The sequence below is a fragment of the Onthophagus taurus genome, chromosome 11 (genome assembly GCF_036711975.1).
Source record: "Onthophagus taurus isolate NC chromosome 11, IU_Otau_3.0, whole genome shotgun sequence".
NCBI classification, from domain to species: domain Eukaryota; kingdom Metazoa; phylum Arthropoda; class Insecta; order Coleoptera; family Scarabaeidae; genus Onthophagus; species Onthophagus taurus.
This window is the reverse complement of record NC_091976.1, coordinates 8902571-9046749: the sequence shown is the minus strand read 5'-3', so window position 1 is coordinate 9046749 and position 144179 is coordinate 8902571. Positions and strand designations below refer to the sequence as shown.

Genomic DNA, 144179 nt, shown 5'->3' with positions numbered 1-144179 from the left:
AAGAAATCAGATATTGTGTAGTAGTATGTAGATTTTTTTAAATAAAACAATTTTTGTAATATGTTATCTGACCCTTATTTTAGTAGTATACTTATCTCCTTCAAATCATATATTTTGTTTAAACATTTCTTTTGTGCATCAACGTTTCCCAAGTATTTTGCGATAAGCATTCTCAGTAAATAAGTAAGTATGTTCCATGGGGTTATGAGACTGGTTGTTGTGGTAGTAGTGGTGGTGGTGGTGGGGATAGAATTTAATTCAACCATACATAACATTTAACTTATATGCACGTTTTATACAACTATATATTAAAACTAAAATAATTAATACAATGTATTTTATTATGTTTAATTTATTCATTCATTTTTAACAATTTTTCACGCAATATTTTGTCAAGAATTCGTTCAATTTCTTTAATACGTCTTTGAAATCGTTCTGTATCAATTACCGCCTCTAACCATTCCCGCCCGCTTCTTGCTCTTTTATGTACATCATCACACTTTACTTCATAAATCTCAATCTCCTCCTTAAATCGAACCGATTTCATATTTATTCCAGTTTAAACACGTCATATATATTATTTGCATTGAGCCTGTCGATCTAGATAGCCTCATTCAAATTTCCCGCCAAAAGGTGGTTCTTGGAGAATGCTGCGCTTTGATTGATCGAATTTAAAATGTTGGCGTAGCCAGAACCTCGAAAGGAGATAGTGGTGGGGATAAAAAGGATACTTTTGAACCCCAATGTTAAATCTTATGGGATTTTGGTCCAGAACGCCTATAGCTATAAGTGCGCTATTTATCGCTCAACAGATGTGCGTTCCACTGTCCACCGCCTACTAAGTGACGTTACACGAGTTAAGCAACCAACAACTCTATCCATCGTTACACCGCCAGGTGGCGCCTCATGAGCTAGGCAACCAACAATACTACTACATTTGAATAAAATTTATTCCTATTTCCTGCACACGCGCATTCAAGCGACGGGAGACACCCTTTAAGCGCTCAGCAAATTTAAATTTTAAAAATGTAACAGTCCGTCAGGTAAATTTATTTTATTCATTAAATATATTATTTTTTTTTTTATTAAATGTATTATTCTTATTCATCGTCTGCGAGCGAGTTTCCTCTTATCTAATCTTCGCACATATCCTACCGCATATTTCCTGCGATTCGTTAACGCGTCAACAACCGCCGCACTCGAAAGACCCGATTCAGTTCGTTTTTAACCGCTGCTGATTCCTCTAGTTCGTAAATCACGATATAAAAGAAAATGTTTAGTACAATTTCAAGTACAACGGTCTTCCTCTTCTTTCTTTTTATTACGACAACATTGTGCGATAGCGGAGAAGAAGAAGAAGGAGAAACAACCGTAGCAGTTACTGCATCACCTTCAGCTGAAACCTTAGAGATTACTACTACTACATACTACATTAGCATCATCTCCAGCTGATATTCGAAAAATAAATAATTTTCATTATCAACTACTCCGGTTGAAGACAGATCCTAAAGTAAGTTTTAAAGTTAAAAATCCTAAGAAAGGAGGAGGAACCTCCGCAAAACAAGATCAACCTACAACAACCACAGCGATGAAAGATGCATCTTCGATCATCAGAGGTTCAGTGTCTTTAATATGTTTAAATATATTAGGGTTGATGGTAAAAAAAAATTTGAAGAAAAGAAATTGTGTTTTAAAATAAATATAATATTAATTTTTATTTATTAATTTTGTGTTTTATTTATCCACCACACACCAGAGTGCGCATAACTCAGTCCTACTTACACCACTCAAATCTAGGTGGCGCCATTGTATTTAAATTTTTCTATTTAATTTTCTAAAAATCCCTAGATCTCTAGTTACTTTTAATACCAACCTAATTTTTTTTCCCCCAAACTTTGGTTGGTATCCCCCCCTATACCTAATACATTGAGGCGTGACGTCACCGCAGGAGCAGCAGGAGCAACTTCCGCTCTAGAACCGGCATTCTTACACTACTGATAAGCATATATTAATAATATGTGTGACGTAAGGAATGATGAAGGGACAACAGTAATGTATCATCACAACTGAGAGTTCATCATATCCCACACAGCCAGATTTGATATTCAATAAATGGCCCGCTACAATATGCTCCGAGACAGGCACAAAACCAAACATTTCATTAAAGGTAGACTTTTTCGTAGTAGTATAAGCCTGAATTAAGTCTGGATCAGCGATCATTGAGTTTACTGCAGCTTGTAAAAAGTTATCATTAATAACTGCAACGTCATTCAAATGTTATGGAAGTACCCGCTCTTTTGATTTGATAACATTCAGATGCCTTAGTGATTTCCAGAGATCCCTAGAACTTTTATTTTTAAAAGATGATTCATAGTACGCCTTCTGCTCGGTCTTTATTGCGCAAGCAACATGTTTTCTAAAAGATTTGTATTCATTAAGTGCTAGATCAGTTTTAGACTTTTTGTATTTGCTGTAAAGACGATCTCTAAACTTAATCATGTCTCTAAGCTGGGGAGTAAGTCAGGGGACAGATTTTTTGCTAAGCCTCACCGTCTTTACAGGTACATGAGCATCGAATAATGCTAAAATTAAATGGTTAAAGTACCGTAATTTCACTTCAACATCATCAATTCCATACACAAGGTCAAACGGCTGCGATTGAAGATCTAACGTGAAAAAATTCAAGTTAAATGCAGAAAAATCTCTGTAAGTTCTCATCACCGGGCTCCTTCCCTCATCAGGAACACTAATGCAAAAATATATCAGTTCATGATCAGTAAGGTCATGAAGAGACTCAAGTGATAAAACAGAAACATTAACACAAGATGTAACCACAACATCGATAAGCGTCTCAGTAGCAGGTGTAATGCGAGTTGGTTCATTAACAAGCTGCAGCAAACCATAACCTTCAAGTATCTCTGAAAAACCAACTGCGTGACCATGACTGGGATTCATCAAATCAATATTAATATCTCCAGCACATATCAACTCATCACACTGTGGAATGAGCAAAGATCCAAAGTTTCATCAAACGTATCAAAAAATTCACTACAAGCCGAGCAAGGAGGCCTATACAATGCACCAATACAGTACCTGATATTTTTAAAAATGACTGAAATCCACAACTGTTCCAAATGCTCAAAACTGGGAACACCAAGTCCATGAAACTTATAATTAGTTCTAATGTATATACCAACACCACCGCCATGTTTGCTTGTAATTCTATGTTGGTGAATAAAATAATAATTTGGAATGTGACACGCTGTCAGCATAAAATCATCTGATATCCAAGTTTCAGATACTAATACAACATCAAAATTTTGTTCCAACACAAAGTCCGAAAATATAGAAAACCCCGACAGTAATGATCTGATATTCATATTGGCAAACTTAATCATAAGACAAGGCAGAACACTTTAGGAAAGCAATAAATATAACAAAGAGTAAACAGCAATAAAATGCACAATCTAAATGTACTAATTAAACTATTCAATTATGTAAGTACCAAGCAAGAACAAAAAAAAATACGCTATGTTTGAGATCTAATATGAATTAACAATACGTTAAATAAAGAGTAGCATACAATCTACATGAAACAATATGAATCATAATATATAGATAATATATCATAATATATAGGATAAAAGGTTGGTCAAACACTGACTCTTATAGTGGTCAATTATTATCAAAAAATTGAAAATCTATATCGAAAATTTAGATTTCCACTATAAGAGTCAGTGTTTGACCAACCTTTTATCCTCCAATTTTACAGATTGATTACTGCTTAAGTGTGTTCAATTACTTTTATTGTTAAAAATAAAAAAACATTTACACTTTTTATATTTTTTATTAGGCTTAACTATTTATAAAATTTAAAATCGGTTAAAAAACTCAGTGTTTGCCCTGTTTGTGTACTATAAATGACCAAAAGAAGAATCAGTAATTGACCGCATATTTAAACTCATTGTATCTTACTTTTAAAGTATAAAACCTTTGGTCAAATACTAAACAATTTAAACGGAAAGATATAAATTTTAAAAATAGGTATTACACATTTTTCCATTTTATTAATCAAATATAAATACTTGTGAGATTATACAACAACCAATTCGTCTAGTATTTGATCGTTTGGTCAAATACTAATTTTTAATTAAATTTAGAACTACTAGTTTGACCGCCTTTATTTTCACAAATAATTAATTAAAGCGGTAATTTTTTAATATAACCAATAGAAATAGTTATTTATGTACCAAGTCGGCAAAGTGATGCTTTATCGAACGAGTCTGAGTTTGCGAGTCGAGCGAGCGAAGCGAGCGAGGCGAGTAAACAAGCGAGTTCGATAAAGACACTTTGCTGACGTGTTGCATACAACATTTTATCGCCAACCGCAAAATTTAACGATATGAAGATGATATTCTAACTTACCAATATTATGACATGTGTCAAACGATTTGTTTTGTTAATATACCTCGGGAAAGTTACACTATGTATCAAAGGTCGGTAGTATAGTGTTTGTTCACCAATAAAAAATGATTTGTAGATAAAGTTTGTTTATTAAAAATACGAGAAACGTATTAATTAATGAATAATTAAATATGAACAACAACTTCGGGAACTGAACAGTCACAGACTGTGTCATCTTCTTCTACTAAACTTACTGGTTGTAAGTATCTTCCCAGTTTTCCCCAACCATGAGATTTAGAAGTTTTTTCATATTAGCAACCATTTCTTTTGAAATTGGGTGAGATAGAGGAAGATTAAATAATTAAATTATTTTTAAATATGAATTGTTTTTCCAACATATCCTGGAAGCTTTCTATGTGGCGTTTCCCTTACGCCGTCAAGTGTCAAGGTCCACTGATGGCAGTGTAAAATGGTTTAACCAGCCATTATCACACTTGAGGTCTAGGTACAACCTGCTTTGTGAATTGCATAGTCGTTATAAAACAAATAACTTACTTCATTTACGAAACACTACAAGAGCTATCTATCGGAAAGCTATATCCGAAGCGAAAATTAACGCGACTAGCTCTTTTATCGAAAATTCAAGTAACAAATCTTGTGCCGCATGGAAACTGATTAATGCTCAGCGGAGGGACAGAGAGAGTCAGTGCTTGGATCTGAATCCAGATGAAGTAAATAATTATTTTGTGAACATGCCTGTAACTATTGTTCGAAACTTAACTGGAGTACGAAATGACCATACCAGTGTTTGCACTATTCCGAGTAATTTTAATATGTTTAGCTTGCAGGCAGTAACACACAATGAGGTTCGCGAAATTTTTCGCGGCCTAAAAAATAGTCCATCTAGAGATATCTTCGGCCTGTCAGTTAACTTCATAAAAAATAACATAAGCTTATATGTTCTTCCTTTATGTAAATTAATTAATATTGCATTTAAGGAGGAAATATTCCCTGACAGCCTGAAGAAAGCCTCTGTGCTGGTGTTTAAAAGTGGTAGCAAGAGCGAGGTCACTAATTATAGACCGATTAGCATCCTTCCCGTGTTCTCCAAGGTGTATGAGCGAGCGATCTATAATCGAATAATGTCTCACGTAAAAAAATATAATATATTGTATGATAATCAATTTGGATTTCAGGGGGGTAAATGTGCGGAGGATGCAATAATAAAGTTAACGAATGTTTGCATGGATACTTTCGAGAATGGCGAGTATTGTATTTCTTTGTTCTTGGACCTGTCTCGTGCCTTTGACTGTGTATCGCATACTATTCTAATACATAAATTAATAAATATATATCACTTTGATGATCTTTCTATCAGTCTCATTCACTCATATCTAAACGGGAGGACGCAGGTGACAAGAGTTAATAACTCTACATCTGACTCCTTGCCGATAGTGAGAGGGGTACCACGAGGATCAATCTTGGGCCCTCTCTTATTTCTGTTGTTCTTCAATGATTTTGCTTATTACATAAAAGCAGGTCTTGATAACTGTGATTGCATCCTATATGCTGATGATGCTACAGTCTTAATAAGAGGTAGAAATCGGGATGATACTGCTAGTGGGGCTGAGTTGGCTCTGTCGACGGCGCGGGACTGGTGCCTTGCGAACGAGCTTTGTCTTAATGAAAATAAAACTGTCACACTTCCGTTCACATTGAGGCAGATTGACGCTCCTTGTCCCGATGTAACCAAGTTTTTGGGCCTCTCATCGCCGCTCCTGCGTTGCGTTTTCACGAACATAGTGTGGAGATGGGCAAACAAGTTAACCGTAATATATTTCTCCTAAGGCGGCTTGCAGTAACTGTTACGCCAAAAGTAATATAAAGCTTGCTTATTTTGCATTTATTCATTCCATACTGTCTTACTCTATACTAGCATGGGGAGCAGCCCCTGAAGCTGCTCACATGTTCGGTCTGCAGCGCAGGGCGGTAAGAATAGTAGGGTTTAGGTTATCGTGATGATTGCAGAAATGCTTTTATTGCGCAGTCTATACTCACCATTCCATCTCTGTACATCCTTCGCTGCGTGGGATACATCTTGGAGAGCATGAACTCCTTAAGGATGCACGGTGATATTCATCCGTATGAAACGCGTGGGAGAGAAGACCTCTACCCAGACTTTGCGCGGTTATGCAAGACACAATCAGGTCCTATATACATGGGACAAAAATTGTATAATCACGTGCCACATAGTGTGATAGCTCTTCCAGCGGACGAGTTGCTTGGGAAGTTAAAAACATTCTTGCTAAAGAAGGGATTCTATTCTATACGGGAATTTCTTGAGACCTCCGTAGACCTATTTAGTGCTTGAGATTCATTTTCTCTTTTTTTGTATACTGTAATTTTGTGGTTTGTAGGGTCGTTTTATTATATTCTAATTAATTAATTGATATTTTGTTGTACTACTGATTGACGAGTGTAAAGAGTGTAAGTTTCTTATTAGCACAATAAAGAGAACAACAATCTGAAGATTAGGGATCATAAGCTGGGCAGCGGACTTTCCATTGAAATAATGTTTATATGGGATATGGAGCCTTATCTATCATTTTCAAAGAATCGTTTTTTAAATTTTATCGCTTTATGTATTTAAAGATAATGAGGAATTTTTAAGCGGGAAAGTCGTTTCGAAAAATTCATGAATGAAATGGTCAGTAAACTCATGTCACTACAGTAACTAACAAGGGAAGTATCAGAACTGTCCGTCACCGATTTTGTTGATATTTTTACAGCGATAGTATGGCCAAAAATAAGGTTCACGTATTTTTTTATACGTGCTAATAAAGCCCCTGGGGCGAGTTATAAGGGTTGGAAATCGGGGCGAAATATATATATTCGCTTATAGGCTGAAAACGAAAACAGCTATCGAAATGTGGTAAATGTAAACTGATATTTATTTTCAAAGAGCTTTCCATTGATATATCACACATATATCTGAGGGCTTCAGGGGGTAAACTATAAGTAAACCCCTAGTTTTTTGGAATATTTTAAAAACTACCCTGTCGATTTTGGCGATATTATGTATGCTTATAGTACGTTTAAAAATATTAATGACGTGTTTTTTCTTATTTGCCTCTGACCATCCCCTGCAAAGTTACGGGATACGATAGATAACCCCTTTCCTTAAGAATAATGTGATAAACTGTTACACTTTTAAACAATATTTTGAAAAAAACCATTAATTAGATGTAAATTAAGATTTAGGCAGTAAAATAAACCCTATACGACATTAAGGATTAACTACCCTAACCACCCCAAAAATAATTTTTTTTTCCGGAAAATTGTTTGTCGATTTTAGTGCAATTTACCACGATGATTTTTTTATACGTTAGGTAGTACTATTGTAAGAACTTACAAGGGTTAGAAGTTTGGGGTAGAAAATATATTCTCGCTAATAACTTTCATACTCCTACAGAAAAAGCTTTTTTATTCTTATTCTATTTAAATAACACAAAAGTTAGAATAATTATAGAAATATTTATTAATAATGAGTTATAAAGCAACTGAAAAAAAATGGTTAAGTATCACAAATTGTATTCTACATTGTTAGTTTTGTTCTTTTTTAATTTATTTTTATTTAAAAGGGGTTTTAGGGGTTAAAATTTTAGGGGTTAAAACCGTGGAAAGCGTGGTCCAGTCGGTGTCATCGACAACACATAGCTACACAATTCAACCCATCATATCTGGAAATGGAAAGCTACTTTCTCCTCTTTTCATTGTTTTAAAAGAATCCTCTGGTACGTTTGGACCGAGGGTAATAAATACAATGTTCAAAGCAGATAACATATTCGTTTTAGCATCAAAGTCTGGTGCTAAGTCTGGTGCACTGACTTCTGCTCATATGAAAAATTGGCTACAAAATGTCTATTTCCCAAACACCGGACCCAAATCATTACTATTACTAGATTCTTGTAGACAACAGGTCAAATTCAACCCCTGGATGTATTTGATTTTAGAATATGGGAAAATTTCATTATAAGATTTTCTGATCAAGTTATTCTCTACCAGTACGATGTCAATTTGCATCAGTGAGATAATATTTTAAAATTGCAATCCTTAACGCACAACCAGTTGTCTTTCCCACGATTTATTAATGTTTTTAAATACGCCCGATTTGTATCTGGATATACAGCCTGATTCAAAGTAAGCGCCTTATTTTTTTTTAGCCACACTATGGGTACTACTTTCAAAATATTTGGCAGTAATATGTTTTAGGACATTCTCTACACGATGGTGATATCACATTTTCAATTGGACGAATTCTTTCAAAATGGCGACTGTCAACTTTCTTTTTTAAATGGAATGCCAAAATTTTTTTTTTATTATTGAGATCCTAAAAACATTCTTTATACGAATAGTATTTTGTTTTTCTTAAAAATTCATTTCTTTCCCCATCAAAAATTACACATTTTAATCTAGTAGCGCATGAATGTTTTACACTCGATGTTATTTTTGTCCAAATATCAAGTAGCGCTAGACACGAAAGAAACAATCAAACTTTATTTTGTAATAAACATCTACTCATTTATTTATTTGGACAAAAATAACATCGAGTGTAAAACATTCATGCGCTACTAGATTAAAATGTTAGGGTGCTTTTTGATGGGGAAAGAAATGAATTTTTAAGAAAAACAAAATACTGTCGTAAAAAGAATGTTTTTAGGATCTCAATAATAAAAAAAAATTTTGACATTCCATTTAAAAAAAAATTTGACAGTCGCCATTTTGAAATAATTCGTCCAATTGAAAATGTGATATCACCATCGTGTAGAGAATGTCCTAAAACATATTACTGCCAAATATTTTGCAAGTACTACCCATAGTGTAGCTAAAAAAAAATAAGGCACTTACTCTGAATCAGGCTCTATAGAGGAAAGACCAGTACAGTTTGAAAATCCCGGGGAGGTTTGCTTTTCCAATGAAAAATCTACGTGCGATATCTGTGGAGATATAGCTGTTATAACTTGTGCATGGTGTAAACAATCGTTGTGTTTAAAACATTTTTTCCATGATTTTCATTATTGCCAACAATATATTGAATAAAAAAAGTAAAAAAAAGGAAATTAAATTAATAATGTAGAATACAATTTGTGATGGTCAACCATTCTTTTGTCAGTTACTTTTTAACTCATTATTAATAAATATTTATAAAATTATCCTAACTTTTGTGTTATTTAAATAGAATAATGATAAAAAACATTTTTCTGTAGGAGTATGAAAGTTATTACTGAAAATATATTTTCTACCCCAAACTTCTAACCCTTGTAAGTTCTTACAATAGTACTACCTAAAGGCGCGTACACATAGAGCGAACGAAGGCGAACGAATTCAATCGAACAAACTTGGACGAATTCGTTCGGTATTTGCGGGAATTATCGGCTTGCGTCCACATAAAAACGAATGTGTAGCAAACGAATTGTTTCGCGCTCATTCGCTTGTTTTCGGTCATTAGTGGAAGTTGGAAGTCGGCCCATGTGATAATGGCAACAAATGATGACTTAATTATTGTTGCAAGTGCAGCATGTATAATTATAAGTGACGAAGAGGAAAGGCAAAAACGAAAACGACGCTGGTGGATGACATCTTTATTTAAAAGCAGAAGTAGATATAGGGGAATGGATTTATTGAAAGATTTAACGTCCGAAGTCGAATATGGGCTTTTTGAAAATTTCTGTAGAATGAAATCTGCAGATTTTGAATGGTTACTGAATCGTATTGGCCCGAAAATAGCAAAACAAAATACATTATTCAGAGAAGCGATACCACCAACGGAAAGATTAATGCTTACATTACGTTACCTAGCCACCGGGGACTCATTCACTAGTTTAATGTACACCTTCAAAATTTCCAAGCAACTAATTTCTTACATCATACCGGAAGTTTGTTCAGCTATAATTGAAAGCCTCGATGATTACTTGAAGGTAAGTAAAATAAGTAAGTAAAAATAATATATTTTCTTAATACAAGTTTATTAACGAAAATACAAAAGAACAATCATTATTATTTGAATTAAATTAAATTAATTATCGACATCGCTAAAAGTATTAATGTAATCTATTAAAGGTGCCAAAGGAGTTGTAGTATTGGTTTGAGGTTGTTGATAGGGAGTGTTAATATATGTGGGTTGGTTGTATGTCATTGATGCGTTTGAGGGTGAAGGTGATGGAGCGGAAGAACAAATACTTTGTGGGTATGATAAATTTTGATCATATTGCAAGCATGATGAATCTGTGGGTGAAGGTGAAGGAATGGGTACTGTAGCAGGGGCATTGTATTTACCCATATCAGCATCAAATACGGCTATAAGTTCTATGTTTTGAGGCTATGTGCTCCCCGTAAATTGTGCTGGCATCTCTGAAACTGCGACTTTTGACTGTGTCTTTTAATATTTCGTAGGTTTCTTCTGCACGAGAATTTTTCGTTTTGATAGCCGGCCGTTTTATCTTCCTTGGTGAACAGAAATCAGATTTTCGTTTCGGTGTTTCAACTGATGTTCTTATATTTTCTGCGTGCTCAGTATAATCACTGGGTTCTTCAACAATTTTTTCGAGATCGTCCACCTCTTGTTCTTGGGTGTTCCTTTGAAGCACGGATAATTCCTACAAAAAAATATTTTAATTGACCGTATATTATATGTACATATGAATATTGTATAAACTCAGTAAGTTTGGCCCTATTGGTGACTGATTAGATATTGGTATTCATTTTTTCAGATGCCTAGTAATGCAGAAGAGTGGCGGAGTGTAGCTGAAAACTTTAATACTCAATGGAATTTTCCTCACTGCCTTGGAGCTGTAGATGGTAGACATTGCATACTACAAGCTCCAATAGACAGCGGAAGTGACTATTTTAATTATAAACAGAATTTTAGTATTGTTTTAATGGATATTGCCGACTCAAATTATACGTTTTTGTTTGCCGACGTCGGTTGCCAGGGTAGAATTTCAGATGGGGGTGTGTTAAAAAATTCTGTTTTCTGGAAAAAACTACAAAACAGTGACTTAAATTTACCGCCTGAAGAAGTTCCGTATGTGTTCGTCGACGATGATGCTTTCAGCCTTCATGAACACATTCTGAAAGCATATCCAGTAGAACAAAAAAAGGCATCAAAAAAACGAATTTTCAATTACAGATTATGTCGTGCCCAACGAGTAATCGAAAACGTGTTTGGGATAATGTCAGCTGTGTTTAGAGTGTTAAGAAAAGTAATGTTATTATCCCCAGAAAAGGCTACAACAGTAGTTTTGACTTGTGTCTATTTACATAATTTCTTAAGAGAAAGCAGACATTCCCGAAACCTTTATACACCGCCCGGAACGTTTGATGATGATAAAGACGGTACCGTCATGCCTGGAAGTTGGCGCAAAGTCAGAGATAGGACGTCACAATCGTTTGTTCCAATGACAAAAGTTGGAAGAAAAACTTCAGCTAATTGTGAAGCAATAAGAAACGAGTTTTCAGATTATTTTATGAACGAAGGGAGAGTTGATTGGCAAAACGATTATGCTTAAATATTCTGAAATTACTCTATAACATTCAATAAGATATTACCTAAACTTCAACAATATGTACGTTACTGGCTATACTTATCTACTGTATTCTTTTGTATACTAAAATATAACAATGTCTTCACTTACCTCGGTATTTTTTGTTTTTTTCGGAATAAATTTATCCATTAAAAATAACATATTCTTGAAAGCAAACCAAGTTGATGTATACACATCACTGGTGCCAGAGCCAGTTTTCATAGTTTGTTCGTGTTTCTGTCGTTCTCGCCTGAATGAACTTAAAAGGGAATCCATTTTTTTTTTGCTTCGCCTGCTTCACAATTAAGATTTTTATCAATTTTATTCCAAGCGTCCATTTTTTTAATTTTATTTTTATATTCGTTTTCAACCGGATTCCACAGGCATTCATTACTGCGGTACTCATTAATGAGTTCCAGAGCCTTAGAATTACTCCATTCCATTTTAAACTATCAGCAACTCTACTATGAACTGAAATAAAGAATTCGGCCAATCGCCACAAAACCACGTACACATTAAAACAAATTCGAACGACTTTTATGGCAAATATCCTTTGATGTTTACCAGTTTACCGCCTCGCAAGCGAACTGCAACGAATGCGAACAAACACGTTCAAACGCGTTCGTTGATACGTACACATCAACCGAAAGAATTCGTTCTCGACCGTTCATTCGCCTTCGTTCGCTGTATGTGTACGCGCCTTAACGTATAAAAAAATCATCGTGGGAAATTGCACCAAAATCGACAAAATTTTCGCAAAAAAAAAATATTTTTGGGGTGGTTAGGGTAGTTAACCCCAGCCACCCCTTAATGTCATATAGGGTTTACTTTACTGCATAAATCTTAATTTACAACTAATTTATGGTTTTCTTCAAAATATTGTTCAAAAGTGTTACAGTTTATCACATTATTCTTAAAGAAAGGGGTTATCTATCATACCCCGTAATTTTGCGGGGGATGGTCAGAGGCAAATAAGAAAAAACACGTCATTAATATTTTTAAACGTACTATAAGGACACATAATATCGCCAAAATCGACAGGGTAGTTTTTAAAATATTCCAAAAAACTAGGGGTTTACTTATAGTTTACCCCCTGAAGCCCTCAGATATATGTGTGATATATCAATGGAAAGCTCTTTGAAAATAAATATCAGTTTACATTTACCACATTTCGATAGCTGTTTTCGTTTCCAGCCTATAAGCGAATATATATATTTCGCCCCGATTTCCAACCCTTATAACTCGTCCCAGGGGCTTTATTAGCACGTATAAAAAAATACGTGAACCTTATTTTTGGCCATACTATCGCTGTACCAAATTTCAACAAAATCGGTGAGGGACAGTTCTGATACTTCCCTTGTAAGTGGCATTTAATATTTTATCTACAACTATTGAATTATCTATTCGTTATACATTTGATTTTTGACGGGTAATGACACCCATTACTCATGACTGACAAAGTGTTGAATAATGAAGCCATTATTCCACAGTTCTGACACGGCCTACTAATCAAAAAAATAAAATATTAACAGAAATGACAGCTTTCTTATATTGAGGTTATGTCTGAAATGTCTATCAAGTTTTTTTTTTCCTTTTTTTGATTTTTTTTTTCAAAATTAAATAGTTGTAGATAAAGTATAGTATTCAACTTGCGTATAATGGATGTTACCCACTCAGATTACTTCGTCTTCATGGGTGACAGCCGCCATTATACGCTTGTTGAATAATATACTATTCCTCGCCTACTATAATTAAAATTTTGAATATTAATCTTTAATATTTTAGAATTAAAAAATAACGCTTATTTTCCCCAAATACACCATGCGTGCATTACATCATTGGAAAGCTAAAAATATGCTCTTTTCAGTAACACCATAATTTACTATAGTTTGTATTTAAAAAACTACAAGTTTGTCTTGTATCTCAAAAATCATCAAATATTTTTAAAATTTTTCAACGGCAGTATATTCTACTTAAAAAATGTCTTAAGAACGTATCAACTCCATTTCTCTAATTTCAAAAATAAACGAAATATGAGCATTTTTATAAATCATCAAAATTTGACTTTTTGGCTATAACTTAAAAACAAAAGAAGATAGAGGTTTGGTGTTTGCGGGATTGGGTCAGTCTCGAAAAAAGAGACCGGGACATGGCACCTACTTTTTTCGTATCTCTTATAGTTTCTGAGATAGCCTATAATAACACCCAAATTTGCCCACCTTGTACACAAGTTCATGGGTTGCAGTTTATTGCATAGATTCTCTGGCATTTACTTTTTTTAAAGACCGCGAAGACATTTATTACATCGACACAATATCCGTCTAAATTTTGTTTTCAGATCAGATAAAGAATTCGTCTAAATTTTTACCTTTTATAAAACCACTTAAAGAAATCCGTTTTATTCTGTTGCCCCACAATTGTAACAACAATCATTGGATATTAATTATATTAGATTTAAGACATAATAGAAAAATAACTTTTTCCTTGCTTTTTTATTAAACTTCCTCGGTACCGGTTTCGACTAAACAGTCATCCTCAGCCGAATCTACATATATGTTAAAAAATATTTTACATAAAAAACTTATTTCTATAATTAATACACTTATGGTCAAATAAATCTAATTATGAAACATTGAGAACACCATCATCATTATGAAATAAATCATGCATAAAAATTTTAGTGAATGGAAGGTATATTAGCTTTCTCAAAAAATATATCAAAGAATCAAATCCAAAGAAGAGGGATTCAAAATCCAAAATGGGGTTATGTTATGTTGTGTGAGAGAAGTAAAATTAAAACCAATTACGTGATGAAGTAAAAAGATAAAAACACTTTAATAAACAGATGTTAACAGATTAAAAATGAAAACTTAAACCAAACGGACATGACATGATAACAAAACGATAAGACGATGACATATGAAATTGGTGAAGAAAATACGGAAGACGGAGGATGGAGTATGCGCGATAAAAATAAAACTGACATGCATATCAGATAGCGGGAATATATAAAATTGTGTATATTTATAAATTTTGGAGTAACGTTCTCCAAAATTGATAGCTGCTGATTACAGAGCTTATCTGAGTTCCATTCAGGCAGATGTGTTGGGGAAACCAAAGAAGATATGGTCGTTTGTTAATGGTAAAAGAGGTTCCTCATCTGGCATGCCAGCCTCAATGACTTCCTTTGATGGAACCATAGTTGACTCATGTTCTGCGATCTCTTGTGCTTTCTCGGATTACTTCTCGTCTGTTTTTGTAGATGGCACAATCGACAGCTCAGTGATTGCCCATGGCTCTGGGGTTTTGCCGTGGTTTTCCGCTAATGCAATTCATAACGTTCTGTTGCATCTTGACCAGTCGTTTAGTCCTGGCCCGGATGGTATTCCATCTTTATTCTTAAAAGAGTTTGCTACTGAGCTGTCAATGCCACTGTTTCGTATTTTTTCGAAGTCCTTACTTGAAGGTGTTTTCCCAAGTATGTGGAAAACGGCTTTCGTTATTCCAATATTTAAATCCGGTGTTAAACAGTTGGTATCCAATTACCGTCCTATTTCTATCCTTTCAGCTATCCCCAAGGTATTTGAAAAAATTGTCCACGAATATCTTAGTCTGTCTATTTCTCACTCTATAATCAATGAACAACATGGTTTTCTGTCTGGGCGATCGGTGGAGTCTAATCTGTTGTCTTATGTAAACTTTATTCATTCTGCTTTAAACGAGGATATTCAGATTGACACAATCTACACCGATTACTCCAAAGCCTTCGACAAAATCGATCATACTATTCTTGTACAGAAACTTTTCTCCTTTGATATTCCAGATGGTCTTGTTCACTGGATTATGTCGTATTTATCTAACCGAAGTCAAGCAGTTAGGATTGGTAGCTTTATATCTGGCTACAAACCTATCACACCCGGTGTGTCTCAGGGCAGTCATCTTGGACCCTTACTATTCGTAATGTACATAAATGATATTTCTTCGTGTTTATATTTTCTAAGTTTCTACTCTATGCCGACGATAATAAAATATTCACAAGGATCGGGTCTAATCTGGACTGCCTTAGACTACAGGAGGATCTTGACCGCCTGCATGAGTACTGTCGCCTCAACAAACTGCACCTAAATTATGACAAATGCCAAAAAATTACATTTACTAGGAAACGTTATCCTCTTAACTTTCCTTACAACTTTAACGGTGCTGCTATCCCGCCCACTTATAAAGTAAACATCTTGGCATCATATTGGCATCATATTAAACCAAGTTGCGATTTCATCAGTAAGGTCAGTAAGAATTTCACGAATTTTTTGTGTATAAAAACCCTTTATTTGGCATTTGTCAACAGTGTGCTTTGTTATGGTTCCGTAATATGGAACCCCATGTATGCGGTGTATCGTGGTCGTATTGAAGCTATTCAGCGACGCTTTGTACGTTATTTGGCACATAAATTTCATCTTCCTTACTGCGATTACGATAGGCGTTGCGTGGTCTTCAACTTGTTGTCACTGCAGCAGCGTCGAATTGTTGCTGACTTGATCTTCCTCTTCAAGCTTGTTAATGGCATGCTGCATACCCCCGATCTTCTGCCTGAGTTGAGTTTCAATGTACCGCAACGGGTTATACGTTTCAACGCTACATTTCGTCTTGATAGATCTAACACCAACCTTTACCAAAGCTCTCCATTAGTTCGAATTCTTAATTCCTATAACCAAGGCTTCAACCATGTACCTCTCTTTGACGTTTCCTTACGCTCTTTTAGAAAATATGTACTAACTAATGTATAGCGGATGTTTTGTTGATCGCTTTATCGTTGTATTTATTTTAGTTTATATCACAATTTTTTTTATATTAATTTTCGTTATTATGAGGATGCTTTGTTGGGGATATTCTCCCCGTATGCATCCCGAATATGTAATAAATAAATAAATAAATGACTTTGGTAATGCCGCTGATGTAGATCAGCTAAATCGCTTAGTTTTTAAAGAAATTGACGAAAATGTGACTTTACCGGATAACGATTTCAAAGAATCAGATGATTCAGAAACTGAAGATAACATTGAACAGAGACCTGTTGACTCTGATACGGATCATGACATGGACGATGATGATGAAAATGAGGATGATGAAGATCAAGAAGCTGGTTATTATATCGGTAAGTAAACGTAGTTTCTTTGAATAAATGATTCGTTGCAAAGATAAACTTTTGGTAGGTAAAGATGGAACACAATGGAAAACGACACCATGGAAACGAACTCAGGCGCGCCCATATAATGTTTTAGTAAAATTACCCGGCGTAGTAGGTAGATTTGCAAAAGACGCTAAATGCGAACAAGATTGTTGGAAGTTATTTTTTGATAATAATATATTGAGCATCATAGTTGACAGTACAAATAAGTACATATTGAATATAAAAGAAAAATTTGTCCGCGATCGAGATTGCAACCCCACTGACATTATTGAAATTGAAGCTTTACTGGGGTTGTTATACTTGGCAGGAGTTTTTCGAGGCGGTCACCAAAATATTTGTGATTTTTGGGCAACTGATGGCTCGACATCTTTAGAATGGTTATGTCAATTTCACGATTGCGTTTCCTTATGCGATGCATCCGATTTGATGACCGATCTACACGACAAAGAAGGTGTGAAACTGACAAGTTAGCGTAGGTTCGTGAAATATTTGTTTTATTTATTGAGAACAGCAAGTTACATTACAATTTAGGCGAAAACGTCACTATTGATGAGATGCTTCCAGCATTTCGTGGTCATTGTGGTTTCCGGCAATATATATCGGCAAAGCCAACAAAATATGGTATAAAAATCTTTTGTCTTGCTGACGCAAAACTTTTTTATACAGCCAACATGGAGATCTATTGCGGCCAACAACCTGACGGACCTTACAAAAAAAGTAATTCTGCGGAAGATATTATCATGCGAATTTCAGAGTCAATTTATGGAAGCGGAAGAAACATTACCGCAGACAATTGATTTACAAGTTTGAAACTTGTAAAAGTTTTGGAAAAGAAGAAAATATCATACGTTGGAACTGTCCGAAAAAACAAGAGAGAATTACCACCAAGTTTTGCTTTGCCAAAACGTAGAGCACAGTATGACAGCATTTTCGGTTACACAAGAAACGAAACCCTTGTCTCCTACGCACCAAAGAAGGGTAAGACTATTGTATTACTATCCAGCTTGCATACGTCAAACAATGAAGTGGCAACTAATAGACAACGGAAACCGGAAATTATCAAATACTATAATAGTACAAAATCTGGAGTAGATGTAGTGGACAAATTGTGCTACGTACAACGTTGCTAGAGCAACAAAAATTGAGCTGTTTTCTGCTATGGGACTGATAGTCCCAGTACGTGTATTGGCGTTACATATAAGCAATAATTTTTGAGTTATGACACAAACTTGTAATTTTTCTAATGGAAACCATAGTTGACCATGACTTTATAAATAAGGCCTTTTCTCAACGATTCTAACGATATACCACTTGACATAGATATTTGTATTAATAAATAAATTATAGCCGTTTATTCTTTTAATTGGAAAACTCTTCAGGTAGTATGCTATGGAAACAATTGATAGATACGTTTGCAAACGTAAGTTTCCATGATTTCGTATCGCTAGCTTAATAAGTGGTGGTCCCCCGTCGCGTTGAAACCATTTAAACAAATGACGTGTCTGCAGGAGCAATCCATCCAACATATTACTGAACTCGTTCTGTAGAAAGTGAAGATAACGATCTCCGTTTAATGTATCATAAAAAAATGTACGGACCAAGAATTCTTGAACAAATGACACCGCACCAAACATTAAATCCAAACTTAACTTGAGGTCTCCTCTCTTAGTATGGATTTGAATATTTTAGAATAGGGTGTTTTCGAATAAACTGGATCTAATGTTTTATTAATTTTTCTTATTAAATTTTTAATGATATGAATTGGGAATTTATTGTACTTTGCTAACTCAAAAGGATGGTTAAATTCCTTTGTTCGGTTATAAAGGGTATTTAAACCATCACTCCCCTAGCTTTTTCTACTAAAAAAATCTTTGCTTCTTATAATATTGCCCTTTCTTTTTCCAATAATAGTTCAATTGATAAATTATTGTCTAATTACCATTTTAATGATTACAACATTGAGAATGAGACTGGAATTTATTTGATCAGTTGCTTTAATTGTAACGCTATACAATATGTCTCCGGATCGAGTTACAAAGAGGAAAAAAAAATTTATTACTGATTTTTCAAACTTATCTCAGCATAAATAATTCGTCGGATATGTTCAAACTACTAAATCGCACGAATTTTATACTCTAACTATAGAAGTTAACAAATTATTCCCATTTTTTATGTAATGTTTTTTAAGTATATGGTGTTCTCAATGTTTCATAATTAGATTTATTTGACCGTAAGTGTATTAATTATAGAAATAAGTTTTTATGTAAAATATTTTTTAACATATATGTAGATTCGGCTCAGGATGACTGTTTAGTCGAAACCGGTACCGAGGAAATTTAATAAAAAAGCAAGAAAGAAGTTATTTTTCTTTTATTTCTTAATTATATATAAATCTTGCAACATGGATTCTATCACATATATTAGATTTGACTACTAACTCTATTTGTATTTTGAATCCTGGTAAATTATAAAAAGGGTTAAAAGACTATTTTCCACTAGAGACCGTCTACACCTACACGAAGACAAACTAAATGCTAGGAAGTGGAAACTAACAATAATAGCATATCCTACCCAAGAGACTGAGGATTCAATCAATTGTGGAATCTATGTTATATGGTACATGATGGTTTTGCAAAAAAATGAAACACTGCAATATTTATAAACATCATTATTACAAAGTAATTTTAATCCTGACCTTTTCAGAATTTCTTTACAAAATATTTTATTACTGTCATCTCACGTTATGTATGATAAATGTTTTAAAAGTAGTATAGGATCAGAAGAAAATTATGTAGGCTGCAACTTATGTAACAGATGGTTACATATAGATCGTTGCTCGAACATATCTAATATAATTTCTATAGATACCATTAAACTTGGCAACTTTATAGTTGTCCATCATGTCAATACTATAAAGCAGGTTTGTGGCAGGTTTATTCAAGACATCAATTAAAAATGTTGCGTTGGATAATATATCTCTAAAATATTTTGTTATTCATTATAAAAACGAGTTACAAGAAATATACAATACAAGAGATACAAACGATTTTTGTGAACGGTACCGTTCTGTTGATAAACCAGAGTACCATTTGAAATGGGATATGTTAACTCCGTTTATATCATTTAGTGCAGCAGTCTATAATGTCAACAACCAATATAGCAGACAAGGCATTTGTGAAATATGTTCTTCTAAGATTTCTGAATTAAAAAATTATACATAAATATTAGGAATGAACGACGAAGCAAGCTTGTTTGAGCAATATAAAACGTTTTATGATATTACGGAAAGGTATCATGTTTATCCAGATCACTACACATTAGATCAAATTCAATTTTAATTACAATTATTTATATATACAATTATTATTACACACCCCTTTTATCAACGTAATATCCGCGTGTCTCATAGATAATATATGTTATGCGAAACGTTATTTTCGATCGTTGGACTGAATTTGGAGGTGTCACACAATTTTTGGACAAAGTTATGAATTTGTTACGTATTTCGAGAGTGATTTCGACCCTTTATCCTCTGAATTTTCGGGTGGTGCTTAAATATGTTATTCGAAATAGTGATTTTGATATTTGGAGTGAACTTAATGGATCATCAAGCTTTATTATTTTGATCATCAAATATGAATTTTTCACATATTAAGAGGGTCCGCTGTGAAAATGTGAATTTCGTTTCTCAATCCGTTGCTAACTTCAACGACATCACTTTGTAATGGAATACAAGACAGGAAATGATTGCGGAATTTATGTAATATCGATGCGTGCAATTCGGAGGTGCATTGCACCTACGAATTGAGGACATTCAATAAAAATGTTGAACTTGCAAATTAGTTTATATTTAATTCGAATAATATTAAGTTTTAAAATTTTAGTCTAGTATATGTAATCGTAGAGTAAGAATGAATAAATAGAACGTTATAATTTAAACAATCTTTCAATTCCATCACCATCTAATATTCAACTTATTGAGATAACCACCAACGGTTATCACATGGCGACCCTGCCTATTAAGAACCAAAACAACTAATTAAAAGTAAATTTAAGAAAAGAAAAAGAAGATAAATTCAACAAAATGGGATACAATCAGTCTAAAGAAAATAAAGAAATAATAATAAGTCAAGCGGGAAATTCTGGAGGAGCAACGTCTGGATTAGATAAATCGTTCACCACATGGGAAATTGGTTATGCAGTAATTATAATCCTTATCCTGATTTTCGTGGGTGCATACATTTGGCGTCGGTGTATGAAGAAGTTAGAGAAGAGAATCCGACTGGAAGTTTCTAGGAGCCAAGAATTAGTGTCTATGCGCGACAATGTTTAACAATAAATAAGTGCGTACCTAAACTGCTTTATGGAGACAGTGGATAAATTTAAAAAAGTTTTGGAAGAACTTAAGGTAAATAAGACAAATATAATTAAAGATAATCAAGAAAGAAGAAAAAACTTAGAATTAACTCATAAAAGATTAGCAGATATAGATAAATTTTCAGATAGGTTAGATTTATTAAAATTAGAAGCTAGTAAGGATTTTTCAAATTTAGACGTTTTAGATCAAATAAAAAAGTATGTTAATAAAATAGATAATATTATTATAGAATCTCGTAATATTCTTAAAGATAGGTTAAAAATAGATATAAAAATGGGGGAAAAATTTGATTTAAAAACAGCGGGTAGTTTGTTGCCTGTTATGGATGGTAGTGAAGATACTACTAAAAAACTATTAGATTCAATAGAACTGTACTCTGAATTATTACAAGCTGATGACCAAAAATTTTTAATAACGTATGTGCTAAAAACTAGACTGTCCGAGAACGCTAAAATTCGGCTAAATAAACAATATACATCAGTAAATGCGCTTATAAAAGATATTCGTGATAATTATGTAACGAAAAAATCCGCCACAACACTGTCGATGCAACTTCATCAAGCTCGACAACTAAATAAATCAGTAACTGAATTTGGTCAGGAAATCGAACAATTGCTGAGTGATTTAACATTATCACAGGCGGGAGATGATGACAATCTTTTAATATCTTTACGCGGAGTAAATGAAAAAATAGCAATTAATTCTTTTTGTAATGGTGTTAGAAACCATGATTTGCGAACGATATTAAAATCAAGAAATTGCAAATCATTAAAAGATGTGATCTCTGTGGCATTAGATGAAGAACGGAATAAACCATCATCTTCAAATATGTTTTATTTCAACAAATCCTCAAATAATAATCAAGGGTTTCAGTTTAGATCAGGTCGTGGTAGTAGAAATAGGGGTCAACTAAGGGCCTGCCGTCCTTTTAATCATAATCGCGGTGGAAATTTCAGAGGATCATATAACCAATACAGTAATAGTAACCCAAATAATCAATCAAATAAATCAAATTTAAATAATTTTAACCAAAGAGGCAATAGAAGTCGTGGAAGATTTCAATCGGGTCGACAGTCTCAACCAAGTCGAGAGAATGTTTGGACTGCAAATTCGGAAGAAAATTCATCCGAAACTCAGTTTTTTCGTGAATAAAAGTTCAGAATGTGAGGTATTATGTATGAACGGTATGAATTATGTTTCACTGCATTATAGAAATCAATTATTGACTTTTCTTTTAGACACGGGTACTACTGCTAGTGTAATTTTTTCAAAATTTTTAAAAGGTGATGAAATTATTGATAAAACTCGTAACATCGTAATAAATGGAATTGCAGGTTCCATTACTTCATCTGGTACAGTAGATCTTTCACTAGAATCAAATAATCACGCAATTAACCATAAATTTTTAATAATTAATGATTTAGGATCAGGTATGAATGGAATTATTGGATCTGATTTCTTTACGAAACACGCAGCTACGATCGATTTTGAAAAATTTTTATTTTCTTTTTGGGATAAGACTTCAAAAATAACAATTAATTTAGAATCTAGTTACAACAGTTTTACAACTATCCCTCCACGTTGTGAAATAATAAAGTATTACAGGGTAAATGAAGTAGACGATTGTGTAATTTTGCCTAACGAAATTACTGAAGGTGTTTTTACAGCAGGAGCTATCGTGAGACCAAAATCTCACATGATTCCTGTACGTATTTTAAATACCCATGATAAAGAAATTAAAATTCGAAATTTTTCACCAAACACATGTAAATTATCCAAATTTTACTTATATAATTTTGATGACAATCATAATTCGGTAGATAGAGTAAGTAAATTGTTAAATAAAATTGATGTAAAAGATTTAAACAGCGAAGAAAGAAATTCGGTTCACAAAATTTGCGCGAAATATGCTGATGTGTTTCTTTTAGAAGGAGATTCGTTAACAGTGACGAATATTGTTTCAGAAAGCATTCGATTAAAGAAAGATACAAAACCTGTTTATATTGTAACGCCTTTTACAACACAACAACAAAACTGACCAAAACAAATGTTTACAACTTTAAAACAACAATCGCGGATCCACGGCCTGTTCAGTGAAGATGGGTGGTTCGATTTATAAAGGCGCCACTCAGTTTCTTCCACGATGTCCACTAACTGAGAAGTGTGATGGAAAGGAAAGTTGTAACAAATAATACATTGACAACAAGACAACAAAACAAGACAAAAAAAATATCAAGAAGCGAATATGAGTTGCAATAAAGAAATAAATTTATTAAATAAAGCAAAAAAAAATATATATATATAAAAAGGAAAAGGTAAATATTTGAATAAAAAAAAAAATGAGTGTTCCAATAACAACAAAAAAATTATAAAAAAAATTATTAGCCAAAAAGACAAATTAAACAAGAAAAACTCAAATCAAAAAAAAAATCTTAATTGAACTCGCGTACGTTCCCGAGTACCTTGAGCTCAAGTTTTCTCCGAAAGCGTTTTAAAAAAAAATCAAAATCAACGGAGAAAATATAAAAAAACGGGCCAATAAAATTTAATATTACAAATAAAAAAAAATAATGAGTTGGAAGCACAAAAAAAATTGTAACTATAAATTATAAAAAAAAGAAAACGCGTGAAGCGCTTAATACACAAAAAAAAAATTAATAAAAAAAAACGATATCCAAAAAAAAAGAAACGCAAAATTCTTATTCCAATTCTTTGTTTCCCTTGAATTTTTAAAAATGAAATTTCCGCCGACGAATTTCATTAAAATAAAATATCTGACCTTATCCCAACCTTGATAACAGATCTTTTCCTTTATTCCCGTGGCGTCGCGTGGAGTTAGGAAAGGTTTCGAAAACGTCAAAATGGCGATGGGTTCCTTGGTTCCAAAATGCTCCCAGCAAAAAAAAAAATTGATGGGCGAAGAAAAATTGGAAACGATTGAATGTTACGATAACCGTAACTAAAAAGCCTAAAAGGAATAGAAGGAAAAAAAAAAAACGAATTAGAGAAGAAAAAAAAGAAATGTTCCGAGATGCAAAAAAAACAACTCACCTCAAGATCTAACGAGGCTTAGGTCCAAAAAAAAATTTATAAGCAAATACGATATATATCCGGATAAATCCGTAATCGGAATAACGAAAACTTCGTTTTCCAACAGCAAAGAAACTGTGTAAAATCCCGAAAATCGGAGAAAAGCTACTAATTTCCAAAATGCCGTAATGGCGTCACCAAAATTCAACTAATGCACACAGTTCTTCAACGTATCGTCGATGGACCAATAATGATCAAGATGTCAATTATCCGTTTCCGATATCTAACAACCCCCACCTTATCAGATCCTTAACGCAAACTCGGAACGCTCAAAGAAAAGAAAAGACGGAAGAATATAAAAGAAGGAAAGATTACGAAAAATAACAAGTTTAAAATAAGAAATTAAAGAAAAGAATTAAATAACAGGAAAACTTAGTTCAGGAAAAAAAAGGATTAAAGGAAACTCCATTACGATCGTCACTGAAATAAAGTGTAATTAAAATAAAAAAACAATAAATCAAAATAATAAATTCAAAACCCTAAACGCGAAATGCAACTCATATTTCACCTCAGCACACAAAGTAACAACACAAAACAAAACAAAGGTAAATGAAAATTTGGCACGTAACAATCCCCCTCTTTCCCGCCTAAAGAAATTTTCCCAAAATTTCTTTCATCTGTACAAAAGTTCCCCAAGAGAAAGAAAAGAATCACAAGAACAACAGAATAGAAATCGCACACATACAGATTATCCGTAAACAATTATTCGTTATTAAATGGTTTCAAATGCGAAACATGCCAGTGTCCATTTAAAACATTACCGTCATCATCCTCCAACTCATAACTTTCCTGCGATACTTTCTTTCGCACACGGTAAGGCCCTACATATTTCTTTGACATTTTAGCCGTTATTCCCCTAATCGCATCTGATAAAGTAAAATTACGTTTCCAAACTCTCTCACCGGGTTCAAAATTTACCTCTCTATGACTCAAGTTATAACGCGCTTGACTTCTCTCCGCCGCGGATCCTATTCGCATATACAATTCTCGAAATAAACGTCCAAAGTCTTTCGTTCTTTCCCCAATAGAAGTTTTAAACCTATCCCCGATCCTATTATGTAATTCCCCGTCTAGAATCATCTCTCTTCCGTAATTAACAAAGTACGGAGTATATTTAGTTGTTTCATTCTTAGCAGTTCTTAACGCGCATACCACCCTACTTAAAAACTTATCCCAACCTCTATGATTGTCATTAACGTACGCTGTTAACATCGTTTTAATGGTGCGATTAGTTCTTTCTGTGGGGTTTGCTTGGGCATGATAAAAGGGAGTAAATTTACTTTTAACATTATAACTTTTCAATAATTTTTGGTATTCTTTAGAACGAAATTGGACTCCGTTATCCGATAAAACTGTTAGAGGTACTCCATAAGTTAGGAAAACACCATCTTCTAAACATCTTACAACATGCGAAGCAGTGGCTTTCCTTAAGGGAAAACACACCGGAAATTTACTAAAAACGTCTAGTACTACAAGTATGTACGAAAATCCCTTTGTACTCCGAGGTAAAGGTCCAATAAGATCAATACTTATATATTTCCACGGTTTATTCGCATCGAGATGGCTATTCATTCTACCCGCAGGAGATTTTTGTTCAACCTTTATCTGCTGACAAATTTTACAGTTCTTTATATATTTCATTACATCGCTTTTTAATTTAGGCCAATAAAAAAATTGATTTAATTTAGAAATCGTTTTAAAAACCCCTAAGTGACCTCCCGTTTCAGGCAAATCGTGAAACTTATGAATTAAACCCGATCTATCCTTTTTATGTACTACTTCTCTCCAACCCTCATCACCCGACAATTCCGAATAATTCACCTTTACACGTTTGAATACTTTACCGTTTTCAACTCTATAATTGGGATATTTATATTCGTTATTCACGATATTTTGTTTTAACTGATCTAACCACGGATCTCTATTTGCATTTTCGGTCAATAATTCGTCAACTACTACAGGTACTGATCTCGATAACATGTCCGGAACGACATGATCTTTTCCGTTTCTATGCTCGATACTAAAATTGTACTGCTGTAGTCGGATCGACCACCTAGCCAAACGTCCACTCGGTGATTTTAGTTTATTAAGCCATACAAGCGAATAATGGTCAGTTATTACCCTAAAATGAGTTCCCTCGACATAAGGTCTTAATTTTTCAACGGCCCAGAGTACCGCCAAACACTCTTTCTCTGTTGTACTGTATTTGCGTTCTTGAGCTGTCAACGAGCGACTCAAATAACATATAACCTTTTCATTTTGATCTATCATCTGCGTCAATACCGCGCCCAACCCGAAATCCGAGGCATCTGTCTGAATAATAAATTCTTTGTCAAAATCAGGACGTGTCAAAATTGGAGCTGTTACGAGTTTATCTTTAATAATATCCCACGCATTTTGGCAATCTATCGACCACGAAATAGTTTTACAAGTCTTTTTCAATAATGCAGTCAACGGAGCAATAACCGTTGCGAAATTTGGAACAAAACGTCTATACCAAGACGCCATGCCGACCATACGTCTTACATCAGATATTTTTTTCGGAATTGGAATTTCAAGAACCGCTTTTACTTTTTCGGGATCTACATGTAGACCATTCCCATCAACTACATAGCCTAAATAATTCAATTTTTCGCGGAAAAATTTACACTTATCTTTATTCAATGTAAGTCTAGCTGCTTTTAATCTCTTAAAGACCGTTTGTAAAACATCAAAATGTTTTTCAATAGTCGCTGTCACAATCACTATATCATCCAAATAAACAAAGACGTGTGGATCCAAGTCGCTACCGATTACTTCATCAATATATCTTTGCCATGTCGCCGGGGCATTGGCTAAACCGAAAGGCATTCTATTAAAATGAAATAAACCTCTATTCGGAACCGTGAACGCTGTGTATTGTTTACTAGTCTCACTCATAGGAATCTGCCAGTATGCCGACTTGATATCTATCGACGAAAGATATTTTGCGTCCCGCAACCGATCTAACGTCCACGAGACTTGTGGCAAAGGATATGCGTCCGCCTGAGTAACGCGATTAAGCTGCCTATAATCTACGCAAAAACGGTAACCGCCATCCTTTTTCGGAACTAATAGTATGGGTGATGCCCACGCGCTTCGAGATTTTTCCACAATTCCCAACCGTAACATTTCGTCTAACTCTTTATCTACTATCTTTTGTATAGCCGGTGAAATGGGATAATACCGTTGTTTTATTGGCATTGAATCTGTACGAATTTGATGCTCTACCGATATTGCACAACCCAATTCATCCCCGGAAGTATTATCAAACGCTTCGGCAATTAAGGCTTTTAACTTATGCTCATCTTCGCAAGAAAGTTCTGATCGCGACTGTATGGCAGAAACTTCGAGTTTAGGTGGCTCTTTAGAAAACGTCCACTCACCGCGTCTAAGATCAGGAACAATCCCCATCTTATGCCAAAAATCTGTTCCCAAAATAAGTTCGTGTCTAATACTCGGTACTAATAATATTTCAACAACAATACTACGATCTTTTAGTTTTATGGGTACGCTTACAATTCCTTCCACCGCGCATTTTTCATCGTTTGCGACCGTAATTATTTTCTGTGTCGAATGTATCGGAAGTCCTAAATTCTTTAACATTTTAGTTCCCTTGAGCCCTGCTACAGTTTGATTCGCGCCCGAATCTAACAATCCAACCATCTTTTTTCCAAATATATCAACAGTTAAATAGGGTCTCTCATCGTCCCGAACGCAACTCAAAACGAAATCAAGCAAAACACCGATCGGCTTTTTAACGGCTTGGAGCAGACACCGACCTACCGTCGCCCCCTTCGCCCGTTTCCCGAACAATTTTCGCAATTTCGCGACGTAACGCCTGGTTTTCCACAGCGAAAGCAATGAATTTTACGAGGTTCTCGACATTCAACTGCCCGATGGCCTACCTTTCGACAATTCCAACACAATAACGCATTTTGTCCTGTCTGAGGGACAAACTTCTCTTTAACCACGGGAGTTACTACTGAACTTGTCGCAGACACGCCCGCAACGTCAAGTAAATCTGACTGTACATACGCGAGATCTGGCTCTAAAATTCCTGCTGTACGAACCGGAGGTGTATATGATTCCACGGAAAGTTTTGTTGCCTCTAATTTTTTTCCCAATTGTAGTAATTGATCAACCGAATTTACTTCAACCAACGATAATTGACGCTGATATGCAGGAGTTAAATTTCTCAAAATTATTTTTACCTGACTTAATTCAGAAATTCGCGTACTTAATCTAGCAAATAAATTTTTCATAACTGCCACGTATATTCCAACAGATTCATTAGGACCCTGTGTACGATTTTTAATTTCTTCGAATAATCTATCATCGTAGTCGATTGGCTGAAATTCCGACTTCAACCCGTTTACTAATTCTTCCCATGTAGTAAAATTATCCCTATTCGCGCGATACCAAATCAATGCTCTGCCTGTAAACAAATCTACGGCCGATGTAAACAATATCTGCCGCGAAACACCCCTCGCAATTCTTAACTCGGTCACGCGTTCTAAAAAGGCGTTTAAGGAACCTTTGCCGTCCCCTGAAAATGTAAGTCCCCATTTCGCTATTGAGACAAATTTAGAAGTTCTCGCGTTATCGTCACTTTCTTCGGTATCGTCCGACGACGTGCTACTAGATACAGATACACCAGCAAGGTTTGCCACACTCCAACTTGCAGTAGAGCGTTTCGGAGTCGAAGTTGTCCGCGTTTTTACCTTTAATCGCGACGCTAACGTAACAATTTGACTTATAAATGTAGACTTTTTATCTTGATCATCCTTATCTTTAGGTACAGACCGCTGTACTCGACCGAATAAATAATTTAAATGTGTATTAATTTTCTTAAATTCAGACGAACTCGTGCTTCCCGCAAAATTATCTACTGTGTCGGTAATTTTTATCAATTCGTCACTAATAACTTTCGAATCCTCCTCAAACAAAAAAGGGTAATCTGGCAAAACAAATGATTCGTTTTTCTCCATACGGATTAACTCTCTTAAAGTACAACGCATTTCGTCGTGTTTCAACTGACTAATAACTCCTCTGACCTTTAATTCATATCTTAACGCGTCCGCGCTTAATCTTCCGACGTCTATTTTCCCGTCCATCATACCGACTAATCTATCCGACCTACTACTATTAAACTCGCAAATTTTTCCCAAAAAAAAAACTAGACAAGATTTCGAACGATTCGAAAATAAAATAAATCAAAACTAAGATTTTCGCGTATCTACGGCTCTCCACTATAACGCACTTTTCAAGAATGGCCTCACCTAAAAGAAAAATGGCTACACCCAAAAGAAAATGTGCCACCTAAAAGGAAAACGGCTCCACCTGAAAGAAAAGGGGCTCCACCTAAAAAAAAATCGGGCCCCACGTTGGGCGCCAAAATTTGTAACGCCTTTTACAACACAACAACAAAACTGACCAAAACAAATGTTTACAACTTTAAAACAACAATCGCGGATCCACGGCCTGTTCAGTGAAGATGGGTGGTTCGATTTATAAAGGCGCCACTCAGTTTCTTCCACGATGTCCACTAACTGAGAAGTGTGATGGAAAGGAAAGTTGTAACAAATAATACATTGACAACAAGACAACAAAACAAGACAAAAAAAATATCAAGAAGCGAATATGAGTTGCAATAAAGAAATAAATTTATTAAATAAAGCAAAAAAAAATATATATATATAAAAAGGAAAAGGTAAATATTTGAATAAAAAAAAAAATGAGTGTTCCAATAACAACAAAAAAATTATAAAAAAAATTATTAGCCAAAAAGACAAATTAAACAAGAAAAACTCAAATCAAAAAAAAAATCTTAATTGAACTCGCGTACGTTCCCGAGTACCTTGAGCTCAAGTTTTCTCCGAAAGCGTTTTAAAAAAAAATCAAAATCAACGGAGAAAATATAAAAAAACGGGCCAATAAAATTTAATATTACAAATAAAAAAAAATAATGAGTTGGAAGCACAAAAAAAATTGTAACTATAAATTATAAAAAAAAGAAAACGCGTGAAGCGCTTAATACACAAAAAAAAAATTAATAAAAAAAAACGATATCCAAAAAAAAAGAAACGCAAAATTCTTATTCCAATTCTTTGTTTCCCTTGAATTTTTAAAAATGAAATTTCCGCCGACGAATTTCATTAAAATAAAATATCTGACCTTATCCCAACCTTGATAACAGATCTTTTCCTTTATTCCCGTGGCGTCGCGTGGAGTTAGGAAAGGTTTCGAAAACGTCAAAATGGCGATGGGTTCCTTGGTTCCAAAATGCTCCCAGCAAAAAAAAAAATTGATGGGCGAAGAAAAATTGGAAACGATTGAATGTTACGATAACCGTAACTAAAAAGCCTAAAAGGAATAGAAGGAAAAAAAAAAAACGAATTAGAGAAGAAAAAAAAGAAATGTTCCGAGATGCAAAAAAAACAACTCACCTCAAGATCTAACGAGGCTTAGGTCCAAAAAAAAATTTATAAGCAAATACGATATATATCCGGATAAATCCGTAATCGGAATAACGAAAACTTCGTTTTCCAACAGCAAAGAAACTGTGTAAAATCCCGAAAATCGGAGAAAAGCTACTAATTTCCAAAATGCCGTAATGGCGTCACCAAAATTCAACTAATGCACACAGTTCTTCAACGTATCGTCGATGGACCAATAATGATCAAGATGTCAATTATCCGTTTCCGATATCTAACAACCCCCACCTTATCAGATCCTTAACGCAAACTCGGAACGCTCAAAGAAAAGAAAAGACGGAAGAATATAAAAGAAGGAAAGATTACGAAAAATAACAAGTTTAAAATAAGAAATTAAAGAAAAGAATTAAATAACAGGAAAACTTAGTTCAGGAAAAAAAAGGATTAAAGGAAACTCCATTACGATCGTCACTGAAATAAAGTGTAATTAAAATAAAAAAACAATAAATCAAAATAATAAATTCAAAACCCTAAACGCGAAATGCAACTCATATTTCACCTCAGCACACAAAGTAACAACACAAAACAAAACAAAGGTAAATGAAAATTTGGCACGTAACAATCCCCCTCTTTCCCGCCTAAAGAAATTTTCCCAAAATTTCTTTCATCTGTACAAAAGTTCCCCAAGAGAAAGAAAAGAATCACAAGAACAACAGAATAGAAATCGCACACATACAGATTATCCGTAAACAATTATTCGTTATTAAATGGTTTCAAATGCGAAACATGCCAGTGTCCATTTAAAACATTACCGTCATCATCCTCCAACTCATAACTTTCCTGCGATACTTTCTTTCGCACACGGTAAGGCCCTACATATTTCTTTGACATTTTAGCCGTTATTCCCCTAATCGCATCTGATAAAGTAAAATTACGTTTCCAAACTCTCTCACCGGGTTCAAAATTTACCTCTCTATGACTCAAGTTATAACGCGCTTGACTTCTCTCCGCCGCGGATCCTATTCGCATATACAATTCTCGAAATAAACGTCCAAAGTCTTTCGTTCTTTCCCCAATAGAAGTTTTAAACCTATCCCCGATCCTATTATGTAATTCCCCGTCTAGAATCATCTCTCTTCCGTAATTAACAAAGTACGGAGTATATTTAGTTGTTTCATTCTTAGCAGTTCTTAACGCGCATACCACCCTACTTAAAAACTTATCCCAACCTCTATGATTGTCATTAACGTACGCTGTTAACATCGTTTTAATGGTGCGATTAGTTCTTTCTGTGGGGTTTGCTTGGGCATGATAAAAGGGAGTAAATTTACTTTTAACATTATAACTTTTCAATAATTTTTGGTATTCTTTAGAACGAAATTGGACTCCGTTATCCGATAAAACTGTTAGAGGTACTCCATAAGTTAGGAAAACACCATCTTCTAAACATCTTACAACATGCGAAGCAGTGGCTTTCCTTAAGGGAAAACACACCGGAAATTTACTAAAAACGTCTAGTACTACAAGTATGTACGAAAATCCCTTTGTACTCCGAGGTAAAGGTCCAATAAGATCAATACTTATATATTTCCACGGTTTATTCGCATCGAGATGGCTATTCATTCTACCCGCAGGAGATTTTTGTTCAACCTTTATCTGCTGACAAATTTTACAGTTCTTTATATATTTCATTACATCGCTTTTTAATTTAGGCCAATAAAAAAATTGATTTAATTTAGAAATCGTTTTAAAAACCCCTAAGTGACCTCCCGTTTCAGGCAAATCGTGAAACTTATGAATTAAACCCGATCTATCCTTTTTATGTACTACTTCTCTCCAACCCTCATCACCCGACAATTCCGAATAATTCACCTTTACACGTTTGAATACTTTACCGTTTTCAACTCTATAATTGGGATATTTATATTCGTTATTCACGATATTTTGTTTTAACTGATCTAACCACGGATCTCTATTTGCATTTTCGGTCAATAATTCGTCAACTACTACAGGTACTGATCTCGATAACATGTCCGGAACGACATGATCTTTTCCGTTTCTATGCTCGATACTAAAATTGTACTGCTGTAGTCGGATCGACCACCTAGCCAAACGTCCACTCGGTGATTTTAGTTTATTAAGCCATACAAGCGAATAATGGTCAGTTATTACCCTAAAATGAGTTCCCTCGACATAAGGTCTTAATTTTTCAACGGCCCAGAGTACCGCCAAACACTCTTTCTCTGTTGTACTGTATTTGCGTTCTTGAGCTGTCAACGAGCGACTCAAATAACATATAACCTTTTCATTTTGATCTATCATCTGCGTCAATACCGCGCCCAACCCGAAATCCGAGGCATCTGTCTGAATAATAAATTCTTTGTCAAAATCAGGACGTGTCAAAATTGGAGCTGTTACGAGTTTATCTTTAATAATATCCCACGCATTTTGGCAATCTATCGACCACGAAATAGTTTTACAAGTCTTTTTCAATAATGCAGTCAACGGAGCAATAACCGTTGCGAAATTTGGAACAAAACGTCTATACCAAGACGCCATGCCGACCATACGTCTTACATCAGATATTTTTTTCGGAATTGGAATTTCAAGAACCGCTTTTACTTTTTCGGGATCTACATGTAGACCATTCCCATCAACTACATAGCCTAAATAATTCAATTTTTCGCGGAAAAATTTACACTTATCTTTATTCAATGTAAGTCTAGCTGCTTTTAATCTCTTAAAGACCGTTTGTAAAACATCAAAATGTTTTTCAATAGTCGCTGTCACAATCACTATATCATCCAAATAAACAAAGACGTGTGGATCCAAGTCGCTACCGATTACTTCATCAATATATCTTTGCCATGTCGCCGGGGCATTGGCTAAACCGAAAGGCATTCTATTAAAATGAAATAAACCTCTATTCGGAACCGTGAACGCTGTGTATTGTTTACTAGTCTCACTCATAGGAATCTGCCAGTATGCCGACTTGATATCTATCGACGAAAGATATTTTGCGTCCCGCAACCGATCTAACGTCCACGAGACTTGTGGCAAAGGATATGCGTCCGCCTGAGTAACGCGATTAAGCTGCCTATAATCTACGCAAAAACGGTAACCGCCATCCTTTTTCGGAACTAATAGTATGGGTGATGCCCACGCGCTTCGAGATTTTTCCACAATTCCCAACCGTAACATTTCGTCTAACTCTTTATCTACTATCTTTTGTATAGCCGGTGAAATGGGATAATACCGTTGTTTTATTGGCATTGAATCTGTACGAATTTGATGCTCTACCGATATTGCACAACCCAATTCATCCCCGGAAGTATTATCAAACGCTTCGGCAATTAAGGCTTTTAACTTATGCTCATCTTCGCAAGAAAGTTCTGATCGCGACTGTATGGCAGAAACTTCGAGTTTAGGTGGCTCTTTAGAAAACGTCCACTCACCGCGTCTAAGATCAGGAACAATCCCCATCTTATGCCAAAAATCTGTTCCCAAAATAAGTTCGTGTCTAATACTCGGTACTAATAATATTTCAACAACAATACTACGATCTTTTAGTTTTATGGGTACGCTTACAATTCCTTCCACCGCGCATTTTTCATCGTTTGCGACCGTAATTATTTTCTGTGTCGAATGTATCGGAAGTCCTAAATTCTTTAACATTTTAGTTCCCTTGAGCCCTGCTACAGTTTGATTCGCGCCCGAATCTAACAATCCAACCATCTTTTTTCCAAATATATCAACAGTTAAATAGGGTCTCTCATCGTCCCGAACGCAACTCAAAACGAAATCAAGCAAAACACCGATCGGCTTTTTAACGGCTTGGAGCAGACACCGACCTACCGTCGCCCCCTTCGCCCGTTTCCCGAACAATTTTCGCAATTTCGCGACGTAACGCCTGGTTTTCCACAGCGAAAGCAATGAATTTTACGAGGTTCTCGACATTCAACTGCCCGATGGCCTACCTTTCGACAATTCCAACACAATAACGCATTTTGTCCTGTCTGAGGGACAAACTTCTCTTTAACCACGGGAGTTACTACTGAACTTGTCGCAGACACGCCCGCAACGTCAAGTAAATCTGACTGTACATACGCGAGATCTGGCTCTAAAATTCCTGCTGTACGAACCGGAGGTGTATATGATTCCACGGAAAGTTTTGTTGCCTCTAATTTTTTTCCCAATTGTAGTAATTGATCAACCGAATTTACTTCAACCAACGATAATTGACGCTGATATGCAGGAGTTAAATTTCTCAAAATTATTTTTACCTGACTTAATTCAGAAATTCGCGTACTTAATCTAGCAAATAAATTTTTCATAACTGCCACGTATATTCCAACAGATTCATTAGGACCCTGTGTACGATTTTTAATTTCTTCGAATAATCTATCATCGTAGTCGATTGGCTGAAATTCCGACTTCAACCCGTTTACTAATTCTTCCCATGTAGTAAAATTATCCCTATTCGCGCGATACCAAATCAATGCTCTGCCTGTAAACAAATCTACGGCCGATGTAAACAATATCTGCCGCGAAACACCCCTCGCAATTCTTAACTCGGTCACGCGTTCTAAAAAGGCGTTTAAGGAACCTTTGCCGTCCCCTGAAAATGTAAGTCCCCATTTCGCTATTGAGACAAATTTAGAAGTTCTCGCGTTATCGTCACTTTCTTCGGTATCGTCCGACGACGTGCTACTAGATACAGATACACCAGCAAGGTTTGCCACACTCCAACTTGCAGTAGAGCGTTTCGGAGTCGAAGTTGTCCGCGTTTTTACCTTTAATCGCGACGCTAACGTAACAATTTGACTTATAAATGTAGACTTTTTATCTTGATCATCCTTATCTTTAGGTACAGACCGCTGTACTCGACCGAATAAATAATTTAAATGTGTATTAATTTTCTTAAATTCAGACGAACTCGTGCTTCCCGCAAAATTATCTACTGTGTCGGTAATTTTTATCAATTCGTCACTAATAACTTTCGAATCCTCCTCAAACAAAAAAGGGTAATCTGGCAAAACAAATGATTCGTTTTTCTCCATACGGATTAACTCTCTTAAAGTACAACGCATTTCGTCGTGTTTCAACTGACTAATAACTCCTCTGACCTTTAATTCATATCTTAACGCGTCCGCGCTTAATCTTCCGACGTCTATTTTCCCGTCCATCATACCGACTAATCTATCCGACCTACTACTATTAAACTCGCAAATTTTTCCCAAAAAAAAAACTAGACAAGATTTCGAACGATTCGAAAATAAAATAAATCAAAACTAAGATTTTCGCGTATCTACGGCTCTCCACTATAACGCACTTTTCAAGAATGGCCTCACCTAAAAGAAAAATGGCTACACCCAAAAGAAAATGTGCCACCTAAAAGGAAAACGGCTCCACCTGAAAGAAAAGGGGCTCCACCTAAAAAAAAAATCGGGCCCCACGTTGGGCGCCAAAATTTGTAACGCCTTTTACAACACAACAACAAAACTGACCAAAACAAATGTTTACAACTTTAAAACAACAATCGCGGATCCACGGCCTGTTCAGTGAAGATGGGTGGTTCGATTTATAAAGGCGCCACTCAGTTTCTTCCACGATGTCCACTAACTGAGAAGTGTGATGGAAAGGAAAGTTGTAACAAATAATACATTGACAACAAGACAACAAAACAAGACAAAAAAAATATCAAGAAGCGAATATGAGTTGCAATAAAGAAATAAATTTATTAAATAAAGCAAAAAAAAATATATATATATAAAAAGGAAAAGGTAAATATTTGAATAAAAAAAAAAATGAGTGTTCCAATAACAACAAAAAAATTATAAAAAAAATTATTAGCCAAAAAGACAAATTAAACAAGAAAAACTCAAATCAAAAAAAAAATCTTAATTGAACTCGCGTACGTTCCCGAGTACCTTGAGCTCAAGTTTTCTCCGAAAGCGTTTTAAAAAAAAATCAAAATCAACGGAGAAAATATAAAAAAACGGGCCAATAAAATTTAATATTACAAATAAAAAAAAATAATGAGTTGGAAGCACAAAAAAAATTGTAACTATAAATTATAAAAAAAAGAAAACGCGTGAAGCGCTTAATACACAAAAAAAAAATTAATAAAAAAAAACGATATCCAAAAAAAAAGAAACGCAAAATTCTTATTCCAATTCTTTGTTTCCCTTGAATTTTTAAAAATGAAATTTCCGCCGACGAATTTCATTAAAATAAAATATCTGACCTTATCCCAACCTTGATAACAGATCTTTTCCTTTATTCCCGTGGCGTCGCGTGGAGTTAGGAAAGGTTTCGAAAACGTCAAAATGGCGATGGGTTCCTTGGTTCCAAAATGCTCCCAGCAAAAAAAAAAATTGATGGGCGAAGAAAAATTGGAAACGATTGAATGTTACGATAACCGTAACTAAAAAGCCTAAAAGGAATAGAAGGAAAAAAAAAAAACGAATTAGAGAAGAAAAAAAAGAAATGTTCCGAGATGCAAAAAAAACAACTCACCTCAAGATCTAACGAGGCTTAGGTCCAAAAAAAAATTTATAAGCAAATACGATATATATCCGGATAAATCCGTAATCGGAATAACGAAAACTTCGTTTTCCAACAGCAAAGAAACTGTGTAAAATCCCGAAAATCGGAGAAAAGCTACTAATTTCCAAAATGCCGTAATGGCGTCACCAAAATTCAACTAATGCACACAGTTCTTCAACGTATCGTCGATGGACCAATAATGATCAAGATGTCAATTATCCGTTTCCGATATCTAACAACCCCCACCTTATCAGATCCTTAACGCAAACTCGGAACGCTCAAAGAAAAGAAAAGACGGAAGAATATAAAAGAAGGAAAGATTACGAAAAATAACAAGTTTAAAATAAGAAATTAAAGAAAAGAATTAAATAACAGGAAAACTTAGTTCAGGAAAAAAAAGGATTAAAGGAAACTCCATTACGATCGTCACTGAAATAAAGTGTAATTAAAATAAAAAAACAATAAATCAAAATAATAAATTCAAAACCCTAAACGCGAAATGCAACTCATATTTCACCTCAGCACACAAAGTAACAACACAAAACAAAACAAAGGTAAATGAAAATTTGGCACGTAACAATATTAAACCCTATAGATTACCTCATTCACAGAAAACTGAGATCGATAAGCAAATTCAGACATTATTGCAAAACGGTATTATTGAGGAAACCAAATCAACTTGGTCTTCTCCTCTTTTAATTGTTCTAAAAAAGACGGACAATTTTGGTAATAAAAGTTGGAGAGTAGTGATTGACTACCGACAGTTAAATTCAAATATCGAAGACGATCGATTCCCGTTACCAAATGTGACAGAGATTTTAGATTCCTTATCGGGAGCGGTTTATTTTTCACACTTAGATTTATCTCAAGGGTACTACCAGATTAAATTAGATGAAGACAGCAGGAAGTACACAGCTTTTACTACTAGTAAGGGTCAATATCAAATGACTAGGTTACCCATGGGGTTAAAAACTAGTCCAAATTCTTTTTCAACGGTTATGACTATAGCTATGTCCGGATTAAATTATGAATCGTGTTTTGTTTATTTGGATGATCTCATAATATTTGGTAATAACTTAAGCAATCACAATCAAAATTTAACAAAAGTGCTTAATAGACTTAGAAAGGTTAATTTAAAATTGAACCCCGGAAAGTGCAAATTTTTGAAAAAACAAGTTTTATATTTAGGGCATGTAATTTCGTCTGAAGGGATTCTTCCGGATCCAAGCAAAATTACTGTTGTTAGAGATTATCCTGTTCCAAAAGATTCAAACGAATGTAAAAGATTTATTGCTTTCGCAAATTACTACCGAAAATTTATTCCAAATTTTGCAAAAATTGCTTATCCTTTAAATAAACTAACGCGTAAAATGGTAGAATTTAATTAGGACGAACAATGTCAAGAATCTTTTGAAACCTTAAAAAACGCTTTGGTTAGCCCACCTATTTTGCAATATCCTGATTTTAATCCGTCAAACGAATTTACATTAACAACAGATGCGTCTGGTTACGCGATTGGTGCAGTACTATCAAATGCAGATAATAAACCAGTAGCATACGCCAGTAGAGCATTAAACAAATCAGAGATCAATTATGCAACAATAGAAAAAGAGCTTTTAGCTATTGTTTGGGCTGTAAAACACTTTCGACCATATTTATATGGGAAAAAATTTAAAATTTATACTGACCATAGACCCTTGACATATCTTTTTGGAATGAATAACCCGTCTTCTCGGTTGATAAAGTTTAGACTCGTATTAGAGGAATTCGATTTCTCAGTACATTACGTTAAAGGTAAAGACAATTCAACAGCTGATGCTTTATCAAGAATTGTTGTTAATTCTAATGATTTTAAAACCATCTCGGAGAATATTTTTGTACTTACAAGATCGAAACAAAAACTAAAACAAAATTCTGAAATGGATGAAGGTGTAAATGACGAAACTGATGAAGGGACTGGCCACCTCGGAATCGTTGAGTTATTGAAACCTCCACCAAATTCAATAGAATTACGGCAATGTAACAATAAACGCTTAATGGAAGAAGAGAAAGTAATTTATGATAAAAAACTGAAGATAATTTTTATTAAATCGAGTTCTCGATCAATTCTTGCCTTCGAAGCGGTGTTGAGAGACTTGAGTCACACGTGTGAAATAAATAATATTGCGCAAATATTTATATTAAAATCTCGAGATAATGATAAATTAATTAAGCGATTGTCGAAAAGTGTTACTTTACTAAACGAATTAAAATTACAAATAAACGTAATCAGTAAAGCATGTTATATCGATTGTAAGCAAACACGTCAATTGATATTGAATGATTTTCATATTCATATAACATTAAACGGTATTATTTATGGGAAAATCTAAAAGTTGATATAACAAAATTCGTAAAAAGGTGCGAAGAATGCCAACGTTATAAACATTCGATACCTCATAAAGAGCCGGTAACAATAACAACAACAGCTTCATCTGCGTTTGAAAAAGTTTATTTAGATTTGGTAGGTCCGTTAAATCAGGATGATGATGATAATCGGTATATATTAACCATTCAATGCGAACTCACAAAATTCGTAGAAGGATATCCTCTTAAAAACAAAGAATCCGAAACTGTGGCGAGATCATTCGTAAACAACTTTATATTAAGATACGGGATCCCAAATGAGATTGCTACAGATAAGGGAACTGAGTTTTTAAGTCAGGTGTTCAAAGAAACAGCAAAATTGTTAGGTATTAAACAATTAAATTCAACCGCTTATCACCACCAATCCCTGGGTGCCATAGAAAATAGTCATAAGCATTTAGGATCTTATTTAAGAATTCAAACATCAAATTTTTCAGACACATGGAGCTCGTGGGTACCGTTTTGGTGTTTTTCGTATAATAACAGTGTACATACCGAGACAAAATACACTCCTTACGAATTAACTTTTGGAAAAAAGAGTAAATTGCCAAGTAATATCTTAAATAATAATAATCAACCAATTTATAATTTTGATAATTATTGCAATGAATTAAAATTTAGACTCAAATCAGCTTGGAATAATGCAAAAGATCAGTTAATTGAATCGAAAATAAAAAGAAAAAGTAGGTTAGATAGGAAATCTGATATTGTTAGTTATAAATTTAATGATAAAGTACTATTAAAAAATGAGTCAACAAATAAATTAGACGAACTGTTCAAAGGTCCGTTTAAAGTAATTAAAGAAGACACTCCAAATGTAACACTGAAAATAAACAATAAATTAGTTACAGTGCATAAAAATCTAGTGAAAAGATATTTAAAGTAAAGACAAATAAAAATAAAAATTAAGTGATTTAAGTGAAAATTTATATTTAATTTTAAGTGCAATAGTTATTAAGGAGATAATAAAGAAAAACGGATTAAAGATAAACTAATAGGTCAAAATTTTTTCAAAAAAAAAAAAAAAAGGATGAAGATGTAATGGAATACAAGACAGGAAATGATTGCGGAATTTATGTAATATCGATGCGTGCAATTCGGAGGTGCATTGCACCTACGAATTGAGGACATTCAATAAAAATGTTGAACTTGCAAATTAGTTTATGTTTAATTCGAATAATATTAAGTTTTAAAATTTTAGTCTAGTATATGTAATCGTAGAGTAAGAATGAATAAATAGAACGTTATAATTTAAACAATCTTTCAATTCCATCACCATCTAATATTCAACTTATTGAGATAACCATCAACGGTTATCACAGTTTGTTATTGTTTCGCTCACTTTAATATCATATTAACTTTAAGTTATAGTAATAATAATAAAGCATTAATTAAGTTTCAAATATTTTTGCATTTTAATTGATAGGAACAGAAACAAATAAAAAGAAATATTAAAGTTTTATATCAATTGTTAATACGGAAACAATAATTATTTTATAACTAAAACAACATTTTATCACTAATACTGTGTACTGCTCATTTTCGCTGTAATACTTGTAATTTTAGTTGCTCTGTAGTATTTTTTTATTCTGGCTGTCTTAAATCTGTTGTTTACAATAACAATTCGTATTCCTAAATTTGTCTAGAAGTTTATTTGACTTATGGTATGCTAGAGTTTTTCATGGGTTTTCTTCTAGCCTTGAAGCAAATGCTTTACCATTGTACAAAAATGCACCGTTTTGCCATGAAAACGATTAAATATTTAAAAATTTATAGTTGTAAATTTTTGTCTATAAATATACATAGATTTCTTCTTCTGAAGTTTGCATTTTTATTTAATAATTTTTTATTAGTTTTTTTTAATAACAAGTCCAAAAAAATCACAGTTTTCATCTTAAAACTTGTTCAAGTTTTGAGATGACAATTTTTGATTTTTTGGAACTTATTATTAAAAAAAAATTTAAAGAGTAATGAGATTTTTATTTAAACGAGCATTCAAATTCCCGCTCGTATTTATCGATCGACTACACTACCGCCATCTACACAGTTTCAATTCTCTAGAGAGAGATAGAATATGAGGTCCAAATGAGAGCGGTATAAGTTAAGCATCTGGTCATCTGTGGTTAAAACGATGTTATCCAATGGCCATGCGTGGTTACAGAAAACGTTAGAAAGCATTGTAGTTAAGGATTTTCAACTATAGATGGTGGTTTTGAATTTAGCTGGTTTGCGCCGAATGGAAATAATTCTTCAAATTTCAGTTTTTTAATTAATTATTTATAATTTATTTGACGAAGGATACGGCGTACTGCCAACGATAATACTATTTATTGTACTATTTTTATACAATTTAATCAATGCCGGTATAACGAACCGCGGGTTCTGTTAGTAATATCATTGTCTTTAAATATTATAGTCTGCCAGCTGATTTAGTTCGATTTCTAATGCCCAGATGGGGTGCTACCAATATGTGCCCATTCGTTAAATTTTACTACACAAATACTACATTGTTACTTGGATTGCCTATAGTATATGTATGTTAATTTAAAAGTATTTCTAAAAACTTTTCTCCCTTATTGGTTGAATACATTTTCAAGTGGGAGTTGTTGACAAAACTCAAATTAAATTGTTAATGCAAACTCATTCATGTAAAGTTTAGAACTGTTTTTATTTTATATCAACTTTAAGGTATATATGTTGGAGGCAGATGACGAATTCGGCCCGTGGCCGATTTATTTAGACATATCGGCATATGTCTAAAGCTGTTACGTCACATGACGAAAAAATGATACAATCGGGATATTTTTTGCATAGTCGGGGCACCTTGCTTGCTTCATAGTGACAATGGCAGAGAATTTGTGAATCAAGTAATTACTAGCCTTGCAGATATATTTCAAGCGAAAATAATTCATGGTAAACCACGTCATTCTCAAAACCCAGGGGTCCATCGAGAGAGCGAACCAAGATGTAAGAGACATTTTAATTACTTCGATGCAGGAAAATGAGACAACTAAGTGGGCAGAAGGTCTAAGATTTGTGCAATTAAAAAAGAATAGATCATTTCACCGAGGCATCCAACGTACTCCATACGAGGCTATGTTTGGCATCCCACTTGTTAATGGCTTAAAAGATTCAAATCTTCCGCTTGAAATTGTAGAGAAGTTACACGATGACGACGACATTTATAGATTAGAAAGCAGTGTTGGTAGAAACATAGAACAGGTAGTATCTGAAAAATCAGATTCAGAATTTCAAAACAGTGATGTTGAGGAAGAATTGTTGAGGTAACCTAAAAAAACGCAGAGAATTTACATTGCTTATTATTATTATTATATGTTTCATTTTAGGAACAACGAAATCCGATTAAAATCAATAAATCAACATCGATCTCATAGTATTGCATGTTTAAAAAAGCAAGCAACAGAAATGTTACAGCAAAGTTGTTCCAATTTCCCAAAAATTGAAATTGGGCAGAACGTTTTAGTTAAGATTCCTGATGTCGACAGATGACGCTTAGCTCCTCGTAACATTTTGGCTGTTGTATTGTCCGAGAAAGATGATTTATACCAACTTGGTATATCAACTGGCGTCTTGGAAAAACTATATGCAAGGAATGAGTTCCAGGTATGTACTTAACTAATATTTTATATATTTAAACGGTAATAAGGTTTTTCTTTTCAGCCTTCTCAAACGAACTCATTGACATCGTCAGATGTACCCATCGAAAATAAACTAAGTTTGCGAACGGTGGCGGCAAAAGAATCAAATTCTTCCCAGGGGTTTGTAAGATGCAACTGTCGTAAACAGTGCAGTAATAAAAAGTGCAAATGCTTATTAAAGAACTTGAAATGTAACAGTAAATGTCATTCAAGTACTTCATGTCGCAATAAGTAATAAAATAAATATTATGTTAGTTCCTACATTGCATTTGTTTCTCATATGACCAAAGCTACAATTAACATTTCGGGATATGTTTAACTGCTAAAAACAGTAAAACGTACTAATAAACACACTGCACGTAAGTGATGTCCCTCATAAACATCCCAAAAGAGGTTATGTGTAGTTCCGATCGGATCGGCGCATTGTGCAAATGTACATATCGGGACGTGTTCAAACTGATATGGTCAGATCCCGATTGTATCATTTTTTCGTCATGTGACCTAACAGCTTTAGATATATGCCGATATGTCTAAATAAATCGGCCACGGGCCGAATTCGTCATCTGCCTCCAACATATACAAAATGTACAGTTGGTTGTCTATATTAAAACAAATCGAATGCAAATATAACAACACCCTTCATTTTTTATTATTAACTAATTTTTTTTTTTTTACAAATCTTTAAACTTATTTACAATTTTTCTTCCATATCTTGTGGTGTAATAATTAAAATTTTTAATGATTGTTAGCTCATCTTTTTTAGGAGATTTGGAATAGGTTTCTTCTTCATTTTCACCTTTTCCACGCTCTGCTTCACCACTTTCTTCTTCTTTTTGTTTTCTTACGAAAATATGTTTTTCATTTCGTCTATACTCGTTTCCTAAATCGTCTTGAACGATGTAAGACCTTGGTTCTTTAGTAGGACTTACGATTTTTCCTTTTACCAATGTATCATTCATCTTTTTTCTTAACATAATACTTTGATTATTATTGAAAATACTTTTTTTCGTTGATCTCTTGTGGTCAAATTTTTTATACGTCTGTTTGTGTTTTTCTAGATTTTTTATGTCTTCATCTATTGTATTATACGGTTTCAGTTGTTTTAATTGTATTGTAATATTTGTTCACAAGTTTTTACTGAATAAGATCTTTGCATTTGAATTCATTTTATCTCTTGGAGTATTTCGTAGATTTAATAATGCTAAATAAATATCTTGATTAGAGTCTTTACATTTCTTGAATAAATGTTTGATGTTCTTTACCGCGCTTTCAGTCATTCCATTAAATTGAGGATAATGCGGGCTTGATATGACCTAATTAAAATTCCAGTTATCTGAAAATTCTCTAAACAGATTTTATTTTCGTTATTATTGTGGTACTTTTTAAGTCATTAACTTGTGACGTCTCTATAAAATTAGATAAGTAATCAGCAATTACTACAGTGAAAGAAATGTTGTACGTATTATTAATAAACACCTTTTATTAATAGCAACTTCATTGTCACATTGAAATTTTCATCGATATTATGAAAATGTTATAGATTTTTCTTGGTGACTCTATAATGCATTTATCAATATTACAAATTCGATTTATTGAAATTGTGTACAAAAATTATTCTGGCAACAACCTTTTTAATTTGGGCGAAGTATTCAATCATTACATCAATGAAACTTTTCGTTATGCTGATAATAAAAATCAATAACACGAATTCGTAGTATTAATGTATACGTTTATTGGTCAATGAACCTTAACATACACATCGAAGAAAAATTGATAAACATAATTATTCACATTACGAATCCGATTTATTAATATTAATGTACAAATGATCATTGTCTCAACAAATTATTTTTTTAGGGAGACGTATTTTATTCATTATAATGACGAAATAATTTGTTGTGCCAATAACAATATTATTTAAGAACGCCAAGTTCGTCAAATTAATGTAATATTGATTATCGCAACGTACTAAACATTAAAAAAAAACTGAACGAATCCAATAAGTTATGATAATAAGGGACGAATTGTAACGTCCCTTACGAACCTTGTTTACTTGTTTCTACCGGTTTCTGCTTAATTCCAAGAATCATTTCTTTATTGTGTGCTAGCTCATTCGCGCAACGAAACTTCTGGGTGAAGTGAATTTAGTACTGTTTTGAAAAAAAATACTGTTTTGTTTTACATGCTACAAATTTAATAGTTAAATTGTTGTAGATTTATATTTGAGCTGAGATAATTTTTGATAAAATAAGTTTTGTTCTTCAAAGTGCTAAACTTTGCTTGTTGTTTCTTAAACATGTCTACTAATATTTAGTAGGATACTTAAATTGAGGTGCATTGATGACAATAACTTTTGGTAGGTATTTTAAGTTGTTGATAATAATGATTTGATCATTAACATATGATAATCTCTCTTCCGAAGATTTTGACTATGCTCGGAAAGCCTGCAGACAGTTAAGGTTTAGAGACCTTAAAACAGTAACCTCAACATCAGAATTACTTGAAAAATGGCCATTTTATAAAAGGCCATATGGGTTTAGTTTGATATAAACAATATCTCTTTCGTAATTATACCAGAAAAGCTTACAACATGTTATTTTACAGATTAACATGGACGTTACGGCAGGGTTTGATACTAATCACGATAGTTTGTTAATGAATTGGAAGCAATGTGAGGAGATAATTATGGATTCTACTAATACAACCTTTTGCGATGGCAATTGCCGAGAATATTTTTAAATTAAATTTTGAAGTTGCCGTCAAAAATCAAATGTATAACGAATAGATAATTCAATAGTTGTAGATAAAAGATTTTTTTTTGATTTTATATTATTGTATTAAAATAGCTATTAAAATATACATAACTTCCTTTTTTGAACTAGGCGTCATTTAGTCGGTTGATGTCGTAGTGGAGCGCTAGTGGTCTCGATCGAGAGGGTGGACTATAAAGTTTTGATCCGACAAAGTTGAGGTGCCATCATGCGTTGGAACAGTGAGAAGCGTGTGTTTTCCGTTGAGGCCTACTTTTCAAACGGATATTCTGTGATCGTAACCCAGTGCGCCTTTCGGAATCGCTTTAATTTAGCCCCGTTGGCCCCTGTCCCGGATCGAAAAGAAATTGTGAGGTGGGTCACTACGTTCAGACAAACTGCAAGTGCGACAAGACGAAGAACTGGAGTCCCATTAGAGCACCTGAGAACATTGAGGCGGTGAGAGCTTTAGTGTTGCGATCTGCACGGCTAGATGAGTTGGACTTAGGGGACATTTGGTTCCAACAAGACAGTGCAACGGCTCATACTTCAAGAGCGTCGATGGCTGTTTTGAGGGAACACTTCCCAAAACGCTTAATCTCAATTAGAGGCGATTTGGTCTCCCGATTTGGCCCCGAAATTGCCAACATAACCCCTGCTATACTGGCAAGAGTCATGACAAACACCAGAAATCGGTTTACTCAGTGTATGAATAATGGGGAACGTGACCTACCTGATTTGATCTTCAAAACTGTGTAAAACAAAACTTTATGTATGTGCCTACAGTATAAAAAACAAACAAAAATTTTCTGATTCATACAATAGATGTTATTAAGTTTTGAAAAAAGGAAGTTATGTTGCCGCACCCTGTATAAATTGGATTAAATCCAATTACTAAATTAAATTAACTAATGTTTACTGAGCATAGTTAAATTTTGCAATATTCCCTTAAACAGTGATTATCCTGGAAACGGAGAACTTTAGAGAAGATTAGTAGGTATACCAAATTTATGTAAAATAGTCTGAAAAATATTCGCAAAAAATATTAGCAATACCAGGTACAACCTGTTACAATATACTTCGTGAACCTTTAGTATTAGCAATTGTGTGTGTTGAATGAAAAATTGCATTTAAATTATAGATGAACGTGGGATGGTTCCCAACAAATCTTTCAATAAATTTGATATTTGTAGATATGAAATGTTGAAATAATTCGTGATTTATTATAGTTGGTGTAGATTTATATAAAGAAATATTTAAGCCGTTTAATTATTATTCAATTATTATTGCATAATTTAATACTATTATATAACATCACATTTATTGACAACAATTCTTTTTTCGCATGCATATATATGTGTATATCCATTTAAACATCAAAATATCCCGTCAAATGCTTTCCCCATATTAATTATGTAGACACTTAAATAATAGGTTAATTTATTTAAAAATAGGAGCACAAAATTCAATCTTAATGATTAGTCTTAAATCAAATTTGAATTTGGCTCCTAACTTTTAAACGAGTTGTGGATTGTACATCACATAAAAAAATTTTAATTTGGATAATATTACAACAATATCTATATTAGTGGATGAGTGGAACACATTATTATTTTCTTTTTAAAGCTCGATTGGCAAACAATTTATTTTTGCTTAATAACTTGCGTTATCTCCTCTCATCGATATTATTCAATTAACTGACGAAACTATTTGTCTAGGCGACTTCAACATAGATATGCTTAAACCCAATATGCCCGCGGTTGTTGAGTTTAATGGCACATTAGAGGTGTTTGGGCTGTTACCTCTGCCACTTTATTTGATTTAATTTTGGTCTCTAATGAAGACCTAATACTTAATAGTGGCCTGTTGAGTTACGATCTTTCAGATCACCCGTTGATTTTTGCTGAATTGAATATACCACAGGAGAATGTAATAATAAGTTGGTTTTTTATGACCATCTACAATCATTGCCCTGGCGTATTCTTTACGAATTACATTCCATTGATGATAAAATTCAATTTTTTAATGAAAATATATTAACGCTTTTGGACCTACATGCACCCGTGGTTGTCCAGTGAGGTTAGAGTGGCCATGCGAACCCGAAATAAATTCTTTCAAACCTTTAAACGCTCGCGAAGTACCTTACATTGGCAGCAGTATAAGTTAGCGCGTAACATGGTTACTAATATGCTTCGTAATTGTAAAAAAGACTATTTGCAAAAGTTTTTGGATACAGGTAGCGTGGCTGGGTCTTGGTCTGCGTTGAAGAAGACTAATTTGGTTAAATTCAAACATAGAGCACTACCTAACCATTTTGCGGATGCTTCTGTCGTTAGCGACTATTTTATTGACTCGATTCCCAACAGGAATAATACAGTTATTGGATATTTACATGGGCGTAAATGAAAACTTAAGTTGTTCTCTTAAACTGTCAACGGTGTCGGAGGATGACATTTTCAGTGCTCTGCAATCAATTAGATCTAATGCAATTGGATCTGACGAAATATCTATTAAGTTGTTAAGGCACTGTATGCCATTTTTATTGCCTTACATCACCCATATTATTAACTTTTGTATTAAAAACGGCGTTTTCTCTACTGCATGGAAACTGGCGGTTGTGCTTCCGATACCGAAAGTAGCGAATCCAATTCTCACGTCTGACCGTAATTTCAAAGGTTGTAGAAAAAATTGTTAATGTACAATTGCAACAACGCGACACGTCGCATGATTTTTACTTTGTTTTCACATTAGCACGGTACAGCGCAGCACAACTCGACACAGCATTTTATGCAGCAGACAACTGTGCAATATCAGTTGCATTTAGATTTCTTTGAGATGTGCACGTCCGAAGAAAGCTCTTCGTCGTATTCGGAAGAAGAAGTACTGCTTCTTACAACCATGTGTTTGGAACTTGAGAAACCTAAACGAAAAAAGAAGCGTGCTTGTTGGATGCATGACATATTTCGCGCAAGACTGGACGAAGGGGAGTTTCATACGCTATTCAATCGGTTACAAAACGATGAAAAAAAATTTTATAAATATTATAGAACGAACCCTGCAAAATATAATCAATTATTTGACATTTTTTTGATAAGGGCACACGTAGCCCTTATCAAAAAAAAATACAAAATTGGCTGCGATTTATTTTTGGCGTTGGAAGGTTTGAAAGAATTTCATATAAATTAGGGGAACTTAAATGGCTTAATACATATGTCTTATAGGAGACTTTTTCACAGTTGTGTATTTTACCATAATATTGTTCGAAGAGAAAAACCTGAATACCTGTGCCGCAAAATTCAGTACCGTACTGATGTTCACAATTTGAATTTGAGATTCAGGGGGACTCTATCACCGCCCTTTCACCACACTGATCTATTCAAGAGGAGTTTTCATTATCAAATTGTAAAAGTGTACAATAATCTACCCTATGAAACAATCCAACTGGCAAACATTTCCACCTTTAAAAAGTAGATTTTTGGTGACATATTCGACTAATGACAGCGCTGAAATGGCTACAAGTACGACCCAGTGTCCGCATTTGCTTCTTGTGTTTTATTTATTTTTTTTTTTTTCTTTTTCAATTATTATACGAGTATCTAGGTTTAAGTTTTAATTTTAAGTTGAGCAGTGCTTAGGCACTGAACTTCACCTTTTCATACCTTATACGTTATTTATTTTATGTTTCTAATATATTTAGTAACATTGTTGATTTGTATTGCATTAACAGGTAACAATAAAGTCACTATTATGTTAGGGATATTTTGTGTGCGGGAGATTTTGGGTTGGTAGTGCGGAGCGTGGGGTGGCAATGGAGTGATTCCCGCGTTCGAAATGTTCCGAGACGTTAGATAAAACGAACAGGTCTGAACAAGATCGAGAGAGTCGAACATGAGAGTTGGTGCGTGGCAGATGTAGAAAACGTGTATTGCGAGAAAAGACGGACAAAACGGGCGTGTTTTGAGAAATACAAACGCTGAACTAAATTTACATTAATATTATGTTTGAAGATTCAATAAAGTTGTTCTTTAGATAAATTTACGTGAGTGTATTTACTTTAATTATTATATACTCATTCGTCTATCTGCACGTGCAATTGGGTAAAATTCTTGTTGACTCGTACTGGGTGGTGGATATCTCCATCTCCATGTCTTTGGAAGATATCTGTCAGTTGAAGCTAGTTCTCGGAACAGAGCTTCAGACGGACTCAAACCGCTCTCTTTGGTGTTATTCTCTTCAACTTCGACCTTCGTCCATCGTCGATTCAAAAGTCTGGGTTTAGAAGGGCTTGGGAAGAAACCACTGGATGAAACCGTCGCCGAACATAAAAGTCGAATCGTATCGGGTGCAATTGGATCTTTGTTGTTGCTCCCGCTCTGTTTCAACTTTGAAGGATTCTTGTTTTGTACGCTCCAAAAACCACAAACGTCTCTGAAAACAGAAGCAACCTAAAAGAAAAAAAATTAAAATTTTTTTTAGAAATGTTGCATTAAAATTTTTACTTGATCTATACTCTCTCGAACGGAAATTTCATGAAAACAAACACAACCGATTTCTTTGCTTCTTTTTTGACCTTCCTCCAGCGTAACCATCCGACCGTTGATTTGATCGATTTTATTTCCGACTAAAACGACGGGAACTTCGGTAATACCCTCTTTCGAACCATTTCCTAATCTTTTTCCACATTTGTGGTAGTTTATCAAGAATTTCAAACGGCAACATTCGTCGAATGAGCATTTATCGGTCACCGAATACATCAAGATAAAAGCTTCTGCCCATCTTATGTTGGCCGCTAAAGTTAAAGATTCGCCATTTTCTTGTTCGATTTGTCCCGCGGTATCTAAAATCTCGAAATAAACCATTCGGTTGTCTATAACGGTATTAAAATTGTAGACTTTTTCCAATGTTGGATCATATTCACCGATGTAACGTCTTGTAATAAATCTAACAACCAGAGCTAAAATTAAATTAAAGTAAATTAAAAAGTAAAGATTGAGTTAACAAATTTAAACCTGATTTTCCAACTCCGGCTTGTCCTAAAACCATAACTTTTAAAGTTTTTTGTCGGGGATAGAGTCCTAAGTTAACTAAAAAAGATTATTTTAAGTCGTTTTAACGTAAATTATCGCAAAACAAAATTTACCTAATTTATTCATCATGTCACGTCGAAACAAAACGGTTCAGGTTTTCAAGCTCAATCGAGTGCTTCTTGATTGTTGTGTAATATTCTCTGTAAGTTTAATTACGAAGAACGAGATTAGAATCCGGACCAGAATAATAATTCGAATACAGTTTAATATTTCTAGGGAGAGTAAAATGGAAGAGATTACGTGAACCTTCCTTTATGGTTACGATACCAAAAAAAAAAAAATAATAAAAAGGGACAAAATCAATAAAACCAACTAAAACGGAATGAAATGAAGATTCGATCTCGACTTTTTTGTTTGAGTATTAGTGATGCTTTTTACAAAAATAAATTCCCAAAAAAAATTGTAATCGGATCTAGTTTCTGATTCTTTTTTAAATATTAATTTGCCAGGTGTGAAACCCCGCCGAGGTACGATTTCCGCACGTGCCGGTGTGTCCAGCAGAAGGCGTCGTGCAGGTGCTCGTTCAGCACCACAGGGAAGAGTGGAGGAAGACGAAAGTCCTCGACTCCTGCCCGAGGCTCAAGAGGTCGCGCTGGAATGAGAGGGGCCGGTGGGACGACTGTTCCAGCCCAAGCGAGAGGTATGTAAGGGAAACTGTACTCAACTCAGTGGATAAGTCTATTAACTGTTTACAAGTAACCCTGCAGCACGCTACGGCTGCCCTCAGCGGAACCTGGAGGAGTGTTACTTACTTTGCTCAGGGGATAGACCCAGAGCTTGCTTACTTATCAAGAATAACATTAATGCATTCTTAATCTCAGAGCATAGCGATCGCGATTGTATGGCTGCGGTTCTGAGAATCCAAGGTGAGAAAGGCTGGACAAAAGTTATATAATAATGATCTTCCCCCGGCCGCTATGCGACACGTAATTGCCTACAGCCAGAGGAATAACCTACAAGTGGTTATTGGATGTGACGCTAATGCACACCACACAATATAGGCAAGCACCAACACAAATGAAAGTGGTGAGTTGCTTTTTGACTACCTATTGGGGGAGGGGCTTACTGTTAATAATATAGGCGCCAAACCAACCTTTGTTACCAGAAATAGAGCAGAGGTACTTGACATTACGTTCAGCTCAATCATATTAAGCTGAAAGATAATCTCCTATCCTCTGAACCGTCGTGTTCAGATCATAGACATATTCAATTTAAAATTGACCTAGGGATGAAATCGGACTGTATGTACCGTAATCCCCGTAGCACTACTGGACTGATAATGCCACAGCGGGCTATTCCTACATTGCAAAGCGCCCCTCAAATATGGATTGGGGTGTGGCTCTTCACTGGCACATCCGTCGACCAGGCGATTCAAACGTTGAAGCTGTTCAAATCGCCCGGAGAAGACAATATCTTTCCTGCTATTTTGATAAAAATTTTCAGAGCGAGTATCACCTGGAAATATGTACCGGCAGAATGGATTAAGGTAAGGTTGTCATATATACCTAAAGCGGGCCGTTCGGTCCCTGCTCCTAATGCCTTTCCACCCATCAGCCTAACGTCATTTCTGTTGACATCCGTTGACAAAGTTCTGGAGCTTTATATCCGTACGGTGCCACTGGTATCCGGTCCACTGAGTCGCCACCAGTATGCTTATCAAGCGGGAAAATCAGCAGAAGTGGCTCTACACAACTTACTTGATAGAGTATGTAGGACAGTGCAGGATAAAGAAATCTTGGTTTGTGCGTTTCTGGATATAGAAGGTACGTTCAACAACGCAATACCACAATCTCTTGAAAGAGCTGCTCTTAACAGGGGAGTGGAAGCAACTATAGCGGGTTGGATCCGCTATATGCTTGATAGTAGAACAGTTTCTACTTCACTCTACGGTGATACGATACGCTATCTCCCGTGTTTTCTCCCCTGCTTTGATCCCTCTTGGTTGACGGTCTAATTGCGATAGTCGAAGCCGTTTTTGTAAAAATAGAAGCTTATGCTGATGACATTGTCGTTATAGTCAAAGGAACCTGTTTATCGAGGATATCTAAAGTCCTCCAGGTGACCCTAAATACCATTTCTGCTTGGTGTAAGGGAGAGAATCTTGCGATAAACCCGCAAAAGACAATTGTTGTGCCCTTCATCAGAAGACGAAAGGTGGATGGACTAATCCGCCCAACTATCCAAGGTGAAGAAATTCCTTTCTCAAAGGAAGTCAAATATCTAGGAGTAATCCTAGACAAAACTCTCTCATGGAATGGACATTTGCAGGGAATTTTGCACAAAGCTGTCTAGCTTTGTATCCTTGTAGATTTGTCGCAGCCTTTGTGGAAAAAATTGGGGTCTTACCCCTGAAAGACTGTACTGGCTCTATGTGACTGTGGTTAGACCTATGATTACATACGAACCAGCAGCCTGATATAGGAAAGTGCGACAGACTTCAGTTATCAGTAAACTTTCACGAATTCAACGAGTAGTTGGATTGGCAATCTCTGGTGCAATAAGCACAACGCCAACTCTAGCAACGGATGTTCTGCTTGGCCTGTCTCCTCTGCTTTTGCATATAGAGAAAGTGGCTAGAACTACCATTTACAGATTTAAGCAATATGCTCAAAACTGTTCCGACATGTCCTACCAATGGGGTGCAGAAGACATTATAAGCACTGATGCTGTGCTATCAATGCCGTCAGATTTGGAAGGATTACTATCAGTGATTAATACTCGATATCATATTGTACTGCCTGAACGACAGTCCTTGATCAAAAACGAAAATTCTCTGGTTCAGGCAGATATTTGTATGTACACAGATGGATCAAAAACGCCGGAAGGAGTCGGAGCAGGAGTATACTGCCAGACACCTCGAATTAAGCAAGCTTACAGCCTGGGTACGTTCTATAATGTATTGCAGGCGGAAGTATTTGCTATTGACATGGGTGCTAAAATTCTTCTTGAGAGAGGGGTGAAGAACATAACAGTACGACTTTTTTCAGCCAGTCAAGCCGCTTTCCAGGCGCTGCAAGCCGCGAAAACAGTGTCGTCTCTGGTTAATGATTGCAAGAGAACATTAAATACACCGAGTTGTGATAACAGAGTTTCTCTGATCTGTGTCCCGGGTCACTCTGGGGTTGCCGGCAGATGACCTAGTACGAGAGGGCAGCGCTAAAGTGTTTGTGGTGCAAGAACCAGCAGTTGGTGTATCATTTGCGATGGCCAAACATAAGATTGGACTGTGACATTTTAGGACATGCTCGTAGTAGCATAAAAGTTCTAATGGGTGTCTTTATTGGGCACTGCCGATTAAAAGCACACAACAAGTTGGTGGGTTTAGCCGACGATGTTGAATGTGGACTATGTGCGGAGGAAGCAGAGACGGATAAGCATGTTTTATGCCATTGCCCTGCTGTTAATCGTATCAGATTCTCGATTTTTGGATCGCTGATTATCTCCTCAAAGGATCTGAGTAACCTTTCACCGAGCTAGGTATTAATGTTCGTTAAGACTGCACGGTGAAATTTGATAACGATATCTCTCGGGGTACAATAGATCCTTAGGGTCGCGGTGCAAGGTTGGTTGGTCCGCCTACCCGATATGTAGTCTATGTAATGTAATGTAATGTAAATCTTAATTTAAATCCCGATGTGATGGATTTTCGACAATGGTGTTATTTAAAATGTTTAATATGCGAAAGAGTGCGTTGAATTTTCAACACGACTCGACATTATATCGACACTCGACAAAAAAGCAAATTTTAAGCCGGCTTCCTGAAAAGCGATATATATTACGCATTCACGTGAATTAATGACAGACGTGGCAGATATTAATTCACATGCTGTAACAGGACACTTGAGGAATGTACTAATTATAGGTAATTTTGGTAAGATTTCGGAATCTAATATAATAAGAAAACCTTGTAATAGTGTTTAGTTTTCGTCGAGATCTTTTATCGATTGAACTTCTTCCCTAAGAGAAATTGAAGCGTTTTCTTTCTATGGAAAACCCAACCAGCACCAACCAAAAAAAGATACGGTAGCTAAACCTACAGCCAACCGTATAACTCGTGATCGGTTTATTGAAAACCGCAACTTTGTTGCGTAAAGGCGGCATCTATAAAACAGGTAAATTGTGGAAAAACGTTGGTCGCACATTAATACAGCAGACAAATAGACAAATCACAATCGTTTGTTACAGACGTTTTTTTAAAAAACAAAAGACGAACTAATTACTTAAAACGCATAATTAATTTTTAACATTCCATGGTACTGTTAATGAACATGGATTGGACGAAACCCTCCTCTCCCCGCATAGTTCCTTCTGTTCCTTTTTAATTTATAATTCGCTTAAATCCTGGTGACCTGGCTCGGACACCTATGGAAAGAGGTCTAAAAGATTCCGTAATTTTTCCGCCTTTGTCAATTTGATAATAGAATAACGCATAAAACAGAGCGTAAAACAAGAGTTCGTGGAACTGCTTATGTCGGCATTTTCAGAATATTCGCTTTCACAGACTTAATTAGTTGAATTGTTTTAAAATGTAACAGGTAAAACAAAATTTGTATAAAAACTGCTTGGCAATAAATTTTGAATTCATTCCATCGTTTTACATTAAGGCAAAGTGTTTAAACTAAGTCATTAAATCATGGATACTCTAGTGTGACAGAAAAAGTCGAAATAATTTTTATTTATGGAGAATGTGGCAGAAAAGTTGCTGATAGTATAGCTTTGTATCGAGAACGTTTTCCTGATCGAAATACACCTTTGAGAAGTACCTTTTACAGAGTTGTGAATGATTTCACTAACACTGGAAATGTGGAATCAAGAAAAAAAAATCGGCGAGCAACTGTAACTACGGAAGAAAGGGAAATTGCGATATTACCTAGCGTTGAGGTAAATCCTCAAGCACTCGACGACTTGCAATTGACGCCGGAATATCGAAGACCAGCATTTTAAGAATATTAAAGCGCAACAAGTATCACCCATACCACATTTCATTGCATCAACAGCAATGGAGGTGAATTTGAAAATCGATTAATATTTTGTCAATGGGCACAAGAACGAATGCGGTTGGACTTCAATTTCTTTGGTAACGTGCTATTCTCGGATGAGTCTACTTTTACAAACAGTTAGCGTTATTAGCGTTGAAAATCCGAGATGGTTGCGAGAAGTAGAACATCAACGACCTTGATCGGTTAATGTTTGGTGTGGCATAATTTGGTGATAAATTGATCGGTCCATACTTTATTGATGGTATGCTGAATGGGGAGAAGTGCCGAAATTTTTTAGATGACGTCTTACCAACGTTACTTGTAGATTTGAGCAGGGCAGAAAGACAAAATATGTGGCTACAAAATGATGGGTGTCCAGCACATTTTTTACATATTGCATGTGAAGCTTTAGATCGGGACTATGCTGGGCGATGGATTGGAAGGGGAGGTCCAATTTCCGGGCCTGCCAGATAACCTGATTTAACATCCCTTGTATTTTTTTTGTGGGTGTCCTTAAGGATAATGTTTATCGCGAAGTACCGACTACGCCAGAAAACATGAAAAAGCGGATAAGAAATGCATGCAGAAATAGTAGCCAAGAAAACCTATTAAGATGTAAAGAAAGTTTTAATAGAAGGGTTAATAACTGTATTGAAGTGGATGTGGAAATATTTGAACATTTATTATAAATTTTATATTTGTTGTTGACTAATAGTACAGTTTAATCATTTTATTATAAATAAACAATATTTAAAACCATTTTAATGAATAAATTATTTAGATTTTGTCTACAAAAGATGTTTCGCCGTCGTACTGGCAAAACCACACTGTAATTTTTTTTTTTTAATTATTTTACTTTTATCGATAGATTCAGATTTTGCAATCAAAAACATAGGGTGCCATTTAAAAAATTGGTCGTGACCTTCATATGACCTTGAAAATAAGGTCAAGGTCAAAAAATGTTATCGTCATATGGTTTCCCCCTTCGCACAGAACAACTTTGATTTGGTTCATTTTACATAAAAATGAAATTGATTGAAAAATCAATCAAATTTTTGAGATAACCGCTTGCCTCACGTTAAATTGACTACCCTGTATTATATGTGCCAACGGAATCAACGGAATGGCAAGTACTCAAACGGGTGCTGTAATAAGACTCCTTACAGCATCGGATGCTGTAATGAGATTTTAGTAACATTTTTTGTAATTCGCGACGGTAATGAAAGCTATAACAGTACTCAAACGGGTGCTGTAATGAGATTCCTTACAGTATCTGATCCTGTAATGACTGTTAGTAACATTTTATGGAACCAGTTCAAGTTGGTGACATTGGGTCATTAATTCTTCTAGTTGTCAATGTGACAATGTTTGTCTATGGATGTTTAAACACTTTCTTAGCATCGAATACAAAGTCCACAATAATGAGGACATTGAACTCTGAGCAATTTCTCTTATTTTGGGAGGTGTACATCAGGTGAATACATTTTGTGTTTTGACAGTTTCTAATTGTCAATTCAAATTTCTATTTTCAAGTGTTACGGTGTTACCAACTGCTGCATACCTATTTCCCTACATTGTCAACATTTATTTTATTTTTGAGAAAAGAAAAAGGATAAAAACGCGAATTACAAAAATAGCATAAAAAACACGTTTCATAAGACTTAAAGCACTCAGATGATGAGGAAATGCATGTTGAAAAGATAAAAGATAACATAAACTTTTTACATCAGGCAATCAGTCTCAATGTTACACCTAAAACATTCAAAATAAAAACATCCATATTATTCAACGATCATTTAGAGGAGTTGGAAAAGAGATTAATTAGAAAAGGAATAAGATCACAATATAAACTACTAAACAAACAAGAAACCATACTCAAATTCATACACAGAGATCTGCAAAAGTATCTTCGTTATTTGGAATACGAAGAACTCGTGAAGAGGTTTAATGGAGAAATTTTTTATTCAACAATGAGAAACAAAGACAACAAGAAAAAAAACTTAAACGGTTGGCAGAAGAAAAAGTAAATACTCTTGCTCAAAGATCATCACATTCGAAGAATCAACATATAAAAAGTACTATATTTCAAAAAGATAAATTCTATATTAAAAGATTCAATATAACAGAACTACACCTAAATATTAATTTAGACTAACCCAAGATGACATTGACGTTCTTAAATTGGGTAATAAACTCTCATTGCTTAATAAAATAAAGCCTGTACACTTAGCAATAAAAATTGAATCACAATTATGTTAGAATCTCTCAACCGAAACTCTTATGTGCGAATGAATGAAGAGATCACTCGTTGTCAGGAACAAAAAAATATGTATTTAATCAATATAGACAAGATATATACAAGTGAGGTTAGGTTACAAGAATAGACTCACACCTAACAACCGTCCGGTTACGACTAACTGTTGACGTCGCTTGCTCGTGTCCCCACCATTTCAATCGTTCTCGAATGTTCTTTTGACGGTTTCTAAAACTCGGCTTCTCCTGACGGTTTTTCTCTCCTGAGAAAACTTTTTAAACTAAAACAATTATTATAATTTTCGTACACTCACGCACAAACTTTAGTTTAGGACACGTGCACACACCTATTCACAAACGTAGTCCCTCAAGGCTGCAGGAGTTTTCCGTTGCCTTCTCGCTCTTCCTTTTCCTTGTGCACGGTCCTCTTCTTTCTCCTTCTCCTCTTCGGACTCTTCATCTTGTCCTCGGTCGTCTTCTTTCTTCTTCTCCTCTTCGGACTCTTCATCTTTCTCACTTACGCCGTTACTATCAGTATCACTTTCCTCGTGATTTCTGTAGATTTTCAATTGACTTACATGGGCCGTTGCTGTCCACAATCTTCCTCCTATCTCCGGTAACGTAGTAACCCTATACGTGTCGTTAGGTAGGACTTCAATTATTGTTAAGGGTCCTCTGTACTTTGATTGTAGCTTAGTGGACTCTCCAGTTGGTTTTGGACAGGATTTCATTACTACAATGTCACCAACGGTATAATCTACTGCCCGGCAGCGCTTTCTGTCATACTGCCTCTTGTATGATTCCTGTGCCCTCTCAATGTTTCTTTGAACCATTTCCTGAACGTCACTAATAGCATTGTCTGTCTCATTAATCACTCAATTCTCGTTCCAATCTGGCATCAATAAAATGTGGAATATACCCAAATACGGCCTCGTACGGAGCATACTTCGTGGACTTGTTTACCGCACTATTCATGTTTCTCTCGACTAGTGACAGAGTGAGGTCCCAAGCATCTTCACTTGCTGCCGTACTGATCATAGAATTTACCAACGTTTCCATCACTATCTCAGCTTGTCCATTTGCTTGTGGATGTCGAGGTGAAATGTAATTTATGTCAGTACCATGTTTCGTACAGAATTCCTTGAACGCCTCAGCCGTAAAGCATGTTCAACGATCCACCACGTACATTAAAGATATTCCAAAATCATTAATAAACTTTTTAACGCATTTTATAGTCGTTTGAGCTCTAGTGTCTCGCGCCGAATACAACTTAACGAATTTCGTAAAGGAATCGATTGCCACCAAAACGTAACAATAACCTTTTTTCGTTTTTACGAACGGTCCACAGTGATCCCAATGAATCCTTGCAAATGGTCGCTTGGTTACAGGTAACGGATGAAGAAACCCTGGTTGTCGTCCTCTGGGTTGCTTGTTCATCAAACAAACAAAACAACTCGCAATGTATCTTCGAACATACCTCTTCATTCGCGGAAACCAATAATTTCTCTTGATCCTGGCTACTGTCCGATCAACTCCAAAATGACCGTCGTTATCATGAAATCTTACTACCATTGACTTCCAAAGAATCCCCCTACTCTACTCACCCTTCTTGGACTCTTGAAAAGATAAATTTGTGAGCTGTTGTGGGCTCAAGTGTTAACTTTGTCCTCAAGTAGTGTTTTGCCTGTGCTCATTTTTAATAATTATTAATATTTGTTTTAATTAGTTGGTAGTATTTTTTTAATAATAAGTAGTTTCTTATATTGGTTTTTAGTTTAGTTGAGTAGTTTTAAACTTTTGGTAGTAGATTACATTATTTGTACATTTTTTGTATTTTTTATTTGTATTGTAGATATTTAATTAATTAATAGATTTAATCAATTAGTTGTTTAGTTTTTTTAGGTAGTAATAGTTGTAGAATTATGACCTCCAAGGGAACTTATTGTATTGTCCCGATGTGCAGTAGTACATCAACAATAAAAAAGATAAGAATGTTTAGAGTACCAAAAGATGGTGACAGGTATGTACTTTATGAAAGCAAAAGTTTATAAAGAAGTTTAAAAAAAATGGATTAATTTTAGAGCAATGAAATGGTTAATTGGATATAACCGGCTGGACCTGAAAAACAAAACCCCATTACAATTGTACACCAATTACAGGGTGTGTAGTCTGCATTTTAAGATGTCCATGTTTACTTCTCCTGAATTAAGTAGATACTAAGTACTAAGTATTACCTACTGCCGTTCCGACCGAATTTAGTTTTACATGTACATTACCTGTAGATGAAAAATTACTTACCAATTTTTAGATATAGTTATTACTCCAGGTAATAAGGAAACTGTTGCTCCCCCTGCTGAGGAAACTATTGCTCCCGCCGTTGAGGAAGCTACTGCTTCAGTTATTGAGAAAGATGTAGTACCTGGTAAGATGGAAAATAATTTACAATTTAAATAATTTTCTATAATGATTTCAGTGAAATAAGAATTTTTATTTGTTATAGATTGTTCTTCAACGTCAATAAGATCTTTAACTTCCTGTGAAGTAACAACAACACATACTGGTAAAGTATCAAATCCATCATAGTTTCTCTATAAAACCCTGTATGTACTTTGAAATACTTACTTATCATGTTTAAATTTCGATACTTATAATACACATTTTAAATATTTATGCATATTTTAACTTTTAAGTATGCCTGGCTTTCGGATTCAAACCCTATGCTAATTGTATGTCGAAGTAAAAGAAACAAATTTTTTGTTTTGTTTTTGTTTTAGTCATAAAAAAAACTATTAAAATTTCGACATCGATCTTTCAAACTGTATAATATGATTTAATTATGGCACATTACTTTTTAAACACTCTTTTACTTTCCAAAGTAACAACTCTTATCTTTTTTAAACAGCTACACAGACGCACAAATTCTTGTCCTGCAATACGCCACGGAAGCAGAGGTTACGGGCTGCGTTGAGTGATGCCCGCAAAGACAAGTTAAAGGCCAGGAGACTAGTTGACCAATAAGGGCCAACAAGGGGAAAATTAAGTATTGACGAATTCGAGCGAAATTGCGATACTTTATTACCTGCGAACCTCGCCTCGTTTATCAAAGTGTAATTACGTATATGCACATCGAAGGGTAAAGGACGGCGATATCCCGCTGCCTACAAAGAATTTGCACTGCAGTTATATTTTTTGGGACCACAGTGCTATCGTTTTTTAATGACATTGTTTTATTTACCAACGCCGCGAAGTTTATGCCGTATGACGGAAAAAATTAAATTTTTATCGGGATTGAAAAATGAGGACATGTGGACAGGGCTGGAATTGAAGATACGTACAATGAGCGATGAAAATAAAACAGCTATTATTTGCATTGACGAGATGTCAATAAAAAGAAATTTGTAGTACTACATCGCCAGAGATGAAATTATAGGTTTTATAGACGATGGAGAGAATAAAAATTACATTCCAGCTAATAATGTCAGTGTAATAATGGTAACAGGTCTTCACAGCAGCTGGAAATTACCTGTAGGGTACTTCTTGGTAACGCAATTTAATGCTGTTCCATTGAAAACCGCATTGGTAGCATGCATTAAAAAACTTAAAACTGTCAACATTAATGTGAAAGCTATTGTAACTGATGTCAATTAAAAAATTTATTAGGGGTATCGCCAGAAAACCATTTTTTGATATGGATGGAGAAATTGTAATATATATATATTTAACACCCCACATTTATTGAAGGCCACAAGAAATAAGTTGTTGAAAAGTCACTTTAATTTTCATAATAAGAAAACATCGTGGACATACATAGAAGAATTTTATAAAAAAGATTGCGAACAGACAAACGGACTGGCGCCCAAATTAACTAACGCGCATATAAATCCTTCCAATTTTGAAAAAATGAAGGTCAAATATGCTGCACAAATAATTAGCGACACCGTGGCTAGTGGCTTGGAAACGTACATGGTTCTAGGTATTATTTCAGCAGAAGCAATCGGAACCATTGAAGTAATAGATAAATTCAACAAATTATTCGATGTGTTAAATTCAAGAAACTTTAACGAAGACGACCTAAAGTATTTAAATATAATAAATGATTTTGTTGTCAGTATTAGGATAACGTCTAAAGATGATAAAGTAATCAACAATTCAATGAAATTTTTAACATCGTGGTTGATAACCATAAATGGCGTGAAGAAATTATGGGATTTATTAAAGGTTAATAAACTACTAACTACAAGAAATTTAAACCAAGATTGCCTAGAAAATTTTTTTGGGCGTATTCGACAGCAAGGGGCAATAATATTAATCCAACCGCCATCCACTTTGAACGAGGTTTCAAGAAGATTTTTTGCCAATCTTATTTTCAAAAGGGAAGCGAAAATTGCGCTGATGATTTCAGTAAATTTTTGCTGAAACTTACTGATATACAGACGGGAGATAAGGTGACTCAGATTGCTGAAGTGCCGCGCGAAGAGAGGGATCCCTTCTTTAATATTGATACAGACTATCGTAATCAGGATTTACCAGCACAAAATGCGTTTACGTATGTATGTGGTTACCTTATAAAAAAGGCCTTTGGAAAACATAATTGCGATTCATGCAAAGTATCTCTCTTGAGTGAAGAAGTTTTAGAAAGTGCAAAACTTTTTATGTATTTTAAGGCCAAAAACACAAATCATACATACGGAATGTTACAAAACCCTAGTACTGTACTTTTACAATATACAGGGTCATCCACGACGACCGTCCATTAGAACTATACGGTGTTCTGTCCAAAATAAAAATTTGAAAATTTAGTTTTAAGTATTATCAATTGCGTTCTCTTTGACTAAAATATTTTCAGATTTCTAGCACTTCCGGTTATACCGGAAGTCGTCACCTACTTTATTTTTTAAATGGAACACCTTATATATTTTCAGATATTTGGATTTGTCTGTCTTGAAGGTTTATGAGTAAATTTACTTTTTGCAATTTGATTCGGCCGTTCTCGAATTATTCGAATTTTTCTAGAAAAATGTACTCCAGCAGACATTTGTTCAAAAAATCAGAGAACACTCGATTTTTGGCATATCAATTTAGGATTCAGAACATGCTTAAGCAACATGATGGAGTCTGTTTTAGTGCCGAGTACGGCTGTATAGAACGTTTGGTCACTTTTCTATGGCACGTTAACTTTCCGAAACTTGGAAGTACCATAACATCATTTTTTTAAATGGCACCCCCCATATTTTATTACTTTGTCGTCTTCGGTGTCTCATTTTACATCTTTTATATCCCATATGTCCTATACCTAACATTTATAGTTTGGGAGATAATTGGGGTTTATTGAAAAATGCACACATATCATACAAATATCTTTATTTACTGTGACAACAAATTTACAATAAAATGTCCTCAAACAAGAAAAACAAAAAAATGTATTATCAATGTTAATTCTTATCAATTTCATTCACTGCCTCCCTAATAAATTCCTCAAAAGTGTAAAATGCACTTTCAATTAAGTGTTTTTTTATAATTATATTGAATTTACTTCTTGACATTGCCGCAATGGAGGGTGGAACGATGTTGAAAAATTTTGGATCCCAATAGTCCATCGATTGTTGTGTTCTTGAGAGTCGGTGATATGGTGTAGCAAGTTGATAGCAAGATCTAGTTGCATAACTATGTGATTCGCCGAGTGTTTGGAAAGTATTCCTATTATCGTACACGTACATTAACATCGTATGTATGTATATACTTGGTAGGGTAAGTACTTCTTCTCTAATGAAATACTCCTTACAGCTATCACGCCGTCGCAGATTACAGAGAGCCCTAATTGCTGACTTTTGTATTTTAAATATTCTATGGAACTCAGTTGACTATCCCCAGAATAGAATTCCGTATGATGCCACGGACTAGAAGAGGTTGAAATACGACATTTTGGCGGCTTGGTGTGTAGCTATGCTTTTCAAACGTCTTATGGTGAAAACCGCTGTTGATAACTTCTTTGATAGGGCCTCAATATGATGGTGCCAACCCAGCCGTCCATCGAGATGTAACCCGAGGAACCTCGCCTTACCGACACGATTTTCTGCTTTTGTGCTGAATATTATGCTTTCTGTTTATTGTGATTTAGTTGCAGATTATTACTTTCAAACCATAACTGCGCTTCGTACATTGCATTGATAGACTTCTGTTTTAGTTCACGCTTGTCTTTACTTTTTACAATGATTGATGTATCGTCCGCATATAAGCCAATTTCTTCATTGACCGTGGGAGGCAAATCATCCTTGGGCACACCTTGTTTTATGTTTAATAACTTGGAATTTTTATCTTTCCATTGAACGTATTGTTGGCGTTCGGAGAGGTATGAGTTTAGGAGTTCTAGTTGTACTCCTCTTATGCCATAATATTCCAGCTTGTCTAAAAGTATGTTGTGGCTTACAGTATCAAACGCCTTGGTAAGATCTAATAAGTTGATTTCCACTAGTTCTTTGTTATCAAGTGCTTCTGTAATAAAATTTATGACATTCATCATTGTCATAAACAACAGTGTCAGCAGCTGTTGTTACCGATTTTTTCCGTCTGTATCCATGTTGGCAAGTTGTCAATAGGTTAAATTTTTCTAGGTAGTCAATCAAACGATTTGCTATAATTTGCTCAAATATTTTTGAGAAAGCTGGTAATATAGATATCGGTCTGAAATTGTCACATTGATTGCTATCACCTTTTTTGTGTACTGGTAGAATTTTTGCAATTTTTAGTTCATTTGGAAAACATCCTTCATTCACGCATTTGTTTAAAACCTTGGATAGAGGTGACGCTATCACATCGACAACTTGTTTTAGGAGGTTGGTACTAAAGTGGTAGGTGTCTTAAGTGTTTTTGTTTTTTAGGGATTGCACAATATCTATAATTTCAATTGGCGTTATTTTCTTAAAGTAGAATGATCTTTTATTATCTATTTTATGGTTTTGAAGTAAAGTACCGTATAGATGTGTATTATGGTGATCATTTTTTGCTTTGTTACTCAAATTTATAAAAAAAGTGTTCATCTCCTCTGCCGATAGTGTTGATTCCTCTCCGTCTGCCAATTTCTTACCAACGCGTTCACTATTGATGATATTCCAGATTGCTTTCGATTTATTTGATGAATTTGATATAAAGTTTTCTTTTTGTTTTTGTTTTTCTGTTGTCACAGTTTTTATGTAAGTATATTTTAATTTCCTATAGATATTGTATGCTTCTGGACTACCTCCTGCCTTTACTACGATATACATGACATCAAGAGTATTTTTCAATGCGTTTAACTCAGGTGTGTTTATTGTATATTTTTTATCTTTGCGTTGTAATATGTATTTTTCAGGGAAAAATTTTTCAGTAAAAATGTTTAGGTCTCCCAGTGGAGAACGGTATATAGCTATTAGTAGTGTTTTGTTTTCCACTATTTCAGCGACAGCCACTTCGATGTTGACTTCCGATGATATAGGTATTAAATCTGGGCATTCCTTGGCCTGTATGTTGCTTCTGACCAGGATTGCTACCCCACCATGTGTCCTATTCTGTCGGCAGAATGCAGCGGCTATACGATAATTTGTTATGTTTACGTTATGTGGTATTTCAGCATTTTGAAAATGTTCTGTTAAACTAATATAATCAATTCCTTCTGTATTCAGAAATTTCTCAAGTGCGTCTATTTTCTTCGTTAATGATTGTATATTAAAATTTATTATTTTTTGAGTTTTTATACTCGAGAATGTCTTATTTCCTTTTTCTGTTAGGTTTTGTGGGTGCGTCTGTAAATCTGTTCGAAAAAACGATTCACTCTGGTTCCCGTCGGCCACTATAATTGTTTCAGGTTGAATTTAATTTTGATTTGTTATTACTTTATTTTGTTTTTTTTATATACTTTTTTTTTGTGTATGGGATTTCCAGGAAGACCAGGACGCCATAAATTGGCTTACTGATGGAAATACCCTTTGGCAAACTCTATACTTCGTTATTTTAGGCCCACTTTTACCACCTCTAGTTAAAGTGGTTGTTAACTTTAACTAATGGTTAGCGCAAAAATCGGCTTTTACCACCATATTTACCTTGTTGATAGCGCTAACTAATAGTTATTTTCGGTCTATCCGTAACTATCATTGATAAACTTGGTTGAAGGTATTTTTAACCAGATGGCGTAACATAAATCTAACCTAAAATCATAATAAACGCTTACGTTCGCTCAAAACTCCATAATAGTGATTAAAACGGTGTTATTGTCGTGTTATAACAGTGTTACACAGCGATAGAATAAAAAATCATGGATTTCGAAAGGTTTGAAATTGATGAGCAAGAAATCTTGGAGAAAATTAATTATCTATTTCCCATTCGAGGTGAACGCGTAATAAAAGACAGAATAGACCACGCCCGCCATCAAACTAATGAATTTATTAAAAGATTTCGATTATCAAAGGAATGTGTGTTTTCACCACATTTTAGCACAAATTGATAATGACATCAAACCACGAACGAGGAAGTATTATATATGTATAGCACCTAGTTTTTATCAGTAGAAGAATTAATAATTAATTTTTTTTAGAAATTTTGTAATCCCCGTTTCAAATAGATTGTTGCTTACTTTAAGATTTTGAGTTTGCTACAGGCAACATGTTATTGGGTGTAGCTGATTTGTGGAATCGGCGAATCATTAGCTTCAGGTCAATAATAGAAGATTAGTAGTTATCAATTATTAATAATAATAAACTTTATAATTATAAAAAATAATAAAAAAAAACGTTATTTACAATAAATATGTACATTATTATTATTTAAATATCGTCAACAAGTATTTAAAAAATAGATTAACTGTCTTTATCTTTTCTTAATTTTTTTATCTCCACTTCTTTTTTCAATTTTATCACTTCCACCTCTTTCTTTCTCATTTTCTAACATTAATGTTGTTAACTCTAATGTTTTCTTTAATAACTTGTTATAGGTATCCGGGACAGCTTTATTGGACACTACACCATATAAAGCAGATCAATTTTTTGTAAATACATGGTAGGTTAGTTAGTATTTTGATTGTACTTTTACTTTTCCTTGTTGTTTGCAAAACCCAAATGTTATTTTCCACGTACTAACGTGCCTATTTTTATTTTCGAGGACATTTTTATGATCCGCCACCAAGTCTAGTAAAAGTGTTATTTCTTCAGGTTTAAAATTTGCCCCCCGAATACGCTTTTCAGCCTGATTTGCGGTTTTTATTTTTTCGTGATCGTTAATTGCCACTAACAGAACTGACAGGTTTATGAGAATTACTCGCGAATTACCGACGGACAAAGGAGATAGAAACCTGTAATACCTCTTTTACACGTAGTCACCAACAGTCATTATAATATTCCCCTAGATTTTTACGTTAACTACTACATAGCCTATCCATTAGTTAGATCGAAATGGTAAAAGTCGTTTCGCAGTTAACTAATAGATAAACGTTATCTTATAGTTAGACTAACGACCAGTTTAACTAGAGGTGGTAAAAGCGCGCCTTAATGTATTACTTATATTGTAGTATTCTTTTATGCCAATAAACTATTATTATTATTATTATTAATACTCTTGGAAGGTTCTTCGAGTACTCCGTTCCTTTACACCTTAGGAAAAACTTATTATTAAGAGGCTACTTTACCATACAGCTCGGCAAATTACAAAAAACATACATTATTTATGAAAATATTTGGATGAAATTTTGTACATAGCTTCTTCTAACAATTCTACATAACGCATGGTGAAAATTTTTAAAGTTTTCCAAAAAAAGGGGTTTTTTTCCTCAATATTATACAATTTGGTCGTTCTTTTTTAGCTTGCATGATAGTATACTTGAAAATAGTAATATTTTTCAAATAAATTTTTTCAAAATTTTTAGTTATAAAGGAATAGTTTGTAATTTGCTAAAATTGCAAAAAGGTAGCGTAAAAATGAATATTTTCCGTCAAGATTCCCACGAAATATTACCACCGCGTTAGTCCCGCCTCTTGCCGACTGAGCGGCGCTTACATCGACTCTCTTCATCGAAGCTCCTTGTTTTATCTATTACTTTTTAATGTGGTAGAGAAAATAATCATTTCCAAAAGTACGTTTTAAACTTTATTTTCCGTGATTTTCTACTAATGATTGTGTAATTTAACAAAATTTTTGAATTTATAGTCAATAGTTGTTATTTTATTGTGTACTATAGTGTTAGTTTAATTTAGTTTGTGTAAAGTTTTTATAAACAATGGGTAAGTATGTTCATCTAAAAAACTACCCCTTAGCATTTAAAGATGTTCTCGAAAAAGGAGTAATAGACGGTAATAATTTACGATATAAATTTTTATAAAATCTAAAATTTCATATTTTATAGTCCGAGATTCAATTGAAAAATGTATTCATTCCGAAAGGTAAGTTAAATTTTATTAATTTTATTGTATAAACTGTGGCACACATAAAAAGGACTTATTTAAAAAGAATAAACCATCACAGTAAAAATTAAAACGATACATTATTTGAAGCGATACCATAAGATAAATAATACAAATGATGCAGAACCAAATACTGATGGTGGAGAATAATTCATTCAACTGCAACAAAACTCGCATTAAATTTATTAATGAGTCAAAAGCAGGGCTTAGCAGCTCATTTCTTTTATGTTTTATGTGCGGGATAAAAAAGAAGCTTACACTGAAGAAAGCAAAGAGTCTATTGAGATAAACTCTGCTGTTGTTTCTGTTATCTGTCGGTACCGGATATACACAGGCTGAAGAATTATTGTTATGTGTTTGTTATTTATGTTAACAAAAACATTCCAAAAATATCAAGAAACCGCAAGTGACATGGCATAGCAGTCTATGAAGAACGCAGGTAAAGAAGAATTAATTTAGTTACAGCTTCAGGAAAAGTAAATAAAGACTGAATAAAGACTGTAAACGCTAAACGCTCGAACAACATCAATTACGATGCATCATCCGGAGTGGTACTGCTATAAAATAATTGTATACAATAAAATAAAATACTCGTGTATACAGAGTAATTCAGGTAGGTAGCGAAAGCCGATCAGGGTAATGATAGCAATTCGGTTATAATTTATGAGGGACATTTCACACGAAGAATATAAAAGAAAGAAGAATTTATTGGAAACTTGCAAGATGGATGCATTAACAGAAATAAAATACAAATTCTTACCAGAAGCTAAAGTACCAATCAGATATGGATCCAAGAAAGGTATCTGTGCCTAACTGCATCGAGATTTGGTGATGTATGTAGGATGAGAAATGACACGTCTTGCTTAAATAAAGTTAAATCAATCTTGTACTCGAAATTTGCTAGAAATAATAACACTAAACATGGCCAAGACTATGAATGGCTTGCATTAAAAAAATTTGAAAGTAAATATAACTTGCCAGCAAACTCTTGAGCTCTATTCATCCGTAGGATGTATGGATTCTTAGTTGCAAGTCCAAATGAAACAATAAAAAATGAAAATGCCATCGTCGAGGTGAAGTGTCCAGCGAATTTCAAGAGCTTACATCTATTCAACGATGGCAAATTAAAATTTTCTAAAGATTTTTCTAGTCAGGGCTGTTTTATTTATTACACTATTAGCCATATTTTGTATACTTCAATCATTATTTAATATTATTATTAATTAGGTATTACATATTATTTCATTTACTTATACAAGGTGATGCAGACCATGCAGTCCATTTTTTAAACAGAAATATTAAAAAAGTTCGAATGAAAAGTAATAATATTCATAAAGGAACCACATTTATTCAGCTATTTTTTCTTTAATTTTTGTAACTACCTGTGTTTTCAAATAAAATTACTTACACGGTTACTCTGAGACACCTGTATATCAAACGAACGCATAATAATACAACAAAGATATAATTTATAAATGTTGTACCGAACTTTTCACATTCCCTGTATTGCAAATATATCTATTTTAATATAAAATGAAGTTATAAATGTTATTTTCGTTTCAAAATGGTATAAATGTTTTATGCCTCGCAAAATTATTTATTGCATTTGAAATTGATTTTTGCCTTACATTCAATTGAATTATAAACCCATAATCTTAGATGTTCTCAACTTCTTTCTCTAATTTCTCTATTAAAAAATTAATATTCTATTCATATCGAAAAAAAGCGTTAAAAAACTGATATTTGCGTAATGTAAATTGTTGTGAACCAAAATACTTAAAAAAACAAACGTAGTAAAAAGGTGGGCTACGACTACGATTATTAATAAAAAATCAAAATAATAAATAAATTGGAAAGTCAATAAAAAGATTGATTGTAATCGTAATTAAGAAAAATTGTTAATAAACAATAATATTTAGAAGAAGTCGTTTAATTTCTTCATTAACAACATCGACGAGAAAAAGAATCGTAATAAAATAAACACGATGTTTTTTTTATCTATAAAGGGTCGGGCCTAGTAGAAAATAAACTCCGCCTCGTTGCTTCCGAACGTCCGTCGTCCGCGCCCCTCAGAAACTGACCGACCTGGTAAAGTGGGCTCTTAAATCAAAGTCTTCTCAATTTATTCCCACCGTCCCCATTTTCTGACCGTGTTTAAAATTAATAAACTGCTCTCCTATTTGATTATTTTTATTGGTAATAAAGTTTATGGTTATTTGTTTCTCGAATTTTGTTGTTTTCTTCTTTCCCTTACCGAAAACTTGGCTTCTCCGACTATAACCCCAAAAGCTACTTGGAGGCGAAAGAGTTCCTTAACTCTCTAATAATAAAGTGGCGCCCGAAAACCGTCAACAATCCGTCAAGCGCCAAAGTCGACCTTTTCTAGGACCGTACCAGAAAAGGGACGTCATATTATAATTCGTTTGACTAGTTTCAAACTTAAAGTAATCAATAGTTAACAAAAATGACTGAGGCCGGGACTTTATTTTAATATTAATTACTTACTCGTTAAAAGTTAAAAGTTACATCCAGCTCTTCAAAAAACATTTATAAGATCGACAGATCATGTTGAAAAAATTTTATAATTCCAAAGTATATTACAAAAATCCAGTGAAATTTTGATGACTAAATTAAGAAACAAAAAAGCAGATTTATCGAATAAATTTAAAATAAATAACATCTCAAAACACCATTTTCATCCAAGAATCACTAACTTATCCAACACCACATTCACCAACAAAGAATGGGAATAACTAAACAAGGATCATAAACAAGGTCATAAATACAGCATTACACCACAAGAACACAGCCTACCTAAAATTTCAATAGAACTAGAAACAGCAGCTAAGAATACTACCGATGAAGAATACTTGAGAAAAGACCTTATCGACTGGCTAAAAAGAAAAGAGAGAGAAACAAACAAGAACACAACATCTACAACCATAATTGATGAAATAAACACCTTACGGAAGATTAAACATAAAATTAAATCTAACGGTGGCTACACACGTAACTGCAAACTTGACAAGCATGCATGATCAATCTTTTTGTATAAGCATGTAAAATTTCTCTTCGACACCAAACGATAGAAGCATGGTATAAAAATATAAGGTAGAACCGAAAGGATTCGATTTTTCAACCGTTCTGCGCAGATCGTCGTCTAAACGTCACAGCTTAATGGCGCCATACTAACTGTAGTTTTGTTGTCAACGTTTAGTTTATGTAATTTATAATCTGTAATAAAGCTTATTATGATTATTGTTATTATTATTGATATTGTTATTATTAATATTATTATTCCCCTTATTTCTCAAACTTAGAAACTTAGAGATGTTTTCTTATGAGTACACATTGATATGGGAAGGTGTCGCAACATTTCGTGAGCGCATGTTGGTCGTTTACTTGTATCTAAACTTGTAGCTTAGCATAGGTATTCTTCGCGTTGGACTTCTTTACATTTGGTAACGGTCGTAAAGTACTTATCTTTATTTTCTGCTAGGTACGGTTGGGGGATGTTGAGAATAAGATAATGGGATTGTTGTTTAATAGGTAATGGAATTAAGTGATAATACTGGTAGGTTGTCATTTCAATGACAGGAAATTGTAACAAGAAGGTGAGAATGTGGCCCTTCATGTACACTTTTACTGTTATGGTCTTTTCTATTTGGTATAAATTATCATCGGTCGAAGTTAATAGAACTCGTTGTTCGACTAGTGAAGACTGAATGAAACGTAAATCTTCCAACAGTTCCTGTGCCGGGATGATCGTCGGATGGTATGTTTGCAATTTAGCGAATGTTTTTGCTGTTGCTAGATGATCGACGATTATTAAGGCAGAGTGAACGGCTACTTGTTACGGCTTCTGTTATCACTTTGTCGTATTTCTCAGCATCTTCTGCATCTAAATTACCAGATACTGCTTTTATAATTGAACCCAAGAACTTCATTGCTCCTCTGCGATATCTGGTTGTCGGGATGAGTTGTTGTTTTCCAAAGATTAATTGTTGTAGCAGATTTTTGATATTCCTCATAAGGGTCAGGAATGCTGTTTGCTCGGTACCGTTTTCTATTGTTTCCACAAATTTCAGTTCGCCATATTCTTTTGTTAATTTGTCAATTTGTATCGCTAGTGGTTCGAGGTCACACTGTACCACCGTTGTTCATTGGCTGACCTGGTTTTTGGCTGTTCCCAGATGTAATGGAAATAAAGGGCCGTCTAACGTTGTTATTCGGACGTTGGGTCTTGCCCAGGAGCATCTGAAACAATACCGTGTTTAAGATGTCTTGTATGGTATGTCTGTACTCCTCTTCTACTTTGAACTTCTACTGTGCTATTATCATTTACTTTGATAATGCTGTATGGTCCAAAGTAGGGTTTGAAAATTTTATTGCTTTTTGTTATATTTTCTACGTATACCTTTTCTCCAATTTTCCATGTTGAAACTCTTACTTGTTCTTGTTGTTTTTTTTGAGTTTTTAGTTTCCTGTTCTCGTCTTTTTTCTCTAAGCTTTGGTACATAATTGCCATTCGACTTTTATGTTTGTCTATAATATCTTGATACGTCGGGGCATCGTAAAATAGGTCGAGTGGATTTCTCGTTTTTGTATGGCCAAAAAGTGCTTCAAATGGAGTCATTCCTGTTGCGCTATTGATGGTGTTATTGTATGCAATTGTAGCAGATCGAATTTTCTTTTTTTTTGTTACACCGGGATCTTCATAAAGGCATCTCAGATGTTCTAGTAAGGTAGAATGGAATCTCTCTACATTAGCTTGACTTCCGGGGTTCTTTGCCGTACCGAAGTGCAAAGTGATTCGATGTTATACGGCCAATTCTTTTACTACTTGGTTGTTAAACTCTGATCCTTTGTCGAAACGAATTTCTCTCTGGATTCCGTAGTAATTAAAGTAGTCCAGAAATGCTTCGATAATATCTATTGGATTTTTACTTTTTTTACTCCAAAACGTGTAAACCAGTCTACAATTGTTAAATATTTATTGTTTGCGAAAGAGAAAGTATCAACAAATAATTTTTCGAATGGGGCGTCTGGAGTTTCAGTTATCGGTAATAATGGTACATCGGGTCTTCGATTTAGCCCTGTTATATGTTTCACAGGCTTTAATAACCTTGGTGATTGTTTCCTCCATTTTCGACCACCAGTATTTCCGTTTGAGATGTTCTAAAGTTTCTTGTATCCCACGATGGTTCGTCATTCCTTTGTGATACGTTATTACTATTTCGATCTTCTTTACTTCATCTGAAATAACTTCCGCTCGTCGTAGGCACCTGCTTATCCGTGGTCCTCTATCTGACATTCCATTATTATAAACGTTACACATTTATTGATAGAGCTCGTCGACAGACGTGTAAATATAAAATGTTTTATTTCCAGCCATGTACTTTTTATATAAATTTAGAATGTGCTCATATTGGTTTCTGCTGGGATTCGTACCAAGTGTATGGTGTTATCTCCTCTTGTTTTGATTGTAATTTCTAATCCATTTCCCAAACTCTTTGTTATAGTGAACTGCGTCTTTTTGTTGTCAATAATAGTGTCCTGGATTTCAATCGATTTCTTTGCCTCTACTGTCTGTGTAGTATGAATAGTATTATTGTCAGAATTTTCTTTGTTTTCTTCTATCCAGACAACTAAGATCAACACGTCGATCTTAGTTGTCTGGTTGGTCTATCCGATATTTGTATTTCTGTTCGAGCAATTCCTTGTCCTGTAGCAGGGATAGCTGGAGGTGCAGGTGAGTCAATCAGTGCAATTGACATTTCGCTCGCTATTTCTAATAATTCTGTATCGTCAAAATTTGGTAGAATGCTATCTAGATCGGTCTGTGTAATTACATTCAGATCGTTTAATGTAATTCTCGATAACGCATCTGCGTTCGTGTTGGCTTTGCCCTTTTTATAAACGATGTCAAAATCGTACTCTTCCAACTTTATTCTCCAGCGCATTAGTTTGGAGTTGGGCTCTTTTAACGACCAAAGCCACACTAACGGACTATGATCCGTGAAGATGGTAAACTTCTTTCCATACACATACGGTCATCGCCAAAAGTTCTTTCTCCGTATTCGTGTATCTCCTTTCTGTCTCTGAGAGTGTTCGAGACGCGTAACAAATAGGCTGATCTTTTCCAATTATGCCCTGTGAAAGAACAGCTCCAAGAGCGATATCTGACGCATCTGTTGTCACAATAAATTCTTTGGAAAAGTCTGGGTATCTTAGTATAGGATCATTAGTAAGTAATTCTTTACACTGTTCGAATGCGGCTATATATGTTGAATCTTCGATGTTGATTTTAGCGTTTTTCTTTAGACAAGATGTAAACGGCTTGGTAATCTTGGCGAAATCTTTAATAAATTTACGGTAATATCCCAGTAGTCCGAGAAAACTTTTAATTTCGGTTTTTGTTTTTGGTAGGAGGAATTGTATCTAATTAATATTAGAATAATAATTAATTTCTTTCTTGAGAAATTCGCATTTTTGTAGGTTAATTTTAAAATTAGATGAATTTAAACGGCCGAAGACTTTAATTAGTTTTTGTATATGCTCTTGCAGTGATGACGTGTAAATAACGATATCATCGAGATATACCAGGCATGTGTCTTCTAGTAAACCACGTAAAACTTCGTCCATTAGACGCTGGAAGGTAGCCGGGGCGTTTTTCAATCCGAAAGGCACGTTTAAATTCGAAATGGCCCTGTTCGGTACTGAACGCTGTTTTTTCTCTATCTTCCCGTTCCATTTCGACTTGGTGGTAGCCTGATGCCAAATCGAGGGAGGTGAAATAGTTTGCCCTGCCCAATTTATCTAATATATCGGCAATGTTTGGAATTGGATATTTGTCTTCTATCATTCTTTCGTTTAATCGTCGGAAGTCAACTACCATTCGGTTTTTTATTCTTCCGTCTTTTTGGGTCGTTACGATATGAACAGATGTGTTCCAAAGCGAAACGCTTTCTTTCACGATGACTTGTTGTAGTAATTCCATAGTTTGTATAAGATGATGTTTTATTTTATGACCAAAAGTTAATTGTTGTCCCTCTATATGGAATAAATGTTTGTATTTCGATAATAATGCTTCAAGAGCCTTCTTCTCTTCTAAATTTAGATGATCCAATTTCAAATTCTTTTCAACACCTTTTTCTTGAAGTGACGCTAAATGGTTTTTTTCTATAAAATTACAACCGATATTTATTTCTTCTTCAATTTCGCTTACTGGTTGCACTTCTACGGCGTCGGGTTCAGACGGATCGGGTTTCCATAATTGTTTGTAACAAAAATTTGCGTTTCATGGTTTCTTACTTCGACGAGTGCTTCCGGGATAATTACGTTGTCTGTATCATCTTTCATTACAGGAAACAAAGCTAAGCCATTTTCAATGTTAGTGGCCTGAAAACTCATTAATGACTGCGAGTATGGTTTAATTGTTTGAGTATTGTCAATTTTGTAAGGAATTGTATTATCTGTAACAATGATTTGTTTCTTTGTATCAAGCAAAGCTCCTAATTTTGTTAACAGATCGAAACCAAATAAACCATCAAATGTACGTAAAAAATCAAAGCATACAAATAAATGATATTCCGGTGATTTAAAGATGTTAGGAAGCGGTGCGTAATCCGCGCTTCTTGTTTTTTCAACTCCGTGAGGTGTTCTTATATTAAATTCCTGAGTATCGCATGCTTAAACCGATTTAACTTCTTCATATAACTTCGAATTGATAAGAGAACATTCTGCTCCCGTATCTATAAGAAATCTTAAGCCTTCAAATTCGACGTAGGATAGTAACGGATCTTGTGAATAGGCTTTGTTCGAAATCGTTACGTTAATTGCTCCTGAGACGTGTCCTGGGGAAAATCCTGCGTCTCAACGTCTTCTGTGTTGTCGGTTGTTTCTGATGGAAGCTCAATATTATTTGACATCCATTGTCTCTTTGGGGCTGGTCGGTTGATAGTTGAGGCTGGACGTTTGTTACTATTGTCTATTTCCATCGGTGTTGGTCTAAATGGTTGTTGTTGAAATTGTGCCGGGGTTCTCACAAATGGTTGATTGTTTTCTTGTCTGGGATAAAACATTGGACGAGGTGGCAGTATTGCGGGTGGAATAAATTTATTTGGCTGTCCATACTATTGTGGCATAACCATGGGAGGTTTTTGCATCGAGTTTGGACGTTGAGCTACCATGGGATGTGGTCTGATAATGGTACGCATTGGCGATGCAATTGGCTGCCTTATATTAAAAAGAAAACGCTGTTTCTGGGTGTTATAGTTAGTAATTTCCAGGGCGTAACCTTCTGCTGTCTCGATATCGGTGGGCTGTCGTAGTTTAACTTCTAAACCAATGTTGGGATTTATCAAGTCTAATCCAAATAGATAAGTTCTCAGAGCTATCTGGTTGTATTGCTCTTGTTTGAGATTGCGGATCGCCACATTGTTTTCTTCCAAGTTAACCTTAGAAAGAAGAGTGTAAAGAGTTGATTTAATATTATTAGCGTAGCTGGCTGTACTGTCTTCTTTTTGTGGAACCAAACTATTCAAATCATAAACAAGAACCTCTTTGGATCGTTTATCACCGAATGAATGAATTAGAATTTGTTTAAGCTCGGGCCAAGTGGTGGGTGTTTTATTTGCATCCACCGCCTCGCGCGCTTTGGCACGTAGTCTACCCATAAAAATCATTAAGAGTCGTTTAGATGTGCGAATTTCTTCTGGTCTTGCAGGTGCTGTTGGTAAATACTCTTCAATTAAGAATTCGCAGGCATTAATATAACTCTTCAGAGTTATTCTGTCTCCGTCAAAGACTGGTATCAAATCTTGATCTACTTTCGATATTTCTCTTGCCATTTCTATTTCGTTGATTGCCTCCAGTAAGTCGTTTAAATTGTCCAGAGCGTATTAGGTTTAAGTCGCGAAAATGAAAAGGAATAAAAGAATGGCAGAAATAAAGATACTTACAGTACGATAAGAATGAATAAAATTGTTGTCATTGATTCTCTTTTGAGTAGTCCCGGAAATCGATCGGCAATTGGAGAGGATCCAAATTCTTCGGCGGGTTCTACTTTTCTTCATTCTTCTCGTATTCGGTAATAAAGAACTTGAAAGTTCACCACAAGTGTTCCGTAAGTCAGACCGATATTAGGTACGATACAAGATTTAATCACTCGCGTTTACCGGATCCTACTGACTGCGCCAATTATATTATTTAACTGTTATTTAGAGTTTTTTTTTATTAAAAGAACGTTTTAATTATTTAACTTTTATTTAAAACTATAATTTATTACATAAGACTTTATGAATACGGAAGCGTAACTCGAACACCGCGCAACGATTGGAGTACTTCGTGGAGTCGGAATTACAATTCCCCGATATCAAAGTACTCGCAGTTATTTATAACAATTAATTGCTGACGCTTCATACTCGGCAATTACAGTTGTTAAGGGACGGCTACATTTGGTAACTTTATAGGTTGTACCTCAGTTGAAACATATCTAGAAAATTTACCAGCAGCGGAATTGTGTATTGCCGCAGGTATAACGGCGCTATAATTATTTTGTAAAATACAATTATAATAATAATTATAAACTTATTTTCAGCTAATCCAATTATCACTGCTGATGTAGACCTACCAACTGTATGTCAATCCGAAATGATATTGTTACCTCGCACCGAAAATAATAAATTAATAATATAAATTATAAATTACGAAAATTAAACGAAAATATAAATTATAAATAACCTAATGTTATAATATCATTATAATCTCTGCAAAATGAAATAAAATTAAATTTAGTATGTAATAAATTTATTTTTTATTGGGATATATGATGTTATTTTAACACAAGCTTTATTCTTTCTTAATTCTAAAGAAGTTATTATTTATACAGATGATGAACAACTAACTGAAGCTGAACAAAATGCTAAGCTCAAGATAGACATTTCTATACTTAATAAAAAGATAAAAGCACAGAGTTTAGAAATAGATCTCCTTAATAATATATTAAACAAATTCTTTACTCCAGGACAAGTAAAATGCATGAAGTTTAAAAAAAACTTCGTCAAGTGGTCTTCGGAAGATATATTTTCGGCTAAATTTTTACGAAGTGTTAGCCCGAAAGCCCATAGATATTTAAGGAGTGTAAGGAACTATCCTTTACCATCCATTACAACATTGCGGCGATGGGTTTTCAAAATAAAATTTGAGCCAGGTGTATTAACAGATATGTTAACTATTATAAAATATAAATCATATAGTATGACTGAGATGGAACGGATTTGTGTCATTGCTTTCGATGAAGTGTACATTTCAAATAAAATAATGATTGAGAAACGATTGTAAACAGTTGTGGCGCCACACAGGACATTTCAGACTGTAATGGTGAGAGGCATGTTCGCTAATTGGAAGCAACTAGTTTATTATGATTTTGACCAGCCCATGACCAAGGAAATACTACTTGAATTAATAACACAATCCGTTTCTAATATGATTGTAGTAGCTGTGGTGTGTGATCTTGGTCCATCAAATTTATTCCTAAAAAAAACTTCAATATAGGTTGTGATGAAATTGGTTAGAAATAATTTATTTGATAGCGGATTAAGATGTGGAGTTCATGTAGCATCGAAACAATGTATTAAAAAATTATTGGATATCCAAACCGGTGAAATTAAACTCACGCCCAAAATTACTAATTTGCACTTAGATGTTGCTCACCAGCACCGCTAAAATGTTAAACTGGCCGCACAGGTACTGTCACACACGGTAGCACAGGCTTTAAGATGGTGCGGCGAGAAAGGTCTTATGGGTGACGTAGATTGGGAATACACCGCCAAAATCATTAAAATTATAAATGATTGGTTTGACCTGTTCAATACTAAAACAAAATTTTCGAAACAAAGTAATGCCTTTGGTGTGGACATTGACCAACAAACGATTCTTTTAAATAAAGTTAACGAAGAAATAAGAAATATTAAAGTGGGTAAGCGGGCAGCACTTTTACCATTTCAAAGAGCTATAATATTGAACAATAAATTTTTAGTTAATTTATATGATTACCTCCAAAGACAATATAGTGTACAATACATACTAACATATCGCCTCAACCAAGATGTTGTAGAAAACTTCTTCTCGCATATCCGGGCTGCTGGAGCAGCCAATGAACACCCATCAGCTCTTGATTACCAATATAGAATAAGGTGGTATGTAATGGGCAGACACTCGTCTGCTGTATTTACAACATATGAAAATACTAAACCGGACGAAGATGAATCCTTGATTACCATCACAAATGCAGAGGAGTGTTTAACAGATTTTGTTCAAACCTTTAATAGAAATCCGAATTTAGAACAGGTTACGGAAGAACAGAATGTGTTCGCTCCGCTTTAAATTCACATATTTTATTTTGTATTTGTTCACCTCTTCACCCGGAAGAGGTCGTTCTTAAGATCGATAAACGATCGATGGTGACATCGAACAGTCAATCGTTAGCTCTCTGGTGTGAGTCGTAGTGCCCAATTTTTTACATCGTTTCTTGGTACGTTAACCAACCGATATATATTTTCTTCTTCATCTTTAACGATATTCATTTAGTTTTTATTATTTTTTTTAATCAATATAATTATATTTAATTATTCATCTTTTTCATTTATTTTTTCTTAAATTTTTTGGTGTGACCAGCACCTTCTTTTGAATCGCCGACTTATTCGTGCGAACAAATTAATTGGTCCTTCGACCCGGATTCATATCAATTTTATTTCATTTCATTATCTATTTAACCATTTACATCGCATTATCGCTATTGTCCACGCGCTACGTGTTCATCTCGTCACACGACCGGTTCGCATTCGCATTTTTTGCACACTTTCCACATCTGGCGTTCACATATTCTTGTCTTTTCAACATTTTCATTTTTGAAATTTAAATTTATTTATCTTGTTAATTGTTTATTTTCATCATCATGTCTGCCGATGAAAATATTGATAAACTCGTCTTGATCCGTGGTATATTTCTGAATAGATTGATGGAAACAATGGGCGTCGGCCGCAATTTAAAAGATCATCCAGACCAAGAATCAATTTTTATTGCTCCCGCTCTTGATTGTGACGATCCCTATAGCAAATTTAAGGAAATCCATAATGAAATTATTGGTTTAATTAAAGATGATGTTTTCGATACACACGATCAGGTACGTCGTCAAGCCGATTCCGCATATTATTCTATCAAGGCAATCTATTATGATATTAAAAATCGCAATGATGCGATCCAAAACGCCAACCTTAATATTACCGCTGCCTCTCCTAAATTAAACAAAATCACCCTTCCGGTTTTTTCCGGAGATTATAAAGCATGGCCCAGTTTTTACGACTTATTCAGAACGATGGTACATGAAAACACTTCACTGTCAGTTGTTGCTAAGTATCAATATTTATTGACGTCGTTGTCCGGAGAGCCGTTTAATCTTATCAAAGGGTTACCCATGATAGATGCCAATTATTCAATTGCATTCGAAACCTTAAAAAACCGCTATCAGAACAAGAGACAATTAGCAACAATTTATTATAACGAGATACAGAAGTTAACAATTAAACAAGATAACACATCAAAGGCTTTTCGATTGTTGACTGATACCTTTTCAGAAAATTTCGAAGGATTGAAGTCACTCGGATTTCCCGTAGATAAATGGGATTTTTTGTTGTTTAGTATTTTGCTCGAAAAATTTGATATGACTACAAAAACTCAGTTTGAGTTCGAACATCGCAATTTTCAGATACCCACATATCAACAATTGATGACCTTCCTTGAAAGCCATGCTAAAGCTCTGGACTCCGCTAAACTCACTACATCAAATTCCAAAGATGTGAAATTCGCTTCTAAGCTCAATCCATCAAGTTTTGCTACCGAAATAAAATTCAAACAAACTCATTTTGCGTGTTCGTTGTGTAATGATGATCATAATTTAGAACAGATGTCCAAAATTTCATGATAAATAGCCAGAACAAAGATTTGAGCATGTCAATAAGCATAATCTTTGCAAAAATTGTCTGGGAGATCAACATTCAACAAGCAAATGCATCTCAAAAAATACTTGTCGAACCTGCAAAAGGCGCCATCATACGTTATTGCATTTAGACCGTCCAGAGGTTTCCCAAAACCAGCCATCTAAAAGTAATTCTATTCATTCAAATAACACCGTTGGCTCTGTTGTGAATACCATGCTTACCGTAGTTCTACCTGTAGCTGAATTGGACATACAAGACCGGTTTGGTAGATACCATCGTGTGCGTGCTCTGGTCGATTCTGGTAGCATGATCAATTTTATTACTGAAAATTTACAAAAAACTTTACAACTTACAAAAGGCATTCGATCAGTTATGATTGAAGGGTTGAACAACATGCAGTCAAATTGCAATAGCGGGTCCGTTGAATGTATTATTAAGCCATATGACAGCCATCATCCAATATTAAATTTTACAGCCGTTATATCTGAAAATATATGTTCCTATCAACCAAGAACGGCGATTGACATCTCTAGATACTCTCATCTTCGAGATTTAACAATTCCAGGAAGCCAAACATCTCCAGACTCTATCGATCTTCTTTTGGGGGCAGAATTGGTTCCGCATATATTTACCGGAGATCGTCGTATAGGTCAAATGGACGAGCCAGCTGCAGTAAAATCAATTTTTGGTTGGCTTCTGATGGGCAAAAATCCTGATCATCAACATGTTTTTTTGAACAATTATAAAATAATGTTAGATACTATACGCTAGTGAATTTCGGTACATTTTATTGTTCTTTAATGTTCTAATCCTAAACTATCACTTGTAAAGTCGATGCGAAGTAATTGTAAAGATTCGATATCAGATAACCTCAATTTAAATTTTTCAAAATTATTTATTTAAATCTTTATCTACCCGGATCAAACCTATTTAGAACGATAAACTTAACTTGGTTAACAAAGAAAATAATTAATATTTGTATGGAATAATGAAATTTGGATGAAAATTTACAAAATTAATTTGAATATATTGGAAAATTTATCGTTGAGATCAGAAGAAAATGAATGGATATTTGAAAATTGATTTAAAAGAGCATCAAAATTACGAAATATCACGCTAATTATAAATAATTTTAAAAATTTAAAAAATAATTTGACAAATTGAATTAGAGACATTTTAAATGTCAAAGTTGGCTACATTGAAAAAACTAAGACACAAATTCCAAATCCATAAATTTAACCAATCAGGAGAGGTTATTTGGAAATTTAACATCCGAAAAACGGAATTTATCAACAAAAAAGGTGTGCTTCCTGTTGTCTAAAGAAACACACTCATTTTTTTTTTGCTCTGCTGAAAATTAATTAAATCAACGTGTTAACGAGTTTAAAAAAATATATCCGTTCCTGTTCAACTGTGAAAAAACAATTCATCCTGTTCCTATTAAAGAAAAATATCCGTTCCTGTTCAATAATTTCGAAGAAACGATTAAACTCGCTCCTGATCAAGTAAAGCAATTGGTTCCGTTTCTGGTAGAAACCATCATCACTAGTGAAGAGAAAAATTGGTTCCCAATCCTGAATCCAACTGTTCCTGTCACGAAGAAAATATTATTCTGCGTTTGACCTCCAAAGTCCCCATAGAAACAAATTGGCTAAGTAATTTTATGTTATAATTTATTGTTTTTGTTGATACATTTTTTAAAGAAAAAAACTCTTCTTACCTTCAATACGAGAAGTTCTTGATAAGTTCAATATAAATTTTGAGATTACGATTACAATTTCCTAATTAATTTAATATTTGACGAGTTGTTTAAGACCATAACATATCCGAGTTGATAAATATTACTTCGAATTAACTAATTTAGAATATTTGTTTATATAATCAGTAAATTTTGTTAATTTTGTCGACAACATCTCAATTTGATTGCACCTTAAGTTGTACACATGTTTGTCTTGACAGTGTTACCAGAACCTGCCTTTAACCCTGAGATAATTCGACAATTCTGTTTAAATATTTAAATTTTTTTCAATTTAATAAAAAACAAATTATTATAAAATTTAGTAATGTTGTTTTGCGGTCCATTTGGAAAAACATTACAATACATCCACATCTACAAACATTTCTCTTTTGATCGAGCCATCTTTGGATCAATGTCTTCAAAAATTCTGGGAACTTGATCAAATCAAGAATGACATGACTCAGTCACCTGAAGATCTGAAGTGCGAAGAAATATTTGTAAATAATTATCAACGAACACAAAGCGGACGATTTATAGTCAAACTGCCATTTCGAAATGAAAGTCATGATTTGGATCAATCGTACTCACAAGCTTTACGAAGATTTTTATCTTTAGAAAAGAGACTAATTAAAATGTCTACTGTGTATGCTAAATATAAAGTATTCATGGAAGATTATCTGGGAAAGGGTCACATGTCTCCTATTCCTTCTCACGATTATCATGATCCACAATCCTATTACCTTCCGCATCATGCTGTTTACCGTCATGATTCTTCTAAAATTAGAGTTGTATTCGATGCTTCAGCCAAAACTAATAATGGACACTCTCTTAATGATCTTCTAATTACTGGTTCTAAGCTTCAAAGCGATTTAGTTTCTATTCTCGTTAATTTCCGATGTTTACCTGTCGTATTTATTTGTGACATAAGACAAATGTATCGTCAGATTCTAATTCATCCACAACACCGCAATTATCAACGCATAATTTGGAGAAATTCTCCTCATGACAATATTAGTGAATATCAATTGAACACTGTAACTTATGGTATCTCATCTTCCCCATATTTGGCACTACGTACCATCCAAGAGCTTGCAAAAATATATGCAGATCAATATCCTGCGGCCTCGCACACGTTGTTGCACGACACATATGCCGATGATATCGTTACGGGCAGTGTATCACTTCAAGATGCTTTAAATCTACAACAACAACTTATAACATTGTTATCGCTGGGTGGTTTTGAGCTCGCTAAATGGGCAAGCAACGAATCTGAATTGATGAGAAACATTGATGACATTCAACATGGTGCTCCAGTTTTATTGGATAACCGAGAAGACGGTTTTATTAAGGTCCTGGGTCTCCATTGGGATCCTCAAGATGATACATTTGGGTTTTCATACGTCCCTAGAGAAACAAATTGCACTAAAAGATCAATTTTGTCAAACATTACAAGAATACATGATCCGATCGGCTTTATCACGCTTTGTATTCTTGCTGCTAAGCGTCTGATGCAAAAATTGTGGTGGCAAGGATTTATATAACGAAAACTTTAGAATACTTGATCTCATTTTGTGTAACATTGACACTGTACGGGAAATTAAATGTTGTCCGGATCCGTTGGTTAAGCCGGATCGTCACCACCCCGCCATTGAATTTGTTGTTGTCAACGTTCATTTGCGTTGTTTTCATGATGGTCCTTCAATTAAATATTTTTATAACAAAGCTGACTATGTAGCGATTAACGATGCTCTTTACGCGATCGACTGGTCGGAACGATTTGATGGTCGTGGGATTGAGGAAGTTGTTAGAGCCTTCTATGATGCGGTTAACGATCTCGTCAGCACTCATGTTCCGCATAAACCCGTGTCTAAATGTCGTTTTCCACCATGGTATTCTCCATCCACAGTAAGAGTCATTCGTGAGAAACTTAAAGCTCATCGTAATTGGAAGAGGTTTGGCAACAATAACTATTATTTGTCTTTTACTATTCTCCGTAAACGTTCTAAAGTTTTGATTAAATCTGACTATCAGAAGTACTTGCGCTCGGTCCAAGAAAATTTGATTGAGCGCCCTGATCATTTGTGGTCTTTCGTTAAAAATAGGAGGGGTGGATGTGCCGGTATTCCCACTCACATGAGGCTTGGTAATGAGGTCGCGGATAATATCCTTGATGTGTGTTCTCTGTTTTCACGTTATTTTAATGAGGCATTTGTCGGCGCTACCATTGCTAACCGGACTGATTCAGTCGGTATTCTCCCGTGGTTTACTGAGGAAAATGTGTTGTCCGTTCTTAATGAAGTCGATCCTAAAGCTGGAGCCGGTCCTGATAATTTACCTGGTAACTTTATTAGACACTGCGCGAATGGTCTATCTAAACCGCTATTTTTAATCTTTTCCTTGTCCTTACGTATTGGTTCCTTTCCTGGTGAGTGGAAGAGGGGATTTGTGCTGCCGGTTTTTAAGTCCAGTGACAGGGGTGACGTCTCTAAATACCGCCCGATTACTATCTTGTCATTGGTTTCGAAAGTTTTTGAAAAAATCATATATTCTTATTTACTTTACCTCTTGAAACCTAGCCTGATTACGGGTTTTTTACCGGGTAAATCGGTGGAAACTAACCTAGTTTATTATACTAATTTTATTCATAATTCCCTCAATTGTTCCAATCAGGTCGATGCGGTTTACACCGATTTTAGTAAAGCCTTTGACAAGATAGATCATAATATTCTGATGCAGAAATTAAGTACCTTTAATGTACCGCAAGGTCTTTTGACATGGTTGGGATCGTACGTAACGGGTCGTTGTCAGGCGGTGAGGATTCGTGGGGTTACATCCTCATATAACCCTGTCACATCGGGTGTTCCGCAGGGTAGCCATCTTGGCCCTATCCTCTTTGTGGCGTATATTAATGACATTTCTTCTTGCTTTAAACATGCAAAATTCCTGTTGTATGCGGATGATTGCAAAATATTTTCTAACATTACAAACAAATGTGATTCCGAAAATCTTCAGGAGGATCTAGACCGGTTCCAGCTTTACTGCGCTGATAACGGCCTGTTCCTGAACTATGATAAGTGTTCTAAAATTACTTTCACACGTAAACGTTATTCACTAAACAATTCGTATACATTGGGGACCGGAACTTTAACCTCGAATGACCACATTAATGATCTTGGCGTTTTATTGGACAGCAGGCTGATGTTCAATTTACATGTGGACTTTACTATTGCCAAGGCTCTAAAGCGGTTGGGTTTTGTGATTAGGACCTGCCGTATGTTCACAAATATTCAATGCATCAAATCTCTTTATATGGCGTTAGTGGTTAGTGTTCTTAGCTACGCCTCTACTGTCTGGAACCCTCATTATACTATTCACATTAACCGCATTGAATCCGTACAGCGGAAGTTCTTGAGGTATTTAGCTCACAAAACATTTTTACCTTACGGTGATTATCTTTTGCGTTGCAGAGCTCTAGGGTTCCAGACATTAAAGCAAAGGAGGCTGTGCTACGATTTATTATTCTTGTTTAAAGTAGTTAACAATCTTTTCAATTCCTCGGAATTGGTAAGAGAATTATGTTTTTATGTACCGTCATATCAAACACGTGGTGAATATTTGTTTAGAATTAGTAGATCCTTGTCTTCTGCACATCTTTACTCTGCTCTTGTGAGATTGATGAATGCGCATGACTCTTGCTGTAGGAATATCGACATCTTCAATGTGTCTTTGGCTGTTTTCAAGCGTTTTTTGCGGGGCGTGGGTGTGGAGAGATCGTTATTACTCCGTTAATGAATATTTTTATTTATATAATATTGTAACAATAATTTTGTATATGCGTTCTGATTTTTTTTTTTTTGTTGGAGTGTTACTTTTGATTTTGTTTTCTTTTTGATTTAGAATATTATTTTTTGTTGTACTCTTAAGTTTTTTGTTATTAATTTTTAGCTGAGTATCTTGTGGATGCTTAGTTGGGGGTCAACCCTGTATGCATCCCGAATGTAATAAATAAATAAATAAATAAATAAATTCGAGTTGGTGGACGGCTTAAATTTGCAGACCTGCCTTATGATGCAAAGCATCCCATTTTATTGCCCAGCAATCATCGATTGAGTGAACTCATTGTTGAGGATATCCATCGGAAACATCTGCATCTTGGATTTAAAACACTGTGCTCAATTATAAATAATCAATTTTGGATTCTTTCTCCAAGACACGTTGTAAATCGAGTTATCTCTCGTTGTATCCAATGTTTTAAGGTACGTCGCAAGTCATACAATCCATTGATGGCTGATTTGCCTGGGTTTCGCATCAATCAGATGAAGGCATTTTCTTCAGTGGGCATCGATTATGCCGGCCCTTTTTCCACAATAACTAGAAGACATCGCGGAGCAAAATCATTCAAATCATACGCATGTGTATTTCTTCAAAAATATTATATAATTTAAAGCTAAATTTACTGTAAATGACAGATTAGATTTAATTAACACTATTCAAAATACTGTATTACCTCAACATTTCACTCTGCTCTCTTTCGATGTAACAAATCTTTACACAAACATACCTGTTAATGAAACTTTGATTATAACAAAAACACTATTCAGTAACAAACTTAATTCTACAGAATCACTACATATTTACAATTTACTTAAATTATGTATTGAACAAAATTTTTGTTCTTTTAATAACACTTATTATAAATACGACACGGAGTGTTATTATCCGACATATTTTTGAATGATTTAGAACATAAAGTCTTAAATAACGACAATACCAATAACAAAAACATTGTATTATGGTGTAGGTATGTAGATGATATTCTAGTTGTCCGGGATAATAACAACAACATAAACACAATAGATCATTTTCATAAATACATAAACACTTTCAAATTTTAACATACAGATCTATTACATACCCAGGTAACATGGCATATAGCATACAGCGTATCTTCCGTAAATATAACATCAACATATCATTCTGAAATAACAATACTATTTTCAAAAAACTATTTAATGCTAAAGATAAAATAATAAGTCTGTTAGACAATAACGGTGTATATAAACTAGAATGTGAAACTTGTGGTGCCACCTACATAGGTGAAACAGGTAGATCTATCAAAACACGTATCAGAAAACATCTATTAAATGATAATTCCAATTTTGGAAGACACATAACATTACACAGTCATGATTTTGATGTCAACAAAAATGTTTCACTTCTTCATATCCAAAATAAAGGTTTCAAATTAAACCTCTTAGAAAATTATGAAATAGATAATTTCAAAAACACAAACAATAATCCACACTGTTTAATGACCAGGTTCATTCTTCCCAAACACCTTTATACACTTTCCTATCTACCGCCTTTCCCCCAAAATAAAGAGGACTTATGTCTTTGGCCGCACACATATTTCGCATGCTTTGGGGTACCGCGGCTACCTGTCTCCTTTTTTACCCACCATTCCTTATTTCCCTTCTTCCTTCAATTTTCGAATAATTTAAACTCCCAATTTAAATATCTATCCAATTTTCCTTTATTAGAAAACTTACATATTTTTTGTTTTTGTAAGCGGATTCTTAACCTACATTGACAACAATGTTTTTACTATGTTTTATAATATATAAATTCAAAATTTAAATTACAACTTTTCATTTTCTCAGATTTTAAAAAAATTTAATTATTAAAAGTTCAATACAGTTTCCTACATTTCTAGTTTCAAAATTTCAAACCCAAACTCATCTCTTTCTACAATATACTGCGCCCTTTTTCTGATATAAAAATTTTTCTTGTTTCACAAATGTTGCTTGTTGAAGTTTTCATTTCATTTTTAAAAACGACGTAGTTCAACCATTTTTAATTTGTAACGGATTTTTGTAATATATTTCGGAATTATAAAATTTTTTCAATATGATCTGTCGATCTTATAAATGTTTTTTGAAGAGCTGGATGTAACTTTTAACTTTTAACGAGTAAGTAATTAATATTAAAATACATTCATTTTTGTTAACTATTGATTAGTTTAAGTTTGGATTAAAACAATATTGTAAAACAAATATTTTTTCACTATAGAGGCTCTGAAGATGCGTATAAGGCGAAACTAGTCAGACGAACATTAAAGCTTTTGTTTTCTCTTGACCATTTATTTCTCCACTGGTAATTCAGTGGAATTCAACATGGATACTCAAAGTTGAAATAAAAGTCCATAAATAATAATTAATTTTCAATACCTGTTGGTAGAAATGACTGCAATTTAGTATAAAAACAATTTTTAAAACTAATTTTTTTATTAACGTAGTCATTCTGTACGAAGGAATATTATTGCTTACTTGTTATACATGTAACAAATAATAGTTATTTATTGTGTAAGTGTCTTAGACAGCATTTTATTCACGCAAGAATATTTAAACGCGAGAGCGAAACTCGAGCGTTTAATTTTCTTAAGGGGAGATATCAGTGTGAAAAAAAAAATTCGATTTTTTTTGCTTAAATAGATAGTTTTGACCTTTAAGAACATGCCTACAAAATTTTAAAACAATATTCGGCTTAGAAGTATTCGAAATTGGCGTCAAGCGTCGACGCTCTCAGAGCGATCTATAGAATACGCGTCCGGCCGGACGTTTTCGTTTTCGTTTACGTGCTAGAGGAAGCCAGCTCTACTGGTCTACGGCGAAAAAGATAAACAAAATGGACAGAAAGAGTAAAAGACACGTTCCGGGTGACAAGGTGGTAAGGCCTGATAGAAAAAGAAGTAGATTCGTCACTTCGAAGAACGGATATGATCTGGAAAAAGAAGTACCTCTTCGGCCAAACTAAGCGTATTTGGCGAGACATCGGTAACAGTGAATCCGAGTGTTTCTTACCGCCTTATAGATTTCTCCAGTATTTTTTCCAAACTGAAAACATTTATTAAGTGTAAAGAATGTGGAAGTGACATTGACTTTGCGGAATCCAACATACGCGGATTGGGTTTTAAATTAGTTGTGAAATGCAAATCATGCGTCGAAAAAAAAAATTAATTCATGTCCGCTTGTCAACAACAATGCGTATGAAGTGAATCGGCGGCTCACATTTTCGATGAGATTGCTTGGAGTTGGATTGCGAGGTTTGGAAAAGTTTTGTGCCTTCATGGATTTACCGAGACCTGTATTCCAAACAGCCTTCGACGATTCAACACGGATGATACTTTCAGCCAGCGAGGGTGTAAAAAAGAAGTCAATAACACAAGCAGGGACCAGGAGGCCATCTGATGGCGGCCATTGCACACGCGCTCTTGTGTTCGCTCCGCGATTTTCGTGTGTTTTTAGCGTAAAATAAGAGTTTGTGCTTGTTCTAACCGTGCTTAAATCACGCGTAAGGGCTTTAGCTAGTCTAAAGTGTAAAGTGGTTAAGGATTTCAGGGGTAAGTCGTAGATAATTACTGACAACCAGAACCTAACCTCACATTCTGCTACGCGTGCACCGCCCGACGTGTTTGGGACGGTCGCGCTGTTTTAGCTGCTAAAAAGGGGAGATGAGCTCTACGAGCACCACCCAGGAACCGGCAGCCGCCCCGGAGGGCCCGTTGGACGATGGGCAGGGCTTCATTGAAGTCCACCGTCGTAAACGGAAATATTCCGGCCCCCGCAGGGAATCAGGCGCCGCTTATAGAAGGAGGCGTAAGGAGAGGGAACTCTCTGAGAGGGAAAAAGGTCCCTCCACCTCCGTCCAGGGGACCAGCCGTGCGCCACATAGATCTGGCTCGTCGGGAGCTAGAGCTCGACACCTGCAGCAATGTAGGGGGAGCGATGCTCGCACCCAAGGGCCGGAAAAGGGGCAACCTAAGAGGCAACGGTCCGCCACCTCTTCTGAACCCTCTTTGAGGAAGACGAAGAGGGCGAAGCAGGGTACTGCCCTAGGTCAACGGGCTGGTAAATCGAGTACCGACCCCAAAAGTAACGCGGCTTACAAAGATGCACTTTTAGTGCACCTAAAAGTAGCCGTGATTAACGGCCTAAACCCGCTAGGGAAACTTAGCGAGGCGGAAGCTGAAAAAATCAGGATGGAGCTAACGAATAAGCTCGTAGGGCAAATTTGTGGCGACATTCCTGGCACTAACACGCCGACACCAACCTTCTCTTCGATGGTTTATGTGGGGCAGATCCTAAAGATCACCTGCAATGATAACTCATCGTTGGATTGGCTGAAGGCGAACGTGGCGCTGCTTCCGCCCCTAGAAGGCGTGAAATTAAGCGTCGTAAAGGAAGTTGATCTTCCATCCATGTCGAGAGTCCAAATTTGGCTCCCGACGTATGACGTAGACCTCAAATCACAGGAGGATATTCTACGTGTATTGGCGGGCCAAAATAAACACCTGGATATCGCCAACTGGTGCCTCTTCCGCCACGAGAAGATCGACAAGTCTCAGGGACGTCTGTTGGTCTTCGGAGTTGCGAAGAAGGACGCCGAGTGGCTAAAGGCGAACGGAGGTAAAATCTGCTACCTCTTCAACACTTTAAAGGCCCGTGTCAGCAGATTGAAAGACCCCATGAAAGGGGACGAAGAAGCTGAGCTAGGGGAACAGGCTCAGCAGATGGAATCTGGAGAGGATCCGATTGCTGAAGAGGGCGACGCGACCATCGTGCACCTCGAAGCCGACCCTATGTCTCCAGTTGCAATGGAGACCTTGGACGAATCCATCCTGGACTCACCATCTCCAGGGGAGAACGAGAAGGTCCCGCAGGACACCTCTACACCGCAATGACGGACACAGGTGATGTACAAGGGGTTGGTGACCAGCTAAGGGTAGTTCAGTGCAACCTGCATCACAGCAGGGCTGCAACTGCTACCCTTTGCCGCCACCTCGATATGATGAACAATGTAATCGCACTGATCCAAGAACCTTGGGTTAATAAATCCAGGGTCTGCGGACTCAGTGGTTTAAGCGGTTCTATTTTCAGCTGTTCCAGCGACGAAAAAGTCCGAACTGCTATCTATGTACCTAAACATGTTCGGAGCTATGTGATGCCCCAGTTTACGGGCACCGATGTTACGACAATTAGGATACGTTTAACTGTAAACCGCAAGGAAACAGATATCATGATGGCATCCGTTTACCTCCCCATTGAGGACCAGCCTCCTTCCGTTGGATTGGTACGTCTGGTCGAAGCCGCCAGGGCAGGTAAATGGAATCTCGTCATCGGATGCGATTCAAACGCTCACTCAACGGCTTGGGGTAGTGCGAAGGATAATACTAGAGGTAAGACCCTTTTAGATTTTATATATAGCAGTAATCTAGACATACTTAATCGAGGCACAGAACCGACCTTTGTAACTGCTAAAGGTCAATCGGTTATCGATATTACTCTAGCCTCTATGGGTATCTCACAATCAATCCAAAACTGGCGAGTTTCCGACATTGTTTCAATGTCGGACCACAGATGGATAATCTTTGATCTTGGGAACATCAAGATCGGAACCAAACTGAGTCGCAATCCCAGAAGGACGGACGTGGATAAATTCAGGTCAACGTTATCTGGGTTATTGGTTAAACTCGGGTTACGGCAACCAGCTGATAGCTGCGAACCCTAACCAACATGCTTACACCCAGGGAAAGTCCACGCTGACGGCTCTTCACTCAGTGATCAGTTTTGTTAGCGGTGCACTGGACCTTAAAGAGTCCGCCCTGGGGGTTTTCATTGACGTTGAAGGCGCTTTTGATAAAACCACCTTCTCCAGAATCAACGAAGCTTTGTTAGAGCATGACGTCCCTCCGGCCCTTTGTGGCTGGATTGAGAGCACTCTAAGACAAAGAATCGTCAATTTGAGGGCTGGTCAGGCCACCCTTCAGGGGGCAGTTACTAGAGGCTGCCCGCAGGGGGGAGTATTATCTCCACTTTTGTGGAATCTCACCCTGGATAGCCTCATGAAACGCCTATATCTAGCCGGTTTTAAAACCACTGGCTATGCAGATGACCTGACAATCCTTATAAGAGGCAAGTACGTAAATGCACTCTTTGGAAGGATGCAGGAAGCACTCAATCTAATTGAGAAATGGTGTAACGAGCAATCTCTTTCTGTAAACCCCAAGAAGACGGAAATGATTCTTTTTACACGCATGCGCAACATAGGCAATCATAGACTGCCAATGCTTGCTAAAACTCCACTCACGCTATCTACAGAAGTTAAGTACTTGGGATTAACGATAGATAGTAAGTTAACGTGGAAATCCCACCTAGAAAATAGAGTAAATAAGGCTTGTGTCGCATTCGGCCAGTGCCGGAGGGCCGTTGGAAGGACTTGGGGTTTGTCCCCCACGATAGCCCTCTGGATTTACACGGCCGTAATTAGACCAATGCTGACGTATGGTGCGGTGGTTTGGTGGACTAGAACTTCAAAATCCATTGCCACCACCGCACTTAATAGAATACAGAGACTCGCGTGTTTGTATGTTACAGGTGCGCTGCGATCAACCCCCACCGCGGCCATGGAAGTCATGTTAAACTTACCACCACTAAACTTATACATTCAGGAAGTGGCGCTGGTAACCATGCTAAGACTACAATCAGTAGGAATTATGAAAGTTGGGGACGCTGGATGCAGTTCGACACTCTGGAGGGGAGCCGTTGTCGACATACCTTTACTCGAGTGTAAAACGGACTACATACCAGCCGAATATGTATTTTCAAAGAAGTACCTAACCTATAGCAGTGCCACAGCAGTAGATACACATAAAGATCTTAAGATCTACACTGATGGTTCGAGGAGACGGAATGGTGCAGGCGCTGGGGTCTTTTCTCATGACCTTCAGATACGACTCTCTGAACCTTTAGGAACAGGTACCACCGTCAAACAAGCGGAACTAACCGCTATTAAACTTGCCGCTGACTCTATTATTAATTCCAAGAAGAGGGGTAAGTGTTTTACTATTTTTACAGACAGTAGACAATCTGTTTTAGCACTAAGCAGAGTAGTTATAACCTCTGGGCTAGTTATGGATTGTCATATGGCATTGGAAGAGGCCGCGATACACAATCGCGTAGCTATCCAATGGATTAAAGGGCATTCTGGTTGCTCGGGTAACAACCACGCTGACAGGCTGGCCAAAAGAGCCGCCGGTAGAGCGCTTTGTGCACCCGAGCCGATAATCACCCCTTCCTTAGCTACTCATATTGAATTGATTAAGCGCTTCACTCACAAAAAGTTCTTGAACTGGTGGGATAGAGTTACGGGCTGTCACCTTGCTAAGGAATTGCTGAAATATCCGTCAGCAACAACAGCTCAGTTCTTTGTAGGGCTCGATAAATGTGCCCTTCGCATAGTTACAGGTCTCCTCACGGGGCACTGTAAGGTGAACAAGCACCTCTACAACATGAAGCTTGTTGATTCCCCTCTCTGTCGAGCCTGCGAGCAGGACGATGAGACGGTTAAACACATCTTGTGTGATTGCCCCTCTCTGACCGACCTCAGAATGAGGACCTTTGGAGAGGAATGGCCGACCACGGATGGCATCAGGAACACACCTCCGAGAGACATCCTAGCCTTTGGAAAATCCCTTGGCTGGTTGATGTGACCGGAGGGGGTGCGGGGAGGATGCACAAGGGGCCCAATGGGGCCTAGGTGCTGTGCGCGTTCACGCACACACTCCCACTTCCATACATACATACATACAAGCAGGGACCATTGAAAAAGAAAAAACAAAAGAGAAATGTGAAAACTCGCTTGGTTTAATGGTGTCAGGTGATGGAACTTGGCAAAAACGAGGTTTCAACTCCTTGCACGGTGTGTCGTCGGTTATTGGGTACTATTCGAAAAAGATTTTGGACATCGAAGTGGTATCTTCTTTTTGTAGAGAATGTACCCAATGGAAACCGAAAATGAATACACCGGAGTACGACTTATGGTACGACGAGCACGCCGATAAATGCAGCGCAAACCATACAGGCCCAGCAGATAATATGGAACCTGCAGCCATCGTTAAAATTTTTCAACGAGCCAAAGAATTACACGATGCTCAATACGCAAATTACATTGGCGACGGCGACTCAAAAACATTTAATAAGATTATTGAGAATGTTTCATATGAAGTAAAGAAGAAGGAGTGTGTCAACCACGTTCAAAAGAGAATGGGCACGCGGTTGCGAAATTGCAAAAAGTTAAATAAAGGACTCGGAGGTAAAGGAAAACTCACGGATGGGTTGATAAAAGATTTAACTCTATACTATGGACTCGCCATTCGACGCAACAGTGACTCACAGGACAATATGAAAAAAGCAATATGGGGCAGTTTTTACCATAAGTGCTCCACAGACGAGAATTCACAACACCATTACTGTCCGGAGGGCGTCGAATCGTGGTGTACTTCGCAAAAGGCTCGCGCGCTCGGTGCTCTTGACTCGTACAAACACAAAGCAGCACTACCACCAAATGTTGCGGAGGCCATCAAGCCAATTTATGAAGACCTTAGACGTGATGAGTTGCTCGAAAATACCACTACGTGGTATTTTATACGGTTCATAAGTGTGTTCATAAATGTTATATTAAATTTGTCACAATATATTACTTTTACAGAAAATTGAGAGTTAGCCCAATTGAGCCCCGAGCGCTTAAAACGAAGTGTATTGCGTGCAGATCATTTCAAATAAGAGGATTTTATACGGAGAAAGCTAAGCTCCACAGCTATTCCCATATCGTATACAGTGTGTCCCCGGATTGTGTAACCGTAAGGTATAATTGACGATAAATTTTTGAATTCAAATTCCATCTTTTGCAATTAATGTCTGGATGTCAAAAAACGAAATATAACCAAGTTTTACGTCAAAAGTCCTCAAAGTATCAAAGTTAACGCAAGAAGTTTGTTAACCGTTACAGGTAAAGTGTCTTTCTGAGCAATGTACAACAAAAGTTGATGGAAACTGAGAGAAAATTAAAGACTGCCAAATCTGCCTTAAAGAGTTTTATTCCAAGGGATGTTAGCAAATTGCCAACATTTGCGGGATCTCTTGTAGTAATGCAATTATATCACAAAAATCGTCAACCTTTCTGGAGATGAGAAGCAGACAGCGTGTTATTATAACATAAATCGCCATCAACATACCAGTTTCTTAGAAGAAAAGGCGTTATTTTACCATCGCCATCGGCTATTTATACTTGGCTCAGCAAATACACATTTTACCCAGGCCACAGCAAAATATTGTTTAGATTGTTAGCCTTGAAAATAGAAACCATTTCACAAAATGGCCCTCAAGAAATCGTTAGAGTTTTCAACAAGCAGAGGAATAATTGATGTATTTGTGGATCTGGGAGAACTGGGTCGCACATCGAAACATGCAAAACAAGCCTTAGTTTTCATATTACAGCAAGTATCATCGACCAAAACGTGAGCAGCAAATAGAATAAATTAATTAATCGGATTTTCGGTCAGCAGGATTAAAAGTAAAACAACATTTTTAAAATAGCTAATATTTCGATTGTTGATGACAATCTTCTTCAGAGCATTTTATTGCTAAAAGATTTTACAAAGAAAAAACGTAACTCGAAGTGGCGTAATATCTCAAAATTCGTCAAAAATTAATTGATCAAAAACATGTTAAAATTCAAAAACAATCAAAATTGAGCAATGAACCATTAAAAACTCGAAAAACTTAATAAAACAACGTGGAACAAATAGACGCAAGACGCACGGCCGTCAAATATAGAAAGGGAAACTTGTTTTTCGGAGTGAGAACACCAATCCCAAAATTCAAGATGTACAGTGTAAAACAAAAATTCATCAAACGTATGAACATAAAACAAATATGACAGCTTAAGGAATGATCTCATCAAACTACTGAAAAGGAAAGAAAAGAACACCAAAACTGAAGAGATTTCTAATTGGGAAGAAATTCAAACATTACGTAAGATTAAACATAAAATTAAAGTCAATTCACTGATTGTTACAAATGCTGATAAAAACGCCGGTTTAGTCATTTTAGACAAACCTTCATATATTTCAAAAACTTTAAAATTTTTTAATGAAAATAATTTTATTGAAATTAAGAAAAACCCAACATCTAGTTTTCACACTAAAACTAAAAAAGTAGTTAAATCAGCACAAGATTTCCTTAAGGAACATTTTGTTACTATGTTTAATTTTCTACCAATGAATCCAAAAACACCTTTGATTTATTCATTGATCAAATTACACAAAACTAACTTCCCAATTAGACCTATTATTTCTTCCATAGATTCAAGTACTTATAAAATTTCTAAATTTTTAATACAATTTTTCAAAAATATAATTCAATTTAAAGCAGATTTCGCTATAAACAATATATATGATTTAATTAACATAATTCAAAACACACAATTACCAAACAAATTCACTTTACTTTCCTTTGACGTAACAAATTTATACACTAATATACCAGTGTCCGAAACCTTGATTCTTTCTAAAAATATGATAAGTAACAAAATTAATCAGGTTGATGCAGAACATGTTTACAATTTACTGAAAATATCGATGTGGATCTGACAAAACGACGTAAGCGCCAAATCTAAAAAACTTGGGTTTTAGCGGTTTCGTGTAAATAGAAGTACGCTGCGTCGATTGGTACCGGTCTCATAAGCGACAAATTAAGCCGTGGCATTTTATTCACGATTAAATTTGCTTAAGCTCCAAATTAAGCCCCTAACCTCAAAATTCAGTGTTCATGCGTGGTCGTAACCGACAAGTTTAGTGATTTTGTGCTTACATTATTAAATAGGTAAGTGAGTATTTATGTTTATTATTTGCATTTGTTGTAACATCATTCTTTTTTAAAGACCCCAAACTTAATTATTATAGGAGTATACTGCATTTTTGTAAAGAAATTTCATAAAATTATAATATGTCGCTTAAGCACTTTACGCTAATAAAATCCAACCGCGTAACCGCCAGTGAAAGCATTTTGTTTTATGAGAGTTCTTGAATTGGTTAATGCGCTTGTTTGACCTTTTAAATGAATGTATTTTACGGTATAACAACATTGGGTCACACTAATCATTCAATTGAATAATAACACCTGCCTTGAAAATCCTCAATTTTATCACAAAAAACCTGTTAATAGCTGTTCATGTTTGTCGCTTACGCGGAAACATGGTATTAAAGGAGAAAGAAAACCAAGATAGCAATATTATTATTGTGGAAGACCCTAAAAATGCCACTGCAAAACAACAAAATATTCCCGAAGAACCTAATGCACCCGATGAGAACTGGATTGCAGAATCGTTTGAAAAAAATGATTTAATTTTCATAAACTTAAACAATGAAAATAAATGTGCGAATTTGAATGAATTAGCAGTCATGACAGAGCTACTTCCTGTCATGGATTTTGGAGATAATACTGTCTTAAATGTATTAATGAACCCTGAAGATAATACACAATCTAATGAAAACCTCAACGAGTGTGCTCGTCAGCGACTTGTAGTATACAGTAGCAGCTCTTCGGAATACGAATTTGAAACTGAAACTGGTCAACCGAAACAAGATGACAAACTCCCACAATCCTATGACTTCTCTTACGACCAGGCCTCCTGCGAGCCCTGTACCTCTCAGCAATCTCCCGACTCTTCTGACATATCTGACTCCCATCTTACTGATAACTTATCAGGTCTAAACTTTTCTAATGATAATGATTTAGCTGAAAAGCGGAAGCGAAAGAGGAGCGACTTGGGAAGTAAAGCGACAAATAAAAGAAGAAAATCTATTGGGAAACGTTACAAAGACTACAAAGGAAGAACAGTTCCCCCTAAAACAATGCTACCAAATCCATGTAAGGATAAAAAGTGTAGGAATAACTGCAATCTCTTTTCCGTTGAAGAGCGACAGGAGTTATTCAATAACTTTTGGAGAATGGGAAATGGCGTATCTCAAAAATCCTATATAAATGGATGCATAAAATTGGTTCCAGTGAAACGGAAAAGAACTCCAAATGAAAATTCAAGAAGATTATTAACATATGAACACCATTTTCTACGTGAACAAGTTCAAGAGAAAGTTTGTCAACAATTTTTCATTGCAACTTTAGGAATTACGCAGAGAATAATAAGAAACGCCATAGAGGGAAAATTTTCTGAAGTGAAAGACTTGAGAGGTAAGCATGAGCCATCACATAAAATTACCAAAGATCAGAAGTTGGACCTTGAAAATTTTATTAAAAGGTTACCAGCTGTTCCCTCGCATTATTGTAGAGGGTCTTCTTCTAAGTTGTATCTTCCTGCGGATATAAAAACGTTTAAAAATTTGTATACTATGTATACCAATGAAATTTCCGGCAAAGTTATTAGTAACTCTAGCTTCAAAAGAATTTTAAAAAAGGAGTACAATATAGGAATTCATGTCCCTAAGAATGACAAATGTGTCAATTGTGAGAGATATAAAAATCTACCCAAAAACTTAAGAACAGAAAAGGATGAAGCTGATTACCTTATCCATATAGAAAAAATAAATAAAGCGAAGCAATATTTTCTAAATAAACAAACCAAAATAGATGAGACCTCTATTGTGGCTAGCTTTGACCTACAAAAAGTGTTGACCACTCCCCATGGCACTAGTATGTTATTAGGCTTCTCTAGAAAATACGCCACATATAACTTTTGCATATACGAAAGTGGATCTTCCAATACATTTTGTTATGTATGGGGGGAAAATGATGGAAAACGAGGGGCAAATGAAATATGCACGCATCTGTTTTCATACTTATCTAATTTAGACTCTAATATAGCAACTGCGAAACAAAACATTCATCTTTTTTGTGATAACTGTCCAGGACAGAATAAAAATAAGCATATGATTAGCATGATCTCGTATTTTCTCAGCAAGTCAGAAAACATTAAAACAATCAGAATTACTTACTTGGTATCCGGGCATACATACATGCCAGTTGATAGTGTCCACGCAGTAATCGAACGAAGATCAAAGAAAATGTTCATTCAAGCTCCTTCAGAATGGCCGACAGTAATAAGAAATTCTCGAACGAAACCAAAGCCCTATAATGTGATTGTTACCAAATATGATGCAATTTTCGATTGGAAGAGCATAATTCCAAATAAAAAACTTAAAACGTCGTCCGGCATTGATATTAAAATATCTGATATAGTAGAAATACTTTTTGACAAGCGCTGTTCAAATAGTATTAAAATAAAGTACGCTTATGAGGAGGACGATGGAAATGCAGACGAAGTCCCCTTCCAGACTAAAAACTTGGGTAAAGCTGTCCCACAACGTGCCTACAACTCTGAATTGCCAATCAATAAAAACAAATATGATGATCTTACTGACCTGTGTAAAAAGTTTGTAATAGAGCCCCAATATCATCATGAATATTTTTCATTAAAAACGAAAGCTAATATCCCGGACATCTTACCTGACACTGATATTGAAGACTTCCAGCAGAACTGAATTTATTACCTTATTGTATTCGTGTCTATACCTACTTAAAATGTGATTTTTAGTTTAGTATTATTTATGTCACTAATGAATATTTTTATTTTTGTTGTTAAAAGAGTCATTTACAATTTTTATTTGTTTAAAAAAGTATTTTTTATTTTATGTTATTGCGTAGGTACATAAGAAAAAATTTTATATTTTTCTTACTTTGATTCTTACTATGTTACTGAATAAATATTCTTTTTTTCATATTAAGATCATAATTTGTATGATTTAGTTATTGATAGAGTATTCAAAAAATAATAACCATTGGCAGCACTGTGACTGTTACGCATCACTAAATCAATTGGCCTTAGTAAACACTTTGCTTAAGCAACGAAACATACAGGTGCGTAAGAGGCAACAAGTGATCAATGGAAAAAATTATCTACGACGTAAGTTTGACGTAAGTACCACTTTGATCACAATTTCATACAAAGTGAATGGCGTAACTACATGTATTTAAGACTTAAGCGCCATTTGTAATCTTAAAACGACTTAAGCGACATGAAAACCTTTTTTACTGGAAATCCAAGTATTTGTTGCTAACTTTGTTGTACTAGAACGGTTATGGTAGTTAAACAAAACATGAAAAATGTATTGGCGTTATAATTCAATTATAATTATACATAGCAATCATTTTTATTAAGTTACTGCAAAATTTGACAAATGGCGCTTACGTCGTTTTGTCAGATCCACATCGATATACACTGAACAAAATTTTTGTCAGTTTGACAATAAATTTTATAAATATAACGAAGGCTTACCTATGGGATCTCCTTTGAGCGGCCTTCTCTCGGATATTTTCTTTAATCATCTTGAAAATACAATTTTTGATACTAACAATCCTCTAAATAAGAACGTAACCCTTTGGCGTAGATATGTTGATGACGTATTAATTATTTGGAATAATGAGAATGATGTCTCTATTAATGAGTTTCATAATTACATCAATAATTTACATAGTAATATTAAATTCACTTTGGAATTATAAAGCGACAACCAACTAAATTTTTTAGATTTAACTCTCATTAAGAAAGGAGAATTAATTGAATTTAAAATTTATAGAAAACCCACACAAACTGACACTGTAATTCCTAATCTTTCTTTCCATCATAATTCTCATAAAGCTGCAGCTTTCAGAGCTTATATACACCACTATCTGAACAAGATAGAAATAATGAATTTAATATCATTAGATCTATAGCAATTAATAGTGGTTTCTCAATACCACAGATAAATTCTTTAATTAAAAAACTTCAGATAAAACATCAACTTAAAAATTCAACCACTTTACAACCACTCACACAAAATAATAATTTAATATATAGATCAATTAATTTCCCTGGTAATGTTGCTTATAATATCCAGAAGATTTTCCGTAAATACGATATTAATATTTTCTATAGAAACGTAAACACTTTACAGAAAAAACTATTCAACGCCAAAGACAAAATCAATTTAATAGATCAGAATGGTGTTTATAAATTAGAATGCAGTACTTGGTGAAACAGGTAGATCTATCAAAACTAGAATTAAAGAACACCAACATCATGATAATTCCAATTTTGGTAGACATATGTTAATGTTTAGACATGATCTTGACATACAAGAGGGTGTTACGTTGATACATAAACAGTACAAAGGTTTTAAACTTAGTTTATTAGAACAATACGAAATAGATAAGTTTAAGAATAACAACACAGATTTAGAATGCCTTAATGATCAGGTACTTTCTTTAAAAATCCCACTTTACTAATATTTAACCATTCCTTTCCCCCATAATGCAGAGGATTAATGCATCCGGTCCGCATGCATTTTTCGCACTTTTTGGGGTCCCAGCGGCCAATCCCCCTCCCCCCCTTTCCCCCCTTTTCCTTTTTCGAACCCCAATCCTTATACACCTCTTCCTATTTTTTATATTTTAAAGTTCCCATTTCAAGATCCAACATCCCTATTAACTCCACTATAATAGTTCATAACTATGAAATATTATATAAAAATCATAAATTTTTAATTACATTTAACTACAGAAAATTTATTTTCATGTTAGTCCTTGATAGTTTGATTTAAATGAGTTTTCAAAATATTTTCCAGTTTGAATTTAAATTTAAAATGCGTCACCAAATATTTTTGTACATGCGTATTATATATTGTTCTCTTACGAAGAAAAATTAAAAAAGAAAAACCTGAACTCAGATCATCTTGTAACATCTGCCACAAAAGACGTCCATGCGGAGTTAAATCTTTAAAGATTTTAAAAAAAATTTTGCGTTTATTTTAAGTAAATTATGTGACAATAATAATTTAATTTGTTCACCGCTTTATGTTTTCGATGTTAATTTCCTGTAAAATTCATTACTGCAACTATTTTTTAAAAAACTTTTTATTGTTAATTCACATATTTAAATTTCACTTATTGATTAAAAATTGTTAATTCTTGTTTGTAGTTGTCTCTGATGATGGCTTTTTGCCGAAACTAGTTAGACAACAAAAATATAAATAAACCAGTAAAAGTACAACAAAATTCGAAATTTTTTCTATCACATAAAACAAATAATTAGTTTAATTTATAATGAATTTCTTAATCTTTATCTTTACTTAATTTAACTGTAATTAATTAATACAAATCTAATTAAAGAAACTAAAAAAATATATCACTGGAGAAAGTTGAGGTGTTATTAGGACTAGAACCTTGTAAGTTGGCTGAATTGTTGTGGTTAAACCTATCTACGGCAAACAAATAAGCATAAATGTTGCTAAGGTTCTGACTATCTGTTTTAAAATTTATAGCATTCTGTGTATAATTGATGTGTACCATCTTCAAGAACAGTCATGATAATTACTTTCTGAATCCCAGATTTTTACATCCAGAAAATCAAATTCATGTTTTGGAGTGCGGCAAAACGTGCTGGGATAAAGCATTACTATACTTTTTTAGTCTGCAGTCGCTTGCATGTTTTGAGATTCTACACTTCAACCACTGACTGGTCTGACCAACATACTTTCCATCACAACCCCTGCATGAAACACAATAAATCAATTTGGATCTAAAATTATCATCAGTATTATGCTTAAGTTTAGTAAAATGGTTTTCTAATCTGTTATCACAACAGTCAATGATCCTTATGTTATCAATATATTTTAACGTTTTTTTTAACTGGTCACTTAACCTTCCTATGTATGGAAGCTTTTTATAAGTGAAACGCTTTGTATTAATTAATTCAGGATTACTTAAACTGATCTGGTTGATATTATTGTGTGAATACGTTGAAAACAAAAGTTTGTTGACCAATTTACGAGGATAACCATTGTTGACAAAATTTGTTCTAAGAAAATTGAGATTTTGTTGTAAAAACTGATTATCACAGATACGGTGGAAATTTTATGTTTTAAATTGTGACTTGAGAAATAATTCAAATAGCGTCCCGAGTACGTTGGTTTGACAAACCAGTCAAATTGAATGATGTTATTTTCGTTTCTTATCATTTTCGTGTCTAGGAAAGAAATACAGTTGTCTTTTTCGATCTCAATTGTGAACCGAATGCTCGGATGAAAACTGTTAAACAAATTCAACGTTGAATCTATATCATCTTTATGTATTCCAATGATCAAATCATGAACATACTTTTTGATAAAACTGATGCGAAAATCCGAGTTGTTATTAACCAAAATCTCATCCAACGCGAAATCCATCATCATCAGAGCCAGAACCGGCGATATTTTAGAGTCCATAGGGGTGCCCTCTATTTGATGGTAAATTACATTATCAAAGGTGAAAATTGAAGTATCAAAGATAAATTTCAAGCCAAGCAAAAAGGTGTCTTTGTCCCAGGAACAATGATTAGCAATTAAATGCCATTTTTCCTCAACAATTCTGTCAACCAAATCCAACGGAATGACAGTAAAAAGGCTAACAAGATCTAAAGATATTAAAATATGATCCCGAGGAAGGCTATAGCCCCTAAATTTATCCACAAATTGAAAGGTGTTGGTAATGTTGTAGTTAGTTCTATCTGAAGAAGGTTGTAATCAACAATTGAAATATTAGCTATTTGAAAAAAGTTGTTTTACTTTTAATCCTGCTGACCAAAGATCCGATTAATTAATTTTTTCTATTAGACAATTTAAGCAAGACTACCTTTTTTGTGTGGAATTGAAAGCTCTTTCAGGTTTGTGGTTTTAACTCACCATACCTCAACTGACAAAATAGTCATTTCTAGATTTATCGAACGAGCAGTATGTATCTAACGCCCTCTACGAGCAATAGCAAAAGAAGTCTCAAATTCTTATTTCAAATGCTCGAAAACATAAACTACCAAATTTTATGTTAATAGTACAAACAGTTTCAAAATTATCAAGAAATTTCGAAATAAAAATTTAACTTTCAACACCCTGTTGAAATTGTGGATTGAATCGTCATATGCATTTTTCAGCATATTGATTATCACCCCTAGCAGGTAGTAGTAGAAGGGCGTATTTATTATTTTTGGGGTATTAAATCGATATTTTCGTATATTTCCCAACATCCCAGCTCAACTTTAAAAATTTGTACATAATAGAATAGATGAAAAATTGTAATGCAATTTTCACCAAGTACCAATTAAAGTATGTACTTTTCAATAAAGGAGTCCGTTTCAAAATATTGTTTTTAGCTTTTGAGATATAAACTTATGAGTACAATCGCAATTGCTGGTAATTATTGTAATTTCCTTACTTAAATTTAAGAATTTGTGAATAATAGAAAATAATAATAGAATATAGGGCATAATAAGAAAATTTATTTATACTTTTCACCAATTAATTATCAACTATCACATCCACTTTTCAATAGTTTTATCAGACTCACTAACAATAGAGAGAACAGTTCGGGTGGTTTGCGACGTTTGCTCATTATCTTTTCGCTTAAAGTTGTTAATTAAATTTATTGTGCAGTGTATATCTCTTAGACGTTGGATTTATTGTAAGAATTAGATTTTTTTTTTGTTTTTCGTTTAATTTAATTTTTTTAAACGGTTCAAGTGAATAAACTTTGTTGTATAATTTTAAACCCAGAGTTATTTAATTGAAGTAATAAACTTATTCAAAACGATTATTTAACAAAACCTTTCTTTTCAAGCTTTATCAAACATATATTGTTATAAAATTAATTATAATAAAATGGTAGTACATACTAAACCGAAACAATTTTTTGTGACGTGTCACACAATTAGTCAGACTGGTATGCTTTTAACTAGCAATTTTAGCAATTCTTGTGTTTCTTGAAAGGCGTGAGTGCAATAGTATTGTCAAAAAGGTAATATTAGAGTTTTTTTACTTTCAAATTTTTAATCCATAATAGCATGTCGGAAAAGCAAACAAAAAAACGGAAGGTTGCGGATGAGCACAGGCATTTTCAAGAAAAGCGGAAATTCGATAATTTTTTCAGTTCGTCAAAGATAAAGCTGTATGCTTAATATGCTCAGAGACTGTGTCGACATTAAAAGAATATAACATAAAAAGGCATTACGACACAAAACATGAACAACAATATGAAAACTTAACAGGACAACTCCGGATAGATAAGTTTAATCAAATGGAGAAAAACTTGGGAAAACAACAGGCTATTTTTTAAAATCAAGCTATTTTATCAAATATGGCAGTAAAGGCCAATTTTTTTGTCAGTCAAATACTGGAAAAAAATGAAACCCTTTGCGGATGGAGAGATAAAAGAATGTTTGACTGAATAGCATTTCCTGACAAAATAAATATTATTTCAAACATTAGTTTATCAAAATTCACTATTGCAAGGAGAATTGAAGACTTGTCCGAGAACATAGCAACAACACTTCGTGAACGCATTGCAAAATTCGAATACTGTTCTTTGGCACTTGATGAGAGTTACGATATTAGCGATACAGCACAACTGGCTATATTTTTACGTGGTATTGAGACCAAATTTAATATTACTGAAGAATTGTGTTCACTGATTCCAATGAAAGGAACTACAACCCGCAAAGACCTGTACGATGAACTAAACTCTGTGTTGGAAAATTTTTCAATTTTATTAGTAAGGTTATTGGTATATCGACAGATGTAGCACGAGCAATGTCAAGAGAAATATTCGTTAACCAATGCATAATTCACCAGGAAAATTTATGTGCGAAAAGATTGAGTTTGCCAAAGGTCATAGTACTACTAATTAAAGTAATCAATTTTAAAAAAGTCGCGCGCGTTAAATCACCGTGAATTTAAAGAATTCCTGAAAGATTTAGAAACTGAATATGGCGATGTGGATTTTAATACTGAAGTACGTTGGCTTAGTAGAGGTGCAATGTCAAAAAGAGTATACAATTTAAAAAGCGAAATACAATCGTTCTTGGATATGAACAGTGCGATTTTGGGTTTCTTATCGACATGACTCAGCATCTCAATGATGTTAATGTGGAACTTCAAGGCAAAGGACAGTTTATTCACAATTTGTATGACAAAATTCAGGGCTTTGAGCGCAAATTTAAATTGTGGAAATAGCATCTTTTGCAGAATAATGTGTCTCACTTTCCACATTTAGAAAAAGAAAACGTTACTACTTCTCAAAAATACGCACAATATATAGACATTTTAATCAACGAATTTCAATTACGATTCCAAATGTTCAAAACTAAGAAGACAGCGGTTTCCATGAAAATGTTTTCCTCGCCATTTAATATCGATGTGGATACAATTCCCGAAGGCTGTCGAATGGAAGTGGTTGACATGCAGAATAATACCGATTTAAAAAATGTATTTTTCTCAGTAAACATCGAAAATTTTTATAAATCTTATGTCAGCCCTGAGAAATTGACGCTTTTGACGAAAAATGCAAACCAAATGATGTCTCTGTTCGGAAGTACGTATGTTTGCGAACAATTATTTTCAACGATGAAATTAATTAAAATTGACCATCGATCGAGAATGAGTGATGCATGATTAGAAAGCTGCGTACGTGTAGCTACCTCATCGATTCCGGCTAATATTGATCAGCTTGTATCGAAAAAACAGTACCAAATTTCTCATTAAAAATTTCAAGTAAATTCGTTTTTCTGTTCTTTTCTTATTTGTTTTTATTTTGCATTAAAATTTATATATGAAATCTTTACTTTTTTTAAAATTCTATATTTTTTTATCCTAATGTTTATTATAAATAAAGTTTTGTAAATTATTAATAAGTGTTACTTGATGTGCGGCCCGCCAAAAAATTTTAAAATTTAAATTGGCCCGTTGATTAAGAAGGTTGCTCACCCCTGGTTTACGGTATCATAACTTTCTTAGGGAAAGGTTACCGAATAAAGACCTCTGACATTTTCCGATATACATATGTTAGGTTTTTAAAATATAAAAGTCATTCACGTTTAATTTGAAACATTTAATCAACTGTCAATAATACTGTTAAATACAAAACGGTAAAAACATCGTTGCGTCGCCTGGCACGACTTAACACGTCTATCTTACCCAACTGCTCAAGTTGCCCCGGTCGGTTCGACTTATTGGGGTAATATATGTAGATGGCTCTGGATGTCGAAACCGCTAACATATATGTATAGAGATACATAAACACTATTAAAAATGATGTAATTGATAAAGAAACTAAGTAATGAAAAATTAATCTAAAGAAATTTAGTCATCGGTTCAAATAAAGAAACTGATTATCTAAATTGGATCACTTGCTTTTTTAACGTAAATCAAATACAAAATGTTTCCTTGGCCTTAGTGAAATAAGTTTATAGATGGCCAAAAAATGCTACTTCTAAAGATTGCAAACGGTGTGTAGTAAACTGGCAATTAAAGTAATATTATATATGGAATAAGTTAGATGGAGTTTTTTTGATCGCAAAAATTGACAAATATGATAAGGTTATTGGGTGTAGCGATCGGTTTCTTGGTGGACCGTTGAAATGTTCCGCAATCGTGCCGCTTATCAACTAACCTGTAAGTTTCTTCCTTTTTATGTAAGCCATTGCTAGTTTGAGTGTTAATTTTGATACATTTGTTAGTTTTTTGCCTGTAGAAGAAACAATTAGTGTCGAAATATAGCAAAGAAAAAAAAAAAAATTTAGTTCTCTTTTTTTGGTATACCGATCGCTACACCCAATAACCTTATCATATTTGTCATATAATATGATCATCAAGCACGAATTATACGCAGAAATACTTTGCTATCCTTGCTGTAGTTTACATACAGTGCTAGCGTAAAGTAACCCCCCCCCTGTTTAACTTCTGAACAGATTGAGATATCAATATGAACAAAAAAACGTCAGTTTCTATATTTTATCAGCACAAATATTTTCTTATGGAAAATTTTGGTATCACTTTTAGTTTTTCCGGAAAATGGAACAGCTTTGTTTTTTTAAATGGAACACCCAGTATATTATGGTATCTTTCGAAAGAATAAAACAATACGAATTCAACGATACCTCACAATCAAATATCGGTTTATTAGGTTTTTACATAAAAATTAAACAAAATGCGGAATTTCGCCGGAAAAACCAACGTATCTTCGTTGACTACCTGTCGAGATACAATGGGCCAGATAAATGGTGGACGGTCAGTTAAAGGTCGGTCTACGCTCGGATTAAGCAGGGTTAAAATCAGCAATTCTTTTAGAATGTTTTTATGAAACAATCAATACAAGAAAAGGATAAAAAAAAATTGTCATAACAACAATTTTAAAGTTTGTAGGTACTTTGAAATTTTGTATTTAAGGCAGCATGCAAATATTTTCCTTCATTTCTATCTTTGAATTCTACCCGACCAAGTATAACCAAAGAAAGGCGAGATCAAAATGGCTAGAAGGAGTTTAGAGCACAATATCGAAGCAATTTTAATATTCGCTCGTGCTGACAGAAATCTACATGAAACAGGGCGACAATTTAAGGAACGATTTCCTGAACATCCAATTAGTCGAAAATATTTAAGAGAGCTTGTGAATAAGTTTTTCGAAACTGGAAGCGTCGAAGACCGCAAAAGAACTGGTCGTCAGATATTAACAGAAGTATTTAATGTGCCCATGATGTCGTCTGCTGCTATCGCATCAACGTGTGATGTGTTAAATATTTCCGTGTCGTTGTTGGAAGACGTGGAAATACTTAAAGAAGAATAAATATCATCCATTTTAAATAAAAATGCTTCATGAATTAACAGAAGATGACCCTGATATAGAAGAACAGAATTTTGTGAGCTAATGACAAATATGGTTGAACGAAATCGATTATACTTGAAACATATTTGTTTCAGTGATGAATGTACTTTCTTTTTGGGTGGAAAATTGCATCGGCGTGATGTTAATCCACATGAATATCGTGACGTTATCACTCAATTTCATTAGAAAGTAAATGTTTTTTTTTCAAGACTTTTGCAAATTGTACAACAGAATTCTGACGATTTTGAAATGGAACTAGTGTTTCATCAAGACGGAGCACCTCCACATTATGCGCCAATGGTACGAAATTATCTTGATAAAAATTTTAATGGACAACAAGATCACCAGATCTGACACCTTTAGATTTCTTTTTATGGGGTTATTTAAAATCCAAGGTATATGAAATTCCGTTGGGTAGTATTGAGGATTTAAAACAAAAAATTATTGACGTCTGCCAAAATATTGATCACATGTTAAGCCGTGTGAGAGAGGAAACACTACAAAGATGGTACCACTGCCTAGAAGTTCAAGGTAATCATATCGAACAATTTACTTAATATTTGATTCTTAATAAATAAAAAATTCTTTTATTATTCAATAACAACACTAAGCAAATTTTTCAACCGTTACCTATACTAGCAAAATCTTTAATAAGAAAATTTCATTTCTTATATTGACTTTTTTTCTTTATAAATATTTTTTGATAAAATATGATTAATTCATAAATTTAATATACTTCCAAACAACTTTTATTTCATTTCTAAAAAAAATAAGTAATTGAACTTGCAATTTTAAATCCGTCTTAGCTCGAGCGTATACCGACCGTCCACCATTTACCTGGCCGATTGCATTTCGACAGGTAGTCGACGAAGATACGTTGGTTTTTCCGGCAAAATTCCGCATTTTGTTTAATTTTTATGCGAAAAACTAATAAACCGATATTTGATTGTGAGGTACCGTTGGATTCGTATTGTTTTCATCTTTCGGAAGATACCATAATATACTGGGTGTTCCATTTAAAAAAACAAAGTTAATCTATTTTCCGGAAAAACTAAAAGTGATGGCAAAATTTTCCATAAGAAAATATTTGTGCTGATAAAATATAGAAACTGACGTTTTTTTGTTCATAGTGATATCTCAATTTGTTCGGAAGTTAAACAGGGGGGGGGTTACTTTACGCTAGCACTGTACTTGTGCTAATGCTTGAGCCAGTCATCAATGTTAAATTTTTGTCTCTTAAAAATTATATTGTAATTACATATTGTTGGTATGTAAGTGTAGTCACAGAAGTCACAGAAGCGAATTAGTTAAAAATCTTGGCCAAAAAGATATTTTTGTCAATTTTTTACTTCAAAATTATTGGAAATTAAAAAATATCTATACAATTAATAAGGATGAAGTATTTTATGATATACTGCGATTTTATTTAATTGTATCTACCTATATTTTTATATACAAAGGCTGGTCCGTTACTAATGGGATACAGAGGAACAGTGAATTCCTTACATTAAATTATTACGATTTAACCCAATTTATGTTAGTCCAATTGTTAATAATAACGAAAATACAGATGATTAAAGTTAATATTTTATTTTCGCTTTTCTCTAATATTTCGTTTTCTCTTGCAATATGACCATGAAAATTGGTACATTACCATTTTTTAAGACAATAAATAATAATTTGGTATTAGTTTTGAGAAGTAATTCAAATAGCGTCCCGAGTACGTTGGTTTGACAAACCAGTCAAATTGAATGATGTTATTTTCATTTCTTATCATTTTCGTGTCTAAGAAAGAAATACAGTTTTCTTTTTCGATCTCAATTGAGAACTGAATGCTCGGATGAAAACTATTAAACAAATTCTACGTTGAATCTATATCATCTTTATGTATTCCAATGATCAAATCATCAACATACTTTTTGATAAAACTCCGAAAATTTGCGAAAATCCGAGTTGTTATTAACCAAAATCTCATCCAACGCGAAATCCGTCACCATCAGAGACAGAACCGGCGATATTTTCGAGCCCATAGGTGTGCCCTCTATTTGATGGTAAATTACATTATCAACGGTGAAAATTGAACTATCAAAGATAAATTTCAAGCCAAGCAAAAAGGTGTCTGTCCCATGAACAATGATCAGCAATTAAATGCCATTTTTCCTCCACAATTCTGTCAACCAAATCCAACGGAATGACAGTAATAAAATTCTCTGAAGAAGATTGTAATCAATAATCGAAATATTAGCTATTTTAAAAAAATTGTTTTATTTTTAATCCTGCTGACCGAAAATCCGATTAATTAATTTTTTCTATTAGTTTTCATAGTCAAAGACTTATAGTCTTCTTAGAAAATACATATAAGTTTCTAGCTTAGCCACAATGGTGTACGAGCAGAACAACTGCAGTTAATACTAGAAACCACTCTTTAGAAGTTGACGATACTTTGTCTAAAACCTATCGGCATTGTGTGCGATCAATACACGACCAACCAAAAACTATTTACAAGCTTGGGTGTCACTGTAAATAAGCCGTGCTTTACAATTGAAGATTCTAAATATATTGCCTTGTTTTTTTGTTATTGAATTAATTAAAGGTTTGTGATCAGTGAAAACAACGAATTGATTTCCATGCAGAAAATGTTTAAAGAACTTTATCGGGGAATAAATCGCTAAAAGTTCTCTGTTAAAAGTAGAATAATTAATCTGGCATGGAGTTAATTTTTTAGAAAAGAAAGCTAAAGGTCGTATTTCGTTGTCTGAAGTTTGAGCAAGAACTGCTCCCATGGCACTATTTGAGGCATCCGTTGTTGAAGAAAGCATAGCTTGGGGTGATGGATGAGCAAGGATGGCAGATTTAGCTAGTTCATTCTTAGATGTTGTAAAAGAAATGTCGTGTTCAGTCGACCATGTTGATATTAATTTCTTTTTTTGGAATATAGGGTATTCGATAAATTATATAGAGGACCCAATATATTGGAAATGTTAGGAATGAACCTATGATAGAAATTTATCATTCCTAAAAACCTTTGCAATTGTTTCAATGTTGTTGGAGTTGGAAACTCCGAAATTGCGGTAATCCTGGACTGAGAAGGTCGGATTCCTTCGGCAGAAATTTGATGACTTAGAAAATTTAGAGAAGTTACACCAAATACACATTTCGAAGGTTGATTGTTCTAAATGTTTGTAATGCTCTTCCTCGCTTTCACTGGCAACGAGGATGTCGTCCAGGTAAACAAAGAGGAAATGCAGCCCAGAAAGCACTTCGTTAATAAATCTTTGGAAAGTTTGAGCTGCATTCCTCAGACCAAAAGGCATTCGAGTAAATTCGAATAAACCGAAAGGTGTTGTTATTGCGGTTTTGGGGATGTCTTCTTCTTCTATAGGTATCTGATGATAAGCCCTCACCAAGTCTATTTTTGAAAAAATTTTACATCCATGTAAATGGAGGTTAAAATCTTGAATATGTGGTAAGGGGTACCGGTCAGGGACTGTGACATTATTCAAGTGTCGGTAATCGCCACATGGTCGCCAATCGTCAGCGTCTTTTTTCGGAACCATGTGTAAAGCGGATGCCGTAGAGGAAGAAGAGGGCCTGCAAATTCTAATAGAAACCATGTACTCGAATTCTTTTTTGGCAATATTGTATTTTTGTGAATCTAATCTCCTGGGACGACAAAAAGGAAGGTGTAAATTTGTTATAATCTTGTGAGTGGTTGTGTGTTGAACAGGTGTTGAAAAATCTGGTGTAGATGTCAAGTTTGGGTATGAGTTGAGAAGTTTTGTATATGCAGTTTCAATAGAAAAGGGGGGTTGGTGTATTAGTATAGACAATAGAACCGATTGAAAATAATTTTGTTGTTGAATCAACTAATCGCTTGTTTTTAATATCAACTAAAAGATTGAATTTATGAAGGAAATCAGCGCCAATGATTGGGTTTTTAACATTGGCGATGGTAAAAATGAAAGGAAAATTCCTTCTTAGATTTAATGAAACTGTTAGTTGTTTTTTGCCGTAGGTTTTAATTGTTGTACCGTTGGCAGCGGAAAGCGAAGAGATGGTATCTTGTTTTCGATTTGAATAAAATTTAAAAGGTAATACAGAAACATCGGCTCCAGTGTCAATTAAAAAATTTAGATTATTTTGGTTGTCGAAAATGAAAAGACGCGAACTTGTAGGATTGATCGAAAATTGGGATTCCCATTTTGGCGAAATTTTGAATTTGGAAAAAGATGGTTTTCTATTGAAACTGGGTATTAGTTTTTTTGGTGGGACAAATTATTTGTTTTATTGTTGAACCATATTTTGTCCGCAATTGACAAAAGGTCAGCAACATCATTTTTGCCAGAAGATAACAAAGCAACTGACATCACCTTCGGAATTCTTTTTTGCCAAAGCCTCAATAGCAATTCTCTGCTGACTACCTGTGAACCGCCGGCAGTAGTCAACATTGATCTATAAAATTCTGACGGCTTTTGATCACCCATTTGAGAATTTGACAGTAAGTCATCGAGACGTCTTTCTTCACTCAAAGAAAGTCTGTCAATCAAAATTTTTTTGAATGGCAAATACAAATTATCTACCGGGGGATTTTGAATAACGCCTAAAATTAATGTGATGACATCGTTTGGTAGATGAGTTAGAACTAAATGATATTTTGTTTTATCGTTTTGCAGCCGTGACAAAACGAATTGTGATTCAATAATCGTAAACCACACTGCTGGATTTGAAGTCCAAAAAGGCGGTAAAGTTAATTTCGTAGTAATGTCCATTCAAAATTGTCGCCGATGGTAGCATCCACCATTGTAAAAAATTATATTAATAATGAAAATAAAACTGTTGGATGTCAAATATGACAATTGATAAAGAATATAGAATGTAATTCGCTGCTTTTTTGTTTAAATTTTCTTAGTTAAGAAAGAATAACTAAAGCCTTACACAAACCGTCCTTCACAAATCCAAAGGAAAAATATAACGGGTCGCTAGTAGGGGCTGCAAAGCAGTTTTCTAACGCAGTAGTAGCAGCGAAGGGATTGGGACAACTTGATTGGGGCAACTGGTTGTTAATGGTCGGGTTATAGGGTTGGACTCAGGTTGGTTTTTGCTGCAGGTTCAAAAAACTTCGTTCAGGGTCACCAATAAAGAGTTGTAGTAATTTTAATAAATATTACAACGAATTTACAAAGATTTTAATAATAATAAGTTATAATTTCTATATGAAGGTGGGCAGTGTACGCTACAAAAACAATTAAAAAAATAAAAAATCATGCGTTAAAAACAAAATGAGATATTGCAGTAAAATAAGTTAAGTGTAAAAAAATTTTATCTGGTTTTCATCGCTTTGTAGATCGTAGCGGATATGTGCTGCGGAGCGACCGGTATTCATAAAAGTTCCTAGCGAACAAGTTGCTCGTGCCGAAATTGTATTAATTTAAACCTTGTTATAGACGGAAAATTACCTTTTACTAGGCACATCAGCATTAGAAAGCTTTTAGCGTATTGAAGGGTATATTTCCTTCTAGAACTTTACTCACGCAGGGTAAAACCGTATCGAAATAATGGAGCCGCAATATTCTATAATACTGGTGCCCATTATGTATATACATAATATAGAGGGTGTATATTTATAGAAGGCAAAGTTAAACTACATATGAATTTTTTTTCTTTTCATGACAACTTACACAAATACTCAGTACATTGATAACAATGCTTTTATAATGTTTCATAACATACAAATTTAAAGCTTAAAATTCAATTCACATTTCACTTTTCATATAATTCATTTTTCAATTTTTTAATACAATTTCCTACTTGCAAGTTTCAAAATTTCAAACCTAACCATATCTCTTTCTTCAATATACTGCGTACTTTGGCTGATACAAGAATTTTTCTTGTTTCGCATAACTTGCTTGTTGAGTTTTCATTTCATTTTTAACAACGACGTAGTTCAACCATTTTTAATTTGTAATGTGTTCTTTATAAATTTAAAGTTTATATGGTATTTGTAATATATTTCGGAATTATAAAATGTTTTTCAACATGATCTGTCAATCTTAAAAATATTTTTTGAAGAGCTGGATGTAACTTTTAACGAGTAAGTAATTAATATTAAAATTCATTCATTATTGTTAACTTTTGAATCGTTTAAGTTTGGATTAAAACAATATTGTAAAACAAATATTTTTCACTGTAGAGTCTCTAAAGATGCTTGTAAGGCGAAACTAGTCAGACGAATTATAAATAAAATTTATTCAACCAGTTAAAGTACATTGAAACTTTTCTTTTCTCTTGACCATTCATTTCTCCACTGGTAACATGGATTATATCAATTTTAAGTCATACATGATATATGGTTATATGAAACTATAACACAACAATTTTTATTGTATTAAAAAAAATACATAATTACTCGCATTCTATTTAAACTTAAGCAGGAGATTTTTTTCTTTAATCCCGTTAACACCTCGAACAATAAATTTATTTCCAGGATATGATTAAGGACTATTGAAACGACAATTATTTTTTCATACAATATGAAACATATGAACATATGAAAAAATAATTGTCGGTTCAATAGTCCTCAATCCTATCCTGGTAAAAAATTTATTGTTCGAGATTCTATTTAAAATACATCACTAACTTTTAATAATGTTTAGTACTTGAAATTAAAATGTTATTCATCATATTTCTATCAAGTTGAAGTGGTGATTATCTGAAACTTCATTTTATTTGATATCACTGAAAGTAGTTGAGGAAAGGTGTAAACATTTTTATCAAAACTTATCGATGTAGTGATGTTACGCTTATTTATTGTAATTTTCGCCCTTGCCACACTGGCACAATGCTAATTCAATACGAACATGTGGGATAATCGGGATACGATTGTGCATCTGTTCGAATGGATGTTTTTAGACGTCGCAGATGAATACGAGCGGTTTTTGCAACGTAAAGGTTCTGGGGGTGTACAGGTAGAAATAAAGAAACGTCGATGTGCAATAAATAAAAGTTATTTATTCTCTATTTAATTTTTTAGTTGTCTCCTGTAAGCGAAAATAGACCATGGTGGGAACGTAGTTAACTAGTAGTTATATGATTCGACCTATTTTAATTCTGATTGTGTCATTTATGCCAGGTTGATGCCAGATTATAATATCGCAGGATATAATAATATAACAAAATATATATATACAGGGTGTTTCGGTTACTCGGGGAACAAATGTAACCACATGTACTAGAGTGAAAATGATGACGATTCATGTAAAAAAAATTTGTAAAAGTAATCATATTGCAAAGATACAGGCCATCAAAGTTAGGAAATTTTAACACGTTTCTCTAAATATCTTAAACACTATTTATGGTAAAGCGTTGAAATTTGGTACAGTGTAAACTAATATCACGTAAAATCATTAGGCAATTTTTGAGTTGGAACTAAATTTACTATTAGAAACTGCAAAAATAAATGTAGGGTTATGATAGAATAAAAAAGTTCTGAGCAAACAAACTTTAGGAACAGCCTGTATAGCAATGTTCCCGAGGACCGAACCAACTAATAAATTGCCTAACGATTTTACATCACATTGATTTATACTGTACCAAATTTCAGCGCTTTACTGTAAATAGTGTTTAAGACATTTGGAAAAATGTGTTAAACTTTCCTAACTTTGATGGCCTGTATCTTTGAAATTTGAAGACTTTTACTAATTTTTTTTTTACATGAATCGTCATCATTTTCACTCGAGTATATGTGACTAAATTTGTTCCCGGAGTCACCGAAACATCCTGTATATACAATAATATGAATATACAGTATGTCCCCGGATCGAGTTACAAAGAGGAAAAAAAGTTTTGTTACTGATTTTTCAAACTTATCTCAGCATAAATAATGCGTCGGATATGTTCAAACTACTAAATCGCATGAATTTTATACTCTAACTATAAAAGCTAACTAATTATTCCAATTTTTATGTAAAAATTGGACTTTTTTCCAAATTGAAAATTGAAATTGAAGTTCAATTTATGATATGTAACGATAGAAACCATAAAACTTACAACTTATGTTGGTGAGATTAAGTCTTTTCATGCGATGTTAACCGTGAAAGAGAGAATTTATTTAGTACTGTGCTATGGTACTAGTGAATCATGTTTTCGTGTAGTTATACAAAAATTCCAGCAAAAATATCCGGACACAAGAATATTTCATGCGGGGCTCGCAAACTGATGAAAAAAAATGTGGAAACGGGTTCTGTATTATCCATAAAGAGGCAGACAAAGAAACTAAATGAAGAAGACGCTGCTTTTCAGATAGCTTTTCAACAAATGATATTGTTTCTTCCCAACATTGTTGTTAATGGAGCGATGTAAATCCAATTACCCTTAAATTTTATACGGTCAATGTACTTTCAGCAAGACAGTTGCCCAGCTTACCATTCACACATTGTGTCAAATGGTTAAATTTACAATTTCGTCAAAAATGGATTGAACGAAATGGTCCTATTTGGTGGCCAGCACGCAGTTCTGATTTTACAATTATGAATTTTTATTTTTGGGGATGATTGAAACAAATTGTTTACAGTGAACCATTATAAGATGATGCAGAACTATTAAAACTAAGAATAATTAAAGCGATAGAATCTCTACCACTGGCGGAAATTCGTACTTCTTATAAAGAATTTAGAACTCGTCTTCAAATGTGTGCCGAATTGGGAGGGAATTTGTTTGAATGAGGATTTGTTCACTTACAAATAAATAATATTTATTACTTACATAGTGTGTTATTACATAAATTTACATTTAAAATATTTTATTCAATTAGCCATATTTTAATTTGATTTGTCCTTATATTTTTCACTAACATAAGTTGTAACTTTTATGGTTTCTATGGTTACATATTGTAAATTGAACTTGAAAAATTTGAAATTTAGGAAAAGTATAATTTTTACATACAAATGGGGTTAATTAGTTAACTTCTATAGTTAGAATATAAAGTTCGTTTAGTGGTTTGAACATATCCGACGCATTATTTATGATGAGATAAGTTTGAAAAATCAATAATAAATTTTTTTTCCTCTTTGTAACTCGATCCGGGGACATACTGTATATTGTTTTTATATTAATTATAATTATTATTTTTTGTCTTAATTTTTTTCTTCACGCATTTGTTTCAATTTACAAAACCTTCTCTTGGCATAAAAATGAAATAATGTTATTCCAGACAAACAGAATCATTAATCTGTTTCTAGGAATTTCCGAAACATTTTTGTGTTGAACATATTAACATTATTATTCGCTTTTCTACAAATTATGTAAAAATTTTGTTCACTTAAAAACGGCAAACACATCTTTAATAAAAGATAATAAAAAAGATTTTATTAAATTCATTTAATTCATTCATTATAAAATATGATCAAAATTAAGCCTGACCAAATTAAGAGAAAAAATGAAACACACCAGTTAGCTGGTCACTCACTGCTAGTGAGGGTATGTGACTGCTAGTGACTAGTAATCTCGGTCCACGGTACTATACATTGAACTGTTATTTCATTTTTCTTAATTTTTGTCATAAATAATGAATAAATCGCAAATTTTTTAGTGTGGATTTACTTTACTATTAATCCCACATCATGGGAGTCACATTATAGTATAAGAATCGTTAAAAAATAAAACTATAAATTTCGTCATTTTTAATGCAATTTCTTGAAATTCTGGTCTGGGTTATCTCAGATATATTATCAAAGGTATTATATACGCTAGATGTTAACCGACAGTGCAGAGGGTTCCTTGGTATAGAACGATGCCGTTTGTATCACGATACTTCTTTACGCTTATTGTAAGGTTGAGACTGGGTCACGCGCTGTATATCGCGTGAAGTTTACAAAGTTTATTAAAGTTTAAAATAAATTTTCTTACTTTATACAAAAGATTTTCCTACGGTTTTTTCTTTTCTTCTAACTTTAATTTTAAATAATCCGTAATTTCCATAATTATGGTAACTCACAAAACTATAAATTTATTCTTATTTAAGAAAGTGAAATATAAACACAAATAAATTAGGATTGTATCCCGAGATCCTTCTGGTCGCGATGTTACCAGGATACTGAAGCGTTCCGGGATACAGAAGAGCACTCTGGGTATCGGTACTGCACACGAATTTAACCAAATTGGGTAGAGGGGAAATCAACTCAATAAATCACCTCAGTAAATCAAAAAAGAATTTTTATTACACTTTATATATCAGAAAGTGTTCATTTTAAACTAATTAATTTTAATTTATTTCACAATAATACATGATTAAAACTCATTACATCTTGAAGAAAAGAGGGAAAGAAAGAGAAACTCTCAGTGGGAATGATAATTTAAAGTGAAAATTTTCCTTGAATTCGGGAAGATCTTCATCAAGCGTGTCTTTATTACATTCGACGGTTTATTTGAATTAATAAACGTATTACATAGAACGTAGAGGTTGCGAGAATTCAAGGAGTTTTGCAGTTCTCTTAAACGTTTATATATTGTTTAATTCAGACCACTTTTTCCTCTGTAAATATTCTATATTAAACGGTTAGAGACGTTTCGGGATCAACTCCCATCTTCAGTCAACAACTTTGTTACTCTTAATCACAATCATATCTACAAAAAACCACAACAAAACCATGAAAAACTCGGTGACAAATAAAGACTCCTTGGGAACAATGAAATAGTTATTTACGATACAAATGCGGAAAGGCTCGCTTTTCACATGAGCACGCTAGTTTGCAAAACGAACGACCGAAGGGAGTGAGTTCTGCATTTGCATGCGAATGCTGGAAAAATCCTTTGCGCATGAGTATTGTACAATATTTTTTGTAACGAATAAAACGTCCCTGTGTGACTATATGAGTTGCATGTGGGGTTTTTGACAGGAAACAATCAACCGAAATTCAAAACGTCAATATTGATTTTATTGATTGCAAATTGATTTTTATAGATTTTTTTAAATATTTTAAAACTGTGTTATCTGCACACGAATGTAGAAAACGTTCTTATTAACCTTTTCTTATAAACATGCACATTTGGTCATTAAATATTCCTGTTAGTTGCGGTAACAAAAAGCATTTGCGCGGGAAAACGCGTTTCCCGCACGTCCTCTCTGTGCGGGAAATAGGTATCTAGATGCTATGAGTACAAACAATTTATTTTTTATTACAAGATCAGTGCAACATGTTTCGAGATTCAAAATCTCTTCATCAGGCACGACTAGAAACACAAAATTAAAGCAAGAAAATTGTTATACATAAATTTAATTTTGTTTAGTTACCGTCAATTATAGGCATTACTAAAATTTAAAGGCCTTAAGGGTAAGTTAGTTTAGTTAAAAATATTCTAAAACAAAGTAAAGACACGTGTTATGTTAAAGGAATCGAGAAAAATGGCCACTTACTTTTTATTGTTAAAAAAACTGGTTTTTATAGAAATTGAAATTAATTGAACTGCTTAAAATCTGAAAGGAGAAAATTTATTTAGTATAGTTGGAAAAATTAATTAAGAGTTGCATAAACTTACAGAAGAAATTTTTTATAAAATTATCGAAAAATTAAAGTTTTATTCTTAGGAGTCCATCTGCGACGTGAAGAAACTTGAGGTGGACTGAAGGAGATAAAATTTTGGGAAAAGTCCTGCGCCGGAAAAGTAAAATGGAAGTGGAGGGGGAGGTTAAATTTTAAATGAATTTTAAAAATTGATGGGTATTATTAAGCTCTGTTGTGTCATTTAGAAGTTTGTTATTGTGATTGTTTAAATAAATATGCAACTCTTCAAGAAGGTCCATTTCTCTCGATTTCCCCACATTTAAAAGTAACTTAACATTATTAAATTCTATTTCATGTTTTTGTTCATTAATATGTTTCTAAACTGCAGATGAGGTTTTGCTTAGGTGTTCTTTAAAACGTTTTTTAAATGCTGCGTCCAGTCTGACCAATATAAATTTTATCGCAATCTGGACATTTGATTTCATAAATACCACTCAGCTCCTCTTTGTTAAATTGATGTTTATTGTTAAAAAGGTGTTTATGAATTTTGTTTTGAGAGACAAAGGCAGCGGCAAGGCCAAATTTCAACAAGTTATGTTTAACGGGGTTAACCCTAGAAGGTATACCAAAATAACACTCTTGAAAACGTATACTTGGGGTCACCAGTTACCCCAGAAATTAATTTAGGAAAAATAAAATAAAATTTTTTAAACGTTTATTTAGTGAAGCCGATAGCAACTTTAAGTATTTCTCTTACAGTTTAGACAAATATCAGTACGGTGTTCGTTACATACATTGTTGGAACACATATAACATACAACTCTGCATTTTCGATCACGTGAACGAGGACATATACAGAGTTGAGTATATGTATTTGAGTTTTTTTGGCGCTGGACCAAGCTGTTCCTCTTCTGAAATATGTGTTAGTCCCAGTACTTCTCGTATTTCACTTTGCAGTTTACCGGATATCTTTTTGGAGAGCCTACTTTCCATCCAAGGTTTAGCTAGTTGCAGTCCAAGTGATTGCAAAAATTTATTTCGGGTAATTTTGCTAGCGTTACGCGACACATTATATAACACAAAGGCATTTATCGCGGCTTGATCAAGCATCCCATAGAAATATCTAAGTGGCCACCTTCTTGTTTTCCTGGATACGGTGTAGTTGTGAGCCATCTGATCGAATGTATCTACTCCACCTTTGGTGGAGTTGTAAAACTCAATAATTTACAACCTCGTTAACATTCTTGTCAGCGTGCATGGTCGAGATTAGTATGACAGATTGATTTCTTTTTGGTGTAAACGAAACCAACGTCAATTTGTCTGAGAAAGCAAATTCGGAAGTTAGTACGGGTTTATTCTTAGAAGGTAAAAAAGAAGGTGGTATTTCTCTTTTATTATGTCTTATTGTTCCCACGATTGTTAAATCTTTGCTGCTAAGCATTTCTTTGGCTAATGGAACAGACGTAAACCAGTTATCCATTGTAATGTTTCTATTTGTTCCATGAATAGATTTGGATAACTCCTTCACTAAATACATTGGAACAGATTCGTTGGTTGGATTGGTGTTTTTTCCAATGTATGGAATAGCACTTATCATGTAATATGTACGCGAATCACACATACATACAACCTTAATTCCGTATTTGTCAGGTTTAGATCCTATATATACACGAAACAGGCATTTGCCCCTAAAACCAAGTAGCTGCTCATCTATAGTTACGTAGCAGTGAGGAGAGTAACTCTTTGTACAATTTTCTATAAAATCCTCCCATATTTGCCTTATCGGTGAAAATTTGTCTTCACGATTTCTTTTTTCTTTATCGTCAAATCTTAGACAATTCAATAAGAATTTGAAACGTATTTCAGGCATAATGCATCTATATATTTGAGGTCCTTGTGAAGAAAACATTTGTTGTACAGATAGATGTGCATCTTTTCGAGCACCAGCTATGTACAAAAGGCCTAATAGGGCATTGATTTCTACATTATCTGTAGGATGTACGTATTTCGTACCTGGCTGGTATTTGACACCTTGTCTTTCTATTTCTTCATTTGTATGAGTTATAATTTCATTTAAAATTGTAGGTGTGAATAAAATAGCCCAAGCATCTATTTCTCTAATAACTACACGTGCATTCTTTATTCCAGGTACCTTTACCACGATGTTTCTTGAAGGCGTTCTGGTTTTTGCAGGTTCTCGCGAACTCCATGCAAAACCATTTTTGCCCTTCAAAATTCCATCACGTTGAAGTGGACGTTCTTCAAACTCATCATCTTCAGAAGAAGTGTCATCGATGTGTTCCGACAACTCTTCCACCTTGTCCTCACCGTCACTTTCTGCAAAATTGTCATCCACATCGCTTTCTGATTCATTGTACCATTGTAGGACAGTTTTTTCAAAGTCCGGATCTAGAGCACTAACGGTTTTTTAGACATGTTTCACAAATATTCTATCACACGAAATTACAAATAGTATTATTTTACAATACGCAAACGTATCCTGGAGTCACTCACAACCCCAAATAATTTTTATTGAGAAAATGATAATCGGCAAGGTAAGGTTCACTGCACGTGTTTATACTATTCACAGTCTACTAACCTTACCTAAACTATCAGCGCCGCCAAGCGCGAAATAAGAATATAAGCGAAAAAATTCAATTCTATTGGGGTCACACGTAACCCCGGTATACCTTCTAGGGTTAACAATAGATGGGTGGTAAGGTAATGTGAGGATAGATTAATTTAGTAATTTGTGAGTTGTGTACTTTATAGTAAATGTTTTGTAAATCTTTTATAGAAAAACCATTATTGAGTCCTACTTTTAAAATCTTCTTTATTTCAAGGTTGAGGTTGTCATTGTTTAAAGGAACGTTATAAATTCTATTGAAAAAGAAGCGAAAACTGGCAAATTTATGTTGATCACAAGAATAGGAATTTTTTGGTATTACACAATCTGTGGTAGTGGGTTTTCTAAAAACATTGAAGTTGATAATATTTTCCTCGTTTCTAGAAGCCTCCAAACCTAGGAAATTAATTTTATAATTATTTTCTTTTTCGAGGGTAAATTTTAAATCATCCACGTATCTGGCATAGAAAGCAATATCCTTATTGAAAAAATGGTTTTTATCTGAAAATGGTTCTTTTTCAAATTCATTAACATAAATATCTGAAAGAATACCTGAAATAGGTGAGCCCATAGGCAAACCGTCTTTCATTTTGTAAAATTTATTGTTAAAGGTAAAAAAGTTCTGACCACATACAATCTCTAAAAGACCAATGAAACTATTAATTTCTAATATGTTTAATTTATTGATATCCTGTGAACTGATCAAGTATTTTTTGACGATAGATAATGTTTTATCGATTGGAACGTTAGAGTATAAATTTTTTATGTCGAAAGAAATTAGTTTACTAAGGTTTTTAATTTTGAAGTTCTTTAGTTTATTTATTAGATCCGTAGAATTTTTGATTGTGTATGTGAAGTTGTTGTGAAAATGTTTATAAAGGAAGTTTTGGATTAGTTTAGAAATTTTATTGGTTGGAGTGTTATAATAATAATAATAATAATAACTATAAACTTTACCAGAATGGCATTTCACAAAATAACAATATAAATATAACTGGTTGGCAAGGGCGAAGTTAAGATAATCGTCTTCTCTTCGACTCAACCCTGCCATAAAAATAAACAAAATATAATAATAATAAAAAAAACAAAAAGAAAACAAAACTAAACTAGGTACAAAAAAAACTAATAATAATAGTAGCTCACCAATTAAAAATAAACGAAAGAAAAAAAAAATTTTTAGAAATAATAATATACTTGCATAAAAAGCAAAACCAAATCATCGCATTCCACGTGTCCCGCCCTGTATATGATCACACTGTTCTCCATATAAATATTTTTTGATCTTTACTTTAAACGCCGGCAAGCTCATTATCAAGCTCAATCATTTTCAATGATTGGGGTAAACTATTATAAAATGTCGGTAAGTTGTAAGAGAATGATCGCTCAAATAATGTAGTCACATGCAGCGGTGGTGTCACAATACGCTTGCTTCGAACATTTAAGCTATGGACATCAGTGCGGAATTTAATCTTATCATACAAATAAGATGGACATTTAAGCAACAGTAACTTATGAAAAAATGAAACCATATGGTATATAAGACGATTAAACATATTCAGCCACCCAAGATCGATCAGCCTGTGTGAGATATTTCACCCTCGTCGAAGCCCGAAAATCATTCGGAGGCTTGAATTCTGAACACGCTGAATCCTTTGTGATGTTTTTAAGTTCAGACAACTATGATATACTGTATCACAAAAGTTAAAATGACTCAGCACTAAAGAATCGCAAAGCATAACCTTTGTGCTGCGATTTAAAATATTCCTCATGCTGTATATGAGCTTCAAAGCAGCAAATGAGATTTTTATTTTGTTCAGGATGTGCTTTTCGAACCTAAGATTCGAGTCGAGCTGTAATCCTAAATTTCTAGCACACTCCTTAAAACCAATACATTCCCCACCAATGTTGATTTTAAAATTTTCTGCAATAGAGTCTCGTGCACTCCGCCTGCCAAAGAGCATAACCACTGAATTATTTGAATTTACCCGTAACGAGTGTTTAGTGGATACATCTATCAAATTATTGATGTCCTCACTCAATTTAACTTGAGCAGTGGCCATGTAGGCAGGAACGATAGATAAATTTGGGAATCATCCGCATAAAAATGTGACTCTAAATATTTCGAAACTGTCGACAGATTAGAGGTGTAGATACAAAATAGTAGAGGCCCCAAGATAGAACCCTGTGGCACTCCTGATTTCAAGCCTCGCAGTTCAGATCTCCGAACACCCAATTTAACGGCTTGTTGTCTGTCTGACACATAACTATCAATCATGCTTACAGCAGAATCATTGAACCCAATGAAGCATAAAATAGCTGATAACATTCTATGATTGACAGTATCAAAGGCCCTACTGTAGTCTAGCAAAACTAATCCAGTAAGCCTATTTTGATCCGCCGCAAACAATATGTCATCAACTATATGCGTTAATGCTGTATCGCAACTGTAGTTAGCACGAAATCCAGACTGTGTCCTAGGCAAAATATTATGCTTATCGACAAATTCCCGAATTTGGTCATTCATAATTTTTTCTAATACTTTAGACAAAACAGGTAAAATACTAATTGGTCGCAGGTCCGATATGTCATAGGATTTTTAATCTTTGGCAAAGGTGTTACCAAAGATTTCTTCCTACATTTTGGAAAGATTGACCTCGATAAGCATATATTAATAATATGTGTGACGTAAGGAATGATGAAGGGACAACAGTAATGTATCATCACAACTGAGAGTTCATCATATCCCACACAGCCAGATTTGATATTCAATAAATGGCCCGCTACAATATGCTCCGAGACAGGCACAAAACCAAACATTTCATTAAAGGTAGACTTTTTCGTAGTAGTATAAGCCTGAATTAAGTCTGGATCAGCGATCATTGAGTTTACTGCAGCTTGTAAAAAGTTATCATTAATAACTGCAACGTCATTCAAATGTTATGGAAGTACCCGCTCTTTTGATTTGATAACATTCAGATGCCTTAGTGATTTCCAGAGATCCCTAGAACTTTTATTTTTAAAAGATGATTCATAGTACGCCTTCTGCTCGGTCTTTATTGTGCAAGCAACATGTTTTCTAAAAGATTTGTATTCATTAAGTGCTAGATCAGTTTTAGACTTTTTGTATTTGCTGTAAAGACGATCTCTAAACTTAATCATGTCTCTAAGCAGGGGAGTAAGTCAGGGGACAGATTTTTTGCTAAGCCTCACCGTCTTTACAGGTACATGAGCATCGAATAATGCTAAAATTAAATGGTTAAAGTACCGTAATTTCACTTCAACATCATCAATTCCATACACAAGGTCAAACGGCTGCGATTGAAGATCTAACGTGAAAAAATTCAAGTTAAATGCAGAAAAATCTCTGTAAGTTCTCATCACCGGGCTCCTCCCCTCATCAGGAACACTAATGCAAAAATATATCAGTTCATGATCAGTAAGGTCATGAAGAGACTCAAGTGATAAAACAGAAACATTAACACAAGATGTAACCACAACATCGATAAGCGTCTCAGTAGCAGGTGTAATGCGAGTTGGTTCATTAACAAGCTGCAGCAAACCATAACCTTCAAGTATCTCTGAAAAACCAACTGCGTGACCATGATTGGGATTCATCAAATCAATATTAATATCTCCAGCACATATCAACTCATCACACTGTGGAATGAGCAAAGGTACAAAGTTTCATCAAACGTATCAAAAAATTCACTACAAGCCGAGCAAGGAGGCCTATACAATGCACCAATACAGTACCTGATATTTTTAAAAATGACTGAAATCCACAACTGTTCCAAATGCTCAAAACTGGGAACACCAAGTCCATGAAACTTATAATTAGTTTTAATGTATATACCAACACCACCGCCACGTTTGCTTGTAATTCTACGTTGGTGAATAAAATAATAATTTGGAACGTGACACGCTGTCAGCATAAAATCATCTGATATCCAAGTTTCAGATACTAATACAACATCAAAATTTTGTTCCAACACAAAGTCCGAAAATATAGAAAACCCCGACAGTAATGATCTGATATTCATATTGGCAAACTTAATCATAAGACAAGGCAGAACACTTTAGTAAAGCAATAAATATAACAAAGAGTAAACAGCAATAAAATGCACAATCTAAATGTACTAATTAAACTAATTAATTAAACTATTCAATTATGTAAGTACCAAGCAAGAACAAAAAAAAATACGCTATGTTTGAGATCTAATATGAATTAACAATACGTTAAATAAAGAGTAGCATACAATCTACATGAAACAATATGAATCATAATGTATAAATAATATATCATAATATATAGGATAAAAGGTTGGTCAAACACTGACTCTTATAGTGGTCAATTATTATCAAAAAATTGAAAATCTATATGGAAAATTTAGATTTCCACTATAAGAGTCAGTGTTTGACCAACCTTTTATCCTCCAATTTTACAGATTGATTACTGCTTAAGTGTGTTCAATTACTTTTATTGTTAAAAATAAAAAAACATTTACACTTTTTATATTTTTTATTAGGCTTAACTATTTATAAAATTTAAAATCGGTTAAAAAACTCAGTGTTTGCCCTGTTTCTGTACTATAAATGACCAAAAGAAGAATCAGTAATTGACCGCATATTTAAACTGATTGTATCTTACTTTTAAAGTATAAAAGTTTTGGTCAAATACTAAACAATTTAAACGGAAAGATATAAATTTTAAAAATAGGTATTAGACATTTTTCCATTTTATTAATCAAATATAAATACTTGTGAGATTATACAACAACCAATTCGTCTAGTATTTGATCGTTTGGTCAAATACTAATTTTTAATTAAATTTAGAACTACTAGTTTGACCGCCTTTATTTTCACAAATAATTAATTAAAGCGGTAATTTTTTAATATAACCAATAGAAATAGTTATTTATGTACCAAGTCGGCAAAGTGATGCTTTATCGAACGAGTCTGAGTTTGCGAGTCGAGCGAGCGAAGCGAGCGAGGCGAGTAAACAAGCGAGTTCGATAAAGACACTTTGCTGACGTGTTGCATACAACATTTTATCGCCAACCGCAAAATTTAACGATATGAAGATGATATTCTAACTTACCAATATTATGACATGTGTCAAACGATTTGTTTTGTTAATATACCTCGGGAAAGTTACACTATGTATCAAAGGTCGGTAGTATAGTGTTTGTTCACCAATAAAAAATGATTTGTAGATAAAGTTTGTTTATTAAAAATACGAGAAACGTATTAATTAATGAATAATTAAATATGAACAACAACTTCGGGAACTGAACAGTCACAGACTGTGTCATCTTCTTCTACTAAACTTACTGGTTGTAAGTATCTTCCCAGTTTTCCCCAACCATGAGATTTAGAAGTTTTTTCATATTAGCAACCATTTCTTTTGAAATTGGGTGAGATAGAGGAAGATTAAATAATTAAATTATTTTTAAATATGAATTGTTTTTCCAACATATCCTGGAAGCTTTCTATGTGGCGTTTCCCTTACGCCGTCAAGTGTCAAGGTCCACTGATGGCAGTGTAAAATGGTTTAACCAGCCATTATCACACTTGAGGTCTAGGTACAACCTGCTTTGTGAATTGCATAGTCGAATTGCATAAAACAAATAACTTACTTCATTTACGAAACACTACAAGAGCTATCTATAGGAAAGCTATATCCGAAGCGAAAATTAACGCGACTAGCTCTTTTATCGAAAATTCAAATAACAAATCTTGTGCCGCATGGAAACTGATTAATGCTCAGCGGAGGGACAGAGAGAGTCAGTGCTTGGATCTGAATCCAGATGAAGTAAATAATTATTTTGTGAACATGCCTGTAACTATTGTTCGAAACTTAACTGGAGTACGAAATGATCATACCAGTGTTTGCACTATTCCGAGTAATTTTAAAATGTTTAGCTTGCAGGCAGTAACACACAATGAGGTTCGCGAAATTTTTCGCGGCCTAAAAAATAGTCCATCTAGAGATATCTTTGGCCTGTCAGTTAACTTCATAAAAAATAACATAAGCTTATATGTTCTTCCTTTATGTAAATTAATTAATACTGCATTTAAGGAGGAAATATTCCCTGACAGCCTGAAGAAAGCCTCTGTGCCGGTGTTTAAAAGTGGTAGCAAGAGCGAGGTCACTAATTATAGACCGATTAGCATCCTTCCCGTGTTCTCCAAGGTGTATGAGCGAGCGATCTATAATCGAATAATGTCTCACGTAAAAAAATATAATATATTGTATGATAATCAATTTGGATTTCAGGGGAGTAAATGTGCAATAATAAAGTTAACGAATGTTTGCATGGATACTTTCGAGAATGGCGAGTATTGTATTTCTTTGTTCTTGGACCTGTCTCGTGCCTTTGACTGTGTATCGCATACTATTCTAATACATAAATTAATAAATATATATCACTTTGATGATCTTTCTATCAGTCTCATTCACTCATATCTAAACGGGAGGACGCAGGTGACAAGAGTTAATAACTCTACATCTGACTCCTTGCCGATAGTGAGAGGGGTACCACAAGGATCAATCTTGGCCCCTCTCTTATTTATGTTGTTCTTCAATGATTTTGCTTATTACATAAAAGCAGGTCTTGATAACTGTGATTGCATCCTATATGCTGATGATGCTACAGTCTTAATAAGAGATAGAAATCGGGATGATACTGCTAGTGGGGCTGAGTTGGCTCTGTCGAGGGCGCGGGACTGGTGCCTTGCGAACGAGCTTTGTCTTAATGAAAATAAAACTGTCACACTTCCGTTCACATTGAGGCAGATTGACGCTCCTTGTCCCGATGTAACCAAGTTTTTGGGCCTCTCATCGCCGCTCCTGCGTTGCGTTTTCACGAACATAGTGTGGAGATGGGCAAACAGGTTAACCGTAATATATTTCTCCTAAGGCGGCTTGCAGTAACTGTTACGCCAAAAGCAGTAAAAAGTGCTTATTTTGCATTTGTTCATTCCATACTGTCTTACTCTATACTAGCATGGGGAGCAGCCCCTGAAGCTGCTCACATGTTCGGGCTGCAGCGCAGGGCGATAAGAATAGTAGGGTTTAGGTTATCGTGATGATTGCAGAAATGCTTTTATTGCGCAGTCTATACTCACCATTCCATCTCTGTACATCCTTCGCTGCGTGGGATACATCTTGGAGAGCATGAACTCCTTAAGGATGCAGGGTGATATTCACCCGTATGAAACGCGTGGGAGAGAAGACCTCTACCGAGACTTTGCGCGGTTATGCAAGACACAATCAGGTCCTATATACATGGGACAAAAATTGTATAATCACGTGCCACATAGTGTGAGAGCTCTTCCAGCGGACGAGTTGCTTGGGAAGTTAAAAACATTCTTGCTAAAGACGGGATTCTATTCTATACGCGAATTTCTTGAGACCTCCGTAGACCTATTTAGTGCTTGAGATTCATTTTCTCTTTTTTTGTATACTGCAATTTTGTGGTTTGTAGGGTCGTTTTATTATATTCTAATTAATTAATTGATATTTTGTTGTACTACTGATTGACGAGTGTAAAGAGTGTAAGTTTCTTATTAGCACAATAAAGAGAACAACAATCTGAAGATTAGGGATCATAAGCTGGGCAGCGGACTTTCCATTGAAATAATGTTTATATGGAATATGGAGCCTTATCTATCATTTTCAAAGAATCGTTTTTTAAATTTTATCGCTTTATGTATTTAAAGATAATGAGGAATTTTTAAGCGGGAATGTCGTTTCGAAAAATTCATGAATGAAATGGTCAGTAAACTCACGTCACTACAGTAACTAACAAGGGAAGTATCAGAACTGTCCGTCACCGATTTTGTTGATATTTTTACAGCGATAGTATGGCCAAAAATAAGGTTCACGTATTTTTTTATACGTGCTAATAAAGCCCCTGGGGCGAGTTATGAGGTTTGGAAATCGGGGCGAAATATATATATTCGCTTATAGGCTGGAAACGAAAACAGCTATCGAAATGTGGTAAATGTAAACTGATATTTATTTTCAAAGAGCTTTCCATTGATATATCACACATATATCTGAGGGCTTCAGGGGGTAAACTATAAGTAAACCCCTAGTTTTTTGGAATATTTTAAAAACTACCCTGTCGATTTTGGCTGTCGTTTAAAAATATTAATGACGTGTTTTTTCTTATTTGCCTCTGACCATCCCCTGCAAAGTTACGGGGTACGATAGATAACCCCTTTCCTTAAGAATAATGTGATAAACTGTTACACTTTTAAACAATATTTTGAAAAAAACCATTAATTAGACGTAAATTAAGATTTAGGCAGTAAAATAAACCCTATACGACATTAAGGGTTAACTACCCTAACCACCCCAAAAATAATTTTTTTTTCCGGAAAATTGTTTGTCGATTTTAGTGCAATTTACCACGATGATTTTTTTATACGTTAGGTAGTACTATTGTAAGAAGTTACAAGGGTTAGAAGTTTGGGGTAGAAAATATATTCTCGCTAATAACTTTCATACTCCTACAGAAAAAGCTTTTTTATTCTTATTCTATTTAAATAACACAAAAGTTAGAATAATTATAGAAATATTTATTAATAATGAGTTATAAAGCAACTGAAAAAAAATGGTTAAGTATCACAAATTGTATTCTACATTGTTAGTTTAGTTTTTTTTTAATTTATTTTTATTTAAAAGGGGTTTTAGGGGTTAAAATTTTAGGGGTTAAAACCGTGGAAAGCGTGGTCCAGTCGGTGTCATCGACAACACATAGCTACACAATTCAACCCATCATATCTGGAAATGGAAAGCTACTTTCTCCTCTTTTCATTGTTTTAAAAGAATCCTCTGGTACGTTTGGACCGAGGGTAATAAATACAATGTTCAAAGCAGATAACATATTCGTTTTAGCATCAAAGTCTGGTAAACTGACTTCTGCTCATATGAAAAATTGGCTACAAAATGTCTATTTCCCAAACACCGGACCCAAATCATTACTATTACTAGATTCTTGTAGACAACAGGTCAAATTCAACCCCTGGATGTATTTGGTTTTAGAATATGGGAAAATTTCATTATAAGATTTTCTGATCAAGTTATTCTCTACCAGTACGATGTCAATTTGCATCAGTGAGATAATATTTTAAAATTGCAATCCTTAACGCATAACCAGTTGTCTTTCCCACGATTTATTAATGTTTTTAAATACGCCCGGTTTGTATCTGGATATACAGCCTGATTCAAAGTAAGCGCCTTATTTTTTTTTAGCCACACTATGGGTACTACTTTCAAAATATTTGGCAGTAATATGTTTTAGGACATTCTCTACACGATGGTGATATCACATTTTCAATTGGACGAATTCTTTCAAAATGGCGACTGTCAACTTTTTTTTTTAAATGGAATGCCAAAATTTTTTTTTATTATTGAGATCCTAAAAACATTCTTTATACGAATAGTATTTTGTTTTTCTTAAAAATTCATTTCTTTCCCCATCAAAAAGTACACATTTTAATCTAGTAGCGCATGAATGTTTTACACTCGATGTTATTTTTGTCCAAATATCAAGTAGCGCTAGACACAAAAGAAACAATCAAACTTTATTTTGTAATAAACATCTACTCATTTATTTATTTGGACAAAAATAACATGGAGTGTAAAACATTCATGCGCTACTAGATTAAAATGTTAGGGTGCTTTTTGATGGGGAAAGAAATGAATTTTTAAGAAAAACAAAATACTATCGTAAAAAGAATGTTTTTAGGATCTCAATAATAAAAAAAAATTTTGGCATTCCATTTAAAAAAAAAGTTGACAGTCCAATTGAAAATGTGATATCACCATCGTGTAGAGAATGTCCTAAAACATATTACTGCCAAATATTTTGCAAGTACTACCCATAGTGTGGCTAAAAAAAAATAAGGCACTTACTCTGAATCAGGCTCTATAGAGGAAAGACCAGTACAGTTTGAAAATCCCGGGGAGGTTTGCTTTTCCAATGAAAAATCTACGTCCCCTATCTGTTATAACTTGTGCATGGTGTAAACAATCGTTGTGTTTAAAACATTTTTTCCATGATTTTCATTATTGCCAACAATAATATACACATCACTGGTACCAGAGCCAGTTTTCATAGTTTGTTCGTGTCTCTGTCGTTCTCGCCTGAATGAACTTAAAAGGGAATCCATTTTTTTTTTGCTTCGCCTGCTTCACAATTAAGATTTTTATCAATTTTATTCCAAGCGTCCATTTTTTTAATTTTATTTTTATATTCGTTTTCAACCGGATTCCACAGGCATTCATTACTGCGGTACTCATTAATGAGTTCCAGAGCCTTAGAATTACTCCATTCCATTTTAAACTATCAGCAACTCTACTATGAACTGAAATAAAGAATTCGGCCAATCGCCACAAAACCACGTACACATTAAAACAAATTCGAACGACTTTTATGGCAAATATCCTTTGATGTTTACCAGTTTACCGCCTCGCAAGCGAACTGCAACGAATGCGAACAAACACGTTCAAACGCGTTCGTTGATACGTACACATCAACCGAAAGAATTCGTTCTCGACCGTTCATTCGCCTTCGTTCGCTGTATGTGTACGCGCCTTAACGTATAAAAAAATCATCGTGGGAAATTGCACCAAAATCGACAAAATTTTCGCAAAAAAAAAATATTTTTGGGGTGGTTAGGGTAGTTAACCCCAGCCACCCCTTAATGTCATATAGGGTTTACTTTACTGCATAAATCTTAATTTACAACTAATTTATGGTTTTCTTCAAAATATTGTTCAAAAGTGTTACAGTTTATCACATTATTCTTAAAGAAAGGGGTTATCTATCATACCCCGTAATTTTGCGGGGGATGGTCAGAGGCAAATAAGAAAAAACACGTCATTAATATTTTTAAACGTACTATAAGGACACATAATATCGCCAAAATCGACAGGGTAGTTTTTAAAATATTCCAAAAAACTAGGGGTTTACTTATAGTTTACCCCCTGAAGCCCTCAGATATATGTGTGATATATCAATGGAAAGCTCTTTGAAAATAAATATCAGTTTACATTTACCACATTTCGATAGCTGTTTTCGTTTCCAGCCTATAAGCGAATATATATATTTCGCCCCGATTTCCAACCCTTATAACTCGTCCCAGGGGCTTTATTAGCACGTATAAAAAAATACGTGAACCTTATTTTTGGCCATACTATCGCTGTACCAAATTTCAACAAAATCGGTGAGGGACAGTTCTGATACTTCCCTTGTAAGTGGCATTTAATATTTTATCTACAACTATTGAATTATCTATTCGTTATACATTTGATTTTTGACGGGTAATGACACCCATTACTCATGACTGACAAAGTGTTGAATAATGAAGCCATTATTCCACAGTTCTGACACGGCCTACTAATCAAAAAAATAAAATATTAACAGAAATGACAGCTTTCTTATATTGAGGTTATGTCTGAAATGTCTATCAAGTTTTTTTTTTCCTTTTTTTGATTTTTTTTTCAAAATTAAATAGTTGTAGATAAAGTATAGTATTCAACTTGCGTATAATGGATGTTACCCACTCAGATTACTTCGTCTTCATGGGTGACAGCCGCCATTATACGCTTGTTGAATAATATACTATTCCTCGCCTACTATAATTAAAATTTTGAATATTAATCTTTAATATTTTAGAATTAAAAAATAACGCTTATTTTCCCCAAATACACCATGCGTGCATTACATCATTGGAAAGCTAAAAATATGCTCTTTTCAGTAACACCATAATTTACTATAGTTTGTATTTAAAAAACTACAAGTTTGTCTTGTATCTCAAAAATCATCAAATATTTTTAAAATTTTTCAACGGCAGTATATTCTACTTAAAAAATGTCTTAAGAACGTATCAACTCCATTTCTCTAATTTCAAAAATAAACGAAATATGAGCATTTTTATAAATCATCAAAATTTGACTTTTTGGCTATAACTTAAAAACAAAAGAAGATAGAGGTTTGGTGTTTGCGGGATTGGGTCAGTCTCGAAAAAAGAGACCGGGACATGGCACCTACTTTTTTCGTATCTCTTATAGTTTCTGAGATAGCCTATAATAACACCCAAATTTGCCCACCTTGTACACAAGTTCATGGGTTGCAGTTTATTGCATAGATTCTCTGGCATTTACTTTTTTTAAAGACCGCGAAGACATTTATTACATCGACACAATATCCGTCTAAATTTTGTTTTCAGATCAGGTAAAGAATTCGTCTAAATTTTTACCTTTTATAAAACCACTTAAAGAAATCCCTTTTATTCTGTTGCCCCACAATTGTAACAACAATCATTGGATATTAATTATATTAGATTTAAGACATAATAGAAAAATAACTTTTTCCTTGCTTTTTTATTAAACTTCCTCGATACCGGTTTCGACTAAACAGTCATCCTCAGCCGAATCTACATATATGTTAAAAAATATTTTACATAAAAAACTTATTTCTATAATTAATACACTTATGGTCAAATAAATCTAATTATGAAACATTGAGAACACCATCATCATTATGAAATAAATCATGCATAAAAATTTTAGTGAATGGAAAGTATATTAGCTTTCTCAAAAAATATATCAAAGAATCAAATCCAAAGAAGAGGGATTCAAAATCCAAAATGGGGTTATGTTATGTTGTGTGAGAGAAGTAAAATTAAAACCAATTACGTGATGAAGTAAAAAGATAAAAACACTTTAATAAACAGATGTTAACAGATTAAAAATGAAAACTTAAACCAAACGGACATGACATGATAACAAAACGATAAGACGATGACATATGAAATTGGTGAAGAAAATACGGAAGACGGAGGATGGAGTATGCGCGATAAAAATAAAACTGACATGCATATCAGATAGCGGGAATATATAAAATTGTGTATATTTATAAATTTTGGAGTAACGTTCTCCAAAATTGATAGCTGCTGATTACAGAGCTTATCTGAGTTCCATTCAGGCAGATGTGTTGGGGAAACCAAAGAAGATATGGTCGTTTGTTAATGGCAAAAGAGGTTCCTCATCTGGCATGCCAGCCTCAATGACTTCCTTTGATGGAACCATAGTTGACTCATGTTCTGCGATCTCTTGTGCTTTCTCGGATTACTTCTCGTCTGTTTTTGTAGATGGCACAATCGACAGCTCAGTGATTGCCCATGGCTCTGGGGTTTTGCCGTGGTTTTCCGCTAATGCAATTCATAACGTTCTGTTGCATCTTGACCAGTCGTTTAGTCCTGGCCCGGATGGTATTCCATCTTTATTCTTAAAAGAGTTTGCTACTGAGCTGTCAATGCCACTGTTTCGTATTTTTTCGAAGTCCTTACTTGAAGGTGTTTTCCCAAGTATGTGGAAAACGGCTTTCGTTATTCCAATATTTAAATCCGGTGTTAAACAGTTGGTATCCAATTACCGTCCTATTTCTATCCTTTCAGCTATCCCCAAGGTATTTGAAAAAATTGTCCACGAATATCTTAGTCTGTCTATTTCTCACTCTATAATCAATGAACAACATGGTTTTCTGTCTGGGCGATCGGTGGAGTCTAATCTGTTGTCTTATGTAAACTTTATTCATTCTGCTTTAAACGAGGATATTCAGATTGATACAATCTACACCGATTACTCCAAAGCCTTCGACAAAATCGATCATACTATTCTTGTACAGAAACTTTTCTCCTTTGATATTCCAGATGGTCTTGTTCACTGGATTATGTCGTATTTATCTAACCGAAGTCAAGCAGTTAGGATTGGTAGCTTTATATCTGGCTACAAACCTATCACATCCGGTGTGCCTCAGGGCAGTCATCTTGGACCCTTACTATTCGTAATGTAAATAAATGATATTTCTTCGTGTTTATATTTTCTAAGTTTCTACTCTATGCCGACGATAATAAAATATTCACAAGGATCGGGTCTAATCTGGACTGCCTTAGACTACAGGAGGATCTTGACCGCCTGCATGAGTACTGTCGCCTCAACAAACTGCACCTAAATTATGACAAATGCCAAAAAATTACATTTACTAGGAAACGTTATCCTCTTAACTTTCCTTACAACTTTAACGGTGCTGCTATCCCGCCCACTTATAAAGTAAACATCTTGGCATCATATTGGATTCCATGTTGCGATTTCATCAGTAAGGTCAGTAAGGTCAGTAAGAATTTCACGAATTTTTTGTGTATAAAAACCCTTTATTTGGCATTTGTCAACAGTGTGCTTTGTTATGGTTCCGTAATATGGAACTCCATGTATGCGGTGTATCGTGGTCGTATTGAAGCTATTCAGCGACGCTTTGTTCGTTATTTGGCACATAAATTTCATCTTCCTTACTGCGATTACGATAGGCGTTGCGTGGTCTTCAACTTGTTGTCACTGCAGCAGCGTCGAATTGTTGCTGACTTGATCTTCCTCTTCAAGCTTGTTAATGGCATGCTGCATACCCCCGATCTTCTGCCTGAGTTGAGTTTCAATGTACCGCAACGGGTTATACGTTTCAACGCTACATTTCGTCTTGATAGATCTAACACCAACCTTTACCAAAGCTCTCCATTAGTTCGAATTCTTAATTCCTATAACCAAGGCTTCAACCATGTACCTTTCTTTGACGTTTCCTTACGCTCTTTTAGAAAATATGTACTAACTAATGTATAGCGGATGTTTTGTTGATCGCTTTATCGTTGTATTTATTTTAGTTTATATCACAATTTTTTTTATATTAATTTTCGTTATTATGAGGATGCTTTGTTGGGGATATTCTCCCCGTATGCATCCCGAATATGTAATAAATAAATAAATAAAGGACTTTGGTAATGCCGCTGATGTAGATCAGCTAAATCGCTTAGTTTTTAAAGAAATTGACGAAAATGTGACTTTACCGGATAACGATTTCAAAGAATCAGATGATTCAGAAACTGAAGATAACATTGAACAGAGACCTGTTGACTCTGATACGGATCATGACATGGACGATGATGATGAAAATGAGGATGATGAAGATCAAGAAGCTGGTTATTATATCGGTAAGTAAACGTAGTTTCTTTGGATAAATGATTCGTTGCAAAGATAAACTTTTGGTAGGTAAAGATGGAACAAAATGGAAAACGACACCATGGAAACGAACTCAGGCACGCCCATATAATGTTTTAGTAAAATTACCCGGCGTAGTAGGTAGATTTGCAAAAGACGCTAAATGCGAACAAGATTGTTGGAAGTTATTTTTTGATAATAATATATTGAGCATCATAGTTGACAGTACAATAAGTACACAGAGATTGCAACCCCACTGACATTATTGAAATTGAAGCTTTACTGGGGTTGTTATACTTGGCAGGAGTTTTTCGAGGCGGTCACCAAAATATTTGTGATTTTTGGGCAACTGATGGCTCGACATCTTTAGAATGGTTATGTCAATTTCACGATTGCGTTTCCTTATGCGATGCATCCGATTTGATGACCGATCTACACGACAAAGAAGGTGTGAAACTGACAAGTTAGCGTAGGTTCGTGAAATATTTGTTTTATTTATTGAGAACAGCAAATTACATTACAATTTAGGCGAAAACGTCACTATTGATGAGATGCTTCCAGCATTTCGTGGTCATTGTGGTTTCCGGCAATATATATCGTCAAAGCCAACAAAATATGGTATAAAAATCTTTTGTCTTGCTAACGCAAAACTTTTTTATACAGCCAACATGGAGATCTATTGCGGCCAACAACCTGATGGACCTTACAAAAAAAGTAATTCTGCGGAAGATATTATCATGCGAATTTCAGAGTCAATTTACGGAAGCGGAAGAAACATTACCGCAGACAATTGATTTACAAGTTTGAAACTTGTAAAAGTTTTGGAAAAGAAGAAAATATCATACGTTGGAACTGTCCGAAAAAACAAGAGAGATTTACCACCAAGTTTTGCTTTGCCAAAACGTAGAGCACAGTATAACAGCATTTTCGGTTACACAAGAAACGAAACCCTTGTCTCCTACGCACCAAAGAAGGGTAAGACTATTGTATTGCTATCCAGCTTGCATACGTCAAACAATGAAGTGGCAACTAATAGACAACGGAAACCGGAAATTATCAAATACTATAATAGTACAAAATCTGGAGTAGATGTAGTGGTCAAATTGTGCTACGTACAACGTTGCTAGAGCAACAAAAATTGAGCTGTTTTCTGCTATGGGACTGATAGTCCCAGTACGTGTATTGGCGTTACATATAAGCAATAATTTTTGAGTTATGACACAAACTTGTAATTTTTCTAATGGAAACCATAGTTGACCATGACTTTATAAATAAGGCCTTTTCTCAACGATTCTAACGATATACCACTTGACATAGATATTTGTATTAATAAATAAATTATAGCCGTTTATTCTTTTAATTGGAAAACTCTTCAGGTAGTATGCTATGGAAACAATTGATAGATACGTTTGCAAACGTAAGTTTCCATGATTTCGTATCGCTAGCTTAATAAGTGGTGGTCCCCCGTCGCGTTGAAACCATTTAAACAAATGACGTGTCTGCAGGAGCAATCCATCCAACATATTACTGAACTCGTTCTGTAGAAAGTGAAGATAACGATCTCCGTTTAATGTATCATAAAAAAATGTACGGACCAAGAATTCTTGAACAAATGACACCGCACATTAAATCCAAACTTAACTTGAGGTCTCCTCTCTTAGTATGGATTTGAATATTTTAGAATTGGGTGTTTTCGAATAAAGTGGATCTAATGTTATATTAATTTTTCTTATTAAATTTTTAATGATATGAATTGGGAATTTATTGTACTTTGCTAACTCAAAAGGATGGTTAAATTCCTTTGTTCGGTTATAAAGGGTATTTAAACCATCACTCCCCTAGCTTTTTCTACTAAAAAAATCTTTGCTTCTTATAATATTGCCCTTTCTTTTTCCAATAATAGTTCAATTGATAAATTATTGTCTAATTACCATTTTAATGATTACAACATTGAGAATGAGACTGGAATTTATTTGATCAGTTGCTCTAATTGTAACGCTATACAATATGTCCCCGGATCGAGTTACAAAGAGGAAAAAAAATTTTATTACTCATTTTTCAAACTTATCTCAGCATAAATAATTCGTCGGATATGTTCAAACTACTAAATCGCACGAATTTTATACTCTAACTATAGAAGTTAACAAATTATTCCCATTTTTTATGTAATGTTTTTTAAGTATATGGTGTTCTCAATGTTTCATAATTAGATTTATTTGACCGTAAGTGTATTGATTATAGAAATAAGTTTTTTATGTAAAATATTTTTTAACATATATGTAGATTCGGCTCAGGATGACTGTTTAGTCGAAACCGGTACCGAGGAAATTTAATAAAAAAGCAAGAAAGAAGTTATTTTTCTTTTATTTCTTAATTATATATAAATCTTGCAACATGGATTCTATCACATATATTAGATTTGACTACTAACTCTATTTGTATTTTGAATCCTGGTAAATTATAAAAAGGGTTAAAAGACTATTTTCCACTAGAGACCGTCTACACCTACACGAAGACAAACTAAATGCTAGGAAGTGGAAACTAACAATAATAGCATATCCTACCCAAGAGACTGAGGATTCAATCAATTGTGGAATCTATGTTATATGGTACATGATGGTTTTACAAAAAAATGAAACACTGCAATATTTATAAACATCATTATTACAAAGTAATTTTAATCCTGACCTTTTCAGAATTTCTTTACAAAATATTTTATTACTGTCATCCCACGTTATGTATGATAAATGTTTTAAAAGTAGTATAGGATCAGAAGAAAATTATGTAGGCTGCAACTTATATAACAGATGGTTACATATAGATCGTTGCTCGAACATATCTAATATAATTTCTATAGATACCATTAAACTTGGCAACTTTATAGTTGTCCATCATGTCAATACTATAAAGCAGGTTTGTGGCAGGTTTATTCAAGACATCAAGTACAATTAAAAATGTTGCGTTGGATAATATATCTCTAAAATATTTTGTTATTCATTATAAAAACGAGTTACAAGAAATATACAATACAAGAGATACAAACGATTTTTGTGAACGGTACCGTTCTGTTGATAAACCAGAGTACCATTTGAAATGGGATATCTTAACTCCGTTTATATCATTTAGTGCAGCAGTCTATAATGTCAACAACCAATATAGCAGACAAGGCATTTGTGAAATATGTTCTTCTAAGATTTCTGAATTAAAAAATTATACATAAATATTACGGAATGAACGACGAAGCAAGCTTGTTTGAGCAATATAAAACGTTTTATGATATTACGGAAAGGTATCATGTTTATCCAGATCACTACACATTAGATCAAATTCAATTTTAATTACAATTATTTATATATACAATTATTATTACACACCCCTTTTATCAACGTAATATCCGCGTGTGTCGCAGATAATATATGTTATTCGTCCACTAAACAAATTAATGACGGATTTCCGGACTTAATTGTAGATTAATGATTTAAGAAAAAAAAAAACAAAATAAAACAAAACAAGAAAAAAAAATATAGTACTAACAAGAAAAATTAATTCTAATGACCCGAGACATTAACGCCCACGTCGCGCAAAAACCGCCTAACCGCAGTCAGTGAGGTGTTCAACATATCAATATTTCCACAGTGAGAGTGAAATGAAAGCATTAATCTCTGAAGAGCTGAATTGAAGTAGGCATTTGTATTCGAACGATCAAGTCTAAACATCAGACCATCCCTAGTCCGGTAGGGAGGAACGTAAAAACGTAACCCACCAACCAATTAAGGCGAATTAATCAAGCCATTGCAAAGTTTAAAAATAAACAGTAAATCGTAACACAGTCTCCTCTGTTGCAGTGTCTGAAAACCCAGCACCTTGCAACGCATAAAGTAATCGCAATAAGGTAAATTTGTTTTATAAGATAGCTAGCGCAAAAAGCGACGTTGAACTGATTCGATACCGTTAATGTAAACGTGGTATTGGGGATTCCAGACGGTGGAGGCATAGCTAAGTACACTGTCCACGTGCGTTGAATACAGCAATCTGATGCAATTAATATTTGTGAAAGGGCGGCAGGTTCGAATCACGAAACCCAACCTCTTCACAGCTTTGGAAATAATGGATTCTACATGTAAATTAAACGATAATTTCTTATCAAGAGTAACCCCCAGATCGCTGATGCGATCAACCGATTGAATGTCCGCACCACCCAGCCTGTAGAGAAAATTCAGAGGGTAGCGATTGTGAGTGAAAGTAATTTTATAACATTTATCGTAGTTTAGGAAGAGGTTGTTATCAGCGCAATATTTGTGGAACCGGTCCAGATCTGCCTGAAGTTTAATACAGTCGGAGTTAGATGATAAATCCAAAAAAATTTTGCAATCGTCAGTATAAAGCAGAAATTTAGAATGTTCGAAACATGCCAGAACATCAATGCAACACAAGAACAATGGGGTCGAGGTGGCTTCCTTGGGGAACC

At 34.4% G+C, this 144179-nt stretch overlaps 6 protein-coding genes and 1 long non-coding RNA gene across 7 annotated transcripts; 4 read left to right on the top strand and 3 right to left on the bottom strand.

The window, feature by feature from the left end:
* Window positions 1-10469: 10469 nt before the first annotated feature.
* Window positions 10470-12680, bottom strand: LOC139432244 (uncharacterized). Its single transcript, XM_071200693.1, has 2 exons — window positions 12099-12680; window positions 10470-11060 (listed from the first exon to the last, which is right to left on the bottom strand). The coding sequence occupies exons 1-2, from the start codon at window positions 12261-12263 to the stop codon at window positions 10752-10754; spliced, it is 474 nt and encodes a 157-aa protein (XP_071056794.1). The 5' UTR covers window positions 12264-12680; the 3' UTR covers window positions 10470-10751.
* A 30890-nt stretch (window positions 12681-43570) lies between these two features.
* On the top strand, window positions 43571-43973 carry LOC139431882 (uncharacterized). The gene is made up of 2 exons (XR_011641919.1): window positions 43571-43677; window positions 43735-43973. It is a non-coding gene; the product is annotated as an uncharacterized lncRNA (long non-coding RNA).
* A 5802-nt stretch (window positions 43974-49775) lies between these two features.
* LOC139431881 (ras-related and estrogen-regulated growth inhibitor-like) lies at window positions 49776-120580 on the bottom strand. The gene is made up of 6 exons (XM_071200122.1): window positions 120427-120580; window positions 61080-61200; window positions 51603-51689; window positions 51472-51546; window positions 50962-51416; window positions 49776-50907 (listed from the first exon to the last, which is right to left on the bottom strand). Exons 3-6 carry the CDS (start codon window positions 51616-51618, stop codon window positions 50524-50526), a joined length of 930 nt encoding a protein of 309 aa, XP_071056223.1. The 5' UTR covers window positions 51619-51689; window positions 61080-61200; window positions 120427-120580; the 3' UTR covers window positions 49776-50523.
* Window positions 81237-82190, top strand: LOC139432060 (uncharacterized). The gene has a single exon (XM_071200398.1). The coding sequence runs from the start codon at window positions 81237-81239 to the stop codon at window positions 82188-82190; it is 954 nt and encodes a 317-aa protein (XP_071056499.1).
* Window positions 84400-85485, top strand: LOC139432059 (uncharacterized). The gene has a single exon (XM_071200397.1). The coding sequence runs from the start codon at window positions 84400-84402 to the stop codon at window positions 85483-85485; it is 1086 nt and encodes a 361-aa protein (XP_071056498.1).
* Window positions 94470-95492, top strand: LOC111420256 (uncharacterized). Its single transcript, XM_071200396.1, has one exon. The coding sequence runs from the start codon at window positions 94470-94472 to the stop codon at window positions 95490-95492; it is 1023 nt and encodes a 340-aa protein (XP_071056497.1).
* A 2657-nt stretch (window positions 120581-123237) lies between the features above and the next one.
* LOC139432058 (piggyBac transposable element-derived protein 4-like) lies at window positions 123238-138491 on the bottom strand. Its single transcript, XM_071200395.1, has 2 exons — window positions 138460-138491; window positions 123238-124438 (listed from the first exon to the last, which is right to left on the bottom strand). The coding sequence occupies exons 1-2, from the start codon at window positions 138489-138491 to the stop codon at window positions 123238-123240; spliced, it is 1233 nt and encodes a 410-aa protein (XP_071056496.1).
* Between the last annotated feature and the right edge of the window lie 5688 nt (window positions 138492-144179).

Bases quoted from the DNA above. Each gene is read 5' to 3' on its own strand.
- LOC139432244 (XM_071200693.1), bottom strand. From the start codon at position 12,263: ATGGATTCCCTTTTAAGTTCATTCAGGCGAGAACGACAGAAACACGAA. The intron at 11,061-12,098 runs GTAAGTGAAGAC...ATTTTTTTGTAG, and splicing joins AAAAAACAAAAAATACCGAG to GAATTATCCGTGCTTCAAAG.
- LOC139431881 (XM_071200122.1), bottom strand. The intron at 51,417-51,471 runs GTTTAAATTTGT...ATTTAATTTTAG, and splicing joins AGCCGGAGTTGGAAAATCAG to CTCTGGTTGTTAGATTTATT. The intron at 50,908-50,961 runs GTAAAAATTTTA...TTTTTCTTTTAG, and splicing joins TTCGAGAGAGTATAGATCAA to GTTGCTTCTGTTTTCAGAGA.
- LOC139432060 (XM_071200398.1), top strand. From the start codon at position 81,237: ATGGGCGTCGGCCGCAATTTAAAAGATCATCCAGACCAAGAATCAATT.
- LOC139432059 (XM_071200397.1), top strand. From the start codon at position 84,400: ATGACTCAGTCACCTGAAGATCTGAAGTGCGAAGAAATATTTGTAAAT.
- LOC111420256 (XM_071200396.1), top strand. From the start codon at position 94,470: ATGCTAAGACTACAATCAGTAGGAATTATGAAAGTTGGGGACGCTGGA.
- LOC139432058 (XM_071200395.1), bottom strand. From the start codon at position 138,491: ATGACTGCCCTGAGGCACACCGGATGTGATAG. The intron at 124,439-138,459 runs GTTTGTAGCCAG...AAAAACCGTTAG, and splicing joins AGGCACACCGGATGTGATAG to TGCTCTAGATCCGGACTTTG.